The sequence below is a fragment of the Emys orbicularis genome, chromosome 6 (assembly GCF_028017835.1).
Source record: "Emys orbicularis isolate rEmyOrb1 chromosome 6, rEmyOrb1.hap1, whole genome shotgun sequence".
In the NCBI taxonomy this organism is placed as follows: Eukaryota; Metazoa; Chordata; order Testudines; family Emydidae; genus Emys; species Emys orbicularis.
In genome coordinates, this window is record NC_088688.1 from 113,786,435 (window position 1) to 113,930,613 (window position 144,179).

The 144,179-nt window shown below is 40.5% G+C and overlaps 1 protein-coding gene across 9 annotated transcripts; it reads right to left on the bottom strand.

Moving 5' to 3' along the window:
• Positions 1-9,664: 9,664 nt before the first annotated feature.
• Positions 9,665-81,455, bottom strand: ELAVL2 (ELAV like RNA binding protein 2). Of its 9 annotated transcripts, none has more exons than XM_065406063.1 (7): positions 81,384-81,455; positions 78,699-78,939; positions 45,833-45,936; positions 18,940-19,093; positions 15,952-16,177; positions 10,498-10,536; positions 9,665-9,992 (listed from the first exon to the last, which is right to left on the bottom strand). In XM_065406063.1, the coding sequence occupies exons 1-7, from the start codon at positions 81,453-81,455 to the stop codon at positions 9,665-9,667; spliced, it is 1,164 nt and encodes a 387-aa protein (XP_065262135.1). The 9 variants fall into 9 exon arrangements, with proteins under 9 accessions (XP_065262135.1, XP_065262134.1, XP_065262133.1 ...); XM_065406062.1 differs by having other exon boundaries at positions 9,665-9,995; XM_065406061.1 differs by having other exon boundaries at positions 78,699-78,942.
• Between the last annotated feature and the right edge of the window lie 62,724 nt (positions 81,456-144,179).

Below are 144,179 nucleotides of genomic sequence, written 5' to 3' on the forward strand. Positions count from 1 at the left end.
CAGACCAATACAATTTAAAAACTCCCGGCTACTTGCTGGGAGTTTTTAAAAATTGACAGTCATTTCATCCTCCGCTCTCCACCAATGCCCCCTCAAACAGACTGGCGTTGTACCACACCCACAAGGTCAGAGACTTGTGCAGTTTCAGATGGGGGGTGTGAGGACAGCATTCCAAAGGGGTCCTCTGGCTTTTCTATGAAGGTAAATCCAGTTCAAGCGCCCCTTCCTGATCTCAACTACAGTTCTGTTTCACTAGGAAAGGGGCGATTTCTCAGGTGGGAAGGTCCCAAGCTACTGCATTTAGTAATTTTAGGTCAAAGCCAACATACCTTTAATTCCACTTGCTAGCCAGAAAATAGTGCAGAACCTGGAAAGATTTAATGTGCTCACTTCAAGAAACCACAAGTTATAATCTCTGAATTGACTGAGGTGTAGCCTCATGTACAGTACACTGCAGTAGTCCATCTGAGAGGTTGGAAAGGAGAATTATGATGGTATTGTCTTTGTCCAAGAACAAGCTCCTGTCTAGATACAGGAAAATAAGGCAGTCTTGGTCATTGCTGCCATTTGATCATCCATCAGCTAATAAGTGTGTAGCCAAACTTGTACAAAACCTCTCAAGACACATTTTCAAGCCCTCAACCCAGCCCACCACCACCTCAACATTATCTGGCTTGAGCTTTCACCATGCCCCAATTGCACCCAGACACTGGGAAGTGCATCTGAATGTACTCTCTGGATTGGAGGAGATGGAGGTAAAATGCTGGTATCAGTAATACACTGCATTATCAGTATTCTGAGAATATTTCAGCCTATGCCTTCCCACTGAACTCTAATGGCCTCATACACACATTCAATAGAAAAGGGTGACAATGTGGAGCTTTGTGGCACCCCTCATTACCCCATAACACCCTCTGGATCTTCCCTGTAACAAAAGGCCAAAGTTACTGGAGTACAACCCAATCCACTCCCAACAAGAACAGCAAAGCACATCAAAACCAGCTCATCAGAATAATAATAATATATGGAGATATATCTATCTCATAGAACTGGAAAGGACCCTGAAAGGTCATCGAGTCCAGCCCCCTGCCTTCACTAGCAGGACCAAATACTGATTTTGCCCCCGATCCCTAAGTGGCCCCCTCAAGGATTGAACTCACAACCCTGGGTTTAGCAGGCCAGTGCTCAAACCACTGAGCTATCCCTCCCCTAATATCATTGCTCATGGTATTGAAGTCAGCTGAGAGACCGAACAATTTCAGGGCTTCTCTACACGGTGCAGCAATGCACAGCAGAGGCATGTAATTGTAGAGCACTCTAAAGTGTTGTGCCTTAAAGTGCCCCGTGTAGACGCTGCAGATGCCATCTAAAAACAGTTCAGAGTGCACATTAAACAGTACTGTTTCAAACGGGACTACATCAATGTGCAATAGATACCTTTTAAAATGCGCCAACAGGGTCTACATGAGGCCAGTTAACAGTGCAACAATTTAGAGTGCTCTACAATTTACACCCCTCTGATGGGCACTGCTGCATCATGTTGACAAGCCTGCATTATGTAGCTTAATTTTTGTCTTTTACTACACTATGAAGTTTCATACTTGTGTTCCAGCAACAGTACAAGTGCATACAGACCAGACCCTGGCAATTTCTACACCATGTCAATCTTTGCTCTGAGCAGTGTAAAATAGCAAGATCTCATAAATATTGCCTTGTGTTTCTAGGTTTACTTAGAATTTACTGCCAGACAACATTTTGGTAGCCTCAATCAAATGAACGGTTTTAGTTCAATTCTTAGAAGACCCGTGTCAATAACCACTGACCTGGACCAGCTTGCTAAGCAGGTGGGCATCTGCACTATGGGTGGATTGTTTCTTGGGCATCAGCACCTTTGCATTGCTTATCATAGAATCATAGAATACCAGGGTTGGAAGGGACCTCAGGAGATCTAGTCCAACCCCCTGCTCAAAGCAGGACCAATCCTCAGACAGATTTTTGCCCCAGATCCCTAAATGGCCCCTTTGAGGATTGAACTTACAACCCTGGGTTTAGCAGGCGAATGCTCAAACCACTGAGCTATGTCTCTCTACAGTCTGCTCAATGCGAAGCATATTGTGAAGGGGTATTACTTTTACTGGAGAGGAATGGTGGGAGAAACTGAGGGACTAAGGTGTGTGTGGGGGGGGCGAAGAGATGGAGTGAGATTTTGAAGGGAGAGAAAAGAGGAACGGAACAATATAGTTAAAGGAAGAGGAACGAGGCAATAGAGAATAGCAAGAGGTGCAATAGAAATTACATTGAAAACACAGAAGAGATCCACCAAGATCAAAAACAGGGGGAAAAAAACATGGAGTGAAGAGTAAGGTTACAACAGCAAGTGAAACAATTAAATTTTTCAAAGATAAATGTATCATTGGAAGCAATTTCATATAAGAACTAATGACATGCCTTCAGAATGCATCACACCACACCAAATGGCATGTATTTTCAGACACTTCCCTTGGAAGGAACACCCAGAACCTACCTAAAAGAGTTCTAGCTCTCTGATCCTCAACAATTAACATTCTACCCTGCTCAAGACAGTGTGATTTGCTTGCACCTGCCAGCGTGGGCCAAGTCAAACTGCCACTTACGTCACAGCGAGCACCCTTACCCTCAGTCTCAGCAGAGAGACTGATTTTAACAGCTCTGGGCTGAACTGCAAGCTCTCACCCTTAGATGGTAATGAAAAAGCAGCACAGCAAAGTGGACAGGGCAGGCAGCAGACAAGTTCTATTCCCAGCTCAGCCACTGACCTGCAATATGATGTTTGCAAGTCACTTCCATTCTTTATGCCTCCCCAGCCCACAACTTACCTCACTGTTTACTTAGTTTGCAAGTTCTTTGGGTCAGGAACTGCCTCTTACTATGTGTTCACACAATACATAGTACAATGGGGCCTCTACTTGGTTGGGGCCTTTAGGTGTGATCTTAAAACCAGGAACATTATCTGTGAGGAAGCTTAAACTGACACTCTTTGGCAGATAAAGTGCTTCTCTTTCAGTGGGATCAGCCCATCACATTTTACAACAGTGAACTAAATATTTTTTAAACTAACTTCAGAAGTAAAGTTGGTCTGTATTCTTTGTTTATACCTAAATAAAAAAAATTCTATTTTGGAGATACTAGAAAGTTCTGCAACAAGGCTGAGGTTGTGGAAACAAAGGTGGATACTGCAATTCTTTGTAGTGAATTTGCAACATAGAACAGTTTGAGAAAGTAACTGATCCAACCAGGTCTCTGGAGTAAAACTTTTCAGGCAGAAAATACAAGCTGTCAAATAGGCTACACAAGCAGCCTGAAGTGAAGTATGTAACCAAACTGTTTCGGTCCACCAGAATAGTGCCAATGTTAATCAAGGACAGAAAAATAAACAGTCTGTCACTTGCCTTTCACTGACCACACTTTGCAACTGCATGTCACAGCACAAAGAAATTTAACATTACAATAAAAGAAAGCTTCCTCAACCCCACATGTAATTTTTAAAAGCATGTTTGGAATTATTTTTGTCATTAAAAAAAATGAGGGCCAGAGTGAAGATCACAAGGAGTAATAAGCCAATCTTGGTCTATTCTTTAAAAATATTGGTTTAAATTATTATAGGACAAACCTCAGCAGCCACACACACACAAATTGTCTTGGGGAAAAAGCACAAGACCTCAGCAGATAAGTGATGTGCCTAAAGTTAAGCCTGTACTTATGTTTCATTAAAATAATTTAAACATAAGCATGTGCTTGTCTCAATGGGGGCTATATAATATTGTAATTGATTTGGTAAAAAAAAAATCACTTCAGATTGTAAACAGGCCAGACAAGCTAAATATAAATTTATGCATTCTTTTTAAGCCACACTGGTCTTGTCCTTGATAGAAACAAAACAAGTTTGGTCTTAATTCCCATCACAAACTGGAAAGTCAGTAAACTGTGATGCTGACTAAAGTTACATGAGACCACATCATTTATGTTCGGTTGTGAACTGATGTAATGCAAATGAATTATATAACTCCGTCGGGCCAGATTAAAATCAAATACAACTATAGAAAATTAATGAGTATCGGGGGAAGGAGGGGAAGAGGACAGGAAGTCATGAAAAGTGGAAGTACCAGATACAAAAAAGGAAGTCAGTTACTTTCTATTCTCAGAGTAGTAGGCCACACTAACATAGAAGTTGTAGTAATAGTTACCGGAAAAGCAGCAACAAGACCCCAGCAGGTTTGATAGTGTTAGACTAGACCTTAGCAACGTTGTCAAAAATGAACGAATGCAAAAAGTTGCCATCTTGAAGTCATCAGTAATTTATATTTATTGGATTTTACACAGTTCCAACTCATTACTGTTAGTAATAATAAAATTCTAGTTATTTTTGGTAAACGCCATTCACTCTGAACGAAGAAAAAAAAATAGCACCTTACCATGTACTTTTAAGCACAAGTCCCAGGAAGGTGATGCCAGGAACAACTAAAATCTACGGAACAGAAGTAGAGTGGGAAACAGGACAAGTTATTCAGATTTGATTTATCCTAAGTGTAGGATTCATTCCAGGCATTACCACAATGCATCTGTCTACAGTGAACACTCCACATATGAAGCAGTGTGTTTTCATGATTAATCCTCTGTCAGCAGCCATGAAATATCACACTGGAAGCAGTCAGATGTCGTCTTGGTCATTCATTAAACAGACTGAAACAAACGATTATTTTTTCAAATGAGCTTAATAATGAGGAATTCAATGCAAAAATTAAGTTCTCTTGTAGTTCTGAGAGCTCTGTTTATTAGCAAGTTCCAGGTGATTTGTTTTATATTCTGGTATGGTTATTGGTCCAGCTACAAAGGTGCTACTATACAAGTCTGGCAAGGACAACAACTCAGACTGGAAATAAGTATACAATCTTAGCCCTGAAGGAGTTAGAACCTCATTTCTGGCAAGTGGCTTTAGTTCAGAACTTTATTTAGATTCTCTCTCATGATAGGAATAAAGTAAAACTGCAGCAGTTTTATTGTTAAATGCAATTAGTCTATTGCTTTTCAACTCAACAGTGAAAGTGGTAACAAATGTTGTACATCAACTCACTATTTCTAAATATTCATAATCCATTTCAGAGCATAATCTAATATGAAAATCATGTCCCAAAAACACAGCTTAAAGATTCTGAACTTCTCCAGCACATTGGTGATAGAAGACAGCCTTCCATTCCTAGGTCATCATTTCAATCCCATAGCTGTTTGGCAGTCTATATGAAATGCATTTGTAGTCTCAATCCAGTTCCTAATAAACAGGCACCCACATTACAAGAAGTTACACTCAGTTAGCCATCTGAGAAAACAAATGCTTGCTTACCACTGGAAGCAGTTCTCTTCCAGACTAGAGCTTTGGCATCGAGATGGTAAGTTTGTCCCGCTGCTGGCAACTTGTGTTTCAAACATCTTCTATACAAGACTGCACATGTCAATCACCAGCACAGTTAATCTGCATTTCTTATAAGTACTAAATCCATTCTGTAAGTCTCCAAATGTTTTCCTGGATCTGACATTTTAATTGTAATTGTGATTTAATTTAAATTTTTCATATTGCAAATTAATGAACAAGGAAAGGATTTACCAGGTGTCTGCAACAGATAGTCTAGCATAAGGTGCTGAATATATACACAAACTATATTTGTCAGATATATTTAATAAATATTATACTTCAAAAGTTATTGCCCTCACAAAACAATTTTACCCACAAAACAATTTTTGCATCTCCCATCCTATTTCTCTTTTGAATACACAAAAGCTTACATCTGTTACAAAACCCATTTCTGTATAACCTCACATAGAACTTTTAAATTTGTTTAATCCAATTATTAACACCGCCAATCAGAAATACATTGCTGTGAACTTTTGAATCTGTGTTTCCCCAAACAAAACATTCTTCTGTAAAACTGCATTTATAACAACTGGCACAACTGGTTGTGTTCCCAATTGCAAACTTGCTTGTGTACATAGCCCTTTGAAATACAAGTATATAGTATTAAAACTGGTATTTGTGTAAATAGATTTCACATTATTTATGTATAGTTTAACCTAAGCAATAGCTTCACTTAAAAATATTGGTTTGAGTGGAATATATAGAGAGTATTGAAGTTATCTTCCGATGAAAGCATGTAACTTGAAACCATAGGTTTTCCCTTTCCCCTAGTGTGAAGATTTGTCCCTGCTGGGACTTTAACTCAAAAAAGCAGCAACTCAACCACTTGAGGTTTAAAAAAAAAAATTAAAAAAAAAAAATCTTTATTTGCTGCCAGGCATAGAAGCTCTTGCATCCTTTTTTCAGGCCTCCAGCCACTAAAGGATATGATTATTACATGAAAGTCAGTGTGTACACATTATTTTCGCTATAGCAGACTAAAGCTTTTTCTAACACCGTAGTTATGGATTAATGTGCACAGATGCCATCTATTAAGTACTAATATCTATATCTAACTCTCTCCCCCCCCACACACACACACTCAAGTAAACCCCACTTGAACACACAGACTATCAATCAAAGAAGCAGCACATTAAGAACTCACACCATATGGTTATGCATCTCAAACACAATGAGTGTAAGTGGAAAACCCAGGTGAAAGCAACTTCGGAATATAATATGAGTAAGAACTGCAATGATAGGAAATTTCTGATGCTCTATTACAGATGTTGGATGTTCAGGGAATGGAAGTGAACAAAACCAGTGAGATTAGGAGAAACTCTTTATAAACAGACTAAGGGAAGAACTTTAATACTAATTGGGAACTGTCTCCACAACACATACACTAACAAGAAGAATGGTAGATTAATTAGAAATGTATAACCCTGGTTTTGGATACAGGGGACAAGAAGATTAATACTGTAAAATAATCACTGAAATGACACTGCCTCTACATGGTCAACTTAGTTTCTCTTCAGGGTTGCACTTATCCAATGTGTGCTTTTGAAATTACCTAGCTTAAATCTCTCAGCTTGCTACAAAAAAAATTCTCTATATATGGTTTTTACAGACTGGCTGAGTTCTGGCCTCATTTACACCAGCACAAGCTAAGAATAACTCCAGTAAAACCAATGGAGCGATTCTGGATTTACAGAGAGCAGTATTTGGCTCCATTGTTTTCACCCCTTGCTGAACAACCTGTCCACTAGAGGAAAACCTTTCACCCAGTGAGAAAGCATAGCCATTAAAGCAGAGGAAAAAGTTAAAAAGATCTGCTCGTCAGACTGTCTTCCCTTCAACTTTGTTTATTGATGTACTGAACATGAAAAAGTACAAAGGATCCAAACACAAAAGAAAACATGTACAGCCTCTTAAATACTAAACAGAATATATTTTCTATTCCAACAGATGTGAAGTAATACTGTACAACTTCAAATAAATACCAGCCTTACATTTTATTAAGTGCTCTGATAAACACTGTAAAGTGAAGCCCAATTTACATGCCTTCTCATCAATGCCTTTGTTTGCTACAGTAGTATAGGAAAGAAGCATGTAGCTACTGTTTCCCCCATATTGGAAAGTTTTTATTTTCTAAAGTATATACAACTTTTAATGCAGAGGATTAGCTTCAACGATCTAAGTGCACCTAAGAATGAGAGAGTGCTCAGGAAGTCAATTGAGTTTTGAATAGCATTGAGTGGGTCAGCATGAAAACTCGCTTATTCACTTTAGCACGCGCTTCACAGTATATGTACTGTACTATACTGAAAAATTTATAACTACAGTCTAAAAGAAGAAGAACCAAAAGCAACTGCAAAGATAATGTACAACTATGTTATGCATAGCACATTGCTTGTTCTAAGGGGAAGCATATGAGCATCTCAGTTTATACAAAAAGCAGGACGTAACTATATAGTTGTCAGTGCATCCTGGTGAAGGCATTATAGCCCTCAGCTTTTTAAAAAATTTATTGTAAGCTAGATGCTAATCAGAAAATATTTTGTATTTTTTCTTAAATTTCTTCAATACATGGTAAAGACTTTTATTTCCCCAAATAGTGATTTAAGCATCATACAAAGTTAAATTTAATAGTATACAGGTATTTATGATTTTTGTATGAAAAACGTAAGGAAATTTGTTCAAATCCTATGGTTATACTCATTTTTACCACAAACATATTTATAAACAAAAATGTAGCATCACCATAAACAGCTGAAGCTAGACTATCTACAGACAAAATTAGCAACAAATCTGATGCACTGTAAATTCAAGTCCTCAGGACAATGAAAATGAATAAGCAGACCTCAAGTAACAATGTTAATGCCATTTACAAAGGAAAAAACTCATACGAAAACATTCAAAATCTGAACATCACTTGGCAATGTAAGTCAAAAATAAACCAAAACCAAAATTAGCTGAAAGATTCATAAACGCAAGGTCTTATTTACATTACACAAAGCTCAGGTGTTAGCCTCGAACGTAACTTTCAAAATACTTTCAATTATATCCAACTCAGACGGCTTCTGCTGATTTGCTGAAGTGCAAACCATGTGCAACGTCTTTTCTTAAGACAAAACAATTCTTCAAACAATACTGCAAGTACATCACTAAACACCATGAGCTCTATCTGAAGGGAATTCTTTAGGAAGAACAGATTTTTTTTCCCCCATCTCTCGGTAATTTAAATTTCTTGCCTGCTCATATATTTTTTTTTTTTAAATTTTCATTTGTTTCAAAATCACAAATTAATGTGAGCCACCTATCACATAATAACCAGGATGATCAGAGATTTCACTGATGATTACAAAAATGAAACCAACAGTGTTTTCCCATTGATTCTACTTCTTAATACAAAGGTCTCAAAAGTATTTCTACATCATAAATCTTTCTAAATTTTCCCCCAACCATTGCAAATTTCCTGGTAAGTTTTAAAAGCTCACTAGGTGTCATATGAAGAGATTTCTCAAAGTATTCAAGTCAAAATATTTGTTCCAGGACCAGTAAAAAGTTTCTCCAAATTTTTCTTTTTTATAAAAATAGATGCTTTTTTTAAACCCACATCAAAGAGGCTCTTATCTCTTTGGCAAGGTACTGCTTTACGAAAAGTTCTCCAGTATTCTTACAATAAGCTTTTATTATAATGTACCCCCCATCCCCAACCCAAATCATAATTACAAAATAAATACTGTTTATAACTTTATAAATAAAATGTAAACTTCAAAATACTTTTCTTGAACAGACAAAAACAGCAATGCATTAAATGTAAATTAAACACAAAGCTAATCAGGAAAACACAACATAAAACAACCAAGTTAGGGATTACAACACAAAGCCTCAATATTTACTCACAGGTTCAAGGCAGTTATGTAAAAAGAAAAGAAACTTCTTCCCTTAGCTGAAACATTTTAAAAGGTCCACCTTCTTCAAAGAAGGCAATAGAATGCATTGTGACAGGTAAAAACCCTGTACCTCTTGTCCATATTCAAACATAAAAGATATTTAAGAAGTTTTAATTCAAATACTAGCAATAAAAAAATCTCACATATTCTTAGGATGCTAAGTAGTCATTTTATCCCCATTTCAACACTGACTTACAAAGACATTGACTAATGTAGAAAGTTTCTCTTAACTTGCCTTTGTTGTATAGTTTTCATATATAAATGGGTTGAGGATAACTCATTAGGCTTTGTGCGTTTTGTTTGTTTTAAAGGAGACCTGCAAGACTCTGTCCCCAAGACGGTATCCATTCAGGCTGGCTATTGCCATGGCTGCCTCATCATAGTTTGTCATAGTCACAAATCCAAAACCTTTGCACTTGTTTGTGTTAAAGTCACGGATGACCTTCACATTGGTTACTGCTCCGAAGGGTCCAAACATTTGCCACAGAATGCTCTCATCTGCATCAGGTGCCAAATTGTACACAAAAATGCACCATCCTGTTCCTGCATGTCCAGGGATATTAATTCCGGCCAAACTGGTCATTCCATCAATGGTCATTGGTGAAAACCTACTAAACAATGTGGGAAACAAAGAATCAAAAATAAGAATAAAAGAGGGGCTGTTTACAGTCAGTTCCCCCCAAAGCTATTTTTTTAAGCAAACAGACTATTTACAGTTTGCATGAACATTCCAACCAAATTAAATTTAACATTGTAAATTACATTCAAAGTGTACAGAGATTATGCACAATGCTGAATGGCACTACACAAGTGAGGAACAGTGTCTGGCTAGAAGAAATAAACATTTAAAAAAAGAAAAACCATGCCAAAAAACTTATGAGGATTAATGATAAAAAAAACTCAAGAGGAATTCCATGGAATAGATACAAGAGGTTTTCCCTTTAGTGAACGATGGACTGAAATGAAAACAGTTTCAGTTGAACATCTCGACATGCAAAAGGAACCCAACGTAAACCTTAAGGGAAAAATGGTATTTACAATACTCCAAAATACTTTCTCTAAAGAACTAGTTTGTTGGAAAGTTATTATCAACCTAATATGATTCTTTATTACCTCTTTACTCCATAAGCCATATTGAGCAGATTGTCCAACCTGCAAAACATTTAGCAAAGTATTCAGTCTCTGGATTTTTTCCTATTCTTCTAAGGAAACTCAGTATATTATTGCCAGTTTCCTTGAACTGTATTCCACAGAATGTGTATGCGAAGTCTGAAAGCTGCTAAGAATTGTGACATACCTTACCATACATGACGGGGTTACTGCACACATGCTCACATTTCCATCAGGTAGTCATGTGTGGAAACAAGTTTCCAGTCTCCAGATTAGTGTAAAAAGCAGTCACCAGTGACCACAAGCTCACTGGAGTTCTCCAGAAAAATCAGCTTTCATACAAGATTCAGCTCTTATTGAGAGACACTGATACTATGTTGATGGGGAGCATAGACGTACCCAGATCAGTGTATATTTCTCTATTATTGACAGTTGTTAGGAGAAGACTTATCTCAAATTATAGAAATAAAAACCATGAGACCATAGAACAATTTTAATTCCACTGTTCTTGTCTTACTGAAAATTTATTTCCAGCGTAGTAAGGCAGACTTGCCATTAGCTTTACAATTTTTCCCCAGAACTTGTTAAGTAGCGGTGTTAATTCCTTCTTGCCCAGCTGCAAATCTTTTGATAAGTGGAATGCAACAAATGCGAGGATGCCAGAGCATCCTTGAAGATTTAAAACTTATGAATTAACATCTAACCATGTGTTTCTCAAACAGTGAGGCTCCATGGAGAGACTCCAACTTCCTTCTGGGAAAACTCATGCATGCCAAGGGGGAAAAAAAAACCAGAACATTCCCTCTCTTACTTTACAGTTTAGGACTCTACAAAATATGAATTGCCTGTACATTCAGTAAAAAGGGAGTGGTTTATTTTATGCTGAGAGAGATGTTAAAAATCAGTCAAACAAGAAAAAAAAAAAAGTAGCTGTCCTAGTTCACATTAGGACATCCACCCACAGTGCACTCTTTTTAATAAGACGACCAAAAGAGATGCTTATATTGGGAAGTGCCTGAATAATGCTTATACCTCAGGCAGAAAGGCAATATAATGTTTTGTATCAACATCTCATTGAACACCTATTTAAAGGGAGGATGAAGGTAGGGAACTACCCTCAAAGGGCAAAATGGGATTTCCCCTCCCAATGTACATTCAATAATTTTTTTCTGAGACGGTCAATGAGCACCATTTATGATGGTGTTTTGTGATGGGATCATATCTAATAGAACATGGACTGAGATCACCAAAGCTTGTCATGTCATGCTATTGAACAGTCAAATTGCAACTTTTCAGTGTCTACTCACTTGAGTTGACTGAACCTGTAATCTAAACGTGAAATCTCAATTAATCTAGAGTCATTTATTCCCGACACAGGGTATTGTATTTGAGCTGCCTTAAGAAAAAATGGGAGTCCCAAAGAAACCTACCCCATGAGTGCTGTTCCTGAATAGTAAGAAATCTGAAATACTGTCATGTATGTTATATAGTTTTCTGAAAACTTTAGAAAAATCAGTATACTCCAAGCTTCTTCACTGCAATACATGGAGCTATGATCTTCCTAGAATATATTAGTCAAACTACTTTTAAGAAAGATTATTACAGATGCAAAACTTTGTCCGTTTATTTTTTTTTTTTTTTTGGTAATAAAACCAACTTAATACAGCAGTTGAAGAGCAACAGCAGGCATCTCCTAGTAGGTATTATAATGGGAAAGAAAAGGAGGCTCGTTGCTTGCTGTAACTCAAAGCTAAGCTCAGAACTGAACAAATAAAACTAAATAATATTTTCTAACTATGAAGACTAGATCCAAGTTCCCTTCAAAATAATACATTTCACTATTACGTCACTGCAGTTTGATTTCCTATTTCCAATTTTCAGTAACCCAGAAATTCTGATCATCAAACATTGCTATAATTTATATAGTTTTCTAAAGCACAAAATTAAATGAGTAGCATAATTAAAAAATATTATTTTAATTTCAAACAAAGCTACAGCCACTTCTGGCGAGGATAGGCTTTTTAACATGCAATATGATAGAGAGTTTGTAGTTTTTGTCCACTCAGTACTTACCCAAGAACCACTAGTCATGAACTAGCATTTTGTGATCATGCTTGCTTTAATTTATGACTGGTACACCAGTAAAACCAAAGGACACCACAATTAAGTACTTTATATTTATTAGTGTCCCTTCCCCACTTATATTTCCTGTACAATACACTTCTCCCACCCATTTATCGTACTGTGAAGTGCTTTAAAATGAACTTACAAAACAACCAAGCCAAGTTTTCCAAACATGGGCACCTAAACAGTTTAAATTTCAGAAGCATTTGACACTCACCTCCTATGTATTTCTACTGAGAGCTGAAAGTGCTCAGCACATCTGAAACCCAGGCCAATTATTTGGGTGCCTTAAACTTAGGTACAAAAGTTTAAAACTGCTCTAAACCTTTAAAAAAGTCAATATATTAAGGCAGAATTTTAAACTGATATTTAATGTTAATGGAATTTTTCTATGATAACTAAGTTAGAAACAAATTTAAGGTCAACCCTCAGTAGGCATCATCTCACTGAAGGAAAGAAATTTACCACATAAGGTCTGCTCTACATTAAGATGTTGTATTGGTATAACTACATAGGCTAAAAACATCACACCTTTTAGCCAATATATTGTTATAATTGTGTTCATACTAGGGGGCTGTATTATTATATGCATGAATAACCAGTATAAAGGTAGATTATACCAGTGTAGTTTATTCTCCTTCCTGTGCAGGAATAAAGCCACACTGTTATAAGCACATTTATACCAGAATAATTGCATCCACCTGAGGGGGTTTGTACCAGTATAGCTACACAGCTGTAGTTACAGCAGTATTACTTGTTTGTGCAGACATGGCCGTAGTAAGAATTCATGCACTGGTGAGCTTGACTTAAACTGAGTTACAGGCTCCGGATTCTACAGTGCTCCAGTGCACCAGACTGGAAATTCAGTGAGAGTTTCGGATTAAATTTAAAAACAAAGAGAAGATTTCCAAGAGTGATTTTGGATGCCTTGTTTTCTGGGTACGCAACACAACAGTTCAGAAGGGCCTGATAAGACAATCAGTAGAACAGAATTTCCCTTGTGTTCTTCAATTTGAAAATTTAATTAAATTTTATGTTGGCCATACATTTTCAGGATACCACCAAATTATTTATCAAAACCCATGTAACTGCACAGCAGAAGCTATTTGAGGGAAGTTTGAGAGATATTGGGGATTATGGAACCAACATATTAGCTAGATGTTTCTCGTGAAGTAATCAACAAATGAAATAAGAAGAGCTTATATACTACAATTATGTCTGCTATACAAGCCATAAGATATATAGAATGGATGTAAAATTATCACAGTTTGAAAGTTAACATCCTACTGACAAGACAGCATGTTCAGGAGGAATGAGTCAGAAGGCCCCAAATTCTAACCGTGCCTCTGCCATTGATTCATTGTGTGGCCTTTAGCCAGTAATTTCACTTTTCTGCCTCACCTTCCCCACCTGTAAAAATGGGGAAGACCATACTTATCCAGCTAACTCAGAGCTTCTGAGATTCAATTAGTTAGTGTCTACAGAGTGTTTTGAACACAAAATATTACAAAAAATATTATGCCTTATTGTTGGGTTTGATAGGAATTAATATTTCCCTCACAGCAATTGTTTCAGGCTGCTTTCAGACACAAGCAGACATCACTGCATCTGTTTGCACTCTTTCTGCAACCATATCAACTAGGAAGAGTATTTTATATTAAACCTGCAAAATTATGTTCCAGGATATAAGAACAGGATAAATTCCATAGCTGTGGAACATATGGGGTCCTTTAGGGAATAGTAATAGCTGGCATTTCCCTATTATTCACATAACTAGATTAAAAGACTGGGACAGACACCATGATCACTATTCAAAAGCTAGCACTTACAGATACTACACCACTGGTATTAGAGATACCTCAGTTATAATGGCTATAAGAAGAAAATAGACTTTTTAATGGAAACAACTGTATCTAAAATAGGAGTGACTCGGGACTTTGATGGCCAATCTTACCAGAAGGTGCTGAATGCCACAACAGAGGCCTGACAGAGGCCTTGACAGCAAGAGTTATTTACCTCTGTTTTCAGGTCCGCAAAACAACTCCCCCATGATCTTACTTCAGTACAGTGCATTCTGGGATGTGTCGTCTTAGCAGTGCAATTTCCACTCCTGCAGTCAGCACTGGAGCAGGCAGTCTGCATATGGAAAAAGGGCAAGTCTATTTTTATTCAATATTCAGCGGTTTTCTGCAGCTTAATAATCTTTTTATACCCTAGTTAAGGAAATCCACTGAATACTGAATTAAACCAGTTACCCTTTCCCCTAAGACAGACTGCCTGGTCAGCACTGGAGCATTACTGGGCAGGGGGGCACTTCATGTCACCAGCACTGAATGCCAAGAGGTTGTGGAGCTGTATGACTGTAGTCGCTGGTGAGCTGCTTAGCAGAGATGTAAATAAACGTTTAGAACGTCTGCCAAAAATGTGGTCTATGATGTTTGTTTGGGCATTCAGCCTTCTAGTGAGTGTGGCCAGCTTGCAGCTTTTGTAACTGTGTGCACACTTTTCAAGGAGATATCAGCTGATCCAGTTTTTACTTAGAGAGAACAGACTGTTTTTACTGTATATTTAAGCTTTTCAATGTTTAATGCATTCTAGTCACACCCCCCAGGAAAAAAAAAAAAGCAAAAATCACTGAAAGAAAAAGAAAAAACCATCGGGTTTATGAATGTAGATAATACAGTATTTGTTTCACTCTTCTCACCATCTGTCCTTTTTGATTCTCAGTGATATTTAGTGTAACACTTAAGGCTGTAAACTCAAAAGCATGGGAAAAAAAGATGCACAAAAAAATACACACCACACAAGATATGTGGCTACATTTTCAAAATGGAAGTGTAGGGTCAAACAAGGAGATATATGGCATGCAGAATTTAGATCTCTTAACTAGAAGCAAAAAAGTAAGTGAAAGGTAGGATGGGGGGTTGTGTTTTGGCTGTGGCACACCATATGGCCAAGGAGGAAATTAAATTGTCTAAACCAACGCTAACTGAATTGACTTGCTTATGAAGTCAATAGTATTCTACGAAATTAAAAGGAACTTTAAAAATCATGATTCTCTACTGATGCCGGCTTGGGAAAAAAATATACTGGCTTAACATTAAATGTTGCTAATTAAATAGTTTACTAGATATTTAGACTCTGGTCTGGTTAGATGGCAGTGCTTTCTAAAACAAATTGTTCTGCCCCATGCATTTGAAAGACTTTCAAAAATATGAAGTCTCTTATGAAGGGCGGGGAGGGAGATCACTTCAGGAGGCAACTGAAATGGGTAGGCCCATGGGAATTCCAGAATTCAATGGTTCAGCCATAAACATAACGTATTTGACTTACCTAAAGCGTTGAGCCTGCTGAGCTAGAGGTCCTGGATACCTTCTGTTTGGAGACTGATACAGCTGGGAAAGGATGGCCTGATTGGTTTTTTGGCTTGGATTGTTAGCAAACTTTACGGTGATTGGCTCTGTGGCACCTGGAGGCTTCTGCCCATTCAAACCTTTGATAGCTTCTTCTGCCTCAATCCGCTTATCAAATCGGATGAATCCTACACCTCTTGATACCCCTGCATAGAGTGAAAGAAGCACATGTTGATTCATTAATTCAGGAGACTTGTAGAATGCCCAACATTAGGAAGATTAAATGTAAGTTTACAGGTTACTATAAACAAGGAACTTCCAGCAGCAGAGATTCAGTTTTGGCAACTAGTACAAAATGTGACTTTTCTAATCCTATCAATTACAAATACAACAGGCCACACAGTACATCTGAGCCAGTTTGTATGCAAAGGAGATTGGGGAGGGGAAAGGGAATTCTAGCTGTGACAGGATTCAAGCAGTTGGGGTGGGGGTGGGGGGGGATTCTGAAGTAATGTCAGTTGATTCCAGACCAGGGGTGGGAAAACTTTTTGGCCTGAGGGCCACATCGGGTTTCCAGAATTGTATGGAGGGCTGGTTAGGGGAGACTGTGCCTCCCCAAACAGCCAGGTGTGGCCCGGCCCCCGATCTACCCCCCCCTTTTCGCCCCGACAGCCCCCCCGGGACTCCTGCCCCATCCACCCCAACCCCCTGTCCCTGATCACCCCCGGAACCCCAACCAATCCCCTCCCCTGGGACCCCTGCCTCATCCGACCACCCAGGGGTGCACTGGAGAAAGGATGCCTACAATAATTGTGCCATGTTCAAGACTGAAGTACAGATTCTGGGTTACAACAATGGGAATTTCTGCTATTTTAATATTCAGTGTTCATGTTCCTATAAACTTGATGCATGATTTCAATATTTCACTGCACAGCATTTTATCTCCCTCAACAAAAGCCTATTTCCAGCTTTCCTTGTCTATAGATTATTTAAGATATATATTGTGGAAGGGAAGCGGCGAGATGGAAACATTTGGTGTCGGCAGGAAGCAAGGAGGGTACTAATAGTAAAAAGAAAAACAAAAAAACAGAGGGAAGGTCTACGGAGCACATTAAACCTCAAACAAGTGGCTTAAAATGAATTTAGTTTACTTGGACAAATTAACATGAATGGGAGGAAAACTGCAATTATTCATAGGCCTATTGCATTTTGTTTCATCAGTGAAAGGACAAGGAAAAGTTAGAAGTTTGCCCACAAGCTCTTTTTGAAATTATTTTTAAGGAAAAAAATATTCTATTAACAATGACAACTTAACATCAAAATGGCAAGGAACAAGAGTAAGGAAGTTTAAAGAGCTGAATGTCACAGGCTCAACTTTGCATTTCTTATCTGTCAGTTTGTGTCACAACATTATTATTCAGATCATTTTGAATCTAACTCTTCCCTTTACCTTTAGAATAGTGTGAAAAAAATACTTAGAAGGCTGCACAATACTTCTCTAGGATGAAAAACAGTTCTTACATTAATTCGTATGAGAATGTGTATTTAGGGTCTTCTACCCACTGTATTTAGGGTGTACTACACACTATATATTTATACATTTTACAAGTCTATTCACCTGTTTGTTTTGGTACCAGATCATACATGCTATTTGCACATGAATACTCATGAGAAATGTAATGAGTATTTAGTGGATTGTTTTTAGGGCTTGGGACTGGGAAACTGCATATTCTAGCTCTACCACAAAATTGGTGTTTCACTTGGGCAGATTGCAACATGCAGTTTTTCCAGCTATAGAATACCTACATGCAATTGCTCACTAATTATCGATAAGTTTGCACACACTATTAGACATAAAACATACTAAATTTGGTGTTAGAACTTTGTTGAAAGCATGAGTTTACTTTTCTTTTATAGCTAACTTTATATCCTGTTTAGAGAACAAATTAGAAAGGTCAAAAATGTTTCTTTCCCACAATTTTGTCAAACTACACTGACATTACAGTTGGAATTTCCATCCACCAAACTGACACTATGGGGGTCAATGGGATTAGAAAGGAAAAAAAAGACTTGAAATGGTCGGGGGAACGAAAGGGACTGAAAGGTTTTTGAGAGGAGAATCCTTCTCTATGCCCCAGCCCTTGTTGTACATTGTTTAAATACAGTCCGTGAAAACATCTCCTTTTTTATTTGATATTCTGTGCCAGCCTTTACAGAACAACTTTGGTGTAGGCAAAAGATATACTACCTCCGAAATTCAAGTCAGCCAGTTGAACTGTCATGAGTATACAGAAAAATTACACATACTGTCCAAATCCGACTAGTAAAAAGATGCCATTGGACATTTTGTGCCATCCAGCCTGTATCGGAGGCACATGCTAAAAAATGTTTCTAACCTACTCTGGTTAGAGTCAGAGTTCCTAGTTTGCTTTTAGTCTGTACTAGCACTGCTAAGGAGCTAATAAATTCTGTACTAAGGATCTCAAAGTTCATATTCTTCTATGTGCCCACAGTAGACGATGCAACCTTGAAAACAGTCTTAACAGCAATTACCAGTTCGGGCCTTGTGTAATCCTAGCCTGAGAGAACTAGCTGTGCATTACTGCATAAAATTTTGCTTTTTATAAAAAGATTGTTTATTAGCATTTTATAAGGAGCATAGGGACCATTTTCACGCAGCAGCTTGGAAATGAAGATTATAGCAGCTGTAAATTTATTACAAGCCATGAAACAGGCTTCAAACCTGCACCTTCAGGGTAGAAATGACTCAGGCTGGCTCACTACACTCCACAATCTATTTTTGTCCATGCATATTTATGAACAATTCCAGCAGAAAATTGTATTTTCTGGCCCACATATACCTTTGATATGTTCTGGAGGCAAGTCTGCTGCCTTGGAAGGTGGAATATTTCACAACCTGCCAGTCTGAGAAAGTGAAAGAGGCAGTGCAGAGCAGCTGCCTACTTACCAGTGACTTGGTCAACTAGAATACGAGAAGTAATAATGCGTCCATATTGAGAAAAGAGCTGCTCCAGTTCCTTCTGGGTCATTGTTTTTGGAAGTCCACTGACGTACAAATTTGCATCTCTGATAGAAGCTGAACTTGGTCGCGCATAGGAAACCTTGGGAAAGGGAGTGTAATTTATTTTATTTTATTTTTAAAAAAAACTACTCAGACCATGACTGAAATGGGACAAAAAAAAATTGCGCCTCCCACTTATTCAAATGACTACAAGGTAATTACAAAAATACTGCTCAGTGAGCTAAAACTTATTTTCAAATGTTGCCTTAAGTGTCAAATAATCAAAAGAGCACCACAAGGCAAAGGAATAGGGTTTATTGAGTATCCCAAGCCAGTTAAGTTGTAATTTAAAGCCGTATTCCAGAGTAAAAGGAGAAGAGTTGTGTGTGTGAATAGACACTTAAGCCGGATGTTGGAATAAAAGTGTTCTTTTGACACTAGTTTAAGCCCTTTTGTGATAAGATTAAAACAGATAAATATCCTATCCATTTCTTTATCAGAAAAATCTGTTCTATTTTTATCCATTCAGTTCAATCTCCCTACACACTAAAAATGCAAGAATTAAAGTTGCGTTGAGTTCAATGCCATAGATGGCTTAAGAAAGGCAATCCAACACATTGGCAGCTTTGCTACTCCAGTATTGAAGGTGTTGCCCTGCTCCTCTTGCACATTTGTCTGACTCCCCCAAATAAAATGCAATCATTCCTAAATGTCAGAACTAGATAAACAGGGCTAAAACTGCTAAATTTTATAACTCTATTTTTAAGAATAAGTAGCCAGGGTGGGCGTATACCATACTAGTTTTTTGCACATTTTGAAACAATGCTAGGGTCCCACAACCAAATCTGACTGATAGTCTAAATTCTCCAGATTCTCTTGGACACCAGATATTGGGAAACTCTAGCCAGTTACTTTAAGAAGGGCTACTCAAGACACCTACTACAATGGGGATAAACATTTCTGCCAAGGTTTTCAGGACTATGGCCTAAAATCAGGCTCCTAAATCCTTAAGCCCTTAAAGAAGCAGCCTGATTTCCTAACATGCTAAGAATCCAGCACTCCCATTGAAATCAACATAGCTGAACTGTCACTTTATTGCTAAAAATCACATTAAAATCAAAAGACTGTACAAACAGGGCACGAGGGGCAGAATGTATCAGTTGGCACCTTTCCATTTACGGTGGTTAGAGAGGTTACATTTTATCAATCTGGATGATCATTTCCTTCCCCCCCCCCCCCCCCGTTATTTGACATTTATCCAATCCAAAATAAAACTATTTCCATACAGCCCAGGATCTCTGTGACAAGACTACAAACACAGCTACTCATTAGGTATCCTAAATCAATGATTTTTAAAGTGCCCACTAGGAGCTAGACTACAAGGGAGACTTTAAGTAACACTACCAGCACCTCAGTCAAGTGGAAGTAATTAAATAGTAGTCTCATTTTGGCATATAGAAAGCAGTCACATTTTGCCAGCTAGCTGGAACCAGCAGCAGTAAGCTTGACTTTTATTAAAATCAAAATAAAACATTTCACTGATACTTTGGTCAGTTACTATACCACCAAATGAAACAGTTTGTCCATTTGCATTGGTGAGGGCAAGCCTGCCAGCAGAAATTTAAAAGCAGATTTTGTTAAATTGTAGCATTAGCTTTCCATTCTTGTCACCCAATAACCTCCATAGTGATAAAAATCCCTATCGCAGTGGTTCTCAAACTTTTTTTCGCGGTCCACTTGAAAACTGCGGAGGGTCTCAGCGGACCACTTAATGATCTTGCCAAATGTTTGCACCGCTAAGTATTGTAAAGCGCTTTGGATAAAAGCGCTATATAAAAAAACTCCTTAATAATTAACTTTTTTTGTTCTACAAATAAAAGCACACAACTCATATTTTAATATCAGTAGTCTACCTTTCGAATGCGATGGATGTGCCCTCTCCTCCCTGCCGCGGCAGTCCCCAAGCTGGGGCTGGGAAGGAGGGCCGTCTCTCCACAGCAACCGCAGCCCTGGAGCTGGGGAAGTCACCTTTCTCTGGCCGCTGCAGCCCTGCATGTCCCAAATTCCCCCCACCCCCTCTTCTCACCCCACTGCCCCCTCCCACTTACCCCCTATTCCCCCCAAGGCCACTACATCACCTTACATGTGCGTCTTCTCCAGGCACCTAATTAGTGGAGCCACACCTGCATGGCTCTACTAATTAGGTGGGTGGCCCTTTATTTTCTCTTGTGCTGCTGCCCAGGCATGCACCTTAGAGGGAACTATCCACGGACCACCTGAATGGAGCTCACGGATCACTGGTGGTCCATGGACCACAGTTTGAGAACCTCTGCCCTATCGTGTGTCCATGTAGGACTACTTTTAGGCATCTCCTACTGCACCGAGTATTTATTGCTAGACATTTCACATGGGGAAAATGTCTAGAATGTCTGTAGTCCTGTAACCTGTGCTAGTAAGCTAATCGAATGGCATCAAGGCTACAGTAGTAAAAATCGATTACGATCATGTCACAGTATTAGGTAAGGTAAGTTATCCACGGCATAGGTAGAAATTTTACCAAACCAGTTTACAAATGTTTTAAACTAGACCAACACAAGAGCAGAGATGAGAAAAGGTAGGCTAACAGGCACTTCAAGCACAGGATGTTCATTTCACACATTGCAGAATTCTCGTTTCTTAACAGCCTCACATAGGGCAGATGAAAAATTTAAGAAGTTGCTATGGAAAGGCAAAATTTATTTCCTATCTGTAATTCTGTTCCCCTCCTATTGATTCACTAAGCTGTACAAGAGTCAGCTTTATCCATTTTAGAGGAATGGAGGCATGTTTTTTATTTTGGGGTGAGAAGGACACAACTGAAGTACCGTATATACTCAATCATAAGCCGGTTAGTTTATAAGCCAATCCCCACCCCCTAAGATGGATAAGTAAAAATGGAAATTTTTTATAACCCATTCAGAAGCTGACCCTATAATTCAGGGGTCAGCAAACTATGGCTCCCGGGCCATTAAGATAAGCCACTGGTGGTACAAGGTGGTTTGTTTACCTCGAGTAGCCGCAGGCACGGAGGTAAACCTAATTAAACAAAGTATCCTAGCGCGCCAGCTGCTTACCCTGACGGGCTGGGACAGCAACTGGTAGGGAAATTTGTTTGGGGGGAGAAGCTGGGAGTCAGGGGAGTAACTCCTGTGACCACCCCCAACATGACCCCACCACTAGCCCTGGACCCCCAAACTCTCCCCATCCCATCCCTTCCCACCTTATCTGGGGAGGGCCAAGGGAGGATGTCTCTGACCTGGCTGGAGCTGCTCCAGCAGGCTGGGCAGCACAGCTGCAGCATCTTCCAGCGGGCTGGGCGGCGCAGCCACAGCCTGCTCCAGCGCCCGGGCAGCACGGCCACAGCCTGCTCTGGGGAGGTAACACCGAGTGACCCAGGCATAAGCTACTATAGGGCTGACTTCTGGAGGCTGTAGAGAGGATGGAAGAATAGCTCATAGGGGACTCAACTGTTTCAATAATCTCAGGCCAGCAGGGAGCCAGGCAGATGGACCCCAAAGGAGTCCGAGCGGGAGTCCAGTTTACAGCCAAGGAGTAGGGGATTGAGTTGTCTAAGCTGGCCAGCCTGTAGAAGAGCACAATAGCCAAAGCTCAGAGAAGTAGGGGCAATGAATTGCTGAAGCTAGGTACAAGCTTCCTTTGCACATATTGGGGGGGGGGGGGGGGGGTTGAGAAAGAAGTGATGGCCTGGAACACATAATGGGATCCAAGGCCCAGAGAGTGGGGACAGGCTGCCTGGAAAACACTGCAAAAACAAAAAATTTTGTGAGAAGCAAATCACTGTTGTAAACACACTGATGAATTTTACATCTATGAGAATTTTCAGCTGTGAATCCCAGCTCTGAGAACACATGGAGAGGGAGAATGGTAATGAAGGGCCTTTTGTGACTAGAGAGTGAATTAACTTTGCTAAGGAATTCAGTCCCTTTGTGCTGAGGTGCACTCCAGGCCCTCTGAGTCAGTAATGGACTGACAAAAGGTACCATTAGCTGTGTTGCCTTATTGTGACACTTCAGCCCCAATTTGACGTTTCTCCTTTGTCACTAGATGAGGGAATCCCATGCTAAACTAAACATCTACAATACTAGACATATACAGAGACGCTCTATCCAAAGTAGTGGCTTCATACCAAGTTTAAAATTACAGGTGAAAAACAAAGTTTTGCCTCTCCCCTGCATTGGATCCATTGCTCTAGACAGACACCAGCACTCACAGGAAGTAGCAAGCAGTGACACATCCATACACAATGTAGGGAAAGAGTAATAAAATAGTCTAACACAAGATAAGTCACTACAAATAAAGGAAAGAGGTGACTATAGGTCAGATATCTCCCACCGAGAGGTTTCTACAAACCATAATTAGCCCAACATTTATAAATATGCTGTTAAGTCTATTCAATTAGCTTTGAATTCCAGATATTTCTACGTCTCTATAAATAGACATTCTTTAATTGTTTATCTACTGCCTGAACCATGGAGAATGACAACTCAATTTTGTACTGCTTAAAAAATATATATATATTTGCGCATTGAAGACCAGGCAGCACTTTTGCACGTACAGTTAACAACTGATATTTCTCCATCCAAGACACTGCACAGTGCCCCAATGAGGGAGTTTGTACTCAGATTTGTTTGTAGGCTCTGGCGAAAAGCAGAATGGCATTATTGGTTCCAAAACAACAACAAAATCACTAATAGCAGCCCTAAGGCAATGGCCTCCCTGCTTGCGACCTCCATGGTAATCCTGGGAGGGGATGCAATTTAGCGTCAGATGCTAGAACTGCCTTTGGCTGATACCCCTCTCTTCTCCCAACATCCTCAATTCACATTGTACCATCAGGAGGCAACTAAGCTGCTGGCTACAGGAGTAGATAGGGGGAGGAAAGGGAGGAATAAACACTGGGTGAATAGAAAGGGGGATTTCTAATGCTAACAGCATCTGTTTCAAGCCTACACTTCATGCTTTCCAAGTGTGAGCGGAAAAAAATTGAGGTAAACTAGTTTAATAGGAGAAAGGAATCCCATGCATACGGCTCAGAGAGGGAAGAGATCTGCTCTATGCCATGAAAGCAGACACACCAGGGAAGGTGTGGATATTTAGGCAACATGGCAGCAAGATGATTTTTCAATTAAAAAAATAAAACCAGATCTGTCTCCATTCGACTGGATTGGGTATAAATACACATTATTTCTGTGCAGCACAGTGGTGCCAATTCAGAATAAGGTTCCTCCCCCATTCTTAAAGAAACAGGACCCTAGTTCTCTTTTCTCCTCCCTGCCAGCAAGGCAAAAACCACCACAAAGGAGTCATACACTAAGACCCACAGGACAATATGCCCTGTTTGTTATGTATCTCAGATGCATTTTTTGTAACAAGAAAACCTATAGTTACATTTCTAGAAAGTACTTCCTCTTTCATTTATCCTTCCCTCATTCTCGTCACATTACAGTAGAAAACTACTAAGCATCTGCCAAAATATCTCTCTTTTTTTAAAACCAAACATTTAATACTTTTCTTCTGTACCTTTTTGTCTGACAGAGGCCTGGTCTACATTGGGGGGGACAGGGGGATCAATCTAAGTTAGGCAACTTCAGCTACGTGAATAACGTAGCTGAAGTCGACGTACTTAGATCTACTTACCGCGGTGTCTTCACTGCGGTAAGTCAACGGCTGATGCTCTTCCGTCGACTCCGCCTCTTCCCCTGGTGGAATACCGGAGTCGACAGGAGTGCGCTCGGCAGTCGATTTATCACGTCTAGTCTAGATGCGATAAATCAACCCCCGCTGGATCAATCGCTGCCCGTCGATCCAGCGGGCAATGTAGACAAACCTGGAGACTGACTGGTGAAAGCGTGTTCTTCCATGCTGAACTGGTGGACCAATACTTTTCTATTTGTGCTCTGTGGTTGAACCCTGGAGTACAGGTTTTGTTGGGAGGGAGGGGGGGAGGGAGGAAGGAGAGAGGGGGTGGACACAAATTTCAATCAAAACTCAAATTCACATAAACAAAACGGAAGTATCCTTTTCACTGGATTTAGCAGCACTAATGCTTTGTATCCTTTCATATAAACTGTTTGGGAAAGAGTTGAATTGCATAGAGGTCTTGTTTTACCTGTAATTCTTACAAGTTGGCTTCACTGTAAAAGTGAAGAGCATTTGGGCCACAAACAGCTACCAAAACTAAAAAAACCAGAATGACATGCCCCCTTCATCTAACCACTTATTAACAGAAAGCTACACAGGAGAGAGCAGCAGATAAATGCGATCCTGTATCAGACTACTGACAGAAATAAGTGTTTAATGCTTAAAGTGTGCAACATTAGTGATCTATTCACAGAAGTCAAAGGAGTCATTTTAAGGGAAAAGAGCAAGCGTGTTAAAAAAAAGGAAGGAAGGAAGGAAGGAAGGAAGGAAGGAAGGAACAGGAAGCTCAATTAGAATAGAAAATTCCTAGTAATATTATGTCGAACTGATAATATATGCTTAACAAAAACTAGTGCTCCTAAAGAAAAATTCAAGACTGTCACAAAAAAAAGAAGGGACTGGTATCTACAGATGGTCCAACTCCATTGCAAGAGGCGCATTTGCTTACTTGGGATTGCTAATTAGTTTCTAAACCCTACTGAGACACAAAATCCACAGAAATTGGTTGCTTACCTACAATATGGTAACTAAAGTACAGTGCCTCCTATTCCTTATTCCCACCCTGCATCTCTTCTCCAGGCTTTCGTTAGTACAGTAATTACTTAACTATGATTCTATATGCAGTCCATTCATGCAATCTATATGCATTGAATTAACAGCTAAAAAATTACTTTCACAGCTATTTCAACAGGTGAATATTTAATGGCTAAAGATCAAGGTTATGCAATGTCAAAACCACTCAGCATACAATCTAAGTTGAGAGGCAGCCAGAAAGCCTACAATTTTAATATTTAAAGATGATACACATAATACAACACTCAACACGCTGCTACTCTGGAGACACCAATTTAAAAACAGTTTTACTGGAATTTTCCATTATCCTACAAACTGCAGCGTAAACAGTGGCTCTTTGAAAAGCAGCTCTGAAACAGTGGCTAAGAAAAGACAGTGAAACTATGTATTTTTACCTACCTTTTTAAAATACTAACTATCTCCAAATCTCAGTGACCAATGAAGAGATTTATGCTTTTCTTAAAAATAATCCATTACTAGATTTCAGCTTTTTGTTCTCTTACTAACACAAATTACTGCTGAAAAAAGTGCGAAGAGAGGTCATTGTCTTCACAAATAAAAAACTTCCATCAATTCCTTGGCACCAGTAATTACCACAACATACATCTCAGTGCTGTGATAATCTATGACAAGTGCATATTTTGGGGGGGCGAGGGGGTGTAGGAAGAGTAGTTTATCACCTGAAGACACTTTTAGAAGTGTTTTTGAATCAACGGGGATTCCTTTTTACTTTTAAAACTTCCTTGCAATTTCACGTCTTTAAAATTGACACTCTTGGATATACATTTGTTATTTTAAATAAATTGCAACACCCCAGGATCCATCAGCCTGAAAACACAAATTGACTCCAAACTGAAATTTGTCATAGATGGTATCTGTTTAGGAATAATTGCCAATTGGCTTTGAAAATAGGGACAGGTACATCCTTTATAGACTATGATGACAAGAAGCAGATTGTTCAAAACAGGGGTTGAGCATTTCTGCAAGCCACACAGATGTTTTATGAACTCCCCTTTCTATGCCAGCGCAACAAAAGGTAAAGAAATATTCTTCAATATGGTTACACTGTGGTTTTCAAATGCTATTCTTATGACAGATTCTTTTGGTTCAGATTAGGAGTACTTAACCGCTTGGATGCCAGGAGTCAAGAACTCTTCCTCTGGGACCTTACTACTAGTAATGAGATGCTGTAGCACTAAGCAGAGGAAATTCAAATCCCAATTGCCATTAGACAGTTTAATATTATCCTCAGAACCGGAAACGATGACGAAGTTTGCTGCAATTCCATTCTGAATGAGCAATTCTTCCCTGTCCCCGACCTGAACGTTGAACGTTGCATTTTCCAACATTCTATTTGCTTTAAGCCAGTGGTTTTCAACCTTTTTTCATTTGCAGACCCCTAAAAAAAAATTTCAAATGAGGTGCGGACCCCTTTGGAACTCTTAGTGTGCATACCCCCAGAGGTCCAGAACCACAGGTTGAAAACCACGGCTTTAAGCAGAAAATCTTCCACATATATGTATCAAGTTGCCTTGTTAAACACATATTAACTTTGATGAATCTCCTCAAGTCAGAAGAGCCAGTTCATGCTAGCATTTGTTTTAGCCAACAGTGCATAAACTGAAGACACAACAAATTAGATTTCCTTCTGTAAAGAGAGTTTAAACTCAACCTCTGCAAAACTAGTGTGTCATTTATTAAATGTTACTTAACACAGTTCCATCCTGGAGTGTAAATTAAATGAATACTAGACCCAAATCTACTATGTTCCAACACAGACCTTGCATTTTACGGCCAGTGCTGCAGTGGATCATTTCCATCAAAATATGAACCAGAAGGATCTAGGACCAGTGCCATCTTTTAGGACTGTCTTGTTATTTTAGTTTGGTGCTCATTAAAGGTACCAGATTGACAAACACTGACAAATGGAGTGAAGGCTTCCCACACTTTCCCACCAATGTGTGGGTCAACTCTGACTTGACAAGGATCACCTCTGAGATTGAAGAGAACAGTTCTCATGTCCATTCAGTCTCAGCATAAAGACTAGGGACCATCAATAAGGGTCCCTGTTAGTATCACTTATGCCCATTAGGGCTTGGGCTGCAACTGCCAGCCAGCCATCAGATAGCAATGATTTGAACCAGATCAGGCTACACAGAGGTGAGCTGTCAACTATCCTTCCATCTGAGAAGAGACTATAGTATACATTGCTACCTGGCTCTTTGGGGGTATTAGCCAAAAGCTCTAGGGTCAGGCTGAGGCGGTGATTGCAAAATGTAGTGTATGTGGGCTATGTTGCAGTTGATATTTTGTTCAGTGCACCGTGTCACAAAAACAGGAATAACTTCGCCTAAACTGCTGTCTCTTTACACCTGGATCAGCAGCCATGTTACAAGGGTCACATGGTTCTTTGGTTCTCTTACCAAGTTGTGCATGAGCAGGTCTAAGTGGAAAATTCAAGGCTGGTTGTGTTGCCAACCATAGCAGTTAGGAGAACCATGAGCTCTTAGACCAAGGTGGATACATTTGTACTACACTGGGCAAGTCCCTCTTCATTTTCTGTATTATACAGACCAGAAAGAAATTTGGATAAAGATGTGCCAGTTGCTCCTATCTCTGGTCTTTAAAGTGTTCCCAGCTGAAAACAGACCAATCAGTGTACAGTTTACAGAACACTGAGATTATCCGGTGAAACATCTAACAGCTAAAGGATCATTCCGCAGGGTGCAGAGTCTGTTTAACCCAACCGTCCTGAACACATGCAGCCTATTGCAACTCTAGATGAATGCCTACCCGCTGAAAGAGGTTTCCTGGTTTCTCCCTTTATTTAGTAACAGCACTGTAGCATCACTGCCGGATATGTTTACACTGAAGAGGAAGCAAAGTTAGAGGCTGGCACTGATTTAAAAATCACTCTGTATGCAGGATCTGAAGTGATACTCCTCTGAGGTCTCTGGTCGCCCACTGGTAGAGGAAGTCCAGAACTACTCCTGGTATTAAGACTTTGTACTAAATCATGAAGTTTTCCATTGGCCATTTGGCGTGATTAATTTTTTTTTTTTTTTTTTTTTTTTTTTTAATATAAACGTTCCAGCATTATTCCAGAGACCCCAACTGAGAGCAGGCCTCATTCTCCTCCTAGGCAGGGTTCAGACAATCCCCACCTGAAGACCTCACAATCTAAAGGGACAAAGTGAAGAGAAAGCAAGTATTATCCCCATTTTACCAGTGGACAATTGAGGCTCAAAGGATTAAGTGACATGACTAAGGTCCAGCTGGAAATGTGGCAAAGCTGGGAACGTACCCAGATTTCATGAGTCCCAGTTCAGGTAGCTTAACTACAAGACCATTCTACATCTGTCCTGTATGGCATAATGGCAAGTGAAAGAAATGCTGTAATTCTCACATGCTAGTGTATCAAGGGGGGGGGATTCAGATGCAGGTCAAAAATCTCTAGAAATCTTAATGGAGTCTCAATTTTGGGATTGCTCTGTGAGCAAATCCTATGCATTGTGAAAGGAAATCTGAACCTGCCTGGGGAAAGAAAAGGGTACCACATTGCAACATCTATGTCTGGAAGAGAAAGCTATAGATGAAAAGCAGCTGCTTCAAGGTAATCCTAGACAAGAGATGAGCCTAATGAGATGCACCTGCCAAGGACTAACCTCTCATCAAGCAAATCATCTCCATCCGGAAAGAAAACTACATCCCTCCCTACTGGATGTGAACAGACTACTGCAACTCATTCTACCTCTGGCTCAGATGGATACATGGAGGGGCTACAACCCACATAGAATGCAGTGATATCTCCTGGGAAGGACAGAGATGCAAGACATCACACCATTGCCACACACACACACACACACGGCAGGCTGCTTAATTCCTTCCAGGAGTAAGTTAGCATCCTTCAATTGAATTCTAAGGATCTAACTTGACCATGGAGTGTGCTATTTCAGTGACCCAACAAAAGAGCGGAGCTTGTCAGACAACTGTCAAGCCCTACAACATAGTGGTCAAGAAGTAGAGGTAGGTTCTATGCAGCAGAACCTCAACCAACATATATAACATCCTATTAGAGACTGAGTCAAAATCCCCAAAACCTATTGTGACAAAGCTTTGTCCTTGTCTCCGTGGGTCCTGCGTTTCCTGACGGATTTCACTAGCCTCAGAGGCTCACTGTGACCCTCCACTTTAGAGAGAGACAGACAGACAGACAGACACAAAGACAAGGTCTCAGTCTACTGAGCCATTTTCATCATAAGCCAGCGAGGGAGGTGAGGAGAAGCTATTCTCCCTTGCACAGTCTCTGTTGTCTCCCAGTCTCAGTGATTAATCAGGGGGCAAAGGGGGAAGAGCCCGGGCCTGCCCTTTACTCCGGGCTCCAGCCCAGGGACCCTAATAGTATCAGCTATGGTAGCTGACCTTTTAGGAACAGGACACGTACAATTCCCTGGGCTACTTCCCCACAGCAGCCCCCATTTCCTCAAGCTCCACTTCACCCTTGCCTCAGGGCCTCCTTCCTTGTGCTTAGTATGGTGTGTACAGCTCAGTCTCTCCAACAGCGCAACTTCTCACAGCTCCTGACATGCACGCCCACCTGACTAACTGGGAAGCTTTTAACTAGTTTCAGCCAGCCCCTGATTGGCTTCAGGTGTCCCAATCAACCTAGCACCCTCCCTGCCTTCTGGAAAGCTCTTAATTGGCCCCAGGTGTCTTTATTGACCTGGAGCCGCTGCCATTTACTTATCCTGGTACCAGGGATTTGTTTAACCTGGGGCTAATACATCTATCTCCCATTACTTTTCTATAGCCATCTAGCCTTGCCCCATCACACGATCTGAAACAAAACAACTTTTGGTGCTGCATCTTCTACCATCACTACCACCACAAGAAAGCCAGTGCTTCCAGTTTCTCACAAGTAGTCCTCAACATCTATACCCGTATGTAACTGATGTCTGCTAAGCACCATGCCAGTTTCCTGCTCTTTGGAAGTCTGTGTCCTTCAGTTTCTATTTATGGTATCAATACAGTGGTGATTAAAGTGCACTTCTAAATTCCTTGAAAGGAGGAATTATCCCTGCTTTCATCGTTCAGATAATTCTCCACCTGTGAGTAATTGTGAAGATCTCGGTTTCTTTTAACCAGAGAATGAATCCACATTCCCACATGACCTTCAGAGTTCTGAGGTTGCTAATGTCCTATGGCAATAGGTGTCCATGATGAGCGCACAAAAAAATTATAGGTAGGCTCCCAAAATACATACATACATACATACATACAACTGACCAGGCAACCCTTGGTAACTCTTGGCATGTTCTTAAGACCCCAAATGGAAGGGCATTTTTTTTGGAAATTGCAGAAGATGCACCCTAGAAGCTGTCTGATGGAGATAGGCAGGTATGCTTAAGAGTTTGACACAAGTAAGTTCCTTGGATGAACGCGGACTAGAGTTGAGGTTAGCCTCTTCATAAAAAAAAAAAAAATCTTGTAGTTTGATCTGTCAAGAACCTTTGAATCTAGTGCAACTTTGATCTCTCCAGTGGCTGGTCTGTGGACAACCTGGGATAGAAGCCCAATACGACTGCCCTATTTGTGTAAAAGTGGCTTCTTTGAAAAGGGAAGCCAATTTTCTTCTTGCTCCTGGAGGTAAAAAATGATTGGCTGTTCGGCCTTTTAGTTTCACTTCCTTTATTTCTTCTGGTGGAGCATCCAATCCCAGGACCAGAATGACAGTCATGCTGCCACTGAAAAATGTCTCTTTCCAGGCAGTGTGCTGTGAGTTAACGGTTTCTGCAGTCATTGTTCCCCCTTCAAAGTGTGAGGACGAGTTGGAGAAACACACAGTGCACTTGCCTAGGGTTTTGATTTTCTTTTACTTCTTGAACTTTCTGGAGGATCTAGTGTCATTACCAGGCAGTTATTATAGGACAATAAGCTCTTTTAGGCACCTTCCAGGTCCCTTTTTCCAAGATTAACATTCCTTAATTTCTGCATTCACTAAAGGAATGGGAGTGGGCAATCTGACAAATATTGGCTGCTGCTTAAGTGAGCATGGTTGTGAAGGACAGAAGAGATGCCCATCTGCTTGTCAACTGTCAGTAACATTCAGATAGAACCTCAGCGTGAACTTGTGGGAAAGGGGAATTTCTGGGCTTGAGTTCAGATGGTGGCAAGCGAAGGAGTTATCCCCTGTAAATTTGATTTAGGTTGAGCTTTCCTTTTCTGATTTGCTGTGATTTACTTACTCTAATCGGTAGTCAAAAGGCAGAGATTAAGGTTTGGGTTTTCGTTGCACTACCTCTCCTGGGCAGTCCAGATCTACCAAGCTCAAGAAAGACAGGAAAATAAGGGTTCTTTCAAAAAGAGGACCCTACACAAAATACAAAATCAAATTAAATAGACACTTTCCTCTTTGAATGTGAACTAGTTTTTCCTCAATAAGTTGCTAAAATACTAGTTCAAAACCCTAGATATTTAGAGAACGCAACAAGTTAGTCAAGTTAATCGGATATATTTTTCAAGTTTCTTGGTACACTTTCTCTGTACAAACAAATATAAAGCTACTTTAGTTCCCCAGTGCTTTTAAATTTCATTTTTGTCTGAACGGAGGAGCCACCTCAAAACACCCCTTCCAGAACGGTAGGTGAGGGCATGGTTACTTTTTAGAAGGGAGCAGAGATTAACCACCAACCCATTTATCCTGCCCCACTGATTCACCAAGTTTCTGGAATCAGTCTTTTCAGAAATAGGAAAGCTATTCTCTTCCTGGAACTAAAGGTTACAAGGAAAAATCCAAATAACCCAAAGAAAATGTACACTCACAGTGTTAAAGCTGAGAGAGAGAAAACCGTAGGTGTGCTGACATGGGGGACAAGGAGGACAGAAGGGATACCATATATTACTCCCAACATCTGACCACAAGACAACTTGCAGGAATGCGCCATACTTAAGCACATGCTCTATGCTTTTATTGTCACTGCAGCCATGCTAACATCATGTTTGAGCTGTTCCCTGGTAGGATGTGAAATGTACTGAAGATAGTTCACACACACACCCCACCACCACCCTTTGAAAGAAACTTTTTTTTTTTTTTTTTTACTGAGTGGGGGATTCCTAAATGTTTTTAGATTAAAAGGTCTTAGAGCTAAAGATGTGACAAGGTTCTGCTGAGGTTTGAAAAATGTTACTAAGAAAGGACTTCTCCTTATATATGAAATATCTATAGCCTCCTAAGAGCAAGGAAAAGTCATGGGCCTCTGCTCCACAGTACACCAGGTCTGCCTAGAAACCTTACCCCAAAAGCATTTACCATATTAAAGCATCCATGACAGTCAAAATAACAGGATCACCTTTACCAAATCCACTCTACGGAGTCAGTTTAGCTGTACTGGAGGTTTAGGGAGATGGCACTGAAGGCTCTACTGCTGGAATAATACGATAGTGTTGAATGGCCCCTGCTAAAATACACCACTACCTCGATATAACGTGACCCAATATAACATGAATTCGGATAGAACGCGGTAAAGCGGTGCTCCAGGGGGCAGGGCTGCGCACTCCGGTGGATCAAAGCACGTTCAATATAACGTGGTTTCACCTATAACACGGTAAGATTTTTTGGCTCCTGAGGACAGCGTTATATCAAGGTAGAGGTGTATTATTAATATTGACTCAGTTGCGAGTTTTTTAAAAAGGGGTGCATCTGAATAAGCATGACTATTTCCTTTCTTTTTATGGAAGGACTATCATTTTTGTAGTAAGGAGTGACCAGATCAGTTGATTTCCTCTTGTATAATTTGGCTTGGCAGAATTTGATTTTCTTAAAATAATTTCAGCAAATAGCAATGTTTATTTTGAAGCATTTTTTTCTATTTAAATTTTCACACTTGCAGGAAATTATGGAGGAGCCAGACAATTATTCAAGGACAGTAGATGGTGACAGTTTTAATTAACTTTTATAAAAGCTTTAACTTTTTGAATTTCAAAATCACATGTTAAAATATACAAAGTAAATATCCTTAAATCAAACTGTAGTAAGTTCTCAAGCCGCATTTTTCTTTGCTTATCTACAAATGTTGATCATCATCAGGGGAAATATTTTTTGTCTGTGTGTGGTGAAATCAATGTTTAATAGAGGTAGTATTACTCACACTTTGGCATCGACTGAAATGGCTATGATCGTATGGAAAAAATAAAGCCAGTACTAATTAGACCTCCGCAGCATGGGGCAGGGGTCGCTTGCTGGAGGATTCTCTGCAACTTAGTCCTTAAATCATGATTTGGGGACTTCAACAGCTGAGTCAAGGGAGAGAATTATTCCAGGAGTGGGTGGGTCAACTTTTATGGCCTGCATCATGCAGGAGGTCAGACTAGATGATCATAATGGTCCCTTCTGACCTTAAAGTCTATGAGACCTAGAGAAGGATAAAACAGCTTGGGATCAGGAAGAATAATTCCATCTAGGGAACAACCTTCCATTTAAAAAAAAAAAAAAAAAACTAATTTAATTGGCATTGAGAGAAACCAGAATGACCTGGTGTCCATCAGCTGAGGAGAAGACATCAATCTGGTAGTGTTTTGTTAAAGAATGTCCTGAGAATCACATTCCATCCTGCAAATTGTTACACGGTGTCCTGTCTTTTGATCCAGGAATTCAAGGTACTTCTCCCAAACTCTCAAGTCGACTGATATATTTCTTGGGGGGAAAGGGTGCCACCAGTTGAAGCAGACTCTTCAATTGGTGGTTTTAGGACACCTCTAGCATGGCAGTGAAATTCCACTCTTCCACCAGTTACTGTACTGTGGATCTTTGAAACAGTTTGAAGGGAACGCACGGTGTACTTGTAAGGATGCAGTCAAGCTAGAATCAGAGAAATGAGGTCTGAATCTTAAACCCTTTTTGGAAGCCTTCAAACAAAAAGACAAAGATGTATTTAAGACACCAAATAGAAAGAATTAACGACACTGAAGACACACTTGTTAATCAGATTCTCAATTCTTTTGCATGTCCCAGTTTTTAAAACCAGAAAGCCATCAGGTCTTCAGAATAAGAATGCTGCTCTCAGCTCTTCCTCAGGTTTCAGGCAGTTAGATTACTTATTGTCCAAGTGAAAGGACATCCTCTCCGTGCCTTTCCACCAAAGGAACGGGCATCAGTATTTAATTGAACAGTTAGAAGGTCTAGCAAACACTCAGGCCCATGAAGCAGTTTCTCCTCCCTTGATGTTCACACCTCAACTGCTATCAGAGCACCTCACCCTCCCTGATTGAACTAACCTTGTTATCTCCATACTGATTTATACCTGCCTCTGGAAATTTCCATTACTTGCGTTTGATGAAGTGAGCATTCACCCACGAAAGCTTATGCTCCAATACTTCTGTTAGTCTTAAAGGTGCCACAGGACCCTCTGTTGCTTTTTACAGATTCAGACTAACACGGCTACCCCTCTGATACATATCAGGCCCATGAGAATTTCCTGTTTGGATGACCAGGTGAACTGATCAGAGACCAATGATTATGTGCAGAAAGAAGGACATGTCACAGACATAAGAAATTCCACATTTGAAGAAAAAAAAAATCTGCAAATGGAAAAAATGCAAGCATAACCCAGGAACAGCTGCCATACAAGTGACCATCATTCCTAGCAACAGAAGGCACAGAAAAGCAGATGCTGCAAGATACTGAGAGACCTCAATAGATATTGAGAGATCACTTCTGAGACTGAAGAGAAAAAGATTGAGAAAACTGAGTCTAGGAAACATTTCCCATGACAACATTATTCCCTAGGTTATCCTGAAGTGGGTTTTTGGATGTACTTTTTGTTATTCTAGAATAGAACTTTTTCCACAGGATGATCATTTAATGACCTGTGCCACCTTGAGTGTGCATAAGATATTGAGTTTTCTGGACTGTGATGCCTTTCTTTAGTGGGCATTTTCTCTGGATACAGTCCCAGGATGTTTGGCCTTACATTTTCTTTTGGGAGAAGGAATCTCCAACAAAGGGAAAAAATAGATTTCCTTATTTATGCTCAATCACCTAGCCTAAGAGCTGCTAGAGAGATGCTGTCCCTGGCTGTGAGGCAAGGTAGATTAATAGATTTTTAAAACCAGAAGGGACCATTATGATCATTTAGTCTAACCTCCTTCACAATACTGGGCATACAAATTACCGGGTGAAATTCTACATCAATGCCAGCATTCTAACTCTGGATGAGCTAGAGAATATTCATTCAAAAAAGATCTCAATTTAAAGACTTCAGTGATTAAGAATCCACCAATCCCCTGGTAATTTGTTCTGATGGTTAATTACCCTCACTTGAAATCTTGCATCTTATTTCCAGTCTGAATTTGTCTAGCTGCAGTTTCCAGCCACTGGATCTGGTTGTGCATTTTGCTGCTAGATAAAGGGCCCTCTACATCATCTCCCCATGCAGGTATTCCTATGCCATGATCAAGTAACCTCTTATCCGTACTCTTTGGGGGGTAGGGGGGGGGTTAAGCTTGGTGAAGTAGATTTCTAGGAGCAGCAGCAAACCCTGGCAATGAACTCAGGCTCACACTCCAGCACTCTCTCTTAGATGGTCTGATACAAGGGGTTTGAGGGAGGGGCGGGCACTGGTACTACAACCCTCTTGTTTCCAGCCTGGGCTATTCCATAATTTGGGCAATTTATGCAAGAATTCTGATGGCAGCAGTCTTGATTGACATGTAAACAAGCTGTGTAGGAAAACTGGAGATACTGCTGGGGGGAGCCAGCTCCATGAGGTCCTTCAGGAAACACTCAGTATAGAACATTCTTCAGCCAAATAAGGAAGCTCACCAAGTTTCTTAAGTAAAGAGAGAGAAATTAAGTTTAGAAAATTAGGAGACAGAAGCAGTTCTCCCTGACCAAAGCACTAAGCTGGGATCATGCACCACAGAAGTAAAGCAGGGGAACATTTAGAACAGGCAAGTACTGTAGAATGGCCAGCAGTTTGCACAGAATCCTATGCAAGGAGTTTGATAAATTACAAAACCCGGTGCACCCCAGAAAATATCAGTATGCAATTCAATTGCTGCAGGACAGTGGGACACTAGACCCCAGACTGGATGACTCCCTCCTCCCCGCCACCCACTCCAGACTGGAGCGGTACTGAAAAGAGGGAAACATTCCAGTTAAAGGCTGTGAACTCCCATCCTCTGAAGTCCTTCCCCACCCATGCCACAAGGACCATGTCCCTGCTATTGTTGTCTTAATGTCTTGGTGCTGCTCTGAAAAGTGTTGAGCAAGTTTCCTTGGTGCTCTTAAAGCTGCAGAGAAAAAGAAAATGTCAAGATGCTTGCCCATTTCACACTGCTGTTACTGCCGCCAGTTGCTTACTAGATATGGATTTCCCCCCCCCTTTTTACACAGTAGAACCTCAGAGTTCTGAATACCTTGAGAATGGAGGTTGTTAGTAACTCTGAAACATTTGTAACGCTGAACAAAACATTACGGTTGTTCTTTCAAAAGTTTACAACTGAATGTTAACTTAATACAGCTTTGAAACTTTACACAGAAGAAAAAAATTCTGCTTTTAATCATCTTAATTTAAAAGAAACAAGAACAGAAACAGTTTCCTTACCTTGTCAAATTTTTTTAACCCCTTTATTTTCTTTTTGATAGTTTACGTTTACCACAATACCATGCTCTTTGCTTCCTCCCCCCCCCGCCCCTTCTTTTTTTTGGTCTCTGCTGTTGCCTGATTGCATACTTCCAGTTCCAAATGAGGTGTGTGGTTGACTGGTCAGTTCGTAACTCTGAGGTCTTGCCTATCTATCTCACTCAATACACTACTTCAGAGTCATGCACAAGGCAAAACAGCATGTTCAATGCCAATTACATTTAACATTCCTCAGGAATGTTTTTACAACCTATGAAAAGCATGCAATAAAAACCCTTATTGGGTTGATAAGAGATACCCAAAGTCAATATTTAATTAACATCCAAAAACTTGGACAGCCAGGAGTCCATTAAAGGTCAATCAACTTTACTCTCTTTCAAGAGTTTTACATTTTAAGAAGCACATCCATATTTTACTATAATAAAAAAGGTGAAACACCATCTCTTACGCAGAAAACAGAAATAATAGAGTTAAAGCTAATCTAGCCAAGTCCTCTTAGCCAAATCCAACTTAAGGATTTGTTTTTAGGGGGTAGGGAAGAGGAAGAGGGGTTGGTGTTATTGACACTATAGTAGGAGGTTTTTGCTTTAAGTTGGTACAAGACTGCTGTGCAACATCCAGCATGTACAGAGGGTTTTTTTTAAATTAGTGATACTAGTCCACTTCACCATGACTGACTGGTTATTCATTCTATCATCTTGGTCTCCTGGTCAGAAAGGACTAACAGTTTTGCTGAGGTGGAGAGAGCTTCTCAGACAAGGAGAAACGTGCCCCTCAGTAATCCCCATAGGCTGTTAAACAGCTGCACTGACTAGCTCCAAAGGGAATTCTACCTGGGAGGACAGAGACTGAGAAACAAAGGCTGTTAAATTGTGTATATTGCATATACAAGGACCTTTATAGTAAGAACTGTGGAACTGCCTAAGAAGAGTTTTTGCAAATTTTTAAAATTCAGTCTGACAAGCTGTTTTATTTTGCTCCAAGTGATTAGACATTGTGGAATAATCACATAGCTTTAGAAAAAAGCAAGAGTTTACAGAAAGCGACAAGATATGCATTCAAAACCAAGCCTTCCCTTCAAAATACTATAATACAATATGAAAAATGCCCAATTTAAGCTGGTTAAATAAAAAAAAGTCACTCCTGAAGACCTTGTGTGTTAAGTGTCAGCTTAGAGCAAATTTTACCAGGGGATGAAAAAAAGAGGAGGGGTTTAAAATGGAAATGCTGTCAAAGCTTTAACTATAGCATAGCAAAAAGACACTATAATTACCATTTATATAACTCCTGCAGAAATTTAAAGAAAAAACACCTTTACCTTTGTTCCAAGATAAATTGTTCTACTGCTTCAGATCTGCAGAAGCACTTCACTTTATTTTGAGACTACAGTCCTGAGGTATTTAATTACCCTGTCAAGACCACTAAATGGTCTGGCACCATGCCCTTTCCCTCAATCTCTGCTGATTGATAGCATCAATAAAATTTACTTGCTTTAATTCAAGCTCCAAATAGGATCCCCTTTTGCCACTCGCTAGATCAATGTTCTTTAATACTGGAAGAACAAAATACAAAAGTGAGGAGGGTGTCTCTTCCTCACCTTCACAGTTCATTTGCCTCTAGTGTCCTAAAGGAGCTTTTACACAATAAATACATATCTCCCAGTTCTCTTGAGATGGTGGTTAATGGAAAAGATCACTATTAAAAGCTTATCTACCAAAGATTCCTTCCTGTTAATATACTTGCACAAAGATGAACAAGTCAGAGTCGCGAAGAGCAATGCGACTGGAAAATACCCCTCACTGCTACATACATTCAGCACTAGAAGTCTACCAAAGAGAAGTTAGTGGGTCTGTGTACTAGTCACATTCTTCATTGTATTAAATAAAATGCATATCAACAGTGTTTAAAACATTGCCAGCAATGTTCTTGGGCAAGTAATAAATTATGGTACAACAGTTACTTTAAGATGATTACTGTTGCAAAACAGGATAATGGTTCACAACTAACCAAGTATTGCTACTGAATGAAATGAGGTGCACACCATTAAGTTACATAGCAAACTATTTCAAAAGGTGTGCATACCTGTAGTATGTTCCTCATCTCAAGTCTCTCTTTACTATAGAATATATGTGATTTCTTGGCACTCAGATGAGAAAGTATTCTACAATGGTTTGCCCATTTTAGTTTCAATGTTGCATTACGTTATCTTTCATTGTTGGACAGTTAGTAAGTGATAATACCAAAGGAAATCTTCACAACACAACACAAGCATGGTCAAGACATTTGGAAAGTTAACTTTCTGCCAACTTCTGCATGAATGACACTCCATTTTAAGCCTGAGGATTTTTTTTAATATATGCAAGAGCTATGTAAGAGTGGGAAGAAAACCCACAGATTTAATACTTTTGATTAAATATTTCTGAAATCTATATTCCCCTGACAGGTGATAATTACTCTTGTAAACACTTTAATAGTCAATCAAAAAAATGTTTCTTGTAGGAATCATGTGAGAAAAGAAATGTTTAACCAGCCTTTGCCCAGGTAGAACTCAATTGCTAACTTGCAAAGAAGGGCAGAGGTCTGGAAGCTGTATTTGCTGACAAATGCTGTACACAAAGAAGCGCTTCAAACTGTTCTACTTGCTACTCACCTAGGATTAAGAAAATACATGTCTCAATGACAATGGTGACCTCAGAAAAATCCCACGCCTAGTCTTGCATTTAAGTGAACTCTGACATCCAATCCATCTCACACTAAATGGTTAACCTTTCAATGGTATCTTGCCCCAATTCCACCTGAATTGGCATGATGGGGAAAAAAAACAACTACTGGTCCCAGTGGTATTTCTGTGGGACAGAGGTTCCCCCCGACAAGGACATCATCCAGGGATCAACTTTGCCCACCCCCACATCCAAGGGGTTCACCTCCTCCAAGCAGTGACAAGGTTAAGTTGGATTAGCAATTACAAGGGCAGAAGTGTTCTTTCCCCTTTCCCATCCATGACACCTTAAACTACAGCCAGTTTCATTTTTGGCATCAGGGAGGAAAGTTGCCTGCTCTAGGCCGGAAACACAGCTCTGTGACAATTCACTAGGGCGAAAGAATTATGTTGTCTGTACCCTGCTTCATAGACAGGGCCTCTCCTCAGACTTTTTCAACCTAGACATAGTTTACCTCAGGGATCTTGCAATTTGGTACGCTCTTCTAGGTAAACATGAAGATAAACTGTTCTTCAGCTTCTACCTTGGATCTAACAAACCCAGTAGAAGAAGCCACTGTTTCTTGATTTTTTTTCCCTGAAATGGAAATTCTGTTCCTGCAGACCAAATCAATCCAAGACATAACTTTCCCCATCTTTATTTTGCACCTGGACAAGTCTATCAGTTTTTGGTCCATTAATACCTTCTACTGGCATCTTTTCAAAACTCATCAGCTTACGTCCCTGGAAGGAGTAATCTTTCCCAACCAAAGAGTGAATACATATAAGCAAGTGGAACCAAGTGAAGGGCCGAGAACAAGAGGAAGGACTATACTGATCAGCTCAATCAAAAAAGTTAAAGATTTCCAGCTAGCTCATTTTCTATTCAAAGGCATTAACTCACGCAGCACTAAAAAGGTTCCAATAGCAGTGTCTCACAAAAATTACTCAAAGATCACAAAACACCTTCAATAACCCACCAAATTACAATTTAATGATCAAACTGTACTATTAGATGAATTTAAGACCTCAAGCTGTGATAAAAGTCCACATACATCGTAAGATCTACAACTGTCAACTATTTGAGGCAGGGATTATCTTTTTGTTCTGTGTGTGTAGTGCCTAGCAGAGTAGGTCTCTGATCCTGGATTGGGGCCTCTAAATGTTACCACAGTACAAATGTAGATTTTTCCTATTGCCAAAGGTCAAATGAGTAATTAAAAACAATGAGGGCAGCATAACACAAATTTATAAGCTGCTGTGATTACCAGACTAGGTCTGAAAACATGACTGGATGAATGAAAAAAACAATGCAAAATATTTTGCAAGTATTTTAATAAAATCATTCCTACATTTTTTTTAATGTTAGAGTTAATTGCATTTGTAAAAGTGGCAGCCTGATTTTGCACATGTTGCAGTATGAGCAAATTTTCAAGCACATCTTCTGCTTTAAGAAAACAGTGTTGGTAGACTCTCCTAAAGATTACAGTATTAATGGTGGCTAGTGCTAGAGGTGGGAATGGAAACCACAAGTTGCAGATGCCCAATCCCGTGCTCAATCCATAGTACAATGTAGTAGGTACACTACCCTCCGAAATGGACTACTTTCACGGTGAAAGTTGACAAGTGTTGATCATTTCACCAGACCTACCGCGAGGTAGACAATTTCAGACAAAAAAATGGGGGGCGGGGGAAAAAAAAAAAGCTTTTGCAAGTATTAAATATTCAGCAAAAAAAGCTGCTATTTCCATCTGTTTCGCAAATTCAAACTGGCCCATCGTGTCACAATAGTGTGTCCAGCTCTAATCGCAGCCTTATTTATGGGAGTCATACAATGAGGGATAGCCCCATCCTTTCCCTTTGAAGGAAGTGTGTAAAAACTAAGAGCTATTTCCTAGCTGATGTGGAAACCAGCGATAGCTCTAAGGACCAGTTTGTCTGGGCTTGCTAATTTTAGCCAGCTCAAAGGTGTTGATAGTAAGAGTACGATATACTAACAGGAATGGGATGACGTCTTGATCTGCCACAAATAACTCTGGTATAACTTTACAGGACTGCTATGGTCCTAGCTTGGCCACTGCTTAGAGAGAACTGGTTTAAGATGACAAACCTCACCCATGTGTGAATTCTGTACCAACACAAGCCTCTTTAAGACTAAACTCCATATCAATATGTACAGTAGATATGGAGCCTGGGCTGATCTAGTGCCTCAGAAATCAAGACATAAGCTGCTTATCTTTGGTTGCCTGTTCTCAGCTGCGAATCTCATACAACAGCAGGTCCCTGACAAAAATCTTATGGGATACCTACCACTTTCAAGGAGAGTTAAGCAAATGTCCAATGTAGGTAAGTCTTGTTAGGGGATTGATCATTAAATATCCTTAGTTTTAGAAGTGATCTGGAAAAAAATCAAATTTCCATGACCAATCATATTGGAGAGCCTGTAGCAATTCACTAATACCCTTCTCAGAACACCAAAGAGTAGGTCAGGGAAGAAGATTCTTTTCCCCCTCAAGCCCAGACATATAGCTATCACAGAACTTTGCTGTCTCCGAAGACAGCTCAAACCTTGCAAATCAGCATCTGAGCCGACCTAGGATGCAGGACTTCCAACAGATCCTTATGAACGTACAACACTCCTTTCTTGAGGCGAAATGCTGCCCTTCCTCCCCATTATGTGAAATTCCCACTGAAGTCAAGAAGAATAGAATTCAGCCCTTAATGGGAAAGATATGAGCAGCACTCAGACAGTTTGCAAAACTAAGGGGAAAAGGAAAAGTTAATTTCAGTGCAACAGAAGGTCTCAACATTTTGGCCTACTGAGTTGGACTGTGTTTATAAAAACGCCTAGACACGCGCCTTACAAATTTCAAAGGAAAGATCTCAAGCTTAATGGTCAAGCCTAAATGTTTTTGTTTCTCTTAACTTCAGTATCCAGTTGTTGGCTACTTTTACTCAATACTACCATTTGTTTAACCTAGCAGATAGACTGTATTGTGTGAATGAGGGTGGGGGATGAGATACCAGTGTTCCATTTACTGCGTTTTTGCTCTTTCCCGCCTGGTATCATCTCCTTTTCCATTGCTCTTCACTTGTTTGCCCAATGACTATCTGCAAGGTGAATGAGGATTCCATATACATTAGGGCTGTCAAGCAATTAACAAAATTAAAACTGCCATTAATCCCTATTAATCACAATATTAAACAATAATAGAATACCATTTATTTAATTTTTTTTGGATATTTCCTATATTTTCAAATACAGGCTTGGGGCCCAGAGCTCCGGGCTGGGGCTTCATGCCATTAATGTGTTAAAATTAATGCGTTAATTTTGTTTTCAGTCACAGGTGTTAACGCTGATTGACAGCCCTAATATACATACATACTGAAGGAACTTACTGTCAACAACCTTGGGGGATCATTTTGATTTTGGATGTCTGGCTTGTGTCACCACATGTAACATCCCCTTCTGACTTGCAACCCAGCGAGGCAGTAGCAAAACAGACAGCATTCTATGCAGAACTGTTTTACTGGGGCAAGAGGCGTGCCATAAATCCCCCCCAAAAATGCACATTTAAAAAGTTCACAACATTGTCAGACCACAAAAAAAGTTCCTTTACTTCAGGGACACAATCCAGATTACCAAAAAGGAAAAGATCTTTAAAAATTTGCAAATTCCTTGGGAAATTAGTCCCTTCCTCCCCCCACCTGTCTTTTTGATCAGTTCAAGAAAAATCCTTTCAAGAGTCAAAACCTCTGCTAGAGGAACAAAGTTATGTCTTTCATGCTAAAGCATTCCTCAGACACAAATACATGTGTTTAACAGGATACAGAACAGCAGCATTCAATAAAATTTGCAGATCACTATTCATTTTAATAAATCTTATAGGTTAGAGAATACATGCCCTGCCTTTTCCACCTTTTCCCAAGGAACAATCTCTTTGCCTCAAAAACCTTTTTAAATGTCCCAGATTCACTTTTACATTTAAGCCCTTTCACAAGCAAACTGCATGTCCAAAGGAACAAGTCTGACCTCAGTAAAGGGCAGAACAGGCTACATTTGGTAACTGAGCTCTGAAGTCACTAACTAAAGCATCATTGTCTCTAACCTGAATGATAGTGAGCTGGATGATAGTTGCTTTTAGACACTATACAAAGGCTAGAAGATAGTCAGCAAATACAAGGATGAACAATATTTTACTGACACAAGATATCCTTGAGAGATGAAACACTTCCTGACCACTTATCCTGTTTAACTTGTATTCCTTGGCTTCTAAAGCCCAAATACTCAGAAGATTAGCATCCTTCTGACTGAAATAATTCTATAGAGACTGAGCAAGTTAGGACAGAAGCTTAAAGGCCTAGAAAATATGACCGATGAGGAAAGACTGAAAAAACTAGGGTTGTTTAGTATGGAGAAGAGAAGAGTAAGGGGGACCTGATAACAGTCTTCAAGTACATAAAAGGCTATTATAAAGGGAAGGGTGAAACTGTTCTCCTTATCCACTGAGGAGAGGATAAGAAGCAATGGGCTCAAATTGCAGCAAGAGAGACTTAGGTTAGACATTAAGAAAAACTACCCTTAGAATTGGGAAGTTAAGCACTGGAACAGGTCACATAAGGAGTTTGTGGAATCTCAGTAATTGGAGGTTTTTAAGAGCAGATTAGAAAAACACCTGTCAAGGATAAAAGTAGGTAATTTAGTCCTGCCTCAGTGCAGGGCACTGGACTAGATAACCTACTGAGGTCCTTCCCAGCCTAAATTTCTAAGATTCTATGAAAATAAGTGTTCAAGAGGAGCCCTTGAACTTTAGGAATAAAAGGACAGCTAGCCTCATTCTTCTTCATTCTTGCCCCTAAGCTCTGAAGGCAGACAAGTGCCACCATAAACTGGTTTAGGTGATAACACTCGGGGAGGGGAAGATTGCTCCTCAAGATTACAATTTTACAGTTCTGTAAAGAACAGAAGTATTGTGGCTTGGCTTGCTTGATAGTATTTGGGGCAAAAACTGAATCCAAAACACAACTGGAGGCTGGCTATGAGTTGTTGGACTCTTAGGGTATGTCTACACTGCAGTTAAAACCCATGGCTGGCCCATGACAGCTGACTTGGGCTAATGGGGCCCGGGCAAAGAGGATGTTTAGTTGCAGTGTCAACATTCAGGCTCAGGCTGGAGCCCAGGCTCTGGGACCTCGCAAGCCTGAGTCAGGTGGCACGGGCCAGCCGCAGGTGTCTAATAGCAGTGCTAGGGTTTTTCATACTCCTCTGGCCTTATTCATTTCAGCACATTTTATTTTAAACAGGTTTTCGCAGGGACACACCAGTGAGAAAGACTTCATAAGCAATATACATATTGCACAGAGGAAAAAACAGGGAAGTGGTACAATCTCTCCAAACAACAAAACCTTCCAGAAATACAGTATGCATATATTCTAATGAGGGAAACCTCAAAATCATGCCATTATGAGGATCCATTTCTTGGGTAAAATGTAAACAGGCATACATCTGATATGGCAAATTTGGCACACAGTCTAAGTAACTTCTGTTCATGTTAATGCACTAAGGGCACTAGTTTATAAATATAAAAAAACCCATTAGTTGTGTTGCCCGTATCAGAAAGCCTAAGCCACAGGTGGAAAGGTAAGAGAACATACTGTGGTGATTAATGTCACGAAACAGGACTTCAATCTGTATTTTCCTCAAGCTAGAATTAGCACCACGTACTTTTATTGTTTTGGTTTGAAGCCTTAATCCGTTCAGCGTGTTGATAGCCTTTTCAGCATCCTTGGGGTCAATGTAGTTCACAAAGCCGTAACCCAAGCTCTGTCCTGATTTGAGAGAGAAAAAGAGAAGAGAAGAAAAAAGAAAAACAAACAGTTAGTTCTGCAGTACTACAATAACTGAACTAAGATATTTAAGACATACACCAATATACTGCACAAAAATACCCTGTATACGAGAAAGGGCTGCCTGACATACTGATTATTCAATAGCTTACTGCTCCTATCAGTTCTCTCAGACAGCATTAATGTTTATAACTGGCTCTCCTACCTTCCCACCGACTGCCCTAAGTTTAGTGCTGAAATTACAATACCCAGTTTAATTAAGAATTTGAAACATTCTTAGGAGAAATATGATCAGACTGAGAGGCAGGAGGAAATGTAGGAGCTGCTATAAGGTTAAAAGATAAATTAATACTATGAATTTTGACATATCACCAACTTTCTCCTACGCTCAATTATAGAACAGTGATGAAATTCTTTGATAGCATTTAAAAAAATGTTTCAAATGGATTAATAATTAGAAAACCCCAAATTCTGAACAAAAACCAATGACTTGCAAAGTTATAAAAGCAACCTTTTTATAAAGCTAACCTCTTCTTCAGATATTTACTTAGTGTATGAGCTGTAGGTCTTTAAACTGGTATTGTACCACTTCAAGACTCATTTTAACCTATGTTCAAGCTACTCTACTGCATATAACTGAGCATAAGCTAAGGGTATCTTCATAAAAATGTGTGACAATTGGTTTTTTTTGGCATCTACGATGACTATTACACATGGGAAAGATGGGCTTTTCCTGAATTTTCAATAAGTTTTGGTTCACTGAACAGCCTAGTACGAACAATTGGCTTGTATCCCATTATGTAGCTGTACAGGAGGAATTACAGATTACAGACAAAACTTTTTGAAACTTCAAATCCTACAATATACCACCATGAAAGTTAGTTGCCAGGACTGTAGCCTTTTTACTAAGGATTTTATCTATATGCATGCACACAAGTACTTATGAACAAGAAAAACCTTAACTAGCTTATTTTTAACAAAAATGTAACAAATAAGCGTGTTTTTCATCTTTAAAGAGCTTTACGAACCTAATTTTCAACAAAGCTGTAAGGTAGCAGTTTCATTTCAGAGATAGGGAAATGAGGGTTAGACATCAAGGTAAAATATTTGACCTTTGGATCCCTAAAATTAGGCACCTGGACTTACATGTAGACACCTCGGTGGTGGTGCTGTCAAAAGGTGCTGGGTACCCAGAAGTCCCACTGACACAGGATTAGCGAAAAATACAAAAATAGCATTCCACTTTAAAATATTCTAAGTTTTCGCTTTATAGCAATATGAACACCTTGGAAATGAATATCATATTAGCGTACACGTGTCTGTATACAATTGACCAAAGAGCAGCAAAACGTTCATGGTTTCTTACAAAAATCCTAATCATTTCAATGGGACAACCAAAGAATACCCACACAATTTTTAGTGACTTTTCTAAGAAAAATTCTCATTCTTCATAGTGCAGTTTAACAATGGTCCATCCAGTTAGCATTCTACCAATCTTTAGAAAGCCAGTCTTTTTGACAGACACAGAATATCTCTGAATACAGCACACTTAGCATTCTAATAGGCTCCTAAACATATAGGCTTAACAGCTGAAGAGCATTGTCTGTATTAATACAAAAGGTATTCCTGAAAACTAATTTCTTACCAAAGTGTTAGTCAGCCTCAACCAAAATAAATCAATACAAATCCAGCTATTGATTGCATGCAGTGATTTGTTTATACATACACACAACCATCCTCCAAAGCAGGATTTTGTTATGGCCCCTGAGCAAATGCCAAGGCTAAATGTGAGACTTCATGCACAGAATATGTGGATTTTATCAGGGGGTGGAAGGAGGGTTGAAAAGTTGAATGTCTTCTGTACTGATTGAGTGGAAAAAGCTGTTACAGGGTCCTTTCTCCCTCCCACCACAAACACTGTTTGTGAAAGTGTGTGTATGAAACCGACATTCCTATTTGGAGGGCCCTACCAAATTCACAGTCCATTCTGGTAAGTTTCACGGTCACAAGATTTTAAAAATCTGAAATTTGACACTAACAGCAGGTGTCCCAACCCAAAAGGGGGTCGTGGGCACGCGGGGGGCTTGCGGTATTGCCGCCATTACTTCTGCACTGCGGCTGGCCGCAGCACTGCCTTTAGAGCTAGGTGGCCGAAGAGCGGCAGCTGCTAGCCAGGCACCCAGGTCTGAAGGCAGCACCACCCCCAGCCGCAGCGCAGAAGTCAAGGTATGATACTGCCATCCTGCTACCCTGACTTCCACACTGCGGCGGCGCTTCCTTCAGACCTGGGCTCCCAGCCATCAATTGTGGAGCTTCCTACAACCGGGAGAGGTTCCCAGAGGTGGCTCTGACCTGGCTCCAGGAGCAACGTGTCTTGGGGAAAAGGAAGTCCCATCCCTCCCCAGCCTGGCCAAAGCCAGCAGCTGGATCCCCCACAGTAGGAGCCCCCAGCTGAGGTGCCACCAGCTCTGTCCCTCCCCACCTCCAAGTCCAGCACTCGGGGTTAAAAAGGCCTTGGGTTGGCTGTCTGTGTTCGTGGGGGGTTGGCCACGGAGCCCTGGGCTGTTGCCCATGGCACCCACCCATAAGGCCAGCCCTGTCCCCCCCACAAAAATAATGACCCCCCATACCATGCCACCCTCACTTCTGCTGTGACACTGCCTTCACAGAGCTGGATGGCTGGAGAGAGGGGGTCCAGCTCTGAAGGCAGCACAGAAGTAAGGGCGACAATACCACAACTCTCCCCCCCCCCCCCCCCACACACACACACACGCGCCAGATTTCACGGTCCGGGATGTGTTTTTCATGGCCGTGAATTTGGTAGGGCTCTACCTATTTGTATTACTGTAGCACCTAGAGGCCAAAGGAATGTCGCTGAGCTAGACACTGTTGAAACAAGGAGCAAGAAAAGCCATCCCTCACCCAGAGAGGATTTTTTAGAAACAACAAGTTGGTGAAACAGACAAATGTCGTATGAGGTACCAGTAGGCCGGATACATTCTACATAAACAAACTAAGTCTCATTTCTCCATCTGCCTAGCCACAGAGTGGCTTAGACTATTGGGACAGGCATGTGAACAGATAATATAGAGTAGGTCTTGATACAGAGGACCGTACACTAAATGAACTTCAAAAGCTATGGTGGGGGCTGATTAGAATTGCATTAGCTGGACCACAGCTTCGCACCATCCTTTCTAATCAGATAAGTGAATGAAAAAATAGTATTGTGAGGTTCTAACCTTCCATATAAAAATTTTCAGCTTACAAATTTAATTGCTACCCCCGCAAACTTGAGAACTTCTAGACAAGCCATGTAGAAAACAGATCTGTTGATTATTACTATGTAAAAATGAATCACTCTTTCCAGTTTGTGTATGTATAAGTCAGCAGCTTGCCAGCTTGAATGTGTGCAACAACCACATTTTGAAATAAAGGTAATACACTCAAGTTCAATATGCATCACACCAAAGAGTCCTTCACACCAGCTATGCTTGTCCAATTCATACTGACATAGTATTACCCTCAAGGTAGCTTTGCTATGATGAATTGCAGCTGATCCTAACTCAAAAACTGACCTAATATCAAGAAGACTGCTGTCCATAACAACCAATTCATTCCAAAACCCATCTGATAACTAAAAATAATCACCACACAGAGTTCATACAGTAGCCACTGCCAAAGAAGAATATTTAGTATTTAGACTCCCTCTCCTTGAGAGACTATTTATTGCATGCTACTCTCATATAGTATCATAATATAAATGAAATTCCCTAGTCAGTGATTATAACAGACAGAGCCAGACCTCTGCTTACAACCTTCAGGAATGTTAGAAAGGAGGAGGCGAGGAACTGTTCATGTGCCCTCCAAAAGTGGGAGAATTTTGGACACTTAAAAAAAAAAAAAAAAAAAAAAAAAAGACAGCTTAACTTATTTTAAACTGGCTGAAAAGATGGGACACTCCGAATGGGAGGGAGGGAGGAAATACTGTAGAAAATGAAAGTGAGCACATCCAACACTCTTTCAGGATTTTAAGGAACCCCTGAGAAGTGAAATACTTTTACTGTTACTTCGACAGGTTCATACTTCCATTAAATAGTGTCTAAACAAATGACAATATTTTCCTATTAAACCTTTTAATAAAGGAAAATATACCTAATGTAATCAATTTATTCTTTATTAAGAACAAGACAGTGAAAAGCAATGTATAAGCATTAATGAGTTTGCAGAACTACAGTCTAATTCCAAAAATAATCTTATCCAACAAAAAGGAAAACCAAACAACCAACATACAGACAGGAATAATCATGCAAATGGATAACCACAAAAGAGTTACGCAATTACAAAATCAAGCTGTGCACAAATAAGCTGGTTAGCAAAAAAGTGAACAGTATGTGAAACCAGCAGTGAAAAAAATATCTGAAACTGGAACCTGTAATATACATGTTGTTACCTGTAATATACATGTTTGGGGGGGAGGGATAGCTCAATGGTTTGAGCATTGGCCTGCTAAACCCAGGGTTGTGAGTTCAATCCTTGAGGGGGCCACTGAGGGATCTGGGGCAAAATCAGTACTTGGTCCTGCTAGTGAAGGCAGGGGGCTGGACTCGATGACCTTTCAAGGTCCCTTCCAGTTCTAGGAGATAGGAAATTTAATTAATGGAGATATCCTAATGCCTCTCCCAAGTATAGCTAGGTTGGGCGTTCCAATGGCAAGCTTTACTTAGTACCGTAATCCAAATAATACAAAGTGCTTTCCACACCAAAGTGGAAGGACCACAGAGGAGCAGGTTTGGCTCTGTTCACATGGGAAAAGACAACCATGAGATTGCTTCCGGATGTCAAGCATCTCTCTAGAACTTCAAAACTGTTTTGTAAGTGTTTACTATTCATACTTCCCTTAAAATGAAACTTCTGCAGAATACTGAAACTCAGAGGCCTAAAGCAAAATTAACGTGCACCAAATAAGGCGAGCCATAGCCAACATGGTTAGTCAAAGAGCAAACAATCAGTAAAAATCACCTTATTCACAGCCAGAACCACCATTTAACAGTGTGATTTTTACAGATACGAAACCCGGAGGGAGGGCTCCAGAACACTAAATATTCCAACTAAACCAGATTCACAGGAGTGGGTGCTATATTTATGGTGGCCTCAGAAGGCGATATCCACCAAGCTCTGATCATGAGCTGATGAACACTTGTAGGAAGAACTACATCACCCGTCTGAAGTGCAAGCCTCCAAAGGGCAAGAGATACGTGGAGCCCATAGAGCCCTCACTCTCTGGACAGATGAGGAAGCGACATGCTCCTGGTGTCAAGCGTCATATGGCGGAATAATATCTGGATCTTCACCCCTCTGCCACTCCCATCATCACCTGGAGAAGTTCTTACCAGTGGAGTCTTAAAGGAGTAGCGTCAGAAGACTCACCTGCTTATGCATGTTTTATACTCCCTCTTCTATTTCCAGGAGCATGGATGCCAATTTCTCTGTCAGCCACTTGGCTCTTCCAAGAGAGATCAGCAGCATATAACAGAGGCACCTAGATGAAACCCTGTTCCTAAAAACACCATGTTGTTTGTGGTCAATCTGGATACAGAGGGAGGCAGTCTAAGGAGTCCGTTACAAAGGCTGCTGCCAAAGAAATCTTGTGCAGAAATTACTTCAGTTATTAGGTTCTTACTGACAGGTCCTTAGACAGTGAAACCATCCTGGTTAGAGGGTCAGATGTGAAGGACTGGCCTCAAAGGGCTACGAAGCTGCTTCACTTGTGGTAAGGTGGTTCATTCTACTCTCTGGTCACTCAGATCTTCAGGAAAAACTTCATTAAGTAGAGGACTTAAGACTTTTCTGCACAACAACTATGCAGTAACTTGGAAAAGATGATCCTGAACTAGCTGCAGATGTAGGCTATGCAAAGTAAGCAAAGCCACTATGAAACTCCCACAATCCAAGATCCCAGTGGTTTCTATCCCAAGAGAGTAAGGAGCTGAATTTCTAACCAAGTACCTTGCTGCATACTGAAGTTATATGTTACCATACAGATCTATTTGCCAGAGTCAAAATGTCACTTGTGCCCACCTCTTCCCATGTCCTTATGTGTAAAATCAAAGTCTTATGTAATGCTGTAATGTAATGTAATGTAATGTAATGCTGGCAAAAAAGGGGGATGGCTTGCCTAACCTCTCAAACTACTGAGAATGAACATAACCAGAAGTTATGAGTGCTATTACTAGCCGTGTGAGATAGTCTACTAATGGGTGATTTGGAACTCTTTTCCTTGAGTGACTGACAGATACAACTAAGGGCTTTTCTTTTTAAATGTACAGCATATACAAGATACCAACTCAGATTCTTTTCATTTTTAACCTTACACTGCAGTTATGTTTTCATATTTGATTTACAGCTGTAACTCTGACAAATGGAGTAACTGGTTATAACTACAAGCACCATGCTACTTGATAGCAAGTGCTTGTGGTTTGCAGGACCATTGTAAAAATACTTTAAAAACTCGTGCTTTTAAAATGACCTTGAGAGCAGGGTAAAAAAAAAAAAGTCCCTTCAAAGTTGTCAAAATTTTGAAGTTTCAAGCAGCTCTAATTCCAGATTTGGCATCATACATACAGTATAAACACTTCATAATCAAAAGTTCAGTTAAAACAAGGAATTTTTTTTTGAGCCAGCTGCTTGAAGGTTATGCTTCTCTTCCCCCACCTCTCAAAGGAAATTACTTGCTTAAGATCTCATAGAACTTTCCCAAATCAACCAAATAGGTAAGTTTCAGAGAGATTCAGTATCTATTGAGCCAGATTAAGTTTACTGCCTGTATAAAACAGAGAGACTTAAATTCCAGCAGACAGTAATGCTTTTGAAGCATTATGGCTAGTATTTACAAATATTTGTCACTTCCCTAAAAGAGAAAAGTCAAGAGTGACAAGTGTTTGCCATACTTCATAAACCTCTCACTGTAATCTCGCTCTGAACTTTAACAGTCCACAATTCTGTGATAAACTTACACAGGTTACTGAAATCAGGAAGTCGTATCTCGCCCAATGCACACCATTCAGCTGCGGAGAAAGAGCAGTACAGCCCTGTATGCGACCTATAATGTATATTGCTGACTAAAGCACAAGATCACAGACAGCTGGCTGGGTTTACTCAAATTGGTGCCACTTCTGTACAGTAGGATGCTTTTTCCTCTGCAGCTGCTGATACCCAACAGACATTCTGTTTCAGGTATGGAGAAAAGCAGATAGCCAGAACTAGGTGCCTCTTAAGCCAACCAACTACTGATTTGGTCCCTTTGCATGTTGAGTGTTTAATCTTCAAAATAAAAGGGTCACAAATCTGCATCCTTGTGAAGTGAAGCAAAGACTTAAAAAACTACTCTCATGCTGAAGTAGTCCCTCTGCATCAGGGTTCAGGCAGATGGGAGCAGCAGTGTGCAGGAGATCTGTTCATTGTGCCAATGTCATACTTATTCAGTTTGCTGCCTGTCGGCATGGGACTTTTCATGCACTCTAGGTGACTTGCATATTTTAAAAAAGACTTAAGAAAAGCCTATTCATTTGGGATTTTTTTTATTTTCAATTGTAGGTGCACATTTACGCGTATAATAGCTGTTATAAAACTATCAGATATGAGTATGTGCAGTGGCAAACATCCATGAGATTCATTTTGCCATTTAAAAAAACCTAATCATATAGGGACCAACAGCACCTTCTGTGTTTTGGTAAGCACTTACTCATGCCAAGTGACAAGGAGTCTCATTGCTTTCAGTAAGACCACTCACCTAAGGAAGTGCTTCCTCATCTTAAATAAGGGCTGTACAGCAAGCCATTAGAGACTCAGTCCCCAAGGAATGTCAAATTGCACTGTGACCTTTCAATTATGTAACTTCCATCTGGGAGCAATATACGTATAACTTTACAAGTGATCAAACTAAATCACTATACAACATAAGGAGAGGGAGTTCCTGCATTAGAGAGGGAAAGGGTCATTGTGGGTAGAGAAGAAATCTGACTCTTCCCCTGGTTCGTCTTCCTTAAAAACGGAAAACCCACCCATACACAGAACTCTGAGCAGAAAGCCATTCTACAGCAATACATCTACCTTATTTTTTAAGAGGGCCTTATTTTTAAGGTGGGGCACTATGAAAGTTAGACCATGGCCCAGAGAACAAAAAACATCCGTTAACTAAAACCTGGGAGAAGATTCATCTAACTTAAAAATGGAAAGCCCTAATGGCGAGGGGATCAGCAGAAAGACCTTCCACTGCACACAGAAGTGTGTCACTGAATTTAGAGAATCTAAGAGATGACTCCTAAGATTTGGCCTCTTCACCAACTACCATGAAACCAAAGGGCAGAGACTCAATCTGTCTTGCCTGGGAGGGAAATACACACAGATGTTCAACACCCCAGCCTCCATTAGTCAAAGGCTGTATCAGCAGCAGCAATGGTTGTAACTGAGGAATTTGCACAAAATCAGCCAGACACTGAGTATCAAGTGATCTTTGATAGCAGCGCAGTGATGTCAGAGGGCTGAACTTAGATATACCAGAATCGGTTTTGCTACGACGACATGTGGGAAAGCCAGTATTTGTTGTGACCTTCACAGAGGCCAATTAGGATTCCACTATAATGAAGGCTGAAACAAAGCAGAGTAATTCTACCCAGTGCAGTGAAACAGCATCCAATATATCCATTTAAGATTCAAGCAGACTTTAAATCACTTCCCATCTTGAGGGCTCATTTTAATTAATTACATTTTCACCATGTTTTATGGAACTAGTATTTATGACAGCCCATCTCAAGCACAAGCAGCTGAGATGTACTTTATAGAAGGGGCGGGTTAAAGTCGGGGGGGGGGGAGAGGGAGAGAACACTGGGACTTGATTCTGTAGCCAGACAGACAGAGGTGGGCCCTTGCTAAGTATTTAGCCTCAAAGATGAGGAACCTTAAAACTTCTTATGACTCCAAGGGGAGAATCCCGACATAAGGCTATTCATGTTTGCACAAAAGAGCCGATTTGTTTATGCTTTGAAATTGCTACTTCAGGTTTCATTGAGCCCACCCTATCACCTGACTAAAAAGGACCATTTTAATTTAATGTTGCCAAGGTATTTTTGATATTTCACTCAAAGCTTGAAAGTGGGGGGGGGGGGGGAAGGAAGGGGGGAAATCATTTGAGAAATTGATTTAGCAGAGTCAGATTGCATTTTTTAAAAAGCTATCACACAGCTATCTACTGAATAACGACCCATGAAAAGCCTATGCACATCAACCAAGTCAGCAGTTTAATCAAAAAAGGGGAGGATAAAGAATAGACAGTACTTAATGTTTAGGAAGTAGGAAGAAGACAGTGCAGTTTTTGCCCATGTCAGTAAGCAGCTGCAAATTAAGAACCAGTAACTTGGCTTATGGTACATAAACAACCGAAGAGTGGAGGGCTGGTGCTGTGGAAGGTATAATAATAATATTCAGCCTTGCGGTAACGTGCATTTGCAAGGGATCCACTATTCCACCTTGAGTGTGTAATGTGAAGGGTTTTTCTCCTTTTAAATCATGTAAGTCTGATTCTGTAGTTATGAAGCGAAATCCCCCAAATGAACTAGTTTTATCATGGCAAAGTTGTCTCATAAATGCTGATTATAAAGGAAACCTATTTAAGTACTGCAGACATGGCTACTGGAGACTCACAAGCCCTCCAGTAACCAATGGGGGAGGTTTCCCAGGGAGATGCCATCCACAGAGCAGTTTAGTAGTCAATGGTACAGGTGACACAAAGGAAGCATGTTGTCCATTCTTAAAATTCTCCCATTTAAACTAGAAGCAACATAGCTGAAGGTAGAATAAAGCATCGTGAACAGACAACAGCAAGCCATTTTCCTTTTCTCTTCTAGGGACAGAACTTAAAAGTTTTTCTATACAAATAATGGGACTCTAGGGAAGATCTCTACAAACTTAAAGGTTAAATGATTCTTTGGCTGCTTTTGGCAAAAACTGCTTTCCCTGCTGGGGGTGACAGCTATATTGCTCTTTTAGATGCCATGCACCTTTTAATTATTTTATTGAAAAGCTGGTCAAATCAAAAATGCTAGGCCCAGCCAGGGTGTTTTTTGGGGGGGGAGGGGGGAGAGAAGAGTGGAGGTGGGTTCATTTAAAAAAAATTTAAAACTCCCACATACCTGAAAGTGAGGAAATGAAGTAAACAGTTGTAAGATATATTTTCTCATTGTTTAGCAACACCCAGATTTTATATGTTCGGCCCCAGCTAAATAAATCAGCAGAATGGTAACTGAAAACAAAATGTACCATTACACTGAACTGCACATTTATAGGACACTCAGCTTTTACACCATCTAAGGCAGCGTTTCTCAAGTGCGGCCACCAGGGGCTTTTCTGGCATCCACAGCCTCCTGGGCTGTTTTTTGGGGGGAGCCCCTCCCTGTTGCTCCTGGATGCACTGCCTTGGTGTTGATTGCTGGGGCTGCCTGCAATGGTTGGGCCCTGCCCCACCTGGAGACACCTGGGGCACAATGCTGGAGGACTAAGCAGCCGGTGAGATCCCCACATTCCCGGGGTGGTGGAGTTCAGGCTTTGGGCTTCAGCCCCGGGGTGGCAGGGCAGCAGGCTCTGGCCACAGGGCTTTGGGCTCCAGCACCCCAGTGCCTTCCCCCCACCCACCCCCATTGCCCTTGGCCTCCCCATCCAGGGCTTAATTTGTCCCTAGGCTTGACAGGACTGAGTAAATCTACTGTGAAAAGTGATACTTGTATGCTTGTGAAAAGTGATATTAACAACAGACTTACAGGCTAGCAATAAATAAATAACAATGATTTGGATGTGTATAGGTGCATATTTATTTGTTTATCCTAAAGCTAACTAAGTCTTTTAGGAAGAAGTGTGAGAGCAGCCATCAGCAAGAGCTGGTGGCCGCATGCGGAGGCCACCAAAAAATTTGTCCCGAGAACCCCTGATCTAAGGCATTTTCTGAATTACTGAGTGCTTGAAAGCAATTACTAACCAACTCACTTCACTTGACCATGGTTTATTTCTTCAGCAAAATGTTCCTGTGAAATGGGGGTGGGGAGGAAGACAATTTCAATTTATTACCATCTCATTACCCAAAGTGTTTAAAGCTTACAGAAAAAAGTAAAGATAGTATTCTTTTCAGGGTATTCATCTAAATACATTAGCCTCTAAAAGAGCCTTCATGCCACCTTTCTAAAACCTAGAAAATCTTTTCTTGAACCAAGGTATGTACTTACACTGGCCCGCACAGAACAAGCGCATCAGACAGACAACACCTACCTTAACATTGTGACTACTTGGTTTTCTAGAGTCTCCATCTGCCATTGTAAGATTGTCCCTATTATACATTTGCTAGAGTTTTGTCCTGTCAAGTTTTAAGTGTGCAAATCAACAGGGCACTGATTCCCTTGGGAGTTTATCCAATATATCTTACCTGAAGTTTTTTTCTCTGATATTCCCTCAATTCATACTAAATCCCAATTAACCCCTTTTAACTAAGCTGAATGCCACCTTTTCCATGGTTATTTATGTGCAAGTTTAAGTCTCTGGATGGGCTCCTACAATTATATTTTAGAAACTCAAAATCAACAGTGTTTGCACCCTTCAAAATATCTGCAGGGTACTGCCCTCCCTTAGACCTCTACCTGCACTGATTCAGCCACTGATCAGCCCTTGGCATTTTTAAGCCACTGTATTCATGCAGACCTGTTCTACGAGTTTCTAACCACCACTCATTTAAACCAGCACCTGTTGCTGCCACAAGCAGTAATACACAATGGGAGATTAAGAAAGTGGCACTGTAGCCAAGGCCAAAATCACTTGGACATGCTATACATATTTTGCTATTGAACTCTTCTTGAAAGTTAATCTCACCAGCCCTCTATCATTTTTATTGCTCATCTCTAAACTCCCTCCAATTTGTCAGGTTTTCCAGAAATGCAGTGCCCAGAACTTAACTCATTATGTCAGGGAAGCCACAACCCAACTGACTAGACAAATCCTACTTGTAAACCACTAACACTGAACAGGGCCGTCCCCACCCCCAGCCATATTGCACGGCAAACTGATGTCAACCATCTCCCGAGAGAGAGATTTGCAGGTTTCTTCCCATAGAATCTGTTTCATAATGTCTCCTGCCAGGTGTTCCACTCCCCAGATGTAAATTTCTATTTTTTGCCTCTGATCTCATACCTATATTGGGATACATCTGACCCAATTTCTTCAGAGCAAGAGCACTTCAATGGGACCGTTAAGAATTCCCTGTAAGCTGCTACAGCAGATAAAGATGAGTGGCTGTGTGGTTATATATGCGCGCACACACACACTTCTTGATATAGAAATTTGTCTTGCCTGTCAATTTTTCTTCTAAGACATGTCCACAGACCTTTATGCAAGGGTTGGATCCCTTCCTTGTAGTCTTTTGAGACAACTAGAACCATCAACCAGTGGCTGATCATGGACGTAGATGTTCTAAAGCTAAGATTATTAACATAGCTACCATGTAACGTACCCACTAAATAGCTTCACACACACACAGAGCTGAAAAAAGGATAGTTTAGGGATATGGTCTATTGGTTTTCAAAGACCCAGAGTGATACAAAGAGCTTCAGGTCAGTGGCTATTTCTTTCTTGAATAAAAGAAAATTAACAAGAAAGTCTACCCTTTACTGGCACATCCACTGAACTCTTAACCGCATGGGAAACAGTCAGCCGCAATAGAGTATAAAACCACCCTTATTTTTATATATTATTTACAAACAATGAATGGAAAGAAAGAGACTGGACTATGACTGAGGGAAAATTAAGTAAAGAGGTATGCAATTACCACAGGATGGAGTACCCTTCTGCCAAAAGACATGAGCCCAGGAAAGTTCAGTTTATAAATGCATGATGAAGGTGTATGTTGGATCAGGGAGCTGCTGTACACAGTTCTGTTATTGAACATGTTTCAACCCAAGAACTAGCAGTTACTTGGAAGAAATATACCTACAGGTCTTCCAAGGCATTTTATTCTCTACAGTCAGAATGTGTCATTTCCGACCCAGGTAAAGATCATGTCTCCATGAACTCTCTGCCCCCTATATCTGGATCAAATGCATAGGCCTAAGCATGTGTGCGAATTGCAGTATGTGTTGGTATAAATTTGATTGCTATGTTTAAGTACCATTTCTCTTTATTGCATCTTGAGAGAGAGGTCTGAAAGAAGGACGAATAAGTTAAAGCTCTAAGTGGGGCATCTGAAATAGTCTGGGATAGACTAATGTTTTCCACTGCTTTGACAAAGCATGCTACATGAAGGGGATGCTCGTTAGGGGACGAAGGGCAGAGAAAAGGTAAGTGCAGGAACTTTCACTTTCAATGCACTGACTGCAAACGTCTCTTGTCAAATCCATTCTGGAAACGGATGTCTGTCGAGTTCTACAAAGGAATTTCCTACACAAGGACTGAACAGTTTACATTTTGGAATTCATTAAGAAGAATCATCATTTAGCTACACTGAGTAATTAGCTCATGTTTTGTCTAATCTGGAATTTCTAAACATTTCTATAAGACATACAAACCAAACAATTGAAAATTTAAGGTTACCACTTATTTCCTGAAAATCAGAAGGGGGGGGGGGGGGAAGCTAAAAAAATTCAAATTGTTATAATTAACCAAGCTTTTAACCCCCTTTTTAAAAAGTATTTCGGTATTTTAAAAGCACAACTTTTTACTACACAAAAGTAAAGTAATGGCTTATGATTTTAAACTAGTTGCATGGTAGATTTGATTTAATACCTTCCCTTCAGGACTTGATTTCAGGATTTGATTTCTCCTAAAAGAGTTTGCGATCTCATTAACAGCTAAAGCCTGTAGGAGAAGCAGGTCCCTCCTTTGGTGTTATCAGTGTCATCAATTCTTATAAGTAGGGTGACCAGATGTCCCGGTTTTATAGGAACAGTCCCGATTTGTTTTTGTTTGTTTGTTTAAATGGGCTCCTATTATTCCCCACTCCATCCAGATTTTTCACACTTGCTATCTGGTCACTCTACTTATAAGAGACAGAATCCACAATGTCATTCCATTACAATGATTTAAGACACTGACAGTCTTAAAAATGAAGTGAATTTTGTAGACGTTTTATTAATTTTAACTGTGTTCAAATACTGTACAGGTCCAGCTTCTAGAAGTGGATAGCTAACAAAAGACTGTCTGTTCTGGCATTGAGGAGGAGGGGAGAGGAAAAAAGTGTGACCTAACACACGCTTCACTATAAAAGGTGTGTGTGTGTGTGTAACTCCAAAAAACCTATGCATCTAGAACCACCTTGTTTAATAACCAGACCAAAAAAACTCATTATCTATTTAAAAACCTTACTTCTAACTTGAAGAAGATTAGACCATTTCAGTAAAAAGAAACATTCTGAAGACTGAAAAATGAGAATATTCAAACTAATGAAACAAAACTAAAAAAAAAAAAATCACTGTAGAACAAGATCAGCAAGAACTGAACCTAAAAAGCCTTTTACAAAAATGTGCATAAAAAAAATGCATCAATTTGGGGAGTTATGTTAAATGTGCATCTCTTTAGCTGTATTTCTAAAACTAAGATTTTTTTTTTTTTTTTTTTTAAATAGAGTATGAAAAAGCAGGAAGTCTAGGTCTGAAAACCTGGAGTTTTTAGTTATAAAGAGAAGCAGCAAGTCTCAAATCAGTTAGAACACGGCTGCTTTTCCTCTAGCTTTGCAAGTTGTCTTTTCCAATAGAATTACTCCTTGAAGACCTGCCAGCCAGTCCTTGATTGAAGGCAGATATTCTGATCTCCAGTGAATATTATTAATGCATCTTTTTGCCATCAGTCATGCAATGTTTATTTTACATTGAAAGTTTTACTTTTAATAAATATCAAGAAAAGCGAAGCAATTTGGAGCCAATGCTATTTTCCAGATAAAATACCGTGAGAAGGACAAGCCAAGAGCATATGAAGGCAAGCTACTACATATAGTTTTGCATTTCTCTCAATACAGCATTAAAACCTTTAAAATAAAGTGTCAAAATATGAAAGTCTTCACAGTTAAGGATTCAACACTGACCTTGACTCTGTCCCCTCAGCTTTGCTTATGGTACACATATTGGTGAAAGAGCCACACTAATTGCAAAAAGACATTTACACAAAAACAGGACAGACATATAGTAATAGGGCTTTTTTTTTTTTTTTTTTAGCTGTAAGATTCTCTTGCTTACACTCATCTTTTGATCTAGGTCATCCATCAGGAGATCTCAGGCATGCCCTGTACTAGGTATTAGGGAATTGTGGCCTGTATCTTCAAGGTGCACTTGGTAAAAACTTGACTGCTGGCTTCTGTGTGAAATGGTGTGCTCTCTGACCAGTATTCAGAGGGTGAATGGGTGGCATTAGGTAGGACAGATGGAGGATATCTGCCATGCAAGCCAAGGACTCTCCCGTTTTTTGTGTACCAGTCAGAAGGCTTTTCATTGGAAAAGAGTCTGTCACTCACAGCTCAAGTGACATAGTATTTGTGGGGCAAAGTTAAAGGTTGGGTGTGAAATTCCAGTGTTTACAATCTGATTTCACAAGAGGTTTACCCAAAAAGTGTTAGTTTCCGGACTCAAATTTTATTTTATAAAACTTAATGCTCTCATGCAGATATCAGCTCTCCATAGGCACCAGTGAGTGGTCATATGCGGCTGCTAGCTCACTGTTTTCACCTAGGACAGGTGAAAAGTCTTCTGTGGAAACTGTTTTGATGGACAGTGTGTGGCATTTGAATTATTTCAAGCAGTTTGCTGCTCCCTGTCAAGGAGTTGGTCTTGTTTATATGCACTATTCATGCAGCACCACAGAAACTCATTATCCTAATTTTAGTTATGTTGAAATTAATACTGTCCTGGCTCCCATGCAGTCTAGAAGAGTTTAGACTTCTGGAGTGGATTAATCCCTTGCTGGGATTGAAGTGAGCAAAGATTGAGAATATTCTGTCCTAGTCTAGTTCCTTATGGACCTTGACTACATAGTGAAACAAATCAAAAGCAGTTCATTCCACTTTGGAAGTCTGGCTAAAGCACATCTGACTTCACATATCCAAATAAAAAACTGGCAGTGTGGCATGCACACTTAAGACACTACTCTCCAACCTTAATTACTACCCCCTTCCTTTCCCACACAGACAGTAAGTCTTTCTATGCTTTCCCAGTCATCTCACCCAGCCTTCAACAAGCCCACCGAGTTTCCACTGAAAAATAAAATGGGAGTCATTTGCCACCCCAACGAAGTCGTCTTTTAATTTAATAATGCCCCTTTTAACAAGCTCAACTGTCTGCTGCTAATAATCCATACAGTTGTTAGAGCCAGCAATCATACCCTGAAGTCTATTATAATCACTCAAGTACATTTAAAGTAGTGGGATCGGACACTCAAACTTCGCTTTTAACCCCATATGGTTTTCACCTCAGATATTTTGTTTCTAGCCTTCACCACTTTTGTTATGGTGCTGAAACTAACATTAGCCAGTTATGTCCACTAGATGCATAACTATTTGGGATATGAGCAGTTAGGCTGTGTAACCCCACAGCCAAATTAAATTAGGTTCTTGCTGACACCTAAGACAGCTCTGTTAACGTACAAGGAGGAATAAAATCTAGCTCACTCAGCCACGTTAGCTATGCAGTGCAAATAGTCAAAAGCAGAAAAGCATTTAATAAAGTCAGATACATACACAGAATACACAAAAGAAGTAGATGCACTGAATGAAGCTATGCCATTTTTACATTTCAGATTAGAACCACACCATTTCTATCCAAACCCAGGGCAAAATGTGCATCTCCTGTGAGAAAATAAAATGACATAAGAACTTAAGAACGGCCGTACTGGGTCAGACCAAAGGTCCATCCAGCCCAGTATCCTGTCTACCAACAGTGGCCAATACCAGGTGCCCCAGAGGGAGTGAACCTAATAGGTAATGATCAAGTGATCTCTCTCCTGCCATCCATCTCCACCTCTGACAAACAGAGGCTAGGGACACCATTCCTTACCCATCCTGGCTAATAGCCACTAATGGACTTTAATGACGACAACTTTAGAGAGGCAACTTTTGTGACAAGTGTCATTATAGGAGTGGATTTCAAGATCATTACAACACAAGATGAATTTTCATATTACATCCCAAAAGCTCTGTAGTTTAAGAATATCCCAAAGTGGTGAACATTAGAAATGTAAGGTAGTCCAGATTAAATCATCAAGACCGGTAGTGGTTGACAGCATACAAGGACTGAGATTAACAGAGACCAACATTAAGTCTATAGAAACATTTAAACTTTCAATTTGAGATTTTAAGACATCTGACAGGCCGATTTTAATTTAATATGAAACTTAATGAGCCCAGGACCCAAATTGTATATTTAAGTCAGGTTCTTTCCCCCCCTCCCTTTCATAAATAATATGGGTAGAGTTATGTGCACATCAGCAACTTTTTCATCCTTCATTCCCACATGATATGGAGAATCATCTGGAATGCAGTATTAAAAGACTTGTTCTGTATTTTACAAATTTAACAGAAAAAGGAAAACCAGATAGTAATTGGATAACTAGCAACATTTTTACAAATACAAGTTTAAGGCACTGCAAAAAAAACCTCAAGATGTTTGGCTGAACACAGCTGGATATGGACACAAAACCAGAAACCCTTTGCACTAAATTCTTTCCTACAGAACGGTTTGTCAGCTGTTTAATACAGCTACACCAATAGCAAACTTGTTAGGATCCTACACAGCTAAAAGCTATTTCATTAGACTTCTAGCAAATATCTCCCCTTGAAGATGTACTCACCTTTGCGGACATGGGCTATTACTAATAAAATCCACATTATTACATCTCAAAGATGTACAAGTCAGTAAGATTGCTAACCAACCCTAGGTAGACTGTATTGAAATAGAAACCTCATCTATTAAAACTGCATTACCTTGGAGCTTAATCTGACAGCATGACTATCTTGACAGACCAGCAATAGCCTATGCAAATCTGATCTTTGATTACTTTTCTCTTTTAAAAAAAATAAGCTGCAGAGTTAATACTTACACAGAAGGATCAGCTATGATCACTAGCTACACGCTGCAATAGAATCTTTGCCCAAGACACTAGCAATGAGAATTCCTCAGACTAATGTGTCAGATTAATTTGTCCAAATGACAGGGACTTTTGGCGTGTATGTCAGGGGGTGGGAGAAGAGGGGCTTACAGGAGAGGAACAATGCTGGAATCCCTGAAAATTGCCAGAAGCAGGTTGACAATCTTTAGACTGTAGCCTCTTCCACACAGTCTCCATAAGTTACTGAGGCTATTCTGACAATACATTTACAATGTATTTCTTTCGCTTAAACCCTGAACTCTGCAAGAGTTAGTATTTCCCCAAAGAGTCAATGTATTTTGCATTGGTACTATGGAGGAACGCTAGAAGGAATGCAGACTGGCTTTTCTCCAGCACATTATACTCTGACTTTTCCCTTATTTTATCTGGTATCTTTAAAAAATAAATAAAAACAAATAAATTTAAAAAAAACCACAAACTAAAGAAACCATTTCCGGTGTAAGCAATACTGTAGTTATGAAATCACAATCACAGTACAAGATTTTATACAGGTGGTTACCTTTTGGGTTGTAGTGTTTCATGGAGAGCTCTGGAAATCTAAAATGCACCTTTTCTCATCTTCAAGTGTTCTACCCACAGCAGGCCCCAAAGTAGTAATACAGGATATTGGCCATCATAAGACTAAGCACTTATACAAATCAACATTTAGTTCCTGGCAAGCTGGGGTGTAAAGCTCCCCCTCATCAGCCTGCCGTGCAGCAAGCCTCCCTGTGGACCCTGATGCTGTGCACCAACCGTTCCAAAGTGTGCTCAGGATCCGCAGTGACACTGTGGGGCAGGCTTATGTGGGGGAGCTTTACACGAACTAAATACAATCCATCAGATCACTCTTTCGGGGGAGGTGCGAAGTATGAGAATAACGAGTTCTGGTGATGAACTGCACAGCAGCATTTCAAAATATAAAGTTAATCCTTGGATAAAAAAATCATACCAACATCTAGAAGAGTAGGAACTTGATTAAAACCACTACAGCATGCAAGACACCCTTTACAACAGCTTTGCGTCCAGGTACAGTACCAATTTATGCACTTGTTTCTGTATAAAAGAATGTAACTTTTCTGTACTGACGGAACAGCCATAGGCCACTGGGTGATTCTGCCACACATTCTCAGAGGTAACTTATTGGTGGTTATTCCAATTCACAGGTCTACTTTTGCCAAGTCTTTGCCGCTGCAGATTATACTCACAAGCACCCTAGTTCTGTTTTTTAATGCTTCCTTGCCTGTGTTTTAAACAAACATCTTAATCCTCCCCACAAGCCCCAACTCCACAACCACATGAGTGAATCAAGAGTATGGGAGAGATGTCTGAATTGATGAAATAAAAACCAATGTTAGTTATGAAAGGAATAATTTCCTACTTACCCAGATCTCTCATTTCCAGACAGCTCCCCCACAAGAGTGGAGAAAAATGCCCAGAATCATAAGATGGGAAAAGAGAAACTAAAATATTTCCAGAACTGTCATCTCAGTAGGTCTCCAACTCAAGGCCTTACAGTCCAGTCAATCATGCTGATTAGGAAACAGGTAGAGACTTCCAAAGCCTGCCAACAAATATAGAGCATGAGGAATCTCACTTCTTTGGCTCATAATGTAACCAAGATTCAGGACACTAACATTGTGTGAAAAAGGTTGAAACAGCTTGAGGCAGCAACCTCCAGTCATTGACTTTAGGAGCTTCATGTGAACACATCTTGGAAACTGTTTTACTTTTGCTGAAGCGAGCCTACAGATCCTTCCGAAAGCCAAGTCCTTTTATAGTGATCCTTGAGCCATTCTGCTATTTGTTTATGGAGACTCTGTGATGGGTTTTCATATGGCTATAGCCTAAGTGGAGGGCTAGAAGATTACCAGTGCTGCCGTTATTCAGTACTCTAGTAGTAATACCTGGTAGCCCTTACATGGGAACCTCTCTCATCCTCAGAGAAACATTGGACTTTCAGTACAGAGAGCTGAATTTCAACTAAAGCTGAGGGGGTGAAGAGGTCATCTCTATATTCGATTGGGGAAAAATAAGTAAAAAATAGAGCCAAAGAGACTGCAGTTCATGCTTCCATGAGGATGGATGTTTGGGCTGAGCTCTTGTGGTTTTCCTAAACTGGTTAGAGCTTTTGAAGAGAAACAACAATTTCTGATTCAAACAAACAACCAAACTAGTTTTCTTTCCAGCCCCAAGTCATACATGGTTCCAACCTACCACAAGCGTCTCTGGAGCCCTAGTAACTAGGCGCCATCAACAACTGGACAACAGATAATTGCACAGCCTGTCAGACATTTTGACTCCTGGACTTCAAGAAAAGACTAGAAAGATGCTAGGCAGGACAATCTTCAAGACATTGTGTAGGAATCACCTCTTCCCTACAAAAGAGGAGAGGAAAGGAAAAACGGCAAGAGGGCTGTTGTCTCACTCACCCTTTTAGCAGAAACTATAGCCACTAGAGAAGCTCTCAATAGACAGAGAAAGGAAGAGCAAGCGCAAGTTGGAACAATTTAGGAGGAAGGAGGAAACTAAGTGTCTATCTGAAGACTGCAAACGAGACACCGTCCAGAAGAATCACAAGGAGTGCAAATGGCGGATGGGTGGGAAAGAGGGAGACAAGAGTCTGACCAATAACCCAGGGCTATACATAAGACTAACAATAGAAGGTTGAACAAAACTAGCAGCCGACCACAAATGTTGTGTCTCACCTTTCCTGTTAAGACAGACAGTAAAACATTGGTGTATGCCCCTCTTATGACACCAGGAATAAAATGACAAACAAATATCAAGTTTTTTTACTGGATAAAAATGGTACCTCTAAAATACTGGCTTCTCAAACCACTAGTTTAGAGCTTGTATTTCTAGGTCAGAATGCAGAAGGGATCCCTGACTGAGATTTGGTATATGAGCAGAGAATGAGGTTGTCCCAAATGCATTAAGTCTGCAAAACAAGCCCACCCAGTCACTTCTTGAGCAATAAAAATTGCCTGAATTATGTTTATTCTTTGTCATTCTTCAAGTTTAGAAGAAACTTTAGAAGTTTGGAAGAAACATGGGCTCTCTGTAGCTAACAGTGTAAAGGTGCTCATATGACTCCCTATGCTGCTGGTATCATTTGGGAATGTGTGTTGACTTCAACTAAGCTCTTCTACTAGTGTGCACCACCATTTTCAGGCTAGATATCTGAATGCCCTGAGGTCACAACGACCCTGGCTGAAGAAAGCGGACATTTCAAGCTGTGAATACATTCTACACTCATGCCAGGTAGCTGGCTCACAGATGCTGAAGATGTTCTGCCAAGAGTAAGAGAAGACTGACTTACTTCTTGATGAGGTGTCAATATACATCTTGTTTGTTGAAGCAGGCAGTGATTTAGAGGTTTGCACACTGCTATTTTGCAAGGAAATGATGGAACTCCCCTGTGTTTCAGAAGGTTGATGGAATTCAGTTTGAGAGTACTTTTTCCAAAGTCATCTTTGGGTTTCTTACAAATAAAGCAAATTGGATTCTCTTGGGAATGTGTGTGATGAGCAGCAATGGAGTCCAAAGGAGAAAAAAAAAAATGATGTTACACAGATTCTCCTGCACAGTAGTCTCATGTCAATGTTTCTCCAGCTGTGGGACTGGATCCCCAGAGAGGTCATACAGTTGGAATTACAATGTGAAGTTCTATTTTTTCCACGCTAAAGGAAAATATACAGCTAATTATATGCAGAAAGCGGCTTCCAGAAGAACTGCAACGGGGCATTTCAGAGGATGCAATTATTTCCTGCTAAAATATAGCAAAGTAACTATGGAATCTCAGATGCAAACAAAGATTCAAGTCAGTACTTATCTAACAAGCACGATCCTTTTTGTTCCGAGACAAGCATGTGCTATAGTTGCAAAGAGGATACGCAAGAAGGGACATTTCTTGTCAAACTGAATCTTGAACCAAATGGGTACGTGAACACAGGGGTGACTCCAACGAGCTTGGCATACTAGTTTCTAAACCATTTCCCCCCAATAAGTATGCTGTATTTTATAGATTACATATTTACAACTACAGTGGTTTCCATTTTATTTCCCTTACCACAGATTTGTGATGCTTATTTTTTTTCCAGTTTAATTGCTGCAATTATTGTTACAAGAAAAATCACAATCAATAGTAATACATTAGCTCTGCTTTGACATCTCAAGAAGCATCAAATGAGACGCACAAAAACCAAGAACAAGCAATTATTCAGATTGGGGGAGAAAAAATTTGTGCTGCTCTGTAGAAAGGAGAATCTCCCCTATAGTGCAACAGCCTTAGCTGTCTGAAACAGTTTGCTGAATCTGCTCCAGTGTTTTGAAATGTGTTAAATATGAGATCCAATGAGGTCATGAGTATTTAATAAAATGCACAAAAACATAGGGGCTCCTAATAGGGCTTCTCAAATCTTTTTATCCTATGCTGAGTTGAAATATTGGCCATATGTTTATTCTACTCAGACAAACTCCATTAGAAAGCTATTTATTTTTATTGATTTGCATTATCATAGCACTAGGAGCCCTAGTCAAGGACCTAAACATTTTGATGTGCTTTTTTATGGGTGGGAATCAGGTTCAGAAGAGGAAAGGAGAGAAATCTACAAAAATAGACAGCCAAACTCATGCGAGACCACAGATCAAATATTGAAAATTCAATATTTTTGTGCCATTCGTGCCAGGGTTAGACACAGAATGCACTGACAGCCAGTGTTGAATTTTTCTTTCTTCCACCACTGTACAAGTACAAGCCCCAAACAATGTATTAGAGATAAGCCCTTAGATTTAATGCTGAGTTCAACTCTTGGCTCCATATCACTTAATGTGATTACGAAGAATAAACTTTATTTTAAAATAAAATGTTGACTGCAAACCTCTTTAGGTTATGTAGTAGTAGACACTGGTGTCTACTATGGTTAAAATTTCTCCATGTACATAATGGGAAAAAATGGTTACCCTACAGTAACTGCGGATCTTTTATATGTGTTGTCCATATGTATGTAATTTCTGGTGACTTGCATACAGTGATCCCAAGCCCTGGAGTCTGTGGTTGGAGTCTATAGAAAACTGCTGTAAGACAATTCTGTCAGAGCTGGCATTTAATCTGGAGCCCTCTACGAAGGAGTAGCACTGGGTGAATGTGTGACAAATTCCAGGTCGCTGCTCTGCAAATCTCCAAAAGTGCAGTGTCCCTTAGCAAAGCTGCAGAGGCTGATTAAACTCTGCTGGAATAGATACTGATCTGCATAGGTCGGTCCAAGTGATCTATCAGATAGCAAGTTCTAACGCTGTCTGAAACCCATTTTGTGTGTGGCTACAGGCTGACATTTTATTCCGTTTAGCAAAAGCCAGAAATATAGTCTAGCAGAATTCCTGAATGGTCTCAGTCTGTCCAAATGGTAAGAATCCTGACACATTCAAGGTATGGAGTTTATCTTCTGCTTCACTCATATGAGGCTTAGGAAAGATGACTAGCAAGCTGAATGCTTGATTCAAGTAGCATTCAGTAATACCTTTAAGCAAGAATTTTTAAGTAAATCCATTTATTTATGTCTGAATAATCAGTCATTTTAGCAAAATTTTCAGAAACCTTCATGGTTCATCACTAACTTGGAGCGCTCAACAGCTGACCTTCCAATGATCTGCTGCACACCATCCATCCATTTCCTGGCTGGTTATCCCCTGCTCCAGTGACCCTCTACCACTACTTCTGTAACTTTCTCAAGGTTATTTCCATCTCTATGCCGAATGTGACCAAAGTACATTAAATCTGCATCTGTTGATTTCGGACATCAGGATCTGCTTCTCTCCAATATGTCTAATAGGCATTCATCTTTTTCCCCTGTACAGGAGATATGCAAGAGGCTTCACCAGAATCATATTGCAAAAGTTTCAGTTGTCTTCCTGTCAGCAGCATTAACTTCCCATGATTCTCATGCATAAATTGCTATGGAAAAAGTTAGGTTTTTCACCAATTGCACCTTTATATACGTCAAGAGGCCACAATTTTTACACTGCTGGAGGTCATATGTCCCATGAGCCTGACACACATCCTGACTGATGTCTTTGGCCAGGTTTGCAGTTGGTCTGAGACACTCAGAATGGTGAGGTACCTGTACAGTGGTAGCTACGCCTTTACTGCTGTATAGGCCAATACTCTTACCCCTCCCACCATTAATTCTATGCTTGAAGTAGGGCAAGAGTGGATTTCTCTTTGTTGATTCTGACCTCCACAGTGGCAAACCTTGAGCTATGGGAAAATATGGATCCCTTGTTTCCTTAGATCAACTGCCACAGCCACTAGTCACTTGAATATCCCCAGAGTCACGGAGAGTCTCAAGGGAAGCACTTTGGACTGATGAGCCTTTGCCACCAGGAAAATGGCATATTTCCTGTGGGCCAGGTGAATTGTGATATGCAAATAGGCATCTTGTAAGTAGGAGAACCATGAACCAATCTTGAGGCGCCAAGGCAGGAATTACCGATGCTAGAGTCACCATACTTAAAACAGCAATATTTGTTGAGTTGAAGATTCAGAATGCGATGCCAATCTGCTTTCTTTTTTGGGATTAGGAAATGAGTAGAATCCCCAGCTCTGAGCTCCACAGCTCTGAGCTACAGAAGGGAGTCCACTTCCTTTCTCAACACTCTTGAGAGGAGTCCATACCCTGCTCCGCATCAAGGAAAGACTGGAACTGGATGGAGTACCCTTTATCCAGTATCTCCAGGACCCATTTCTCAGAGGTTAAAAGGGTACAGGCCTCCTGATAAGATGGTTCCCAAACTGGGGTGTGTGGTGGGAAGGAGAGAATGCAGATCCTTGCCATGCCCAAGAAATTGAGGGCAACGTCTAAGGACACACATGCCACTATTTGCCTTTCTACCACTGAGTTTCTCCCTATGCTCCTATGGAAGACGCAACGAACGGACACTCAATCCCAGTTCAGGAAGTCATTTAGCCTGGCAGTTCTACTTTGGTCGTTCAATATGCACATTTGTAAACTGGCTGCGGAATGTGTTTTTCATCCAGAGAGGTCAAGCATTTTCAGGACTTTGTCCCATGGTGTTGGCTTGGGCAGTCCCTGTTGTTTAGGCCTCTTGAGGATCAGTCACCCCGATACACACATTGGAGGACTTGAAAAACGCTAAAACCTCTTGGAAGAGGTATTATCTGTCTGATATGGGTGCCACTGAGGCTGGGGTTTACCACAGAACCAGCTAGGGGACCTAGCAGATCTTCATTTATTGGTACTGACAATCCACCTGGGTCAGAGCAGATTTACCTCTCCAGGAGTTTGTGCCATTTCCAGCAGAGTGTGCAGGAGAATTTCCAGTGTATCCACCATCTGCCATAAGAGTTCCTCAAAGATGCAGTAATCAGGCTGGGTTGGAACAGCCGGGTAGTCGGTTCATCCGGCAAAGATGAAGTCACCATAGAAATAGGTTGGTTCTCAGCTTCCTGCACATTATCCTGCTCAACATCTTAGTTTTGGAGGTGTGAACACTGAACTAATTGACCTTCCTGGGATATATGAAGGGAAGGAGACCTAGGTCTTGAGGCAGACCACGAGATACAGCCCTTCTGTATTCCACATGGGGCCCAAAACACGCAAGTGATGCAGGTCATGGGAAGTATCACAGGGTGTTGCTGTCAAGTGGCCTGATATTCTTATAGGGGTGTACCCTGGACTACCTAGCCAAGTAGCTCAGTTTGTAGGATAGTGAATGTGGCAAATACATGGGAGGAATCTCCCGTCTTTTCAGATGCAGGAGGAGGAGGAGGAAAAAGTCTCTTCCATAGGTGGAGCCATCCCTTCAGGAGTTCTAGACAGTTCCAGAATAACTTGGATCAATAGTGAGGTATAAGATGTGGATGGTTCTGGAACGAACAGATTCTTACTGGAGGCCACAACAGCAACTGGCTTGTTTACCACCATTCAATCCCCTGTACTATGAACCTCATGGGTAATGAGAGCATCAGTTCTGAAGTTGTTCCTTCCACAACTGGAAGCATGATTGGCACCATAGAGGATGGTGTGTGGGACTCTGATGTCAGTGCTGGAAGTCTATGTACCAGTGTCTTTCATTGCTGAATGCCGGGGCAGAGAGCTGAGACACTCATGGCACCATGGCAAGCACTTCAGTGCCAAGTGGGCCAGTACAGGGTTTTACAGTGCTGAATGGCTTGAAGGCAGCATAGCAATATGGGTGAGGAGAAAAGCTTCTTTGAACAGCATTGAGGTTGTCTGGAGGCCCTGCAGTGCAGAAAAATCAGTGGGATCTGTTTTGGGCCTAAAACTGCCTCCTAGCTTTGATCTCCTCTGTACCAGTGAGCCATTTATGTTGCTAGTCACCCTAAGATTAGGGATCCTTCCTTCCTCTTTCCCCACAGGAGTGGGCTGAAGAGGGGAGGACATCCCTCCACTGACTCTGGACTCAACACTGAATGAGTCCTGTAGCACATGGTGAATCACCAGCACAACAGAGCATTCACTAAATGGTCTACGCCTGGTGGCAGTTTTCTCCCATCTAGGAACCAAAGAGGCCCTCACAGGTCTCTATGAGAACGAGCTTCAGGCACTTTTGGGGGCCTTTTTCATAGAGCATGTGTGTGGTATATGTGCTTACCAAGGCTAAGAAAAGGTATTTTGAGTGTCATTGACGGGAATAACTGCCTTGTAGAATGGATAGGATTTGTATCCTGGAGACTCCAACAATTCCACGTAAGAGTGGTCAAGTGGCAGGACACTTCCCAGACTTTAAGGGTGCTTCCTATTTTTTTTTTTTTTTGGCCAAAGGGCTTAAAAGGTGAAATTTAACTGGACAATGTAACTACAACCCCAAATACAACCAATACGCAAGGCCACAACTGTGTAGTGCGGTTGGAGGTAGAAAGGAACCGAAATACAGTTGCAGACTCTCTGCTCTTTATACCCTTAGCTACAGAACATCAGAGAGTATGCAGGGCACTGGCACAGCTCGAATGGACAGTGCTATTCAAAGAGATTCCTATCTCAGGCCCACAAAGTAGGACACTTGGACAATCATTAAAAACAGATACGTAACATGCCAATACAGACATTTGCTATTGCCCGATACTTTGCACACAAGATCTCCACTTAAGAATTTGAGACTTCTTTTTTAAAGAAACTATTATAGCAACACAATTTTAACAAGATGCACAGAGCAGAAATTGGTCATTCATAAAGTGTCCAACAGACAAGTGCTCTTTCAGCAATGGAGTTTGTAAAATGCTAGCTGCTGTAGCTCTGTGGCCTTTCGTTTTACTAAAGTGCCAGTTAAACAGCACCCGCTAAAGCAGAGTAACAACTATGACGTCTACACAGAGACATTATGGTGAATATACGTGGATGTATGATTTAGCAGTAAGGAGCAACATCCCAAAAGATACTGCTTATGCAGATTTTAAGCTTATATTTCCCCCCCCACTTGCACTCCTTTTTGCTTGCTCCCCCAAAATGCACAGGCCCTGCTAAATTCAATCAAGGATCAGAGAGCAATTTTAGCATCCTTTTCCCTACCCCCAAGGGACAATAAAAATTCACAAACAGATTGAGTTGAGACTGAGGGCTTGTCTACATGAGGATGTTAGTGAAGAGTAAGCTAGAGTGTGAATTTAAAGCACATTAGCTACTCCACACTAATTGCCTACGTGGGCATTCTTAACTGTGCACTAGAAGTGCCTGTGTGTGGTTTTGCTCAGTATATTTTAAAGTAAGAGTGTCCCCACATAGCATTAATGAGGGATAGCAAGTGTGCTTTAAAATTTATACACTGGCTTATTCCACATTACCTTCCTCGTGTAGACAAGCCCTAAGTCTAGTCTCACTCCATTGTGCCTTCCATTGGTATTTTAAGGGTTTCCAAACTGTGGGCTCATCTGGGCTCTGTGACCCACACAACACAATTTGATGCTGACCAGTTGGTTTGGGACATACACAGGGTCTAATCTCAGTCAGTCATGATAGGCTTAAACTTTACTACAAGCTGTGTGCCTCGAGGACCTGCCTATTTTTAAGACACTAAAGTCTCAAATTTTGCCCTGAAATTCCAGCCGTATAACCCCAATAAATTTAGTGTTTAACTTTGGCAGAGTTTAGCACTAGGTGAGCCCACCAAAACATTAATAGTCTTTCACCCTAATCCATGTATTTCTCGTAACAAATACCTTGTTCAATATTTTAATTATCTATGGTGGGAATTCATATGAAGCTAGTATATAGCATAGCTGAAAAAAGCGGGGGTGGGTGGGTGGGAAACAGGTGGAGGTTACTAGCCAAGAAGAGGAGTACAACAGGACTGCAATAAATACTGTACCCCAAATGGAAGGCCGTTTGAAAACAAAATGTATTTTCACTCCTTTTCATTTTAGGTCCAAATGGCTTATGTGCAAAAAGTGTGGTTTTCATCAGTAAATCTACCAAGACCAAGATTATGTACTGTAAACTCAGGTTTAAAATGATTAAGCTTATTTCCCCTTTCCATGTTTGTTCTCTTCTTAAATAAGGGACTGCATTCCCCACTTTACACAGCCCCTCCCTTTCACTACTTGGGTACATCTGGTATATGGCTGCTGCCAATTCTCTCATGACATACAAAGCAAGAATCATTAGCGCAGCAGTGAAGGACCGTCAGGATTCCTAACTGGGGACTCTGCCTACTTACTTGAATAGGAGGTCCATCCCACCACCCAGCCCAGCCTGCCTAGTTTACAGGGGAGTGAAGTTCCCATGCCTATGCAGGAACAGTAGTTTATAAATCAGGGTCCCCTGGATTCTGCAATTCTATGGCTGAGAAATTTAAAACATTGTTTCTAGTCCATATACCAGTGGAGATCAGTGTTCCCTCTAATTTTTTATGTCCATGTGTGACACATCACCTTCATATTGGTGCACATAAAATTCATGTGGTGGAGGTGGGGCCGAGGGGTTCGGAGTGGGGGAGGGGGCTCAGGACTGGTGCAAGGGTGCAGGCTGCCCCGTGGCTGCAGTAGGGAGAGAGAACTCCCCAGCAGCTTGGGGCCAGGGGAGAGGCATCTCTCCCCACCACAGCCCTAAGCCCCTGCGCGGGTCTTAATAGGCAGCTGCGTGGCCACGCAGCTTAGAGAGAACTTAGGTGGAGACAGCACTGAACTCAAGTGAGCATGCAGCAATCCATGCCTGTTTGAGTCTCTGCACAGAGCCTAAAGTAACTAAGATGTTAACAGCCCCATTCATCTTTCAGTGCTCCATGGACTCAGCCATTCTGTAGCTGTAGAATTTGGCATCTTTCCAATATACCACAAAATTCAGTATTTCTGACATGGAGTTTGTCAGCACCCAGCTGCAGCAAAATGACATTTACTATTTTCTTGCCCAGACCTTACTGCTGCCACATCTTGTCACAGACACAGACTTTAAGGTCAGAATGTACCATCATGATAATCTAGTTTGACCTCCTGCACATTGCAGGCCACAGAACTTCACCCACCCAGTCCTGTGACAGACCCATAACCTCTGGGTGAGTTACTGAAGTTCTCAAATCACGACTTAAAGTTACAGAGAATCCACCATTTACACTAGTTTAAACCTGCAAGTGACCCATGCCCATGCTGCTAAGGAAGGCAAACCCTCCTCCCCTCCCCCCCCCCAGGGTATCTTGCCAATCCGACCTAGGACAATTTTTTTCCGACCCCAAATACAGGCATCAGTTAGACCCTGAGTATGTTAGGCCAACCAGCCAGACACCTGAGAAAGAATTCTCTGTAGTAACTCAGAGCCCTCCCCATCTAGTGTCTCATCACCCGCCGATGGAGAGATTTACTGCTAGCAGTTACAGATTGGCTACAGTGGCACGTAGCCAATCTCCTCCATAAACTTATTGAGTTCAGTCTTGAAGCCACTTAAAGTTTTTTTGCCCCCACTGATCCCCTTCCAGAACTTTATTCCTCTGATTAGAAACCTTCACCTAATTTCAAGCCTCAACTTGTTGATGGCCAATTTAGAACCTCAGGGATTCCCAGTAAGGAGGAGTTAATTGACTTCCAGTGCACATTCCCTGAACTTCCCCATGGAGCTAGGCAGCAGGAGGTCAAGGACCTAAATGTTAGACTTCAGCTTGCAGCCAGGGAGGAGTAAGGGAGCTAGAATAGGCTGGCCAACTAGGCTGACTGGAGAAAAGCAGCAGCAGCGGTGGCCCAAAGTGATGAGCTGCTGAAGCTCCCCTTTCCTGGAACACATGAAGGAGAAAGGGGAAGGAGTCAGGCCACCCGGAAAACACTGCAGGATCCAACACCAGGGAAATGGAACAAAGTTGCCTGGAGCACAAAGTGGAGAAAGTTATCCTCAAAAAGAGGACTGTTGACATTTATTTTTTAAAAAAAATTCAATTAGTATTTTGAACCCGAATCTTAGTGGCATATATGTGGGGAGGAAGGAAGGGAATGCTGGATGATATTTCACAGCGCTAGACTAAATTAATGTTGCCATGGAATTGGGTCCATGGTGCAGATTAGTCATACAGATCACATGGGGTCTGTTATAGTCCGTCAGTACTAGGCTGGAGGAAGGCAAGCCCAGCTGCAGTAGGGATGGTGCTCTAGGCAGATGCACAGGTACAGTGTGATGCTGGGAGAATCCTCTTTTCCTCAACAGCTCCTGGCTGGCTGCCAAGAACCACCAGTTCCCCACTCCAGCAGCAACTGTAGCACGGCTACTGTTGGGTAAAATGCCTACAGAGATCCATGCCATTGGAACAGCATAATCAGGAAGGAGAGCATGCAAACAGTGCAAATGGCACCTGGCCAGTTCTCAGCAAAGGTGTGTGGATTCCTTTCCCATATGTTTCTGCTCATGGGCTACAGGTGCCCTCTAGGCCTCAGCCTGACATCCCCATTTCCTACTGCAGTCACAGCTAGGTGTTCGTGTTCCTAAAGCTAACTTTCAGAATAAAACTGGTCTCTAAACTGGGACCTCTGCATTTCTACTCTACAATGCTCTTTCTACTCGGTTAGCTCTTAATTATTAGAGCTGGTAAAAAAAAAAAAAAAAAAAAAAAAAAATGGAGAAAGCTTGCCAAAAAAATTTGAATTCAGGTAAAAAAAAAAGTCTTGATTTGCAAAATTTCTACCAGCTTTACTGATTACATGAGAGAAGCCTCCCCTCGCAAATAAAAAAAAAAGTCAGCAAATGGAGGTTGGGACCTTACAGAGAGTTCTCTTTAAAAACCACACAACATCCAAGACATCTTAAAAGCCCCATCTGTAAGTGTACTAGAAATATGTAACTGGGAAAAAATGATTTAGCTGGCAATCACTTTAAAAAGCTGGATGTGGAATACTCAAAAACCTTTATGCAAACAAACAGGCAATTCCTTGAGAACCAGAAAGTTAGTTTTATACACATAAGGAACTTCATCTAAAAATGTCAACTCTAGCTAAAACTTTGCTACAGCCACTGACTATGCAATGCAGTTTAAATACTTCTAATTTTGCATACATTTTGACAGCTGGCAAAGAGAATGGGATGAGATCAAACAAACTTTGTAATACAGCTCTTCGTTTTGTTATTTAAATATATGTATACACATCCACCCAACAGTCTGCTTAAAACAGGGGTTCTCAAACTGGGAGGTCATGACCCCTCAGGGGGTCACAAGATGATTACATGGGGGTCATGAGCTCTCAGCTCCATGGAGCTGACAGCCCTGAGTCCCCATTACATTAAATTATCCCCCCCCCGCCATTTTTAATTTATAAGGGGGGCACACTCAGAGGCTTGCTGTGTGAAAGGGGTCACCAATACAAAAGCTTTGAAAACCACTGACTTAAAAATACTCAGAAAGTTAATAACCAGGGGTATGGCTTTTAATGTCTTCATCCTGGAGACATGTGTGACCTGTGCAACAGAACTGTTCAACCTATGCTAAACAAAAAGTTAAATGAAAGAAATGCTCCATTCAGTCTTCAGTTCACATTATTTGCAACATCTCTCAGACAGATAGCATGTATCAAGGAAGCTGCATTAAAAATATTGCCGCGCAAAGTTTTTTTTTCCCCACCCAAGAGACTGTAGCGAGTATGACTGAACAAGGATTCCATCCACCCTTTTCCCCACTGAAAAATAAGAAGCTTCAGATTTATTTAATTTATCTCATGGGGGGGGGGGGGGGAGAGAGAGGCGAATTAAGTTGTGATGTTCCATCTGCCGGGCTTAGTGCAAACCAAAGTTCCAACTGAGTTAATCAAAAATACCCCACAAGTCAATGATGTACAGTTATCTATTCTTTTCACATCTCAATATCCTTTCCAAAAGCCTTTAATGTCTAGCTCAGAGAGCATTCAAAGGCCCTGTTAGCATTTATATTGCTCATCTACCAACTTAGATGAAATGCAAATAAAAAGCATTTAAATTCTTCGTAAGTGAGACTATAGCACAGCTAATATCTTCAACCTAGCAACATACGTATCTGCTTCTTCCATCTGAATCCCATAATTCACAACAGCTGAATGTTATGCAAAATGCTGGTTTAAAGAGCATATTGTGTGTATGTGCATATGCAAAATTACAGTTCCAACATACCTGTTATTTTGTCTCTTACAAGCTTGCAGGACTCTATCTCCCCAATGCTTCCAAACAGACTCTTCAGCTCTTCTTGTGTCATGTTTTGAGGAAGGTAGTTGACTATTAAATTGGTCTTGCTGTCCTCTGTGTTCCCAGAGTCAACTGGCGATGAGCAGTTGTTGTTTATGGTGGTTGGACCATTGGCTGTGTTATTGCAAGTTGGTCCATTAGACAGTTGTGTTTCCATGGCAGCAATTACCTGCTAAAACAGAGAAAATAAGAACTGTCAGAATTCATATTTCACAATCTATTAGAGATTCCAGCCAAGAATTTAAAGACTTGTCACTATGCACAAGAGGTTATTTCCAGGCTTCCAATAATGCCTCTACAAAAAGGAATTTTTAATTGTGATGCAGTAAGATGTTTAGAAATGTAAAGGCAAATAAGGTTGGTGCTAAGATATTTATTAAGGGTGCTTCTAGAAAGCGTTGTCCAAAAAATTAACCACTGAAAAACTTAATTTTACTACACATAGAAGCAATCAGCCTTCCAAGTACAGGAATTATTATAACACATTTTAACCAGTTACTAAGCACTAACACTGTTAACAGTTTACAGCTGAGCACCAACAAAGTTCAGGATGCACTTTAAAAACAAAAAACAAAAACAAAAAACAGCATGTACTCTTTTGGTTACTTTTCCAGTATTGAAAACAAGTTTAACAATATTTTAAGACTACTTCTGATGAACACTGGAAGAAAACACAATTCATAATCCCTGATTTAAAGATGTTTAGAGAGACAATGGAAATGTTGGGATGGAAACTGGAACTCTTCTTCCTTGATGATCTAAGGCCATTTTCTTCTGCACTTCTGTGGGTCAGTAATAGCTTTTAAATAGCACTCAGCATTCCAATAGGCTGATACCTACAATCCCCCTTCTCCCTACCTCTCAGCTCCCCCCCAAAAATCAAAATACATGGCTTAGTACTTACTGTACTTATTTTACTCATAAATGAGTGATTATGGTACAGACTTTTATTTCACCCCAAATAACTGTATGGACAACTCACAGATGCAGAAGAGGTCATTAAAGAGTCAACGCTTGCCTAGATGATAACAGAGATCTATTCCAACTAAGTGGGATATCAGATATCCACTGCATGGTAACTATTGGCAAGACAACTTTTTAATGCAGCCACTGTATCCAAGACTTAACTGTTCTATCCATTTACAGAACTAGCTACACAGGACAGTTTCCAATTCTAAATACAACGTAAACGTTGGTCGGGTTTATTATCTAAGAAAATATAGGTTCCAACATTAAAACGACAACCCTAAGCACAAATTACAGAACACTTTCAGAAAGATAATTAGTGCTCAAATCTAACTTTTTGCTGGTTTCAAAGAGGACATGTCACACAAAAACCTTATTTAATAAATCTGCAGCTTAAGTAGCCAAATTTTCTTATGACGTCAACTGTTTTCAAAGCCTGGAAATTTGATTTTAAGTGAGTAAAAGTGTCTTCAAAGTAGGAGATTTAAAGCCCAGTGAAACAGTTGTGGGTTCTGGTGCTTGTTTTTTGTTTTGTTTATTTAAAATAGGTTACAACTAGGACAACTCCTGTAGAAATACAGTCTTGCCCAAGAGGTGACATTTGGTGCAAAACTGAAAGCAGTAATTATGTATATTAAACATTTCTTTCCCATTTAAAAAAATGGATCCAGTTTTGTTGAACTGAGCTCCCACTAAAGCAGCAACATTTTCTTCCCTCCTGACAAACTCCTGTGGGTTAACCTGGTCCTGGCACTGTATTAAAACAAGCCTGTGTCAAAAGACAAGAAAGTAGCTGAGGCCAATTAAGACAAAATTACTATTCAAATGTTAGCATATCTGGCGGAGCCGGGTAAGCCACAAATGCTGCATTCCGACTGAAACTCACTGGGTTTGCGTTTAAATTTTGAAGTGTTCATTGATCGAAATTAGCAAGGACAACAAACAATCCTCACTTAATTGCACATTTTATTTTTATGTTCAGGAGGCAAGAATGAGATCCTAAGCCAACATTCAAGTGAACAGCTGCAGTAGCCTGGGTACACTGAAATTACAACATTTCTCAGCTATAGGACCATCTGCTCTGAATCAAGTGATACTAATATGTTATATTTTACAAATAACGCATATTCCATTGATAGGTTCAACAACTGTTCACAGAATATCAAGCAAGTCTTTGAGCAGTTACAGAGTAAGTATTTTTTCAGCCAGAAAAAATAGTTTTAAAGGTAATTTACAATTTTAAAACAACTTTTAGAGTAGGAATTGTAAATAACTTTAAAAAAATTAGTAACCAAAAAAATACAGTGTACAGGTTTTAAAGATTATTGTAATTTAGTATTCAGACCATACCAAAACAGTTTTATTACAATTATACTCTTCAGTTATCCATTGGATATTTTAAATCAGTACAAAAAGCTATTTGTAAATAGAAAGAAAATCAGTGCGGTTTAAATTTCTACAGATCACCATGTTTAAAAAAAAAAAAAAAGTTATAATACACTGTTCTGGGCCCTGACAAAATAGAGATACAAACTATGTTTAAACATGAAAGCATATACAGTAGAGATTTAAGTGTTTGGTATGGCCTCAGCACTATTTTAACACGTTAAAAAGTAGCCTACAGAATTTAAGAAAAATCCCACAGACCCCAGTCCAAGGCTCTGCTGCCCACGAACCACTTCTAAGCAGAGAAGCCACATCACACAGTCTGACTGCCATGTTAGTTTGGAGTTGCCGTCTGCAATATGGACACAAAAAGTACCGTATGTTAGATTAGCAAGATAATGCAACAAATCAGTTTGTACAAATTTACAGTAATTGTATTTATATTCCAAGCACGTCCATGCAGTGTGGTTTAATTGAATTTGAGGCAATTCCAATCTAATCTTTCCAAACTTGGTTAAAACATGTTTTTCTTATATGAATTGTGTTTGTTTTTTAAAACAGCCTAATTTAAAGGTAGTACAAACTAGTTACCTCTGCACCTAGCCTGGAAACTACCTTAAAACCACACCATGTCTAAAAGGAACCACACCACAACATGATTTTTTTTTTTAATCCTGTAACAAGGAAGGGAGAAGGAGGGAAACAAATGAATCTAGTTTCAATTAGAATGTAAGGTGGTCACGTACCATTAAAAAAAACAAAAACAAAAAACGCTCCATTACACATCCATCCCACCCATGAAAGTCACAACACAAGACAACACCGTGCTCCACTAGAATCCAGTCTACTCTTAACCCTGGAACTTCACGTTAAAAAAAAAAAGTGAGTTAAAATTATGTACAGAAGCTTTGCTGCTTCAGTTCAGCATGGATTTACTTACAAGAGCCCTATTGAAACAGTATACTGTACATAGATAAAGAAGCAGAGGAGTCAGTCAGCATTTTTCAACTGGAATAATTGGACCAATAAATATGAATGTTAGAGGTAATGTTTGAATAAAGGGTATTATTGTCCCCAAGCAAACCAACCGAATTTTTTTTAAATATGCAAATTGCAAAACCCAGCAGGATTTGAAATTAGCAATGCTAGGAAGCCACCGACACAGGTAATGGCCATTTACAACGTATTACAACTTGCCCAGATACTAAATACAGCCACAATCTTGGCATTAAACCAAAGCAGGAGACTGCTGCTTTTTTGCCACAATTTTGGCTGTGCTAATCTAGCCCAACTTCTTTACTCTATTCATATAGGAGGGAGGGATAGCTCAGTGGTTTGAGTATTGGCCTGCTAAACCCAGGGTTTTGAGTTCAATCCAGAGGGGGCCATTTACAGATCGCGGGGGGAAAAAATGGTCCTGCTAGTGAAGGCAGGGGACTGGACTTGATGACCTTTCAAGGTCCCTTCCAGTTCTATGAGATAGGTGTATCTCTATATTAAAAAAAAAAAAAAAAAAAAAATCCAAAGATTGTTTAACCCAGCCACAGCCATAAGCAATTCAGCTTTTGGAAGGCTGTTTTCTGCATAGAATTTAGAACACAAGGCTACTTAATTTTTTAAGTAACCCATGATAGAGCAATTCTGATTTTCCTTTATTTCAGTTATAAAACTTAAAACGGTTTGCTTGAAAAGTTAAAACTTATAGTCAGAGTTGTACCAGTAGTAAATATTTAGTGTTCCAATTTAAAAGCAATACTTGTGTCTTCATATCAATTACAGGCTTAATAAATCTTTGAAGAGACCATTTGAGACATTGTCTCTAGTCTTATCTTAACCCAAAGAGGATAATACATAACTCAATCTACCATGCTGTAAATCCTACCCTACAATGACCCATTTGCAGACTGAAGGGCAAGTTAAAAGAATAGTCACCTACACAAGAAAAGCTCAGTGTAATTCTCAGTGGTTTTAAGCACACATGCTCCAGTTGGTCCGGACAAACCTGATCAAGTAGTCTTGAAGGATGTAGTTGTGTCATATCATCCTGATTTACAATAACTTGTATTCTAATGCACTGCAGTTCCAAAAAACTCACTAAATTGACACAGTTGTGTCACAGAAGTAGGAAACTTTAGGATCTCGTCACTTCTAAAGATGAATTGACATGCAAAGAGTTGTACTTTGACAATAGGAAAAGGTGACACATTTCGAGTGGTCCCTCTTCAGACGACTAGTTTTCTTAACACATGCTTTCTCTGGTGGTAGAGACGCATTACATAAGCTTCTCACATGACTAATCATTGGCCAATCCTTTATGCTAGCCAATAATTGAATTACCAAAACAATTTCTCAAAGACAGATTTTGCTCTGCCACCTGTTTTACAATTTCACTCGTTACCACCAACCCTGTTATACAGACTGCTCCAAATCTCGAGTTTCCTGGAAGTAAAAGTCAAAATTAGCCTTTGCAAAGCCACCAACTTTAATAGATTTTTAAAAATACATTAAAGTTCTGGTTAGAGAAATGGCTTTTAGTTACATTTTATTGACTAATGATTTCCTCTCAGCTCTTCCATATCAACAACATAACATTTCTAATTAACACACATTTTGAAGCCGACTAGACTTGAAGTTGACCATTTCTTTAACAACATTTATTTCAAGTTTTACCCCAGCCCCAGATTCCCCTTGGGAAAGGTCTTTGGTTTTCTATCATCTTCTATTGCTGGGTAAAAGACCCACAGAAACAGCAGAAACTAATTGATCAGGGGAAACCAATGATACAGACTATGCAGTGTTAGATGCACAAAGGAAACAAGAAAAAGGGACAAACACTGTCTTCTAAGTCTCTCCTAAATTATTCATAATCAGGCAGGGTGGATAATGTTTTTTTAAATCAGACTTTAAATACTTTTTTTTAAAATGAACCTATTTTAAATTAAATTTGAAATTATGAATACCTATGCTAAAGGTACAAGTTTACTGTAACCTATTTAATTCATTTAAGTTAAATTAATATAGAATATTCATGCAGTCCAATTGTTGTCAATGATTTAAAGACAAATGTCAGACCACTAGCCTGGTCAAAGTCACTAGCTAAGTACCAGGAACCAGACTTTGTTGAAGTGTGCTAACCCAACTTTTGACAGTAATAGCCTTGTGTGCAGGTGCAGAGAGAATATTTTCTTCATTTCAGTTTATTCAGCTTGTTCAGCTCAATTAGTTCATTCAAAGCCGAGAAAGCAATTTAAAGTTGAAAAAGCATGAAAGTTTTTTCTCTTCCAATTTATGAATAAAAATTAGGTCTGACAGGTTGAGATCTATTAGTTCTAAAGTCCAGAAGGACACAAGGACCAGAAGGAATCAGTATAATTCACTTGAATTTAAAAACAAACAAACAAAAAACCACACCCCAATCTGTTTTAAAATGCAAACATATTTTGATAATTTTTTTGAATGTATCCAGCACATTTAAGGTAGTTCTATTTAACTAAAACAATTTTGAAGTGTGTGCGCATTTTTAATTCTATTCCAATTTCCATCCAAATATAGCTTGACACGGTAACAAAAAATATCTAGTAAATAAGAAATGCATTCCTATTTTTTAACATAAGAAGGATAATATAAGAATTAAGAATATGAATGATTAGCTATAACTGTTTAAATAAGTATATATAGATACCGTGTGTCATCCTGATTTGCAAAATAGTACCAAATTATTCTCAAAAGGCTGGTATAACCTCTCTCTTTACAGAAAATAAAAAGCGCAAACGCAAAACAAGATTGAAATCAAGATTTTTAAATCAAGATTTCCTGCTCAGATTTAAACCATAATTAAAATTGGTGAATTACTGTACTTTATTTTTTTTAATGGAACTGATTACAGGGTGGATTGTTTCAAATTAAATAAATAAAAAGAAAAGAAAAAAACACACCACACACTTTTGAGATCCTTCAAAAACAGATCCTAATATTGAGGACTTGGCTGAAACTCAATCGAGCTGATGCCAGTAGAATGAGACATCCAACCGGAAGAGATGGTAAAGATATCAGTCCACAGGAGTTAGGATATTCAACCACCATTAGTAATCTGAATTTATAACTTTGGGAGTGGGAGGGGAGCTGTCTGGCTAGACCAACAGCCAACTCTATGTAATGTAAAGCAATGGTCAAAAGGCTATTTTACAACTTGCCCCAGACAGATAGGTACAGACTTTTCTTTTTAATACAGATTTTAAGATAATCTGTGCTGAAATAGGGCACCCTATCAACAATACGCAACACCTGTGCTTTAGGACCTGCACTAGTTAAACAGTGCTCCTCTGGATGCACATTTAGATACTGGATTTTTGACCTAGAAAATCCAAAATGGTCAGAGACCAACCTACCTGAAAGTGCACCTTTCACTCAGTGATACGCGATCAGCCAGCCAGCCAAGACTACACTGGATTCCGCCTTGACATAGATAATGGGTGGCTGGTAGGGTACTCTCCAGAATGACCCAGGAGATCTGAAAGCCGACCCCCTCTTGGTCTTAAATAACCCAGATTCCTTGACCTTCAGGGCCCATTTGTTCCATCTGGCCTTTGAAGAGAGGTAGGGGGAATGGAGGCATAAACCAGTGTAAATATCCCCTTCTGGCTAACATTATACTGCATGGGAGAAGAGTGGACATGACTGCACTCCATTTTGTTTTGGAAATATTAAGTGATTGGCACAGTGATCAGACCCTAAGTATGGGGCACTTACGTCCTTTTCAATTTGGATGAAATAAAATAAAAAAGGTAAATTTAAGCCCAGCTGGATAGCATCTCTTCCCTTCCGACTCATTTTAGACTACAACCATTGCCAACTATGGTGGTAGTCTAAAGGCAAAATATGGTCGTGAAAGTTTACTAGCATGGGCACAAGATCTGCTGGCATGCCCTTTGCTAGGGCTTTAAAAAAAAAAAGGGGGGGTAATTGTACTTGCAAAGTAGAGCGAAGTGCCTCGCACTAGATTTTCCTCAAGTTGTCAAATGTCTGTTAAAAAGTACAATTTTGTCTTGTGCTCTTCCTTCGTAAATCAGTCTTCGAGGATATGATTAAAAAGAAAGGAGCCCTTCACATCAATACTCAACTGAAGACAAATAGCGAAAGACAAATACTGGTCATTCTAATCCTTCAAAGCACAGATAATCGAAAAAATATTTAATGGTGTTCTGAATCCTGGGTCCTTTGTGATGCTGCAGATGCGCAGGATTTATTTGTGCAGGTCTATGAAATCAGTTAGAGAAACAGGATAGGAATTCAGGAATACTATGGGAAGGGTTATTTAAAAAAAAAATAAATAAAAAAAATAAGATTATTTGTGGATACAGGAACAGGGTAAGGTCCTCAGAACCAGTAGCCTTGACTCAAGTCATAGAAACAAGGGTTGGTAGTGAAGGAAAGACTGGGGCGTGGGGAGGGGGGAGCAGCGCAATTCCTTAAAAAAGGAAGGACCTCCCAAGATAGGCATGGTCCAATCATTCTCCATGCACCAGCAAACCTGCCTGGGAGGAAGTGACCCACTTGTGAGAGGTAATTCTGTCTGCTTGGCACATCTCATCAAGTATGTGGATGGCAGAGTATGACAACTACAGCAATATAAAGGTAGGTAGCCCTAGTATCAATCATGCTCAACGGGAGGTTTGCTAGGAACTTAAATAAGGAAGAGTATCAAACTCATAGCTAAGCAGCAGTCTATGGTTTTGGCACCCACCAATTCCAGTGAGGCAGAGTAATATAGGAGACAGCTCTTGTAAGTTTTATTGGGCTAAGTGCCTCATGTCCAGGATCTTTATGGTTGTTTCTTCAGGGCCCGAGGTAGAATGTCCTTATTCCCCACACACCGCCCCAACTATACAATAGGGAAAATTTACAATCTGTGTATAATAGCCTGTAGAAGAGAGGTAAGCATGTGTTATTTTTATTGTCACCCACATGTGCTGACGGCCTCACTAAACAAAAATCTAGAAAGTATTTGGGCTCTTTAAAAATCAAGCACATTACACAAGCACAAACAAGGGGGGGGGGACACGAAGGGAGGGAAAAGGTAAAAAAAGCTGCAGCTCAGGATGTGCTTGTTGCAAACCAAATAAATCAATTTTTTCTTCATTTGTAGGTTTTGCTGCATAGATTGAGTTTTTAGGAAGATCTGAATGGGTTAAAGGTGGTGGCTAGACAGACCGAGCATTCCAGGTGGGAGCTTAGAAGAAAATGGAGACAGCAGACTACCAATGTAAAAGGTGGAAGGGTAGGGATTGTGTTTAGGTGAGCAGCTGAGTGACTCCGGGCCTTAAAACAAAGGACAAGTTTGACTACACACAGTAATGTGGGATGCTGTGACGAGGCTGATGATAGGGGGCAAGCAATGATTATTTTAGCTAAAGATTTTAGCCAGACAGAAAGCTGCAAGGTAACATAGGGAAGTTCTTGGGGGAAAAAGAGGAAACCTGCACAAAAGGGATCATAAAGGAAAGAAACATTTAAGATTTTGGGAGTTCTCCACCTACAGAATTAAGAAGAACCCGCAAGTGCTATGGAACACTCAAAAGATGAATTGTGCTAAGTAGCACAATACTAACACTGATTCTATGTTTGCGGTTCTATGTATCGGTACCAGGGAAATATGCAAAATAGTTAAGGCCACATCAACAAAAGAAAAGGAGGAAGAAAAGGATTTATAATCCCTAAGGCAAGCATCTGCAGGGAACCGTGAAGAGGGATACCAATAAACGTTTCCATATATCCATGTAATAAGCTTTAGAAGTGAATAAGAATCCTTGGCATCAGAAGACAAATGCAACTGACATTTCTAAAGCCCAGTGCATGAGAATCAATGATATACTCTAACTGCTCAAGAGCAAAGTTAAAAGGAGGGAAAACACAATAAAGAAATCCTTAAATACTAACAAAATAAGCATGAAGGTAGGAAATCCAGATTGGATATAACAACTTGATTTTATCACCCAGATGCCATCCAGAAACCATGAATACAAAACACAGAAGGACCAAGGAATAGAACTAATAGGTGATATCAGCAATCCTAACATAAACCTGAACTTCACTCTGGGATATTATGGTATCAACTTTTCTAAAATTATTGTTTCTCTGAACAGCTTATTTCTGAGCAAATACGAGGATAAAAATTGCTCAACAACCTTGCTATACATATTTCTGCAGCTCAATAGCCCTTTGTCCTAAATAACAGTACGACAAAGTTGGATATTCCCACAATGGAGGAGAGAAATGAGACCATACAAGAATGTAGAAAAGACACTGAACTTCAAGAAGGGAGATTGAAGTAAGCTAGAAACATATTCAATACTCATTTTTTCTAGTTCTTCATATCTGCATGGAGACTTGTGGGCTCAGCTATTGGAACTGCTTAATTCCCAAAAACAAGAAAGCATCTGGAAATTAAATGTGATCAAATGACATGGTATGAACTTTAAGCCAAAAAAGACTGAAACCCAGTACAAGTGATGTGAATGGGATAAAACATTCTCTTTCACCTGCCAAAGTTTAAAGGAGGACATGAAAATTTTTGCCTTTGGCTATTCTTTAGAGTCAAGTAATAACTCAAGGACTCAAGTTGTGCACTTTTCCTTATTGGAGGGAAAATGACTGATATGAATAGGAATTTTGCCTGCACAAAAACTACAAGGCTGTGTAAGCAGGCAAGTCTGTGGGATCACCAAAGCTAAGGGGCATGGAAGTGAGATTCCACCCCCACCCCCATGAGGTTGGCTTTCTGCAAGGATTCATTTGATAATCTGAACCTCTTGTTTGAATTTGCTAACCAACATGAACAGTCACTTGCTTCTAACATTATTTTCTAGCCCAAATAAACTATCGTTTCCAGGCTTCCTTCAGCTGGATTTTTCCTTGGATTTTAAAAGCATGATTTGTGATGGGGCGGGGGTAGAAAATGAACAGACCGTAAAGAACTGTCTGCTCTTTGTAACTCTAGATTAGTGTGGCATTGCAGAAATTTACAGAGTAAGCAAAGTCTTCTGTTCTTGCTCATCTAACAGTCTCAGTCTAGACAATGGCTTCTGAACATGGGTGCCCCCTTACTCCCCGGTTTGGTATGGAAAGGCCTCTGCAAAGCGAGAGCACTCCGCTCCAGAGGGCCAAAAAGACACCATCTACAGAGACTGACCCCAAATATGTACAGAAACAAGGTGGGCGAGGTAATATTTTATTGGACCAACTTCTGTGACCCGAAGAAGAGCTCCGTGTAAGCTCGAAAGCTTGGTCACTCTCACCAACAGAAGTCAGTCCAAAGGAAGATATTACCTCACTCACCTTGTCTCTGATATCCTGGGACCAACACGGCTACAACAACACTGCATATACCAAACATATAATACTTTGTAAAAAGAGGTATGCATGCATGCAAGGAAGAACCACTGTCTTTTCCACTGAATCCATTTCCCCTTCAGCTAATAAGGTGGCCACCGTACTTGTAAAGTGTCCTGTGAATGCTATTAGGGAGAAGACTGGTGACTTTATATGTGGAAATACAGGATTTGATACACCATAGAGGTGGTTCTGGAAGACTCTTCCAGGCCATAATTAAGATTTTTTTTAAAACATGGACAAGTACCATGTAAATAGAACTTAGACCTCTGGCCAAAGCCAAATTATGCCAAAAATCTAAGTTCTCCCCCACCCCACCCCCCACAGACTACAGGTCATCCTTCCATTTTGTAAAGACTACCCAAATTCTGTGCATCAACTCATCTTCCTGATTTGTGTGAACAGTGGGGGTTAGAGGACTCTGGTTTCAGGTCCTCCCTCAGTGAATGGCTCAAGTGCCAGTTTTGGCTGCTCCTCAGACATTTCCTGAGGAGCCAGAGTGAAATGGCTGCAAACCTGGTCAGTTTCACTGTCTTCCCCCTCCCCCGCCACAAAGGTCCTAGTAGTAGAAGTGAAAACTGAGCAAAGCATCTTCAGTTCTCCCTTGGAGCTTGCAAAAAGCTATGAGCAGCAGAAGATACATTAGAGTTGTCTGCAAACTCAGGGCAGCACCCTACTGGTTATACACACGGTTCACATTTAGAAGGTCACCTTTGCAAGAGTATTCTTTAAGATGCAGATGTAAGCACTATAAACTGAGTTTGTGAATAGAAGTTTAGGTTTTGCAGAAGGCAATGGTATTCACGCAGTAAAGCTTCTTACATGCCACAGGTGAATAATTTTTCAAGCCCTGATTCTGAAAAAACCAAGAATGAAGCAGCTGGAACGGCTAACAAAAATATGCAAAAAAAAAAAAAATTACAAGTAAGCGACACATAGGGCCACAAGAGAGAGATAAAGTAGAGAATTCACAGGAGTCCTGAGTCACAGGTGCCACAGACTCAAACTGTAACCAAATTATTATTTTAGACGGGAAGAACTGAATACCTGTTATTACTGGGACTTGAGTATTAAAGTTCCAAGACAGACCTTTGATCAGTGGGTCAGCAACGCAGACAAGTTACCTATCGTCACCTTGTTACAGGGGTCTCCTCCCTTGTAGGGTGAAGAAGTCAGAATGCTGGGGGGGGGGGGGGGGGAATCTTGCCTTCTCCCAGTGGGAAAATGAGAAGCACTGTACCTAGGTAAACTACAATCCCTCAGGAATTGACAAGAAGGAAAAAAATTCTACGTAACTACATAGACCCAGATTCTGATAGCTTTGTTGAAAACCAAAGTGGAAGCTAATGAAACCCAAGTACAGTACAAGCCAATGGGGATGAGGCACCAAATCAACAAGTCCTTTAGTATTTGCATTGTTTCAAAAGAGATTAGACAAACAAATCTAGTCCTGGAAAAAGGAAAAGGCATCCCTAACCTGCTACAACTAATTTCTAGCCCCAAGACAATTTCCCGTGACCACACACAGTACATAACCACTCAAATCCCTTGGCCTTCTCTCACCAAATTAAGAGCGGGTTGATTTCAGGACCTGAATGTCTGGATTTTACAAATACTATCCAGGAGGGAAGCAAATTCCTAAGCCAAGCAACCCTCACTAGTATCACTCTGCCAGCAGCCACTTTCCCCTTTATACAGGGGAAAGATTAGCACAAGCAGCTAAAATGTTTTTCAGCTACCATACAGAAGAAAGTGAGGAAGATGGGAGTCAAAAAGCAGCCCTCCTGGTTACGAGACTTAGAAATAAGAGATTCCATTAGTCTGGGATTCAGATAAAATTGTTATTTCTTCAAATTGTTAACCCCACAAGATAAGCATACGGTCTTATCTGAGACAATTTACATCTAGCCCCTCAACCGTGCCCTAAACCTCATTAGGCATTGGGTAAGGCTGTCCACTTCCCTTACTAATGCCTTCACAATGCTTATGAAGGGTCTTCACTCTTGCTTAACAAATTGGAACTCCTATGAGTGTCCTCAGCAGAACGGATCTTCAGACAGAAAGGAGTTTAACCAGCTAAGAGCAGCCCTATCAACTCTTAGTAGGATCTGCAGACATGGTTCAGCCTCAGGATTAATGATGCTGAAGACTGTGGACAGATCTGAAAGAAACAGCTTGGATAGGGTGACCAGACGTCCCGATAAAATCGGGACTGTCCCGATTTTGAGGAGTTTGTCCCGTGTCCCGACCGAAGTATGGTCAGGACGCCATTTGTCCCGATATTTTGTTTCGGGCTTAAAAAAAAGCGCGCCCCCTGCGGTGGTCCCGATATTTTCCACTTAGCATCTGGTCACCCTAAGCCTGGATACCAAGTCATTTGACATCAAGCAGGAGATTGGTCAAGCTATTGTTTAAAGTGTTTTTTTTAAAATGTGCACAAATTTACTACTTTTAGGATACAGATGTTAAAAGGTTACATTCCAGATATGGGTATATTATAATAATGTTTTACTCAAAAAGGCCTCTTAGGAGGACCTCTAAAAACAATGGTTTTGGAAGTTAATATGATGCTATAGAAAGTATCCTTAAAAGTTAGTAAGCAAAAATGTAGAATATGACCAGAGAATCCCCCACATGATAGACTGACAGCTATTGTTTGACTTATACCAACTTATTCCCTATGGTGTCAAGACAATATTACGTCTACTATTTTAACTGCTAAACCCATATCCTTTTCAGGAAGCCATTAGAAAGTTTGTGTTTTTTTTTTTAATCTAAAAGACATTTCAGGAGAAACTCAGACTTAAGTTACTCTGCATTCATACATTATAAAGCGACAAATGCACCGTTGTAAACACCACTCTTAAATAAAGAGAGAATACAGACTATTTTCCCAAGGAAGTTATACTCAAGATAAATTCTTGGGTGCACCTGCACATGAAAGGATAAAGACAAGAGACTGGGTCTGAATGAATCCTTAGGCATGATTCTGTAGGCGATAGCTCCAATATACATTTCACAAAATATGGTTTGATGGTAAGAGATACATATTCATGAAGGGAAACTACACACAGAAGGAACAGGAGTACATGTGGCACCTTAGAGACTAACAAATTTATTTGAGCATAAGTTTTCGTGGGCTACAGCCCACTTCTTCGGATGCTGTAGCCCACGAAAGCTTAGGCTCAAATAAATTTGTTAGTCTCTAAGGTGCCACAAGTACTCCTGTTCTTTTTGCGGATACAGACTAACAGCTGCTACTCTGAAACCATACACACAGAAGGTATGTTTAAACGTGAATTATTTGAGAAATTATAAAAGTACCACCAGAGAATAAGCTGCACAAGGAAAATAGTGGATAAAATGAGAATACATCTTCCAGTTTGACTATCAAAAAAAAGTGGCTAAAAAAAATCAAGTTCTGAAATTCTGCAAAAAGCTATGTTTTGGGGAATGTCACAATAAGTATCTACAACATTTTTGGACCTACTATACAGTAGAACCTGAGTTACAAACACATCAAGAATGGAGATTGTTCGTAACTCTGAACAAAATGTTACGGTTGTTCTTTCAAAAGTTTACAACTGAACATTGCCTTAAAATAGCTTTGAAACTTTACTATGCAGAAGAAAAATGCTGCTTTTAACCATCTTAATTTAAATAAAGCATAAACAGTTCCCTTACCTTGGAAAGTTTTTAAATATAAAAAATTCCCTTTAATAGTGTACATTTAACAGTACTTGCTTCACCTCACTCACCTCCACCACCACCCCCGCATCTCTGCTGCTGCCTGATTGTGTATTTTGGGTTCCAAATGAGATGTGTGGTTGACCTGTGAGTTCGTAACTGAGGTTCTACTGTACTTCTGAAAGCTCCTCTCCCACCCCCAAGAGGATTTAAAGCTCAACTATTTCCACAGATGGAGAGGAAAATGTACAATGGTGGGGGGGGGGGGGGAAGAGAGGGAGATTAGAACCTGTGCTTCCACTCAAGCAGTATAAGAATCAGCAGCCAATTCTCAATTCAGAAAGAGAAATACTGATTTTTCTTTTCCCTTAGACATTCTGCTACTAAAGGTGAAACACAAAGTAAAGAGCATTGCTTTTGCCCTTTACTTTTTTTGATGTATGACAGATTCAAAATTCTCCCCTCCACGTAGCTTTCCAGCTTGCTTTATACATTTCAGATATTAAATTCATATTTTTCTCATTGGTAGAAGGCTTTGCAAAGATCTTTGGAATAAAGGATGTAACTTGAGCTGCAGCGTTTTCTGTCCCCAACTGGGGCAGAGGTATGCTGTTTACACTGAAGACACTAATCAGCATTCTCTACCTTGTCCTTCATTTATGGAATGGGAGAGCTGCAGCTTCGTTTATCACTTCATGTAGCTTCTGCTCTCTCTCCTTCAAAGACCTTGTTCAAGATCAAGTAACGGGAGGAAAATGACAAACTATATTAGGATATTGTCTAGATAGGCCAGCCTCCTAATCCAGAATTCATTTTGACAGATGCCTCTTCCTCTGAAGCACCGGGCTCTGTCAAAAAACTCCACAATGGACAATTATGATAGGATAGGAAGTTGTGATAGGATAGGAAGTTCAGATACTTACTAATGCCCAGAAGCCCTTAGGAAAAAAAACAAACCAACCTCTTTGTCGTCACTGTGAACAGTCCAGTTATCCACATCTAGTCCTTTTAAAAATCCTACTAAACGCAACCTAAATGATCTTATGGCAATGAATTCCACAGGTTGATTATTTAAAACTGACACAAGGAAATAATTATCTATTCTGTCTTAACTATATAGCTGATGTCCCTTGTTCTTGTATTATAAGTGTGCTTTTACTGGTATTTGTCTTGATGTATCTTCACTATGCCATTTATTATGTTGTATAGCCCTATCATGTTCCCCCTTCGTCTCCTCTTTAAAGCAAAGAGTTCAGATCTTTTCCAGCTTTACCATGCCACTACCTTTGCCTATTCCTAAGCACCTGTATGCCTTTGAGATAAGGGACCAGAAGTTAATAGTATCATGAATGCATACCACCGATTTTATATGGTGCCCTAATATTTTCAGTATTGTCCTCTTTACACATCCTAATTCCTGTACTCTATTTAACCTTTGCTTCATATTGAACATGTATTTCATTGAACTCTCCACAATAAAAGCCCAGCGCTGAGTTGCTGCAGTTAGTTTAGAAGGAAGGGCAGGAATATAAAATATAACCCTCCACTTTCTTCTTATTGCACTGCCAGAGAATAGCACAACAGACAGCTAGACACTATTAATCAGCTCTAGAGCAGAGATTTTCAAAAAATAGTTTAGAAGTTATGCTTCTAAATCTGTCTTTTAGAGCTTAAATAAGTGGCCTAATTTTGAAGAGTACTGAACACCCAATAGCTCACTTTTTAAAAAGATGGCCTTATACAACTATTATCTGCAACAACATTGCTAAAGTTTGAGTTTTCAGGTTTAACCCTAACACCCGAAGTGCCCCCAACACGACGGGGCTGCCATTTTACATAGGGTGTTTGGCCAATGGACAAATCAGCAAATCAAAGCCAGATCTGAATTTCAGTGCTGGCTGCAAACCAATATGTAAGTAAAGTGTCTCCCACTTGCCAAAATAAATAGTCACCGCTACCACAATAAGGGATTTCCTTAAACTCCTATTGCTGCTAGCAGAGCCCAAAATTGTACATAACTAACCTTAAAAAAAAGTAACAGCATCCAATCTGAGTAAAGCAACATGACTGAAATGGCAATAAAGATGTGATTTAAGAATGTCAACTCACTAAGAATTAAGATTAAAAGGAGTATCTATCATCTCTCTTAAGTAATCAGATTCTATAGAATCACCCCAAAAGACTTTTTAAATAAAAGAGCCAAAAAAACCTCTGCCGTTTCTATTGCTCTATTTCACTCAAATATTCTTAAAACAAGTTTATCACTGAAAGTTAAGATGGCCCACTTTCTAGAGTGATTCACTTGCTTGCTTCAAAGAAACTGATCACCAGCTATTGTCAAAGGAGTTTTTCCTCCCAGCACCCAGAGCAAAGTATTACACAATAAGACACATTATGGAATGATTTTCAAAAGTGCTCAACATTGCCTGAACTTTGCTCCAATCGAAAACTTGAAGAGAACAGAGTTAGTCCAACACAGAATACGTTTAGAGAGCCAACCCTTTTGTCTTTCTCCATTGTACTTCGCTATGCTCAACAATGAAAAGCAGCCAGAAATCCTAGACAGTTAAACACCGTAAAATCCCTTCTTTAGAGACTGAGTTTTGCCCAAACACCCTTCTCCCAGCTCTTCAGACAAATTCACATTTCTCCCATATTGTGGCTGTACAAGATTTTTCCTACTCATACCACACTGTGCAAATACTATTGCTTATTCACTCTATAGTGAGAAAGTTGCCTCCCTATCCCACCCCCCATTTCCCCTACAGCTTTCTCTACAGGAACTAGGTTAAAAACATGACAAACTTAGATCCAAGACAAATGTATAGGTAAAACCGTCATCTACTAAGCTTGAGAATGACTGAAGTATTGTGTTGATGCTATTCAAACACTTCTTCACCATGCTTATTCATCTTAGTACTGTGCCCTTGTTGGTCAACTTGGCAAATGCCTTCACAACTCTCCCAGATCCCAAAAGGCAGATTAATTTTTAAATTCAGGATTTAGCATTCTTTATAACAGTTCACTAAAAGTTATGTTATCTGGGTTAGCCCTCAGAGTCCTTCATATAGACTCAGGTCCCACTATGCTGAGCACTGTACTAACATTTAGCAATATGCTGTCTCTGCCCAAAGAGTATTTCATGCAAAAAAGTACCCTTCCGATAAGGAGAAAGAGGTCGTTTGTATCCTAATCAGGCTTCATACCAATTTATCCATTCCATTCATAATCAAATGTTTCCACACAGCAACAAGTGATCCTTTTCACACTATCAAAGCAGGCTCAAGTTTTTAAAAAAATTTACCTTAGTCCTTCACACCTCCCAGAGAAGACTATTTTGAGTTATCCAAGATCATTATGACTAATTATTATTCCTACCGTTTCTTATAAATGGTTTCAACTATCTTCCTAAACCCCACTTTGTTAATGCAAAGTTATCAAATCCTGTATGAGATGGAATGTTTTATACCTTCCTCTGAAAGAACTGGCACTAGTCATTGCTGGAGTCAGGTTCTCTTATTTGTCTGAAGTGACACTGCCTTGGACAGAGACTACCTGTAGTGATAAAGTCGTGAATTTCTGCAACATGCACAAACAACAATTAAACTGAAACTCATTTGCACAACCTGGAATAATTGCCTCACCATACATTGTTTTCTATTTCCCACAGTTTTAGACCTATCAGGTACATATCTAGCAGTTACAATAGTGTACCAGGACTCTAGGTTCTATTCCCATATCTCCCACTAATGCAGCATGACCTTTAACAAGTCACTCTGTTTGTGCCCCTGTATCTCAGTTTTCCTGCCTTTATAATATGTTTTATAGGGTCTTTCATCGGAGTATTCTGGAGCAGAGTTAATTTCTCCTAACATGAATAAGCTCCCCTTAGTTATTACTCTCAATTCCCACATGTGCATTTTACCCTTCCATCTGCACTCTCACAGCTCAAGAACCCTTCCATAAGACAGTGGAAGTAAGTGTGAAAGGGAACCCCGTTAGTGGCCAAGTGCAACATCCTGCTCCAGTCTTCAATTTTAACGGGACCCAGTAGTGCTGCACAAATAGCACCTGCTCTTGGATTTAGAGGAGAAAAAGTGTCTCATGCTGGCTGACCGAAGAGAACCAATAACGATCCTCGAGGACCAAGTTGGGACATGTGGCTAAGCATCAACACAAACAGTGAATCATGCATTTTGATGTTCCCCTTTAACTGACAAAATGAGAATGCTTTTCTACACTTTAAAAAACCACTAAACCTATGGCTACCAAACATGCTCCTCCATTTGTAATACTGAATGCGTGTATGCATACTGAAACCTTCATGGTCAAATGGAGATTTCTACAATTTCACCTGTCTTTTATGGTCACATGCTCAAATCCACGGTCGTTTGCACTAAACACTGACTTCATCAACATTCTACCGAGCTTTGGCCACCATTACAGTAACTTAAATCAATGAAAAAACCTCCTACAAATGGAGATTCTGCCAAACGTTATCTACAGTTCCTTGCCTGTGTTCCACCCTTCCTTATATATGGAAGTCAGGTTTGTTTACTAAGTACTCCTATTGGAAAGAACACAATTTAATAGTTTGTCTTAAATTTTGGTAACACAATGGAGGTCATCAAGTGCAGTTTTTAACCTCCTCCCTCCAAACCACATGCAAGATTGACACACTGGGAAATTGGACCTTTCTATCCACAGAACTGCTGCAATACAACACATGGGCTACCAAGGTAATCGTCTCACACAGCCATGTCCATGTCTCAAAAAACTATTCCAGAAGAACATCTCTAGGGATGACAACAGTCCTCTGTCCCCACTCATTCACTCCTTGGCTTGCTGGATCAGGCTGCCAGCTGTGATGTGCTCTGAACAGATAATCTTGGAAAAGGAAGACTATTGAGGGAGAAGAGAGACAGATGGGAACTTTATTTAAAAAAAGCCTAGCTTCAACCCACTGACATACTGAAATAATGCGTACCCTCCCTCCCATTGCCTTCACCATCTCAAAGTACAGCTAGGAACTGGAATTTAAAAGTGAATGTGTCTCAGTGGTTTGTACTGTGAATCTCCCAGGCTACTGAAAAATGTATAAGGAACTTTGCCAATACTAAACTGTTGACATCATATCAGTAAGTTTGGCTATTACAAAAGCCAGGAAGCGTCGTATCAGAAAGAAGAAAGAAAGGGCATGCTCAGACAGGTAACAGATTGAGAAGTCACCAAGGAGAGGGGGGAGAGAAGAAAAGAGGGGGCAAAAATAGGGAATATTAAAAGACTGCTAGTATGATATGAAAATTCGTATCATTCATGCTCTGCTTAATTACTATATCCTTTGATTGATTGGAACTATTGAGTGCAGAATATCTCAGATCAGAAACTTTCAAAAACATATTCTAACAGAGGGCATGAAATATGCCATGCTGGAGGTCTCTGGCCTACCTTATTGTAGAAGTCCTCCTTCTAAAAATAAACATTCTTATTTTCCCACCTATTGTAAATTTGCACTGGTAGGACAAAGTCAAGATACCATTTAGAACAGTAAGACTGCCAGCTGCTATTTGACACACATTCTATTCTATATAGGTATATCATTTTTCTGGGTCTTGAGAATCTTGTTTTGTTGGCATTATATACAGCACATGGGAAGTTGAGTTTTTTCTTTTGTACAAGTATGTTTGATAGGGCCTCGTCTTTCTTCAAACTAGTCTGGAAGTTGATCTTGATTGCAAATTTGTTCCATTTTTCATAATGCGTGTACTTTAACCACAGATTGTTTGTAGTGTGGTAGCTGTATTGATCGCAGGACATTAGGGAGACAAGGTGGGGGAGGTAGTATCTTGGAACAACTTCTGTTGGTGAAACAATTTTTCAAGCTATAAAAAGTAAGAGCTCGAAAGCTTTCCTCTTTCACCAACAGAAGCCGGCCCAACAAAAGAAGTTACTCCTGTCATGCTGTCTGGAGTGGCTCACAACTGTGAGAGTCTACCTCAGGGCAGACAGTCAGAAAACAGGGCAGACACCCCAAACCAGTGGAATGTTCTAGAATTAAAAATTCACCAAGCCAGTAACAAATGTGAACTCCTGGATTACTGTACCAGCCTTACCATGGAGTCACAGACAGTCCCCCTTAGACTCTCCAGTCTATCTTGCCACCCAGCTAAGCTGGACTTTGTGATAAAAGCTCAACCCCCCCCCCCAAAAAACCACAATACCCTAGTATGGTTTCTCCAGTTCCCAAGAGACCCGTCACTTACCCCATATCAACTGGTACTCTAGAATTGGCTGCCAGCATTGTCTGATCTATAGTAAACTAACTAGATGTTTATTAGCTAAGACAAGGAAATGAGTTATTGAGAGGTTAAAGCAGTAAAGTATATGTACAGGTGAATCATAGTTTATAATTCCAAATGGTGGCAGTGATGTAATAAACTACCAGTTTCCCAAAAGGTTTTCAGGGTACCCATATTGTTTCTGGGGATCTCTGCTTTGCATCTGGTACACTTCCCCTGTAAGAGTCCAAACAGTCCAGAGATCCAGGATCTTTCCTTGAATTCATACCTATAGCTTCTGACAGAAAACAAATTGACAGCGTCACTACCCACATGGGCTTTTCCTTTGATGCCGGAGCGAGGAATGCATTATGAATCTTTGACTTCTGTTCATTACACACAATGACAACTTGCTTTGTATTTAGCATTTTTCTGTTGAAGTTCATTTGCATTCCACAAGGAATCTCTCTCATTTGATGGGCTATTTAGTTGCAGGGGTATACACAATGTAAATGCTACTACATTATAATAGGATATGGATAATTGAGAACAATTCAAGTAACATCTCACTAATTTTAATGAAGTTTAAACAAAGTTATACTTATACTTTTAAGTATCACTTTGATCTGTACTAATATCAAAGTAACATGGCCTGGGGCTCCAGCATCACCACCTCACCCACCTGTAACGCACGTATTAATTGTAAGACTATGCCAACATATGGGAATAAGAGTCTTATGAGTAGCTGCTAGGAAATGTAATAAGTGTGTCACTCTGTATGGTTTTTAAGGGTATTGTGGTGTTTCCTAGAACAGACTGAATCAAACTGTGTAGAAGGGATTCTGTCAGCAATTTGTGCTTTTTAAGTGGTACAAAATACCTTAGCATGTAACACCAGACACAGCAACACAAACTGCTACACATGTGTAAAGAGGCTTGTGTAGTATTGGTTGCTATGGGAACCACAATTTCTTCACTTGTGTGTGTTTAAAAGCACAGTCATTAATAGACCATTAGTGAAACTGGATTTTCTGGGACGAGATGGGACTTATTTAGAAAAAAAAAAAAAAAAAAACACGACTACAAAAACCAAACAGAGTAAGTGCGTACATTTTCAGCTGCAGTCACAAGCACGCATCACAAGCAAAGTTAGCAGGAAGAAACCTAAAATCTTTGTAAAATTAAGGGGGAGGAGGGGGGGGGGAAGAACACAACTAAAATCATCAGGATCTTCAGTCCTTCAGAACTAAGCTGAAGAGTTCCACAGGGTTGAATCGTTGAGCGTCCAGCCTACACAGAAGCAGAGCTGCAAAAAAGAGCTCCAAGCAGGATTTCCACTTCAGGCAGGAAGCAAAATAAGGAAGTAAGATGATAATGTCAGAGTAAAAAGAATGAAGGATAACCCATGCCAGGCATACTTTTTGGTATTTTAAACCAACTGGAGGACAGTGGTCACACATGTACAGCATGTCAACACTTCTATGGAGAAGTTACCTGTAAGAGAAGCCCTGCAAGACTATGCCAGGGCTGGACAGTTTTCATGAGTCCAGTCACCCAGCCTTGCATAAATGGACAGTGAAACAGTTTTGCTCTCCATAAGCAGCATAGCTCATGATTAACATGATTTGGTATTTCCAACTAGTTCTTTCATAACTGCAAAGAGCGAGTTACTGAAAGCACACTACCAGAACTTGGGTTAGAGATCTGACTATTTCATTAAACCTCCTCAGAGGCATCTTCTCACAACTAACATTTGTAAGCCACTATACGGATTTACACTGAGGGGGTAAGAAATTTGAAAACAGAGCCAGAAGAGAGGATCCTAGACATGCAGATGCATACTGAGGGAGAACAATTTACAGGCAACACAAAATGGCCTAGGTTTTCTGTGGAACTACATACAATCAAGATCAGATTCGTGTTTTTGAATATTAAAAAAAAAATGCACTATATTCATCTCAGTGAAAATAAGTGTCCAAGATCTGCTGACAGATTTTGACCACAACTCATCTAACTGAGGAAGTAGCTGGACGGGTAGACTGGTCCCAGATACAAGAGGTTTCTCAGTAGCAGAAGTCGCCACAGCATGGATGCAAACATTACTAGCATCCTGAAAAACAAGAGTCTAGGATGCAGCCAGAATGATTATCACTCAGTCAGCATATTCTCATCAGCTGCTTTGCACAAGCTGTGTACTGAGAAACTGAGATCATCACTTCCTAAGCTTTTGAGTCCTAATGAAGTTTTAAAGCTGGAATAAGAAACTTAAAGAGTATTATTTTTGTTGTCGGCACTATTTCCATTTGCCAGGTCAAGTCTTCCTGATGTGTGAGTGGCAGATCCTTTGAGTTCAACTGGCAGAGATGTACAAGCAAGCCTACTACTTCTGATAGAATACACAGGTCCTCCAAAAGCTGCTTTGTTGGATTACATATGTAAGCTAATTCCAGTTTACTGCAGCCATTACTGATGGACCGCAAGAAGGAGAGAGAGACAGACTTAATGCCAATCAAAAGCAACCTACAGCTCAGAAGCTAGTATATATTATCTGGACAACACTAAAGTTCAGAAGCTGAATCCTTTCCAATTTTTGGGAGTATCTTTGTGAAGGGCTAAAACCAGAACCAAACATAGTATTCCAGTAACAGTCTCAAAGCCACAAAGGGTATGTCTACACTGCAACATCTACACCACAATTAAACAGCCCCATAGCCCAAGCCCTGCAAGCCCAAGTCAGCTGGCATGGGCCAGCCACAGATATCTAACTGTAGCGTAGACATACCTAAAGAGGTAATACACTTCCCTATCCTACTTGATCTCAGGATGGATGTATTTAAAAATCAAGGTTTCCTCCTTGATTTAAGTCTCATTTTGCATTTGCACTTTATCACCAGAAGGAGAAGTTCATTTTCATTGGTTGTGATAAGCACTAACATGTTAATTTGCAACTAAAGCATTTACATGGAATTTGGTATATTTTGCTAGCCAAGAAGGATACAGTGTATTTATACATATTTAGATTAGCAATTATATAGCTAAACATACATTTATTCAAGTTGTAATTCTTTTAAATTGTTAAAATATGCAAATGACATTTCTTATTTACTAGGTAATTTCTTACACATAATTTGCATCAAACTGCATTTGCATGGAAATAGGAATTCAATTCTAAGTGTATAAAAATAGCCTTTTAAAATTATTAGTCAAATAAGACTACCTTAAATGTGCTGGATGCATAAAGAAAAAAAAGTTTATAAAAATAAATGAAAAACATAACACTAATTAAAGAAAGGAAATATTCACTGTTAGTAAATTCAGATTATTTCTGGTCACCATGAGCCAGATTTTCCAAAGATATTTAGGTGCCTAAATGCAGGTGTGTGCCTACTGGGTTTTCAAAAATGCCTAAGCAGGTTAGGTGCCTAAATTCCACTGAAATGAATGGGAGTGGAAATCAATAGGAGTTAGGCACTGTTGAAAATCCCAGTAGTCACCTGCAATTGTAGGTGCCTAAATACCGTTGAAAAATCTGGTCCCACATCATTCAAGTTGTTAGAATTAATGATTAAAAACCAGGTGGGAGAGGATGAGATCTTCTAAGTGGAAGAGAAAAACAAACTCTCCCGATTTTTTTCCAAATTACCAGTCAGCTTCTCAACTCTGAAAGAACTAGTCCAAATGAAGAAAATATTCTCTCTACAGCCACTAAAATGAAACCAAGAGTAATTAAAGCAAAATCTTTTCTGCTCAACAGAAAGTACTGACATTGGATTAAATGCTGGTATTGACATTTTTCCAATTGTAAAAAAAACCTGAAAATACAGAAATTAATGAAGTGCCTGACATTGTGACATTTATAAATCTTGAGTTGGCTGCAAAAAAGTTAAAGATGTTTTCCCCCAATTCTGTATTAACTTTTAAAAAAGCAGCTCCCTTTAACTTATTACAATCTGATAGCTAAATGATTCAACATTAATCTATTAAAATCAGAGTTAGGCTTTAACACAGGTGGTCATAATTTCAATTTTAATACTAAACAGATTTAAGTGAAAAACATGAATTTATTGTTTTAGAATAATTTTTAATCCACTCTGCTTGATATTCCATATTAAATATACCCAACGGTTGCGTTCAATCTTTTAGCTACAGCACTGAGGCATACAAATCATCCCGTTAACCCTTAAATACTGACAGAACATTAGCTTTTTCAATGTTTCTGGAATTTCCTCAGCATTCCATAATTATCAAAAATCAACATTAATGCAGAGACTTCCTTGGCCAATTATTTTAAAGCTCTTAGGTGAGTTATCCAATCCTGCCTACTAAAAACATTAAACAGATGCTGTTTTATATCTGCTGGAATAGAAAGTATTTCATTATTACAGAATTACAAGAGTACATCCTCCTCATTTTCAAATACAGACAAATATTTATTGAACACTGCCCTTTCTATAAAGAATTTTACCATCTCATACTAGGTTTAGAACGATATCATTACTAGGATTTCTTTTGCTTCTAATGGATTTTTTTTTTTAAATGCATCTGACTGTCCTTAACCCTACTGGCAATAGATTTTTCTTCACTTATCTGTAGCTTCCCTACACTGAAGTTTATATTTGTCTGTAAAATGGTGCTTCAAGGGATGCAGCCAACACATGGAAAGTAACTTTCTTTCATTAGTTTTAAGCAATATTTAGTCACAAAAATGGAAAGTCGTGGGGAAAGAATTACTTCCCTCTACCCCCCATGTTAACTCTGTACATTTGATATTTAGGGTATGCAAATTAAACCGTTTCATTCTTGCTTATCCGTATGGTCTCATGTTCTGTCAGTTTGCTTTTGTTTTCTGGACAGTCCACTTGCTTTTTACATTAAGGTTCTCAAAGATCACCTGGAATTGGATAAAGCCTTCCTTTAAAAGAAACATTTTAAATGATAGCACAATCTTTTTAATAGTGTCATCAGAAACTTGCATTGAATTTTATCAAACCCAAAGAACTCAAGTTGGCATCCTCATTTCAAACTTCCAGTGTCATCATCTAGACACAACCCCCCCCCCCCAAAAAGCAAGACTTTTGGGAATTGGAAGTCAAGTCACACACCACATGGAAATACAGATATGACATCACTCAGAACATTAACAGGGCCATTGAACAGGGTCAACCAAATACCTAAATTCTTAAGAATTTTTTTAAATTACTCAAGTAACTATGTTTACTGAAGTGAGAAGATGGGGGGGGGGGGGAAATCAAACCTAATTTCTCAATTTGCTTTTTCAAACAAAACACTTAACACCAAAATATTTTGCAAGCATTCAGTTAACACAGACTTCTCTTCTATTAAACAAACAGTTTTAGAAGGTCCCAGGCCAAGTCTTGTGTAAGTAATCTTAGCAATAATTTGCACCTGGGGAAGATTCATCTACTGAAAACAGGTCCCCTACACATTTCTTTTATAAAACTGAAGTCAACAGGAGTTGCAGGAACATAGCCCAACAGGACAACTGAACACCTGAGCTGTAACAGAACCTACGGTAGAAGGGAAGAGAAGTCAAGAATTTCTGATCATTTGCTTACAGGAACTTGAGCTGAAAGTGGCTCAGTCTGCCAGCTAAATCAGAAATCCATTTGGTATATACTAATTTTCTTATACAAGCCTCTGATTTTTCTAGCACATTACAAGCTGTTAACTATAATTAGAGGATAATGGCACAGTTGCAGTGTTTTACTATACAATCCACTACATAAGTGGATTAGCTACAAGGCTGAAGGTATTATCAGGGCTCTTGTAGGAATCACTAAAAAAAGATGCAAGAATCTTGAGGTGGAGAGTTTTGCATTTAGTGAGGCAGGTGACAGAAAGCAGTATCATCAGCCTTCTATTGATAGGCCACAAAGAATAAGTGGCCAAGTGATTCAGCTGGTTGAGAGGGTCCACTCAAAATGTAATTGAAGAAAGTGGCATCAATTATTTTGTAAACCTATTGTAACTGAATTACTTGACCCAGAAACCTGTACCAGTATGTTTTGACCTAGTATAGTTATCAATCCACTTGAGTAGTCTACTCTTTATACATGGTTCCATCCAATTTTCAACAGAATTCTGAATGACTCAGCAATACAGAGGCTGTCGTTAATTACAGTAGGCTCAATGCAAAGGAGAGATTTTCTTCTCTCCCCCTCTCCTCCAATCAAACTTTAACCTAAAACCTTGGTGCCTTGAGTATAAAGATGTGCTGTGCTGCAGCTCCCAAGTAGAAGTAGATGCAAGAAGTGCTAGCGCTATTATAGAATTTACTAACAATGCCTCACGGGGGGCATCTCAAATCATCAAGCTTATCCAGTTCACTTAAGCAGACATCCTAGTATGTAACATTCATTTTATGGTGAAGTTCTGTGACCTACATTACCAAGTTTTTAAACTAAGTGTAAAATTTACCATTTTCACTAGCAATGTTTACAAGCTAGCAATTGCAAAAGAGAAAGGTGTTAGATACCAAAATGAAGACACACAGCTTCTGGCAAGAATTTTCTTAAGTTAGACCCTGATCTTTAGATAAGAGTTATTTATACACATGCAAGCTTCATTATGGAAAGGAGAATTCCAAGAGTCTGGCTTGGGGAATACACATAGAAATGAACGGTTCCATATGCCACTAAGCCCCAAGTTTGAAAATAGTAACCATTTAGTGACTAGTGACCTGGTCTATCTAACTGTAGGACAGCCTGTATAAATTGAGTTGGTGGCCTTCCACTAGTTTCTAGCAGATCAGTTTCTACACACCCAAAGTTGGCTCTGGGCTTCTGTCCCCTCCTCTTGCTGCCGCCCTCCCACAGTTCCTGCCACAGCTCTGGGCACCAAGTTTGTGGCTTCCTCCCCCAGCAGCTCCTGCTGGGCTGGGGATTCTGCTGCTGGCGGCTGAAGCCGGGCAGCCCGGGCTCAGGACCTCCCCCCGCTCCAACCAGGGCTTGGGGCAGCCTGACGGCTTCTGCTCCCTGTTGCTCCAGATGGAGCTCAGGGTACCCCCCGCTGCTCCAGCCTGGGCAGAAAAATACAATCAGCATCCTCCAGCAGCATGCTTTACAAGGTGCTCTGTCCACTTGCTGAAGGAACACTGGAAGGGACAGTTTCTCCAGTGACAACTGATCCAGAGATGAAGCAAGTCTCTGAAACCATTAATCCACAGGATCACTTGGAAGCAAGCCGTTCCACCTGATAGCAATCTTGCCAGAGAGTCTATTTCCATTGCCAAGTCAAAGATCATAAGAGCACATGTTAATACTACACTCAGACACTAAATCTGGTTTCTCAAATTGCTGGCGAGATCTCCTGAAAGGAGCTGAGCCAATGATAAAAGTATAGGAATAAGGTATGATGCCAAAACCCGTATCTCACCCCATGGCTGCCACCACAACCACCCAGGTTTAAGTAAAGGTGCCTGAGACTAAACATTTGTAATGTAACACCTCAGGGGAGGCTGGCAATGTTTTCTTCCTTACTTTTAGAGAGAGATTTAAGAGCAAGGCCATAACCGGTGTTCTCTATGGTGGGCTATGCTTTGAGAGGGTCACAGAACTTCCTTATTAAGAGTGTGGCTAACTCCTCTGACAAGATCCTTATAGATTATTCTCATGGCGGGGGGGGGTGGGGTGAAGGGGAAGAAAGGAGACTTCCAATGGCTCAGCCATGAAACTAGGATAAAACACTTTGAATTCCAACTGAGATTGTGTCCTGGAATCATCCTCTGCCGTGTCCAGGCCCCCACTTGAGATGGCCTAAAGCTCTGCCGGGGGCTGTAGGTGTCCAAGGACAAACTGACCAGTAAAGGTGGAGGAAAAAATGAATTGCTGCAATGAAAAACCAGCAACAGCAGGAGGTTGCTTCTGCTGCTTTATAGTGCAAAAAGGCAGGAAGTGATTTGGGGAGATAAAAGGGGTGGTAATGTAGATTCAGGGTTAAAAAGGAAGCCAGAACTGAAGGCTCATTGGCCACTTACTTGCTTCTGAAGAGAGATTTGGACATTCATCTATCATTGGTGGCAACCAAGGCAAAGAAGGATCATTTTATAACCTTTGGAAATCCGGAGGATTGTAAAATAATCCCTTGTTCAATGAATGCATCCAGTTTTCATGCACATTGTCTCTTTGAATATTTTTGGCATAGCTAGGAAAGGGGTAAGAGTGAGGAGATATTAAAGTTTTCAGATATCCGGCTGCAATTTCACAAATCTGTTCAAGGGAGTAAGAAACCATATAGTACATAATCAAAGTTTGGGGCGAGGGGGGTGAAAGCCACACTGGATGGGATGCCCACTTCTCAAGCTGATGCAAGAGAATTAGGCAGTAGTGAAGAAGTTAGTCTGCCACTTCTGGAATCCCAATGTTCTCTACTATAGGGCGCAAGAAGCCATATCCAATTGAAATTACCTAGTTTGACAAATCAAACCAAACCGCCAAGAGACTATGGATTTCTCCAGGTGAGGACAAGGTATACATTCACCCAAATACATGAAAGCCTGGCAAATCTGAAACCACGTCAGTATAGAGCAGCTGCAAGTCAGTGGGTTTTAGTCCACAACTCCATGCCCTCTTAACACAAGAGAAACAGTGTGTTCTCTATTTGTAATTACCACTGTTATTCTAGCTATTGAAACTTCACAAGGCTTCAATACTTACTCACTGATGGGCTATATAAGGATAGTAGATAAAGAGAATACGTGTGCTGCAACACTAACTCCCATGAAATCTACCCACATCTTCAGCATCACACACCCAGCCATTCTATGTGCAGAGATTTGGTACTTATCTTTTCTTCTGCCTTTTCTTGTGCGCCACGGAAAGGTAATTGGCAGCCTCCTCTCCGTCCCACCATCAAAAGACAGTGTCAGGTAAAAATCTTTCCACCACTATTCCCCTCCCACTCCAACTTCAAAATGGTCTCAAATACACTATTTTTCAAGCTTCCATTATTGAAGCACATATAGAAACAAGTGATTTTGTGTAAGATAAAAATCTTAAGGAAGTTCTAAGAAAACTGGACATCCAAGACTAACATTTAGAGCAGTCTATTAGTAGGTGTTTTGAAGTACAGTTCCATCTCATCTTCTGAAGTTCAGAAAGGCTTGATAAGTGCTCTTCTAGATTTTTTAGAGTACAGAAAGTGAAGGATACTTCTGTTAGAAGTCTTTCCCTCCACACCACTCTTAAAAACCTGCTGAAAGAAGGGAGGACTGACTGACTTTCACTGGCTATAGCAAGCCAAATGCCTTTTCACTAAATGCAGATGTTTCGTTTCAGTTGAACCACAATAATACATTTATCATCTAAAGATAGCAGTATTACTCCAACCCAAAGAATCACTGTTCGAAGTTTTGTGCTCATCCCCCTGCTTCTGTGGCAGAGAGGACATGTAGCTCTTTCACTGAATTCCACCATGCTCTACTGTTGGCCATGCCTCAGAGGGCACTGCGCTTGGCAACGTTTACCTTATGCATTTGTGAAATACTAAAGTACAGATGTAAGTGTTTAGTCAGTGAAATGCTGAAAAGCAGTATTCATACCATTCCTATTTGCATGTATTCTTGCTAGTTTAATAGTAGAATAAGAATCCTACAGCTGTAATCCCATTTCTGTTCTACTCTACCACCCCATAGCCTGGTGATTTTCTACCGGAAAACCTCTACCTTAAGAGTAGTGTCCACACCTCAAATTTATAGGAGAAATACTAGTTCTACAGTTTTATGATCTAAGTGCAGGATTTATTTATTTTTTGGAAGCCATTTTGAAAGCCAAAGGCAGTAGCCTTTTTTGGAACTGAAAGTTATTAAAAAAACAAAAGCAGCAGCTTGTGGCTAGAACATGGACTTCAGGTTAATAGGTTTTACACTATGTTTAATATTCAGTCTGACAAGCCATTTTATTTTTTGATATTGCTGAAAAACACCCTACAGCACTAGACATCTTATGACCAGAGGAAGGAGGACCAGCCTCATCAAGCAGGCTTCTCTTAGCTAGTTTTACCTACTTATTGCCCAACACAGAACCTCACCTGGTACTGATTTGAGAGAAATGCTTTCTATTCTAACATTATAGCCTTTACAAGTTTCCCCACCCTCCTTTGTCCTCTGTCTGCATATTCTTCATAAAGACGAAGATTCATCTTCAAAATAGTTACACTCTTAGTTAGGTGACCACTAAATTCTTCCAAGTCATTGTTTACTTTTATTCTTATCCCATAAGCAGAACATTTTTCAGCCTAGTAGTATTTCCCATTCAAGAACGAGCCTTCAGGTGTTTAACACAGAATTTGGTACACCAGAGGATTTAACTAGCTCATTTTGTAGTACGACACCCTGCATTTGAACAGAATTTATCAACACAGCCAACAGCATTTTACTTCCTTTGCTGCCCAGACAAAATAAAGCTTCATCTTTTCTAAAGTACCCCAAAAACAGTTTACTGAAATCAGCTTCTAGAGTAACTTTTCATTTAGTAGATATTCCCTTGCCGTTCTACAAGCTTCCATTTACAATGAACTACGTTTTGCCATCCATTAGCTCAGACAGAGTTGATAAAGGAGGGCTTGAATTACACTACATTTCCTCCCCCACCCCATTATAGTCTGCTCACAACATGAGCACCATTGCCTGCCAACTACCAACTCTTACTTTCGAGAACATATGAATCATTTTGTTATATTTGTAACAGGTACACAAAGTAGAAAATACTAACTTCTCTGCAGCATATAAAACATGCTATTTCTACGTATTTAGCAAGATGCCTTTTATTCCATTTTCTAGTCAGTGTGCCAGCTCAACTTCAGGTCTGTGCATATTACACACCAGAGTCAATACAGGTCAGAAGTATTGAGAATCTGGCACAGCAAAAGTCCCCCTGGATGTTCTAACAGGCGCTCTCTCTCCCCCCCCCCCCCATCTACTATTGCAGATAAAAAGGATATGCTGCTTTCTTCTTGACCTAAACACCAGAATGAATATAAACCCCATCAAATAACTGAGGACCCTAGCAGCCTCACAAACCCTCTGTTTATTCTGAAAATTGTCCCTTAACATTTATTTAAAAGGTGACCGCCACACACACACACACACCCCCACACGTACAAGTAAATGGTCCTCTACTGAGAAATGCCCCTCTCTGTACGAAGCAATTAAGTATGGGTGTGCCCCCAAATAATTTAGCTGATCACATGCCAAGGAAGTTATCACAATAAACAGCAGTTGATTACTTTCGTGAAGATGTAGGAAGGGGCCCTGATTACTTCAAAAGGCCACCCAAAATGTTCAAGCCAGTTCTGGGTTGGCAGTAGGGTGACCAGATAGCAAGTGTAGGGAAAAAATGGGATGGGGTTGGGGGGCGGGGGGGGGGAATAATTGGTGCCTATATAAAAGACAAAGCCCCAAATATCAGGACTGTCCCTATAATATAGGGACATTCGGTCACCTTAGTTGGCAGTCTACTTAAGCTTGAACTTCATCTTTACTTACCCACGCCATATTTACATGCACAGCTAGAAGTAGTTTGACTGAAGTTTCCTTTGTGGCTTGTTCAATCACATAAGCGTTCCTATAAGTTTAGGAACGCGACACTGTAGAAAGCATGTTAGTGAAACCAACAGCCATAAATTCAGTCCTGATTGCAGACTGTTGTACAAGATGCTTAAACTTTCACTGAGAGTATAAGCAGTTGGAGCAAATACAGTATGTAGCCTTCAGACAGGTCTTACAGAATGAAGAAAGAGGAGCCAATATCATGAGAGGATTTGAACAAAAGCTTTTTTTAAAGTTAAAAAAAGCTACAAGAAAGCCATAGTGGATTTCCTAAAGAGTCTTCCCACTCCTAAGGAAAGTTAGAGTCTACCTCACCTAAAATTTTGTAAGTGATGTATCAGGAGGATATGGGAAGAAGTGCAAAGTTTGTTTTCTGACCTACAACTTTGATTTTTCCCCAGCATAAATCCACTGCTCAGAATATGAACTCTAATGCATGACCATGTCTATGCAATTCAGCAAAACAGAGGCCGAGTTTCTTTAGGAGAGAAACTATAAGCTGTTCTTGCTGAACTGACCTCTTCCCCCCCCCCCCCCCCCCAACCCCCTGCAAAAAAAAAAAATGTGTTTCCAGAGCTGAGGAGACGAAACTACAATCAAATTTTGAAACTGAAGCCATCACTGTGTCAGTGTCAGAACTGTGCTATTTTAATCCCATACAGGGGTCCTCAAACTTCATTACGCTGCAACCCCCCAACAACAAAGTTATTACATGACCTCAGGGAGGGGGCAGCAGCCTGAGCCCTGCCTGCCGGGTGGGGGTGGAGCTCAGGCTTCAGCTTCAGCCCTGGGTCCCAGCAAGTCTAATGCCGGCCCTGTCAACCCCATTAAAATGGGGTTGTGACCCAGAGTTTGAGAACCGCTGCCATACAACAACATTCCCCCTTGTCTTGACTGGATAACAGATAAAAGAATCCCATGCGAACAAAATACAGACTATACAACACAGGATAGGGCATAGGCAGGGCAGCGGAGCCGTAAAGGAAGTACTCAAAATTACAGGTAAATGAGTTTGGCCTCTCTCCTGCGCTACATCCATTGCTCTGGACAGAAGTCAACACATGGGAAGTAGAAAGCAGTGATCATCCTCCAACTGCCATATACAGGTGGTAGTAAGATATTGCATTTTTCCCCACTATTTCTTACTACAAATGAAGGAAGCTGAGCTAAGTGCCAGTAAGTAACCCTTCTCTGGGAAGCCAGAATTAAAACTTGAGTTGAGGTAGAGTGAATTCAATTAGCATTCAAAAAAATTACTAAAAATCTTCCTAGAAGAAATAATGGTACACACACACACACACACACACACTCCTGAAAGCCTCTTAGAGGAAACTAAGGAATCTGTTGCACAAAAAGGATAGCAACTCAAAGTACTAAATGCTTAAGAAAATAATTGAATGATCTAGATTAGTCTTACAGGTTTCCTCTAGAAGCAGGATATTTCTCCAACCAACATGTATGCTGTAAACATCTGGCTCCAGGGTATGAAACAAAGGTTTCCAGATTGCTAAACAGACAAAATGCAAAGTACAACTTGAGGATTAGTCTGATTATGTCACAACCAGCAGCCACAAGAAAGTATCAGACTTAGCATAAGAGCTATTCCATTCCATGAAAGTGGTCTGAAAAAACTCCTAAGTGAAGGATGAGTGAAAAAGGGAAAGAAATGAACTACACATGGCACAGACTAGGACCGGATCTGCAGGCTACCTTAGATGAGGCATTAATAAGGGTAAAAAATGAAATGAGTTTCTGCTTTCTGAATCTGAAAGAAGTGAAAGCCCTGAAAAAAAGAAGAGCTAGAGGGAGCTCAAAAACTGAGACAACTATCTGTACTGTATTTTCCACTGCATACATCTGATGAAGTGGGTTTTAGCCCACGAAAGCTTATGCCCAAATAAACTGGTTAGTCTCTAAGGTACCACAAGTACTCCTTGTTCTTTTTGCTGATACAGACTAACACGGCTACCACTCCAAAACTGATCTATATGACTGTTTGGCAGTAGCTACAAGCTGCTGCTAGAACCTAGCTACCTATTGAGTAGGCAACTACAAGGCACAAATTTAGAAAAAAGGGCAAGAAATAGCAGGTTGTATCAGCTAGAACATGCTTCAGCCACAGATTGCAGCATGAGAGGATAAAGTGCTAGGATACACACAATATGCTGAATTTGAAACTAAGCAAGCTCCATTGCAGGCCATGCAAAAAGACATTCCGTGAAGAAATCCAAGGTAACTTCCACAGGGAAAGAAAGGAGTAATTTTAGCAGAGGCCTCTTTGAATAACTCAAGGAGCCCAAAAAGTAAACTCTTACTAAAGCACCACGTGGGAAGCTTCAAGCACTGGAAGTTAGGAAGAAATGAGAAATCTTTTTAATCAGGTTCACAATATTTGGGATACTTTACAGAATTCCTGCTTCTCAAGAGAGAAAACAGCATGTTCTTGACCACAGCTTACTAACAGTACAACTAAAGTCTGGTTTTGTACATTTCCTCCTTGGCTTCTACACCTCCTGCTTAGCAAAATGGCCATTTGGTTAAGATCTATGCAAGAATCTCCAGAATAAAAGGACTAATATGCCAACTTATCTTGTCCGTTCAGTAATGTCCTGCCCAGGAGACCATGGCCTAGAAGCAGAAATACCATTCTCCAGTAGGATGGAATCTACTCAGCCCATACTAGGGGACATGCTCTACAGCAGTGGCTCTCAAGTTTTCCAAAACTACTGGACCCCTTTCAGGAGTCTGATTTGTCTTGCATACCCCCAAGTTCCACCTCACTTAAAAACTACTTGCTTACAAAATCAGACATAAAAATACAAGTGTCACAGCACACTAATACTGAAAAATTGCTTACTTTATAATTATATGGTGAAAATGACAAAGTCAGTCAATTGGAATATAAATACTGTGCTTACATTTCAGTGTATAGTTTATAGAGCAGTTTAAACAAGTCATCTGTATGAAATTTTAGTTTCGCTAGTGTTTATGTAGCCTGTTGTAAAACTAAGCAAATATCTAAATGAGTTAATGCACCGCCCTGGAAGACCTCTGTGTAACCCCTGGGATAGAACCACTGCTCTACGGCCTCTTTCCCGACACCCTTTCTTTGAGCAAAGGATTTAATTGCTCTGCCCATGTAGAATATAGCAATCTTGTTCCATAGTGTTTCCAACAGCTGTTGCAGTAGACCTGAGCTGGATCACAAACTGCCCTCTAGACTCCCCATAGCAAGAAAGGTAGATTTTTAACAGAAGCTGGATTTTTCGTGGAGGCTAGAGATTTGCCTCTGAAAAGTAGGTCTACACATTTCCATCCAAGAAAATAGCCTGTAAATTATCCAGGACATGAGGCCTCAACACTCCCGATCTTCAAAACAGGATACTAAGATCACACCATATTAGGCAACCACTTAAACGTAATGATATGCCAGATGCCCCTAGATCCTTGAATTCAAGTCTTTCTGCCACAGTGTGGAAAGGCAAATGGGGCGGTGAGCGGAGATGAGGAATGGTGCTGAGAGTCTAGAAATTTAAGTTCTATACTATGGCATTTGGAAGTCATTTGGCTAAGTGTCAGTAGCCCAGAAGGTGAAAGTAGTTCCCTTTAGGGAATCCTAAAATAGCCAATTCACCTTGTGCAAGAGATGGAGGAGGAGGTTCTGAAATGATGCGTCTTGCCAAAGTGCAACCCTGGTCCCAAATGAATGGGGCGGCACAAAGGAACACCAGATAGAACTGCACTGACAAGCACAAGAAAGCCACATGCAAGTATCAAACAGATTTTTTCAATTTAAGTAACTGTCTTTCCAAGGAGATGAGCAGTACATGCACCTTGGAACAGTGTTAATATCTTTAGGGATTTATGCATCCTGTTTGTACTTGAAAGGGGATAAGGTAAGAATTAGAGGATGATCCCGACAGCAAAACATGTTCCTAGTGTATTTCTACACTACCTGGATAAAGAACTATATACAGATAGTATCAACATTTTCAGCAGCAGCACTTAGAACCAAGCCAGTCATCAGGGCATCTCCCAACAGGAATCAGAAGTCTCCTGTTGGGGAAAAGACTAGGCAGCAAGAAACCATCAGAGGAAGCAGCCCTCAGCATTCGCTTCTGAGCCTTCCATACTATGTAGGGGTATAAGTCACCTGAGGTCTCAGAAGCCCTTTAACCCCAAAGGGGAAAAAAAAAAAAAGGTCAGAGGTGGTTGACAGCACCCACTTCCCTGGACTGAGACTGTCTAAACAGCATCAAGAAGGGTAGCCTTCTGCCAACTGTGGTGGAATGATCAAGCAGCACCTTGGAAGCTCTTCCCCTACCCTGACTGGAATCCAGACAGTGAATGAGTTCTCACTCCACTTGGAGAGCACAAGAATGGAAAGGTAATAGGGTAGGCTAGGCAGATAGGAAAACAGGCACTGATAAGTGTCTCCCTGAGGCCTAAGCAATAAAAAGAAACAGCTATGGTGGCGGTCTACACAGGTTCCTGCTATTGAACTTCCTCACAGGCTTTTTGAGAAGATGCCAGGTTCTGGCAGGGAGCAGACTAGCAGTGTTTATTCAAAAACTTCTCTGCTGCTGTCTCCACAACAACCCCAAGTTCTATGCCAGGAAAGTGGAGGACTAGCTCACACTGCCGGCACAGAGATTCTTGTGAAGTGATCAGGTGGAAGCCTACCTTATTGAACCCCGAGAAGGACCCCCAACCCCTTGTGCAGCAAAGCAGGAAACAATCTATTGCAAAGGCAGGCAAGTAATTGCTGAACACTATGGGGAGAGGGGAGGGGAGAGTTTGGTAAGGGAGGGCTAGATATTGAGGGCAAACCTGCGATGCTAAGGGAATCTACCCCAAGCATTGCAATTCCAAATGCAGAAATCCTAGATTCAAAGTGGTTCTCTTCCATTTTTTTTAAAAAGAGCTTTCCTGCATAAAACAGGACGACGAGTCTTCTTCCCTTCATGGGCGCAAAGACACCAGCACAACAGTGGTCAGCTCAAGCGTCACAGCAGGACAAGCTTTCAGTTTGCAGAAGTCGGAGATTGGCACAAAAAGCGGTGAGCAAAAGAGCCCATCATTCCACCAGGCTGATTCTTCCATATTTAGACTTACAAGCCGGTCTGGCAAAATGGAAGAGAAGGACATCAAGGACAGAGTTGGTTTTCAGTATTAATGGTACTATGATATACAGAAAACATTATGATGTGATCAAATCTTGTTTAAACCACATACTAGAAGACCCCTTGTGTCGGGATTCTTACTAGGCTGATGTCTTTTACAGCAGCTGGGGGCTCCATCTTTTGGATCTGCTTCTGGATAACGGCTGCCTAACAAGTTTGAAGCCCCTCCACACATCCTTCTCATCTGTTTACTTGGAGGGTAAAAAGCTGGGACCCTTCAAAGCCACATACTCCTGAATGCTATGAGCAGAGTCTGCTCCCCTATTCTTCCTCCAGCCCCATTCCTACTTGAGTGGAGACCATCCAGGCTCCTCCATCTCACCACAGCATCATAGGATTACCGGATAGCAACTGTGAAAAAACAGGACGGGGGTGGGGGGTAATAGGCACCTATATAAGAAAAAGTCCCAAAAATGGGACCTCTGGTCACCCTACACCATCACCCATCATAGCCTTGCATCAACGAGTCATTTTCCCTGTCAATATTCCTGGGCCTGCCTCCGCTCTTGCTTACAGCCCTCCCTAGCAGCAGCAGCAATGCACTTGTTTGCAGCCTCAAGCAGGAAGCACTGCACAGGTTCACATCTAAGTTGTTCTTTACAACCATAAAGATCTAAGATTTTTTTTTTGTAGGAAACAAAAGTTTTGCAGGAATTAGTGGCAAAGGTCTCCATTGATCAGTAGCAAGTGGATACTTTCAATCCCTGGAAGAGATGATGAAGCAGAATGATTTGAATAGCTGAAAGATGTTAAGTTCGAAGTAATTTTATGTGAAAATAAGTTTCCCTTGTCCTCTTTTTTTTTAAATCCCAAAGACATGTTCAGTCAGTTTAAAAGGCAGAGTATGACAATACCCTTCCACCCACTATTAATTCTCAAATTAGTCTTTATATCGGTTATTCTTCAAAATAATGTTAGGAAACATTTGGTTAGTACTACTACAGGGAATTCAGTAGTCTTGCTGTTTCTGTCCAAGGAGATATAGCATTAACCCTGCATTTAAGTTAGACTAGTTTATGCTTTCCATCAGCTGTGTCACCAAGATAACATTCATTTACAGGTTTAAGTATATGTTCCAAATGGAGAATGGAGACCAAACGATACTCTCGTTAGTGTATCATCTTCATCAAAAAGCCTTTCCCCAGCACAATCAATATCCATTTGGAGAATCATTTGATCCACAGCCCTCTCATAATCATCCTTAAACACCTAGAACATTTCTCCTCAAAAACAAAGTCACTAGTCATTTAAGATGAATACTTAATGAAAGCTGAAGTTATGCTGATGAAAGCAGAGTGTTGCCAGGAGGCGCAAAAAGAGATCTTCAAATTTTTTTTGCAGTTTTAAACATTTCCAGGTTAAAAAACAACTGAAAAAGTATTTTGAGTGTATAAAAAAAACCAGCAAGAAAAAGATTCTCTAAGCACGTTATAGCAAACAGGAGAGATCAGAACGGCCACACTGGGTCAGACCAATGGTCCATCTAGCCCAGTATCCTGTCTTCTGACAGTGGCAGGTGCCTAATGCTTCAAAGGGAATGAACAGATGAGGGCAATTATCAAGTGATCCATCCCATGTCATCCGGTCCCATTTTCTGGCAGTCAGAGCCTTAGGGACACCCAGAGCATGGGGCTGCATCCCTGACCATCTTGGTTAATAGCCATTGATGGACCTATCTTCCATGAACTCAGTTATACTTTTGTCCTTCACAACATCCCCTGGCAATAAGTTCCACAGGATAACCGTGTGTTGTGTGAAGTACTTCCCTACATTTGTTTTAAAACCAGCTGCCTCTTAATGTCATTGGGTGCCCCTCCAGTCCGTGTGGTATGTGAAAGGCTAATAACACTACCCTATTCACTGTCTTCCCACCATCTATGATTTTATAGACCTCAACCATATCCCTTCTTAGTGGTCTCTTTTCTAAGCTGAAAAGTCCAAGTCTTTTTAATCTCTCCTCATATGGAAGCTGTTCCAAAACCCTAATCATTTTTATTGACCTTCACTGTACTTTTTCCAAAGTCCAATATGTCTTTTTTGAGAGGGGGCAACCAAAACTGCACCCAGTATTCAAGGTGTGGGAGTACTAGAGATTTATATAGTGCCATTATGATATTTTCTCTCCCTTTCCTAATGGTTCCTAACACCATTAGCTTTTTTGACTACCACTGCTCAATGAGTGGATGTTTTCAGAGAACTATCCACAATTACTCCAAGATCTGAGTGATAACTGCAATTTAGACTCCAATATTTTGTATGTATAGTTGGGATGTTTTCCAATGTGCATTACTTTGGATCAACACTGAATTTAGTCTGCCATTTTGTTGCTCAGTCACAGAGTTTTAAGAGATCCCTTTGTACCTCTTTGCAGTTTGCTTTGGACTTCACGATCTTGAATAATTTTGTATCATCTGCAAATATATATACACACATACAGTGCTTCATATGTTACATGCATGTTTGACAAGATTTCTTTTAATGTCAATTGTTGTAGGTACTTCTACGATAAAAGCTAGCATGTACGAAATCAAACCAGGAATACATTTACTCTAGTATTCTGTGTCAGAGCAACCAGCACCAGATGCCTCAGAAAAAGCTGTAAATAAAGAAACCCTTCCCCCCCCCCTCCCCCCATTGGGGGAGTTTTTATTTTCCCTGAGCCCTGTCTATCATCAGTGGCTGGCTGATGCCCTGAAATAGGATTTTTTTTTAAGGGACAGAATCAACAGGGTTCACCTCACTTTTACACCTTTGCCGCTCCTTAAAAGTGTCCCCTTCTTAAGGGTTTAAAAGGTAACTTGCAAGATGCTCTCAGAGCCAGCCAGTCAGAGGATGCCAGGAGAAAGCCACTAGAGAAGACCGCTACAAATCTAGGGCCCCTCCCCTCCTCAGTCAGCAGCACTCCCATTTATACCTAGGAGCTGTCCAAACAAGCGCCTCATCTGATCTTTCCTTGTTATACCCACAGCCACCCAGATGTTCACCGTCACAGCAAGATTCCAAAGTGGTTTTTGGTCTCTATACGTCATACACATAGTATTGCATGCGAACAAGCAGCCAGAGCAGAGCACGGTGTAATGTGATCTTGATGAGAAGCATGTCTAGCAAGAATATCTGCGTTCTGCACAAGATGCTAGAAGTGAAGAGCAAAGTGCAGTAACTCAAATCAAGGAGAGCTATGCAAAGGCCTGCATCCAAAAGCAGAAGTCAGAGCCTTCAAGCCAAGCACAGATTGAAAGTCACCCTAGGCCTCGTCTACAAAAGGGGAAGTTGACCACAGCTATCCCATAACTACCGTGTGTTGATATTCCAGAAGAGAGTAAGCGACCTCATTCTGGAATAAATTACTCTGCTTCAAAAGTCACTTTTATTCCAGAATATAGTATTGCACAGGAGAGTTATGCTGGAATAGCTGACCCAGTTAGCGTCCCCTAGAGAAAAGCCCTAAATTATGTCTGTCAGCTGGATCCTTGACTGCTTGAGTGTGCAAGAGATCCCCCAGGTGGCACACCTATGTAACAACAAGCAAACTCCCCCAATCAACAGAGCAAAAATTAATTAATTAGTCATCTACTTTAAAGCATTTTTTCCTATCTTATCCAGTCTTAGATAGCCCTGCACTAAGCACTAGTCTCCACTGAACAACTTATCCATTGCCTATCTGTACCAGCCAGGCTGAAGGAAGCAAGAGCTAAACAGTGCACCACACACACAGTCACTAATCCTCCTAAGAGCCCACAGTACACACCGAACAGCAGAAGTAACAGAACTCAGCATACGAGAGTTCTCAAAGATGAGCAACTGTCCAATATTACACCCTAAGGACTTACTCCAAAGTGGTTCCAAATACCTTGGCTAGTATCTCCAATTATGCCACCATCACTTTATGGCCTAGGGCAGTGGTCGGCAGCCCATCAGGGTAAGCAGATTGCAGGCCACGAGAAATTTTGCTGACATTGACCGTCCGCAGGCACGGCCCCCCGCAGCTCCCAGTGGCCGTGGTTCACCATTCCCAGCCCATGGGAGCTGTGGGAAGTGGCGCAGGCCACAGGTTGCCCACCACTGGCCTAGGGTATTGAAGGTACCTGACGATTTAAGGGAATCACAGCAAGAATACCCAATCATCCATCCCTCACTAGGTCAGTCAGCAAACACCACCAACGTAATAGCTGCAGCACAACCAAGTCACAAAAGGCCATATTTGGCTGGAGTGAGAAATAGAGGACTCCACTTATTGCTAGAGTTCCCTAAGCACCACTTGTTGGCAAAAGTCAACAAGTTTATCAGCAAGGAAGTGATATTGAGCCAGTGTAAATTACTTCTCTTATAGAGACGAGATCTTGCCCTCCTCCTTAAAGGAGGCATTCACCTTCATCAACCAGAAAAGGGCCCAGATCTAATTTACAGGTTGTAGCTTGAAGTTCTAGCACCATAGCTGGTAGTTTGTGAAGTGACTGCAGCAAACTAGGATAGAGCAGCAACAGCTGATTAATTCAAGAAAGATCTCATTTTCATGCGCTTATATCCTAAAGTGACTGAAGAACAATGAAAACATTTCATGCTTATTCTAAGTTTTAGAAAGATAGCTGAGGAACACACTCATGGAAAACACACTGGTAGAGTTAACCCACTTTAAATTTAAGTCTGTGCACATTTACATAGGGATCATCAACTAACTATTCCAGAAGGTGGAGAAAGCAACCAGGGAAGAGGCTGTTCTTGATTTGATTTTGACAAAGAAGGAGGAACTAGTTGAGAATTTGAAAGTGGAAGACAGATTGGGTAAAAGTGACAATGACATGACAGAGTTCACGATTAAGGAATGGTAGGAGGGAAAACAGCAGAACAAAGATAATGGATTTCAATAAGGCAGACTTTAGCAAACTCAGTGAGTTGGTAGGTAAGATCCCATGGGAAACAAATGTGGAAATGTCAGAAGTGCTAGATGACTTTGTTTCAGTTCTCAACAAAAAGGTTAGTAGTGACTGGATGTCTAATATAGTCAACGCCAGTGAAGAGGTGGTAAGCTCTGAGGGTAAAATAGGAAAAGAACAATCTAAAAATTACTTAGACAAGTTAGAAGTCTTCAAGTCACCAGGGCCTGATGAAATACATCCTAGAATACTCAAGGAGCTGACTGAGGAGATGAGCTATTAGCGATCATCTTCAAAAACTCATGGAAGACAGGAGACATTCCAGAGGACTGGAAGAGGACAAATATAGTGCCAAGCTATAACAAGGGGAATAAGGACAACCCAGGGAATTACAGACCAGTCAGCGTAACTTCTGTACAAGGAAAGATAATGGAGGAAATCATCAAGCAAGCAATTTGCAAACTAGAAGATAATAAGGTGATAAGTAACCATCAGCTTGTTTCTGTCCCTCTCATATCATTCCCCTATCACTTTGTCAAAATGTGCAGCGCAGATAAACACAATGGAATTTACTAGGCAGCAAGCTCTTGTGGATTGGGAGTTGAACTCCAGGATTCTAGTCCTGGCACCGGCATGCTGTTTAACTTTAGGCAAATCACTTGACCTCTGCCTTTTCCTTCATTTGTAAAATAGAAATAATGTTTATCTAACACATGTTGCGGACTGATTGTAGTGTTTTCAAAATGTGAAGTGTTGCAGTGCTCTTGAAGGTTAATCAGACAAAGTAGACTGCTTAGTCGCAGCTAGAATAAGACAACCACATGACAACACACAAGTGGCTCTAACTCCAAAGACTGTCTCCTACTTACTGGTCAAACAGTCACAGGACATCTAGCCAATGGACTCTGTTGCATGCCCCTAATGCTGTATTAGTACTAAAAAGTAAGTGGACATCACCAGCCAATGCAAAGGTTCTAGTGCCCATTTGGCCTTTTTTGCCATGCTTTCATAATGTTAAAAACCTGAACAAGATTCTTAAGTTACTCTGCATACAGAAAAGCAAGCTTTATCATGCCACACTGCAAGTAAAAAGTATGTAATATTAACAAACATTCTTAAATCATAAAATCGTAAGTGTAGGATTAGAAGGGACCAGAAGAGGTCATCTAGTCCAGTCCCCTGCACTCAAGGCAAGACTACGTAATAACTAGATTATTCCTGACAGGTGTTTGTCTAACCAGTTCTTAAAAACCTCCAATGATGGAGATTCCACAACCGCCCTAGGCAATTTATTCCAGTGCTTAACCACCGTGGGAGTAAGGAAGCTTTTCCTATTGCTTCTTGTCCTATCCTTAGAGGTTAATGAGAACAATTCTTCACCCTCCTCCTTGTAACCACCTTTTGTTTACTTGAAAAAACATGTCCCCTCTCAATCTTTTCTCCAGACTACACAAACCCAATCTTTTCCATTTTTCCTCATAGGTGATGTTTTCTAGACCTTTAATCATTTTTGTTGCTCTCCTCAGGACTGTCTCTAATTGTGCCACATCTTTCCTAAAATGTGGTGCCCTGAACTGGACACAACAACACTCCAGTTGAAGGCTTATGAGCATGGAGTAGAGTAGAAGAATTACTTCTTGTGTCTTGCTTACAACACTCCTGGTATTACATCCCAGAATGATATTTGCTTATTTTTTTTCCCCGCAACAGTGTCACACTGTTGACTTATATTTAACTTGCGATCCACTATAATCCCCAGATCCTTTTCCTCAGTACTCCTTTCTAGACAGGCTCCCATTTTTTATGTAAGCAACTGTTTGTTCCTTCCTAAGTGGAGCACTTTGCATTTGTCCTTAATGAATTTCATCCTATTTATTTCAGGCCATTTCTCCAGATCATTTTGAATTTTAATCCTATCCGCTAAAGTACTTGCAATCCCTCCCAGTTTGATATTGTCTGCAATCTTTATAAGTGTAGTCTCTATGCTATTGTCTAAATCATTTATGAAGATATTGAACAGAACCACACTCAGGACCGAACCCTGCGGGACCTCACTCAATACGCCCTTCCAGCTTGACTGTGAACCACTGCTAACTTGTTTGGAAAACTCTTCGACAGGTTAGTTATGTACTCACCTTATAGTAGCTCCATCTAGGTTGTATTTCCCTAGTTTACTAAACTCAAGATGTACACATCTACTGCTTCCCTCCTATCCACAAGGCTTAGTCTCTGACAAAGAAGCTATTAGGTTGGTTTGACAGGATTTGTTTTTCCCCACGCCAATTACGAAATGAGAGGACTTTGTGTGCATGTTCATTGTTGTTCCGGACCTAAAACCTCACTGTTTTCAACCACGCTGAAGTGAGGTGTTGCCATTGGCCCCAGACCTAGCAACTGTGCCAGCGAAAATAAGCTTGACCAAGATCCTTTCGAAGAGGAAAATATAGATCTCATAGGCAACTGTGTTTAAGAGCACAGGCTCAAAGACATAGGAAATTTGGGATTTATTCCCATCTACCTGCTGATTTTCTACTTGGTTAGCCACTCTAGTGGTTTTCCCCATCCATACAGGGGAGATAAATTTGTGTGATTTGTGAGTACACATCTCATGGAAAACAGTTACAATTATTAGCAAGCACCCCCTAATTTATAGTCACTGGATTACCATACAACCCCCACTCTGCAGCCTAAAAAGGGTGGAATAAAATTACATACATGACCCAAAACAGAATAGTATTCTGAGAAGTCTGTTCAGAACTTAAGTGTTCAGTTTGTGCTAGAAAGAGGAGTACTGTGTTTTTTCTGATGAGCAATATCTCCTCCTATAGCTTTTAGAGTTCTGCATTTGTTTCCAGCAGAGTCAGAATACAAAAATGACATCCTAAAGTGAAAGCAAGACTGCTCTTTGAACGGGACCCTCTTAACACTGTAGTGGAAATTTTCTTCCCTTTCCTTCAGGGAGGCTCCTTTCTGTGGAACCAGGATTCCTTTAAACCAGGAATCCTAAGATATCAAGTGCTTGTGCTTCAAAGTTCCGTGTAAAGATCTGAACCTTTGGTATATCAAGTTGGTCTAGACACACACTATTCTGTTCCGACATTTGTACGACACACAACCTACAGCCTTGAGGCTGTTTATGACAGCTTCTCAGCACCAGGAGACAGACAAGATGTGTCATGCTTTTACTGAAGCTTCAGAAAGGGATTATTCATTGGAAGGAATAGTTAAGACTAGTTTTTGGATAGGAAAGAATAACTGAAACAGGGCCTGAATTAGCAAGGCTATGTTGTACACTCAGATCATTGGGGCGGAGGGGGAGAATTACCCTTAATATTAAGCAACAAATGCACCATGTTATTAGCCACCACCCACTGTTCTTTTCAGATTCTGAATCCTACCTGTATATTCTTCATCCAATACTGTAGATTCCGCTGACATCTCTTTAACGTAGCAGTAATGTGGATGTTTCATGTAAAAACAGAGGGTTTTCGCCCCTTTGAGTTCAATCTATTCACACCGACTGTTCAATGCTCTACCTAGGTTCTTCACTGACAACACCTCCCTCCTGTTCTGCAGTCTCCAAGCACCTCAACCATTCCTTTACCTTCCCAATGCCCAGACAAGGTAGGAGTGACATCACTGAAGAAGTTTTCAGCCTCAGTCTCTACTGCAAACATACTGAAGGAGGCTTTATCCAGACTAGAGTTGGTCATATTACTTGACTTAACTGATTGTTAGCTCGAGTTAACATGACTGCCTGCAATCTTTGTAAGTGTTAACATAGACACTTCACAAAAGTCTGCCCCAGGGCACAAAGTGTTGCCAATTCAGCTGAAGCATGACCAGGAACGATCATTTAATTCAAGTTGAACATGACCAGAAAATCTATCCCACAAAGGCCACATTGCAGAGAGGAGAAAATAAAAAGTAAAATCCTTTTGCCTGCACTGCATCTATTCTGTGCGTAGACTGAAAAGGTCAGTTTACAGAGCTGGTAATCTGACATCTTCAGGCCCCGGGAGTAAGATTTCAGACGTGTTTAAAAAAAAATCCTGGAATACAAAATATTGTACACAACAGCCACTAAAGTGAAGCAGAAATGTGACAATTCTAGTGTTTCAAGTCAACACATAACTAACGGTTTGCATATCTGAAAGAACAAACAGGGGTGCTAGTAAAGAGGAAGGGAGCTGCAGAGAGGAACAGAGATTACATTACTAGTCACATCCATGAGGTAACGGCCAATTGACAGTTTCTGGGAATCTCTGTAGATATCAGCCCATGTAGATATTAGCAGGAGCGGCTCTAGCTTTTTTGCCGCCCCAAGCACAGCAGGCAGGCAGCCTTTGGCGGCATGCCTGCGGGAGGTCCGCCGGTCCCGCAGCTTTGGCGTACCCGCCGCCAAATTGCCGCCGAAATCCACGGGACTGGCAGACCTCCTGCAGGCATGCTGCCGAAGGCTGCCTGACAGCCGCCCTCGCAGGAACCAGCAGGGCGCCCCCTGCAGCTTGCCGCCCCAAGCACGTGCTTGGAGCGCTGGTGCCTGGAGCCGCCGCTGGATATTAGTATGGGTGTGAGTTTTAAATATAGATTCAATCACATCCCTAAACATGAGTATGTAAGCAAAGTTGGAAAAATAACTGATGCATTGGCAGACCTTAGAGTCAGCATGCTGCAAAGACTCTGCATAGTCACCGCCTCAAGCTTTCGAGGAACTTAACTACACATAGGATTCAAAAAAGTTTCTCCTGTCTCCAAAGTCATTTCCTTATTGACAGCAGCAGTCAGGTGAACAGAACCATGTTAAAATCCCTATACTTTCCATTCACCTCCCCAAACCGGATGTGGTCTAATGCAGGGGTTCTCAACTTTTCTAAGCCCCGCCCCCCACCCCCACATGCAATAAAAACTCCACGGCCCACCTGTGCCACAACTGTTTTTCTGCATATAAAAGCCAGGGCACACATTCGTGGGTAGCAAGCAGGGCAATTGCCCAGGGCCCCATGCCACAAGGGGGACCCACAAAGATAAGTTGCCTAGGTTTTAGCTTCAGCCATGGAGGTGGGGCTCGGGGCCCCGGGTTTCAGACCCATGCAGTGGGGTGTAAAGGTGTAAAAGTGCCCTGGGCCCAGTGAGTCTAATGCCGACCCTGCTTGGCAGAGCCCCTGAAACCTGCTCGCAGCCCCCCCAGGGGGTCCCAGACCCCTGGTTGAGAACCACTGGTCTAATGCATATAACTGAGGGTACAAGTTTTGTAATTAGCATAGGCTCATGAGCAATGTGGGTGCTAAATGAAACCATTTTATTTTTAGGAAGAGGTTTATTTAGAACATTGTATTCACGAAGACAAAGAGAAGAGAATGGGGATGAGAGGTTCGTGCAAACCCCAGAGATGTATTAGTGCAGAAGACTGCTAGTAACACCACAAGCTTTCAGAGCAGAACAAGATGAATCTAGCAAGAGACATTTCAGAATGTGAAGAGGAAGAAAAATGTTGATTAGCTGGTGAGGAGCTATACTCCAGCTACACCCACACAGCACAATAAATCATAAGCACTTCCTAATCAAAGGAGAGCAATACAGCTCAAGGAAAAGAAAAAAAAATGTACGGCACATAGCTATTGTGATGAAGTATGGTTTTAGCAGGAAAGCCATGAAGATTACTGAGACCTCACTAGGAAAAGATGTATTCCAAATGCCATTTTCTTTAATAAACCAGTGAAGCCATCATGGTTCATTTGGGAGGCTGACCTTGAACTGAGGTGTTTTTTATTAAACTAGGAGATGGTTGTTACAACTCACTGGACTGTAAGGTTTTTATAACTAACTGGGACAGGCTTTTAAGCCTAGAGCCTTAAGCTTACATGACTTAACAATACGAAGGGTGATAGTTTGGGGGTAACCCCAGCTAGACAGCTGAAATACTAGGGGGTCAGATTAATATCTGTTCGTAACACTGGATGGTAGGAAGGTTAAACAGCTAGTAAGAGTTATGCAGAGAATTTTGTTTTAACAGCTTTTCCTATGCAAGATGCTTCTCTCTCGGGTCTTGTAAAGCTCCCTCAGTACATACTCAGCTGAGAACTAAGTCTACCAGCCCGGCTGAAGTGTACTTAGCCTGCACGACCGGGGCGGCTCTCTCCAGGCGAGACATTGCTTACAATGGGGCACTTCACTGTCCCCTCACTTGTGTCCAATCACATTCTGTCTACTACAAAGAAAGTCAGTTCTGCCACACAAATTCCAACACTAGTTTAATAAGTTCTAGGCTTCTTCCTAAGTAAATTCTGGCCTCCCCCGTCCTTCCTGCTCCATACTCCTCCCAAGAAATTAGTACCAGGCCCCACCTACTTCTTTGCAAAGGTAACAGACAAACAGAAGGCCCTTGACCTCCCAGAAACACTTCTCCATACAGGCTGCTCTGCTCCTCACTCTTCTGGGTAAAGCATCAGTGGTTCTAGCTTCCCTGCTTCTTTCTTCCCATCCCTTAAAGAAAAAGCACCACAGTTTCCCTGATCCCAACTTCCACTCTGCTCTGTCTCCTTCCTCCCCTCCTGAAGAGGAGCAAGTTGCTCAGGGGCCACTCTCTTTCTTTCCTCCTCCCTCTCCAGTGAAGGAGGCAGCAGATCCCTGGCCCAGTTCGGGCCACTAATGCAGGGCAAGGTTTCTACTCACCCTGGCTGAACAGGTAAGTGGGGTTTGCTAAGCCCTCCTATTGTAGCTTATATTCCTGTTATCACCATACCTGTATTATCCCAAGACAGTTTTGAAAGTTATAGTATAAACACACAATATATTACTAGCTCTATTTTGTTAGTCTGCAATTACAATACTCACTTTAAGATTAAGGGTCTAGAGACAGAGTATGATGGCAACTACAAACTGCCTAACGGCCGCATTTCAAATGTGTTAAAACCCTACCTTGAGACTTTCAAAAAGAGAGGATTTAGACAATCCTCATTCGTTTATTTAGATTAATCTTAATTGGCTTCTTAAAACTCAACTGTAGTCTTTACAGGACTGAAACTATTGCAACACACATGACTAAGAATCCTAACACACACAGCGGTATACACGTTACACAGGTAGTAGTGGGCTTTGCAACAATACAGAGGACAGTATAACCAAAATCTCCCCTTCCTGCAAGGAGCCTTCCTCCCCATCTGGACTGTGCATTGCAACACAATAAGTACTTTCTTGGATCAAACCTTTGGACACGATGGCAAAAGCCTGCGCCTGCTGTCACATCATCAACTAAACAGTAAGATGGTTTAGTACAGTGCCATGCCACTTGCCTCCCGAATGACCTTAGCCAAATCATTTAATCTGTTCCTCAGTTCTCTTCCCTTCCTGCCACTCCCTCCCCAACCAAAGAAACACCAGTAAAAACAAATACTTTTAACTCATCAGTTCTGAGGATAAATTCATTATTTGTGATGCATCCATTTGCTATAACGTAATAGAGCATTAAGTAGACGTGTTGCTTGGCTGGCAAGTCTTGTCTAAAAGTGGATACTCTTTCTGCCCAAGACAGCCCTTCCCTCATACCCAGGTTATGATGGCCTTCTGCTATGCATGTAGTCTTCCATAATGCAAGTACAGGTACTTTTTAGAACTAAATAGGAAGCTTCTGCCCCACCCCTTTTGTTTTGGGGCCACTGAAGTAGTGGAGGGCCCCTAAAACTTGTAGTCTGGACTATATTCTGCCAGGATAGAACACATCCAAAGAAAAAGTGAGAGAGGTACTCCTTTGGGGACAAGAGGAATAGAGACTGATAGATTGCCATAATGGAAATAGTGATTTACTTTAGGAATTGAACTAAGCCACAGAGGGGGAAGCATTTTCACTGTGGAAAATTACAAAGGGGTATCTTCTGTATAGGGCAGCCAACTGCCCACTCCCCTAAGCTAGGTAAAAGGCACTTTACTAGAAAGCTGGGAGAGAGATTGTTTTTGCGCGCAAGGCTTTAAAGAGTCTGTGCAAGACCAGGTTTAGGCTTCAAGAACAGCCAAGGGGGAAAACACTAACTGCAAAAGTCTCAGCAGGCATCATAAACCTGCTAACAAGAGGGGTCCCAATGGGAAAAAACAATGAACCCCTAATGCCCCCTCCAAGCAGATGCCCGACCTGTGAGAGTCTTAAACTTCAGGAAAGCCCCTTTCTCTAGGCACTCGGCAAGATCAAGACTAACTGAACGTGCAACACTGGAGGAACATTCCACAGGTTTGGTAGTATACTCTGATAGTTATAAGCTTGACTTGAGCATGGAATAGAGTACCCTGTCCAAAACCCACCTCCTCCCCCACGCACACACATTAGAGAGAGATTCCCTTCCACAAAATAAAGACAAGTGTCCGAACAGGGGCAGCAGCTCAGAGGACCTCAACTAGTGAGGGGGCATCTTAATATTCAGCCATTAGGATGCCAAGAAGCCACAGTGATGGGTGCAATATAAAAACCTATATAGCAGGATCAGAACTGCCTTGTCCCAACTTGATTTTCTTCAGAATCAGAGGGTGAGGAGAAGGCAGCAGCAAGCACAAGGGAGCCTCTGCAGGGGAAATCAAGAAAGAATCTGGCACCCACACTCCCTCTGGTAGAATAAGGAAGTGTAGCAGCTGTGGTTGTGTGCGACAGATCAAATACTCACCCAACACCTACAGACTTCAACAACTGCTGCTTCAGTGCCAGATGAGGCTTGATGTCAACTCTGAAGTAATGTGCCTGGTGGGCACTTTGCATGGAAATACACTTCAATATCTGCAAGTGGCTACTCCTGCTTGTTGGGAGTGTAATCTGAGTGCAGAAGGAAAATGCAAGTCTCTGCCTTGTATACACCATCTGATCTACCTAGAGAGCAAAAAAAACTTTGAAGCCTTGTTGTCCCCTACAGCCAGGTGAACCCAAATGACCTTGATCTCTCAATTGCTTTAGTTCTCTGTGCACTGCAGAGAGAAGGCACACACCTTAAATTTGGGTGCGTTTAAACCCACAGCAAGGCCAACTTGCAGACATGCTAGTAGATAATTTGTATTTTAGCTGACCTTAGAGCAACTCCACTTAAGGTACCAGATTATACAGTATGTTCTTGACAACTATTAGCTGGAAACTCAAGTGGTAGGTTACCTATCAAAATATCCACCTTAATTGCTTTCATACAAATTCCAGGCAGCCTGCTTTTGTCTGCTAGAGTCTGGCTATATGATGAGCCTTTATATCCAAGAGGAGATTTCTATGAAATGAACAGTGGTAATTCTGAGATCATGTTTACTAAGCCCACTAATTACATCCTTCAAGACAGCATGGTGCTACAAGAATTACAGAAGCCATCTGATTTCTGGATTTTCTGCATAATCTTACACAGAAGTAGGAACAGCAGAAGGCACATAAGTTATCTGGTCTGGGCAAGTGTCTCTGTCGCCACCACTCCCTGAACTGGTACAGCATTTGGCGGTTTTGTGCCTGAAAACAGATCTATTGACTTGTGAAATGTTCTGGTTATGTGCCAAAACATCTGTGAATGCCCCATTCTGCCTGATCTGCTTTGCCAATCCACTATGCGGTTATTTTGCAACTTTGATGCATACTGTACAGATAAACAGGTTCTTCTCTATCAGTGTCAATAGCACCCAAGCCACTAAGGAAAGAGTGGCCCAGTCACTTTTGCAAACAAAGCCTGCCATAACTGGGACATATCTCTTTGATGTTGAAGGTATTGATACGATCAGGCCCTTTAATACATTGCAATTCTAACCAGTTGTTACTGTGTCTTCTGTAAAAAGAGGTCTCAAATGCAGTAATACTCCAAATGGGCTCACCATCCTTTCAGGAGGATCTTATCTGGTTCTAAGATTTGAAGACCATCCTATGATCTCTCTCATCTACCACTGAAGTGATCTGAAGACTTTATTTTTGGTTGGTCACAACAGCAAGCTGGGGGGCAGAGGTAAAGGAGTGAAGAGGAAGAAAATTCAGTGGGTGGAAACTCCAGAGTCGACATCTGAAATTATCTGTACAGGAAGCCCTCGTAACCAAGAGGGTCGGGAGGAACTGGACTGTGCATTCTGAAGAAAGCAGAATTCTCCATATGGCTTTTGTCAGCTTCTGTTTTCATTCTGAAGATATGACCTCTTTACCTGCACCCACATATGAATTACTCTTTGACAGCTATGAGCGAAGTCTATCACAAAAAGTCATGTGCCTGAAGTACATGTATTGCCAGCTTCCCACAGGTGTCCACTTGGACCTTGTTTCTGATTGGTGCCTGGATGAGACAGTCCTTTAAGAAACCACAGATATGTATTCCATTTAATTGTACCGAATACGCATCTGTTACCTGTTTGATGAAAAGGAGCCTGCAACCCAGTTGAGACTCCAATTCTGAGCAAGTGTACTGAGTTTATGTTGTTTGATGGGGAGACTTCCAAAGAAGTCTCCCCAGAATAGGTTTTCCCTTAGTAGTTCCATCTTGCTCAGCTGTGTTGGTACAATATTGCTCTCAGAACAGCCTCAGGAGGATTGCTTCACCTTGTAGTTTGGCTTGGAACCTTCTATACAGTCTCGCAGATAGTAAGATTTAGTTCAGTTCCCTCCAAGATTCCAGCCATCAGTTTTCCAAAGGTTTTCTTCAAGTATATTCCGAGGCTGCCAGGAGCTGCTTTGTTTGAATGGCTGCTTTCCAGGAACACAGCCACTGCTATTCCTGGCTCGCTGATCACAGCCACGGCTGAGAGAAAAGCCATCTAGAGAGACATCTGGGACAAACAATGCAGGCAGGGTTATCTAAAGGCTTACTCACAGCCCACAAGACTTTCCCATACTTTGTTCAACTTCCTACCAAGTGTGCCCATGAAAGGATTAGTTAAGTGAAGTGAGTGAATGCAGCAGAAGGAACCCTTTTTGAGGAAGTTGCCTCCTACGTCCTTCTTTACATACACAAGATCGGCCATACAAAGGTCCATCTATCCCAGTATCCTGCCTTCTGAGAGTGGCGAATGCCAGGTGCTTCAGCGGGAATCCATGAATCCACACGACTGTATTGCAACTCTAATGAGATCGAAGTCCATCAGCAGTCCAATAAGCCATCCTTTGTCACACAATGTCTGGGTTTTGCTGGGCCTTCTTATGGCTGAGTATTCCTGAAGGAACAGTTTTCTCTGCATTATTCTCCTGTCCCTCCTACTTTGACAGCTGGCATTCCTCTCAGGAGAAAGGAGTTTAAGCTTTTGTTTCAGGTTTTTTTTTTTTTTTTTTTACTTTTTTTTTTTAAATGAAATCCAAGGTGTTGCCAAGTGCTTGGGTTCCACTGGATTCCAGCTGAATAAGACTCTGAAACAAGTACTGTGGATAGGATCCCTGGATTGGGTCAGAGTTTGAAAGATTAATTCTGATCTTGAGAGGGATGGGGCTTTTTTTTTGCCCCCTTCTTCTGGAAGCAGCAAGGTTCCTGCCCTTTTCTATGGCTTTTACATGTACCCTCCTATCCTTAATCAGCGAAGAATACGGATACCGGAGATGGCCTGATGAATTCACTGAACAGCCAGGGGTGTTTACCTCCATGGAAAATGTACCTTCACTTCCCACAAGAGGCTGCTGCTTCTGCTTCATCAGTGCCTCCATCAAGTCAGAGGCAAGCCCTTGATCCCTGTGCAGGGTTATCAGACTCCCAAGAAGTCCGTAATGGAACTTTAAGTCAGTTGGATGAAGGAAGACGGTGACCTAGAGGTACCCTGAGGCAACCAGAGTATGTATGACCCAGTGGATGGTGAAGATTCCCCATAAAGGAGCATATGGTTAAGCCTCTGCTAATAGGGCATAAGAGATATGGGCTGCTGGTCAAGGGAATAGGGCTTGAGAGTCCCTTAGTGCTATGTCAATAGTCCACTGACCATTTGTTTAGCTCTCTGTTCTCCTTCCACGGCTTAGTATTGGGAGGTGGAGGGGACCTACTGCAGCCAGTCACCAGGGAGTTCATCATTAGTAGGGCCCTACCAGATTCATGCCCACGAAAACCACACTGCAGACCGTGAAATCTGGTGTTGTGTCCTTTTACCCTATACTATACAGATTTCATGAGGGAGACCAGCGTTTCTCAAATTGGGGGTCCTGACCCAAAAGGGAGTTGCAGGGGGGGGGGGGTCCACAGTATTGCCACACTTACTTCTGTGCTGCTGCCTTCAGAACTGGGTGGACAAAGAGAAGCGGCTGCTGGCCAGGCACCTAGGTCTGAAGGCAGCGCCCCGCCAGTAGCAGCACAGAAGTAAGGGTGGCAATATCATACCAGGCCATCCTGACTTCTGCGTTGCTGCTGGTAGCAGTTCTGCCTTCAGAGTGGGCTCCCGACCAGCAGCTGCCGCTCTCCAGCTGAAGGCAGCACCACAGCCAGCAGCAGCGGAGAAGTAAGGATAGCAGTACCGCAACCCCCCCTCCCCCCCCCCCCGCAACAACCTTGTGACGCCTCCCAACTCCTTTTTGAGTCAGGATCCCGACAATTACACCACCATGAAATTTCAGATGTAAATAGCTGAAATCATGAAATTTATGATTTTTAAAATGTTATAACCATGAAATTGACCAAAATGGACTGAATTGCGTAGGGCCCTAATTATTAGCCTTTTTTGTTTTTGAGCAATTTCACTTAGATTACCCCTTCCTCTGCTCCACTTGCCACAGGTTCAGTTTTCTCCTGGTTCATGGAAGAGTGAGTGCAATTCCTCCCTGGGCTAGGTCAAATTGTGGGGGGATTCCCCAGTCACAGACATGCCAAAGCTCACTATTTAGTGATATAGGTAAATGCTCTTTATTTTTCTTCACTGCTTGTTTGCCCATACTGGGGATCAAGCAGGGGCATGCCCACCTTGTGCAAAACTCTCCGGTGAAAGTTCTCTCAGTAGATCACCCATGTTGAATCACTATATCAAATATTTTCATTTGTTTGCTGGATTAAGTTTCACAGTTTCCGGCAAGCATAGTAGTGGTCAGAAACTCCAGTATGTATTCCCCAATTCCCTTTTTAATAAGCCCTTTTATAAGTCAATGTATAACTTCATTTCATAGGAGCTTTTTTTTAAAAAAAGGTTCTTCAATCCACAGAAATAACACCATGCATGACAGACAAAGATCTACCATCTTGCTCTGCATTTAAATGCAGAGTTACTAGCACTAAGCCACACTTCGTTTAAAAAAAAAAAAAAAAAAAAAAATCAGATTTCTTCTGGAAAAGAAGAGGGTTGGGCACAATATCTTCAGCACACAAGCCTTTCCTTTCTTATTTGTATCATTACTCTCGACAGCGTTCAGAAGTTCAGCACCAGTGCTAGCTTTTGAATATAATGTACAGACAAGTTTATTGAAATTACGGTGATTTCTTTTGCTGTTGTGCATTCAGACTTAGATCATGTGCTGAGGTTAAGCCAATTAATAACAAGCATCAGAATGAAGTTTACAGCGCTTAACTATGAAGCCAGAATAAATACAAACTAGCAACATCTAAGGCCATGTCTACATACAGCAGTTGTTGTAGTTTAACTGAAGGTCTGATTGGGGGTGGGGGGGAAATCAGTGTAGTTAAACTGGTGCAAGCCACTGTATAGTCACACTTTAGTTTCAATCTATTCCTTGTCAATTTAAATTAACCTGAAATAAGTCTAATTTTCACTGAAATAAGTGTCCACAGCTCTTTGCACCAGTTAACTAACAAAATACGTTTTTAAAAGTCACTCCTTTAAACCAGTGCAACTTTTCAGGTAGATAAGTCCTCACATAAAAGAGGAAAGGAGATTTACATAGGGCAAGCCAATCCTATTAGCGGAGTCAGAGGTTTACTAACTGGTCACTAGTTTTTGGTGCTAACACCTGAGCAACCAATGGCAATATCACAAAATGTAGGTACATAATGATTTGGCTAAACTGATTATGTTCAGCCAAAGGGTACAAAAAGGTTCATTTATATTTTTGCTTTTACTTATGAAACACTGAGATTGCAGTTAATTTTAAAAGTCAGAAAATGGGAAAGGTTCCTATAGCAACATTAACTCATTTTCTGTTTGTTTTTCTTGAATATGATGCTTAATGCATTTGTTTGTTCTATTCAATTTATACCACAGATACACAGGAAGTGCAATAGGGCCTAGTTAACATTGCTTTAGGAATGTAAGCATTCCTATTTCTCAGCTTTGATTTTTAAACTGTGCAACCTTGACAATGCATTACAGTTCTGTGCATTTAATTTATAGAGTCAGAGGAAGTTGCCCATACTGAATGTTAGCATCTAAATGGTCACAAAGATGAATGAGGTGAGAGGAGATGGTAGTTCACATTGCAGCCATTGCATAGTTCTCTACAGTGCCTGGACACAACAAACAGCACATCTGTTCCCTTTGAAACAGCCATATCTTTAAAACGGATTTCATTTTTAAGTGAAAGCTTAGAACATGTGATTTTTTTTCTACAATGTGGATTCTGCATCTCTTGTGGGGTTTGCCATTATTATTCACACTATTTTCTTGTTCCTGTTAAGGAAACACTTTTGGCGGGGGAGAGAGGACGACTATCTATATTGCCTCTTCTACGCAAACGGACCTATAAGCAGCCACAAACCTCTGCATTTTAGGCTGGGCAGAAAGCCTGCAGCTTTGTTACAAAGGCGACTTCAACATCTTTGATCTTCAGCAACTCAAAACAATTTCAGCCGCTTAATAGCTTTATTAACCAACCAATTCCCCTCTTGCCCACTAAGATCTTACCTTGGAGTAAATCCAAAGCCAAGTACTATTTATATGCCAAATTTCACAGTTTAGCCATTTGAGATTTACATACAATAGATTTTTCAATAAAAACATTCCCCTCGTCTTACATAGTTCAAAAAAAGTCAGTAAAAGGGTGTACTCCTCAAAGTTGACTTTTTGGCCAGATCAGGTATGCAACATTTCATCCAAAAGTTTAGTTTTGTTTTTTTAAACTATCTAAGGATATGAGCAACTGGAAGGGGGGGGGGAATAAGAGAAGAGAAAGACAATTTAAACTGGTTTATAATCTAAACTGCACACTATCAAGTGACTGCCACACACTCAGTTACCATATCTGCGATGCAAGATACAAGGAACAATATATGGTTTTTCTAGCAGTTATGAGCATGCAAGAGTCCTCCATTTAGGGGACAGAATGGAAAGTATAAACCAGCCTGCAGAATATGCTGGCTAGAGGGACATCAACCTTTTAATAAAAAAAAAAAAAAAAGGAATTGTTCTGAAGATAATTTTTAGCCTACTAATACTACTACAAACTAAAAATCTTATTCTAATTGTTGTTTGATAGCAAGCGCAGGTTGTTAAACTGTTAATTTTAAGACACTGAAAATTCTTGATTAAAAAAAATGATGTAAGCAATAGTGTTTGCCGCTTACCTTTAACTAGTTATGTTTGCTGATTCAAGATTGGAGAGGAATGGTAGATCTAAAAAAGCAAGTAAATCCCCAGATCTTGCTCTGCCTTGAAACTGGACTGGTGCATATGAAATTTAATGCTAATGAATGAACAGAAGAAACAGAGGTCACAACATTAGTTTTTGGCATTTCAAGAGGGCACACAAAATGGATTACACTGAAATGAGAAAAATCCTGCTACAGAACAAGGCATGAATCTACTGAAAATGCCCGTTACTACACAAAAGGCTGCTATATTACTAGTTGCTATGTATACACAGATGTACTGCAACCATTGAGGAGACTAATTATTTCCTACCAATTCTCTCTCTGGCCACAAAGATGGTCAGAATTTCAGCCTCTTCTCCTGCCACCCTCTCTATCACATTCTCCTTGAACAAGAGCAGAACTCCAAGGTTGCATGCTTCTTCATCACCACCCTCCCAACAGTTGCTGTTCTGCCACTGGGTCTGATGGAGCAATGTCCCACTGAGCTTAATGATTTTTGCAGTCAGACTTATTTGCATCCAACCAATTCCACAAGCCATTCAAAGCTCTTTAACATTCAGTACATTCTTCTTAAAAAGTGAAGGTGTAATCAGCGATACCAGCTCCAGTACCCCAAATAGTAGCACACAATTGAACATGGCCCGCAGCAGCACTTCAAGGAGAATGCCTGCAAGTCAGTAAACAGTCCAATAGCCAAAAGTAGAGTACAAGGGGACATTTTCACAAATGTCCTTAAACAACAAGTACCACCACAACGCACCACCTAAATTTTGAACTTGGAAACACCCGCATTTCCTCCTACTCCTCTATGGTATTAGGTTAAAAACAAAACCTAGAACAGCTAGGGGCAGGGCTCAGAAACTGCTACCAGGGGGGTCTCTGTTCTTCAGAATTTCAGCATACATTTAAAAAAAAAAAAAAAAAACCCCCCCCCCCCCAACCACACCTCTAGCTGTTATTGTTGTGAAGACAAACTCAGAAATGTGAGCCAAATGCAATGGATGCAGAGAGGAGTCTGCAGAAAGCCCAGAACCATAGCGGAGAGTTGTGAACTGTCCCATTCGTCTCAGTGATCACAATTTTAAATGTCAGCAATTTATTTCCTTATGCAACAAAGAAGAAAGAGGGTCCTAGACCTGCACAATTTACTGACTGATGTCATTTTGATGCCACCAGTGAGCAGTGTATAAGATACAATTACTTCACCCCCAAATCAAGGAGGTGGCAAGCCCAGGAAACTAGCCAAGCCATGGGACACACTCGTGCCTTTCAGAGTCATATTTTAAGCATATGCACAGCCTACTGTGAGTAGCACCTCATTCTAGAAGCCATAAGTTGAGCTTGTTTTGTGTAGGCTGGAAGAACACCACCACGTTTCCCCCCTTTCCACCCCAATCTGGCCCCTAAACTAGATATGAAGATTGACGATCACTGAAGAGTTCTGCTTTCACATGATACTTCTCAGAGATGAGCAACAAAGAAATTCAGAGATGCAGGTTCTAAGGTCAGCTGCTAACCTTAAGTACATTACGGAAAAACCACTTTAGACATGGCTCACTGCTCTTGACTATAGTTTTTGGGGCACTGAACACAATTCCACTATTGAGTTTCTCTCGTATATTTTTTAAAAAAGATAACCAGCAGAGACTATTCACAGGAGGCAGAGGATGCGATTTGCAAAACTTGAACAATTTGTTGGACACATCGCTAGCCAAAGCAACAAGGCAGTGTTCCCCTTTTCCTCTCCCCCCAAAACAACCTTGCAGTAAGTATTGTGTACTGTATTTAACAACTGAAATTACCCATTTAAAAAAAAAAAAAAAAAAAAAAAAAAAGGAAGATGAAGCTTCATCTAATATTTGCAGTACTATTAAACCAGCCCTACTAACTAACTATCTCTCCCCATAAAAGTTAAATATTCCAGCAGACAGGCAAAAGCAATTTCATTCCACACAAAAAAAATCCACTGGGCAAACTTGGTTAGTCAAGGAAAACTGTTTGGATTAAAACAACAAACAAAAAATCTACACTGAATCATTCTAAAGGAAAGCAGCTAACATCCTGTCAATTAGGGCCTGAAGTACTAAGATGTAAATAGGCCAGGATGGCCTGAACAGCCTTTCCTAATTCTGCTTAAAATGCTTTTCAAGCATTCAGTTTTAAATTATCCCAATTTTTGATTTTGTGTATTAAATATTCAGGATACTGTCCTACACACATTTCAGATTAAGTATTGGCTATTCAGTAATTGTGTAATATATAGAGGTAATAAAAGTCTATTTAACATGATGTTAAAGGGGAAAAAAAGGGGGGAGGGGAAGAGAGACAGACAGACACACACACACACACACACACACCAGCCAGTTAACTGCAGTTCTAACTTCCACGTTTTTGGTCAGTCCAGATCAGTGCTGTTAACTCAGAAGCTCAGGGCAGCCATTTGGAAGACTATAGCAACTGTATTGGTTTCCAAAATACAGATGTTTTTGCAGAAAAGCAAGACACGCAGGCATTTTGTGTTATATACACCATCAGATACACATTATGACCCAGGACTCAGAAGAAGTTTAAAAAAAATTTTGGCTGGCTGTTTTAATTAAATGCTGATTAAATCTGTGCTAGCTTATAAAATAAACGATTTTGATCTCTTTAAAGTTGTGTTGGTCAAGATACTTCCCTCCACCACTCCAGAGAAGGCCCTAATTGGTATTTATTGCCTTTTCTTTTCAGCCAAGCAATATAAAAGCTAGAAGAGTCAGGAGCACTTTTTAACCCTGAACAAACAGAAGTTCTTAGAAGAGCCCTCACTCAGCTTGTAGACACCCAGAACTGGCACTAGGCAGAAACAGACTAAGCAATTGCTTAAGGCCCTGAGCAGCTCAAGGGAACCCCCCCATTCACTTATTATGTGTTGTGAGAAGGGGGCAACACCCCAAATTGACTAGCACTGCCTCTCCAGACACCTGGCATTTATAAGCCTTCTGCTGGGTAGCAGCTGTAGCATTGCTAGAGCAAGTTACATCTCATCTCTTCGGACACCAGCAACACTGAACCCAATGAGAGAAAATTAAATCTCCATTCTGTTTTAGAGATGACTTCCAAAGAAAAGCATTGGGTTTATGGTTATTTTGATGGTGTTTCTGCCTGAATTATAAAGGCGATGAGATTTTGTATTAATTATTAATATCATTAAACACACACACACACACACACTACATATTCAAGTCTGTCTACAGTGTTTCCTGAAAGACTATAGAACATTGGAAAGCTACTAGTATGCCACATGATAATTGAACCAGTGGAACCTTAGACTAAGACTACTCTCCCATCTTTGATCCAGCACTGGCACAGCTGCACCAGTGGAAACACGCATTCAGAGCAGGTGCAGGCAGCAGACCTATTATTTCAGAAGGAGGAGGGAGAAGAGTTAAGGAAGTTTATGGCTTCCTCAGAACCCCACACAATTCAATTCATGGCAACTACAGTTACGGACAAGATCCAAAAATATAATACCAGTAAAATTTAAGTAAAAATTCCTAAAATAGTTCAAGAGAAGTGGCATATATGGAACATAGAATCTATCAGCATTCATTTGAAATGTCCCATCTCAAACGCACACACTTAAGACCTAGATACTGTAACATTTGCCACCTCTCTCTGTATCTTTTACTCATGCTGCTAGAACTCTAGACACTAATGATGCTCATCCCGACCTGTATGTCTGATTGCAAGTATTATCATTCTGCATGGAACTACTAATACCTTTAGGTTTTTTAAAACATTTTCTAGGAGCTGTTTTTGGCATTTCTACTACAAGCAATTTAGAGTTGCTTCTCATAAGAGAACGTGGTATGAAGCATAACCAGTCTCTCTATAGAACATTTGAAAATTGACAGTCTCTGATCAGGACCCTCTCTAAGAATGCATTTTCTTTGAAAGGGTGGGCTGGATAAGGCAAGGCATGATAGCAAGTGTTTTCACATGGAACTGGTAAAGTACAGAGCAGGCAGCTGTTTTCTAGATACAGCCTCTGCCAAGGCTATACTGTAAAACCTAGCTGCAGTGGCAACACATTAGACACCAGGATTCCCTGCAAATTGACAACAATGCCTACCGGGCTATTAGTGCAGCTTGTTCTTCAATACTGGCAGTTTTCCTGAGCCTCTCAGCTGACAATCAAAACCCACTTTTGCACAAAATTTTGCCATCAATTACTTGCTACATTTTAAATGAAAACTGCAAAACCAAACAAACTTATTTCAAATTCTGTTGCAAGGCTATACTCCAGTACAATTGTCTAACACCAAAAGCCAATTCTTCTCAGGTACAGTGGTGTAAATTCAGCACTAATCCATTCAAATCCATTAAATTGTCTAGATGTATACAGATAACAGATCAGAAAGAAGGGAGTTTTATTTCCTGCTTAGGAATTGGGGATAAGGGTGTCAAAAAACCCAAACATTGTTTGGTAGTCCATTTGGATGATATTGCAATTTGTTCAAATAAATTTGAGCTATCAGGAAAAGAAAGCTTCATGTTTTAAGACATCTGTTTCTCAAAGATAGCTGTGCTCAGCACTCAAGATTTTAACCTCTGCTAATGAACACATTAGAACAAAAATCAAACATTCCTGATGATGGGATGCATCTTTAGATGCAAATCAAATTCATTCATCAATTGTTTTGCAGAGATAAATGGTGGTGAACAGTGGCAAGAGGAGATCAAAAGCCATTAGTCTGAATGACAGTAAGATTTTGTCATAAGCAATCTTTTAGCACTGCAGAGATCAATAAGAAACTTACTTTTACAAATAGGTAAGTGTAATTTTTTCCCTTCAACTCTACCTCTGAAAGTATCTAGAGCAGCTATGCTGATTTGGGGAAAGGAGCACAGAAAAGAAGGGGTAGGTGGAAGAGCAGTCTTTGGATTCTGCTAGACTAAAAAGAGCTGTTCTTTTACCTTCCCCAACTGATCTACCTTAAATCTATTAAAATACCAATTAAGCTAACTCAGTGGAGGGGGAGGGACTTTTTCACCCTAGTCTAGACAAGTCCTTACTGAGCCAGGAACAAGATTATGATAGGAAATATTTTAAATGCCTCCATTTTTTTTCTAAGTAATCACCCACAAGGTAAGCAAATTCATACGCAAGAAATGTAAGCTTCCCACATATGTATGACAAACTTAAGTCTTTTCCTACTTTGGTGGGAAATTAGCTGACTTAAAAGGCAGTCATTAAATAGGACATCCCTTACTCATGACACCATTTTATACAATAAAAAAAAATGGTGGTGAATTAAATGCCAAAAGATCACACAGTGCGAGAGGGACTTGCTTTCAGTCTGTGTAACAGAATAAAACAGCATTAACAATAAACTAACATGATTAGGCCAGTAATGTGGAAAGATTTATGCAAATGCTAACTAGCATGTTCAAGACTTATCAGTTACTCTGAAGACTAAAGCAATTAAAGTCTTTACTGTGCACAAAAAAGGATCAACCATTTTGCTGGAACAGAACACACTGGAATTGAGAAGACTATCACTGTGAAGGGAAATGTCAGTTCAAGTATGGCTATAAAAGGCTTTTGAAAGGGAAAATAAAGCCTCAGTATGTCAAATTTTAATGTTAGAATGAGTTCCCGTACAGTTTCAAGGTTATTTGCAATTAATCTAGCTTCCATTACTGCCAATGCTATGTACAGCCAAAAAAGACAGTTAATCTGAGTCACCTATGTTGTGTATGTCAGATAAACCTCACATCCCTTTACAGTTGCATACTAAATCAGCAGTAGGTCTTCTTCCACTGTATGAGAAAACAAGCTGCAGAAAAGGTTCGGGGTCTGCTTGAAGTCAGTCACCCCAAACACAATCTGCAAAAGGTCTAGGAAAAGAGTTAAATGTTGTCTATGTACTCGGATCTCTTTGATTTGCAACAAAGGACATAAAACGCCAAATTGAAGCTGTAGTTCAATTTCTCAACACAATGCCACTGTCACCCCCTTTACTCCCAATTTTAGATCCTCAGAGTTGATCACTAATGGTTTTCTTTGCATCCTCCCATTTTTGCCAGCCCAACACGAAGGAAGAGAAAAATCACGAGACACGGCCGTAGTACATTATTCACTGAATACATCAAAAAGTTATTCTCATCTAGTCATAAAATCAGTCATTGAACAGATTAAATTCATAACCAGTTACTGAACTGTATAAGGAAATTCTGTGGTCAAATGAAATATTTCTTGTCCAAGTTCTGACTTTAAAAGTGTTGCATTCTAGTCTTAAGGTGTTTGATAGTCACAATCTTGAAACATTAAGCAAACAATTTCATTTAATTGTGCTTAAAAAAAATGTAATTGCATCTCTGCTGTTGCCAACACCACATAATTAGAATATTTCACTACAAAATTTCAAATGCCGGTCATACTACATAAAACTGAGCCAGAGTGCTAGGACTGAGGAGAGATACTCTAAGCTGTGGAAAGTCTTGATGTTACTAGGCATTTTGTCCTCCTATCATCAATTATACCCTTCCATTTTGGCTTACATGGTAACTCCAGAATGAGATCACATCCATGAAATTAAAGGAACAAATTTAAAAGCGGAGTAGAGGAAATAGTTATGCATTGTGTAATAAGAGTAATATCTGGAACTCACTGCCACAAGGTATTCTTGAAGACAGCTTAGTAGTATTCAAAAAAAAGAGGATTAGACATTTATATGAATAATGAGAAATCAAGCTACATGAAACAGGATAAATTTTAAGGAGAGACAAAGACCTTTGTGTTTCAGGATGTAAACCACACACTAAAATCACAGGGGTTAGTGAAAAATTCCCTATAGGCAATTTATTCCATTGCTATTCAAGGTGGTTTTGGCATCTTCTTCTGAAGTTCAGCTCCACCCCAATATAATGCTGTCCTCGGAAGCCAAAACAATCTTACCGCGTTATAGGTTATATATCGAACTTGCTTTGATCCGCCAGAGCGCAAAGCCCCGCCCCCCCGGAGCACTGCTTTGCCGTGTTACATCCGAATTTGTGTTATATTGGGTAGCGTTATATTGGGGTAGAGGTGTACTTGGTATTGGGCACTGTCAGACAGGACACTGAACTAACTGAATCCCTGGTCTGACCCAATATGGACATTCCTATGTTTAAGTCTCAGTATTAGATGCTTGCGTTTAGAGATTCAAAACACTGAACAAAGTTTTCTTCACAAATATTCCATTTTCAGTTTTTGCTTGGTGCCAAGCCATCAACTTCCTTGCCTTGCTGTGATTCATTTCTCTAAGGTAGAGGTGTGGGAGTGGCTGAAGGGTAATGAGCCAAAGTTTCAAGAAGATGTGCTAGTGAAGTTGTGCCCCCACAGTTTTAATCAGTTAATAGGCAACAGAAGATGAAAATCCGCTTATTTCCTGTTTAATTAAGATAAATATAATTGGCTTTTGTTGGGATGCAGTTATCATCTTGCCTTGTTACACATCACAACCATTAGGTACTGTCTTTTTGGACACACCAAGGTGTAGTGGTGCTAGTGGTCAGGAACAGCAGGGCTAAGGCACTTTCTTCCACAGGGTGGAGCGCTGTGATAAGCTAAGGAAGCCAGTGCCCCAACTTTCCACATGTTCCTTTCCCCACCCAGGGCCAGCG

Excerpts from the sequence above, each read along its gene's own strand:
- ELAVL2 (XM_065406059.1), bottom strand. The coding sequence starts at position 81,436 with ATGTGGCTTCTCTGCTTAGAAGTGGTTCGTGGGCAGCAGAGCCTTGGA. Across the intron at positions 16,178-18,939 it reads TCTAGTTGACCAAGTCACTG|GGGTATCAAGAGGTGTAGGA; the intron begins GTAAGTAGGCAG and ends CACTCTATGCAG. Across the intron at positions 10,537-15,951 it reads CAGCAGGCTCAACGCTTTAG|GTTGGACAATCTGCTCAATA; the intron begins GTAAGTCAAATA and ends AATGTTTTGCAG.